The sequence below is a fragment of the Limanda limanda genome, chromosome 8 (assembly GCF_963576545.1).
Source record: "Limanda limanda chromosome 8, fLimLim1.1, whole genome shotgun sequence".
Classification (NCBI taxonomy): domain Eukaryota; kingdom Metazoa; phylum Chordata; class Actinopteri; order Pleuronectiformes; family Pleuronectidae; genus Limanda; species Limanda limanda.
Genome location: NC_083643.1, coordinates 17876468 through 18004224, shown reverse-complemented (window position 1 = coordinate 18004224; position 127757 = coordinate 17876468). Strand labels below are relative to the sequence as shown.

Here is a 127757-nt window from a genome sequence, read left to right as displayed (position 1 = left end):
TGGAAGATATTCTGCGTCTTCTTCGCACAATGAGAAAACTTTCTTGTTATCTTGCAGCGAGGCACTTTGAGCCGACGTGTGTGTGCATGCTGAGTCTGGAAGTCAAAGCTGTGTTACCTTGAAAGCACACAGTCAGTGTTGTGTTGTTGCTCTGCTGCTCTGCCTTCTAATCGCTCATGGAGCTGCTGTGTTCAACACGCACTCTAATAACGCTTTACTTCTGGTTTCTGACACACACACCAGGTTTATCTAGTCCTCCTGTCTTTCATTTGTTTCTCATCCACCATCTGTGGATGGAAAGCTACAGATGGATATTAGCACCCCCTTCCTTAGCTGTCCATCATCCATCACAGAACTGTCGGAATGTCCATGTGAATGTTTTATGTGCTATTTGTATTTAAGATTGTCGTCTTTCAGTTTGAGAGCAGGACTTATTGATTTCACATACAGATCTTGAAATGCTTTCACTCAAGACCCTGCGCTTGCACTCTAATATCCCCTGCTTGTGCTTAGATTTGCTCAGCAGATTCTTAAACTGTCAAAAGTCTGTCAAAACTCCTCAACCAATAGGAGCCAGGTGTAGTGTTGACAAATAAAAGTGTTGCGTCCTCATTGAAGGTGTGTTAGCTTTACTTCTTTGTTGTTACATTAACTGGGTTCAGGTCATGGCTGAGAAGGCGTACACATTTTGCAGTGAGAGCTGGAGGTAAGTCGGCAATTTATTCTTGTTTTTAGTCGCAGCTGTAGTACATAACATCCAGTTGGTTACGCTTCCTGGTCAGCTCGCTCTCTCACTCTCTCCTTCTCACTCTCTCTCGCTATTGCGGGTTTCTGACGGAGCCAATTTTCAATCTTTAATTCATATCTATCAATATCAAACAGGTTTGATCTTTACGATAATTGCGATTGTCGGAAGGGCAACATCGGGTATAAATTGGGCCAGATTATGCTCTAGTGTGCAGCAGCCTTAAGAGATGGAGAAAAGGTGGGTCAGGGGGAAATTATTTGTTTGTCTACACCAGTGAGTGTGTGTTCATGTGTACAATTATTCTTTCAAAATGTCCCCATCAGCTAACAGCTGACAGCAGGAGGACAACAAATCTCTGTTTCCTTGTCAAGACAAAGTTCTGGACCCGTGCACAGATTGGCCTGAGGAATGTGAACGCGATAGCTTGTAATTCCTCACATCTGTTTTCCTCATAAGCGTCCACATCTTTATATGGTCAAAGTATTCTGTGTGGCTCCTGCTATTTGGTAACTAATGTCTAGAGATGGCCTGAGATCATCGGATCCCGTCCACATCCACATTTCCACATCTGTGCTTCAGCCTATTCTCAGAGGAACCAGTGAAGCGTATGCGGCGCGCACGTTCTCTACTTCATATAAAAACATGTGTCCTTGTGTTCTACAAGTGTAGCTACAAGTTAACATTAACATGCATGTTGCTGCTGGAGCACACTCACTGTGCACATTGTTTCTCCTCTCTACCAGAAACACGCTACTTTCTTCCCGAGCAGACCGACGGGGCCGAGTCCTGCCTGGCTCGCGCGCTGAACTCTGTTGTCATGGCGACAGAGACGTTGTGGCAGTTGGAGTGCATCTTCCTCGAAAAAAAATAAGCCCAGCATTATGCATCTACTCGTGCTGCCTCTTTACTATTAATGGACATAAATATTTATATGGTTTGGAAGATATTTTCACGGTGGAGCAGAGCCGGTGGCCCGTGGTGAGCAGAGGCATGAGCTGATGAAGTGGTCTGTGTCACACTGTGACCGTGCACGTGCTCGTGCATGCATCTCTCACCGCCCTTTCATCTAACACAGAGGAATAATATTGTTGTATTTCAATGTAACATATAAATAGGGCTTTTGTTGGTGTATACCACACATTTAAATCTCCCTCTCATCTCCAGTGCAGCCTCAGGTTGGAGTCATTAGTCTCTGTGGCAGAGCCTTGATAGTTCAGTGAATTCACACAATCCTTAAATCCAAGGCTGTAATAATATCTCATAAAGATGTAAATTATATTCACTGATGATCAACTATAATACATACATTTGGCTAATGGACATGAAATTGACTCAATTAGGGCCAGTCTCATTCTCACCTACACCCCCAACACTTTGGAAGGCTGTGGCTGAGAAGCCAACTGAATCAGGATTTGAACCAAGAATTGTATCGTTATTGTATGTTAGATTTTATAAATGTATTTGATCATGGGTGATTTGCTTGTTTTTATCAGATGTAGTGTTTAAATAATGGGTTTCTGGTACAGTTATGTTATGTATAGTGCCCATGAATTATCCATAGATATTTGTAGAGTGACAATCCAACTATCCCCCACAGCCATCGTAAAATCACTATTGAGTCATTCGTTTTTTAAACTGTAAATTTAAAAAGATATAATTTAATGTTAGTTTCAGAGGTGCTGGTAGACTGATCCCAACAGTCTCCTCAAATTCGATCAAGCTGCACCAAATTTAACACACTCATAGATAACAGTTCCTTAAATATGCCAGATTTTTTTATCTAAACACATGAATTATTCCCTGGGTAAATCAGTGAAAATGTAAAAAAAAACACAGAAAAACAACCTTTCTCGAAATGTAACAGAAAGTGAAACAACAACCTGGAATCCCCCTGATCTGGATCAAGACCAAGATTAAATAAATTTTTTCCTCAACGATACTGCACCCAAACCTATATTGAAAATTACTCATGCATATTTCAGAAAAACAGGCGGGAGAATGGCTTTGTTTTCACTGTGACAGGGATTTTACTGCATCGAGTTCAGCCTGTGAACAATAGAGAGGGAAAAGGAAGAGTGACGAAAGCCAACACTGAATAAAATACAGTCAATGCTAGCTGCTTTAGCTTTTCTTAGCTATTTCCTAAGTGGCACTCAGTGGCTACAAGGTGACCCTTCTCTGTGATGTTTGAGATCTATATTTTATCGGGTTCTGCGCTCCCAATTTTCTACACTTGTCACTTTGCCTCTCCATTCCTCGGTCCTGCTTTGTTCTCTAACACACACATCCTCTTTTGTCTCTCTTTTCTTCTCCTCTTAAGAGTCCCTCGAAACTGTGACATTATTTCGGGTAGAGGATGGAGGCTCCTCCTCGAGGGCTTCCCACTGTGGGCTCATGCTTTATTGCCGATTAAATCATATGTTGAGCTTGTGGAATCTAGAGGGAGAGAAGAATAATCATTCTTTTTATACTTCATTTGCATGCGCTTCTCATTTTTCCTTCGGGCCTTTCGGGTTAACGTGACCCACCTCCCATGGCTGTCTCACAATCTATCTCCTCTCCGTAACGACTCATTTTTAAACAGCTTTGATAATCCCTTAGTTCTATGAATTAAATGGCCATTAGAAGAGGGTTCACAGGGAACGAGATAAATGGAAGACGTGGCCTCAGCTCTCGTCTCGTCTCGCATCTCATTCTGCAGAAAAGTCTTGTTTCTGATTTAAGACATAAATTAAAACCAAAAAGTAAAAATCTCAGCCAAAGTGTCCAACATTGTTCAGTAGTTCACAGTATTTTAAGCCACCGACAGAATAGGCATCAACCATATATTTGATCTTTATTTTTATACTTTTAAGATTGTGACTTATCTTGACAAGTCACTGGAAGACAAAGCACACAGGTCTAGTGAGATCTTGGAAAAGAAGATTAATCGGGTCTTCACCAGCACAACTGTTGTGTTTTGCACACAGAGAAGTGAAGCGTGATCTGATCACAAGTGTTCATGATTATCCTGGTGTTTTTTTCTTTTAGACCAGCAAGGAGTTGGTGCTACCCTAGAACCAGTTCCTTTGCCGTCGATCACAAAGAACTTGCTCCAGATAAGGCACCGGCTCCAAACTTGCCCTCAGCTATCTTGATGGATCAGAGGTATAACTGGTCAATTTCAATGTCTCGACCCACCTCCTTCCTTATATAGTAAGATAAGGAAGTCTATATTTCTGGCACCTGCATACCTCTCCTCAACCTAAAAGCCTCAGGTTTAGACACAGTTCACATTTCTGATCATGTGATTATTATCCCACATCACATATATGCATGTTTAATAAATCCATCCAATCTGTGGCTCGCACATCTCTACAACAGATCAACTTATCTTTTTCACACTTGACATGTATTGATGAGGAAATAAAGTGTTGAATTTGCTATGATTTAGACATGCTTAATAATAATACGTTTTGTATAAGCAGGTGACCAGTGCTCTCTAGCAGAGGTGGCTGGGACTCATCAATGCACTCGATGTTGTGGATCACGACAGCAGATGCGTTCACAACGACTGATTCGGCAGATCGAGGTCAATCTTCATTGATCTTTGAATAATAACAGCAGCGGTGCCGCAGCAGTCGGTCTTTACTTGTTTTCAGAAAGAAAAGCTCCAACCACAGGGAAACCGACCATTCCAAACAGGCAGCTTTAGAACAGACACTGTTTTATGTTCATTGAATTACCTGGTTATCAAAAAGGGAATCATTGAGGTAGGATCTATGTAAAAATATATGCAAGCATATACAATTATTTCTCTTTGAGGGTTTGTTATCTGTTGTGTGGCACGGGTTGAAAAGTGAATGACCTGCTTCTTGAAAAAGTTTTTCGCCAGATTACTTTATGTAATTAGCACTTTTTTTATGTTACAACATGCATCCTCACAGATCAGCATGTGTAACTGTGATATTTAAGCCAGACTCACGTGTGAGGAGGTAAATCACACCAACAGATGTGCAGCTGAGGCGCTGCCTGCAGTGCTGTGCCTGTAGTGTGTTGTGTGCTTGTTTTCCTGTAATTCTCACACCACACGGAAAGCAGAGAAATGGGTCGATGTAAATTATAGACGAAACCGACGCTGTAATCAGAATATCTCTCTTCACTCCTGTTTTGGGCGTGTGGATGATATCTTTTGACCAGTGTAGGCCTGAAAGAAAACAAACGCTAATTTGTTCCAGTGTAGCAGCAGCGTGTAGTTTGTCACATCCCCTCCAGCAGAGAGAGGAAAAGAGCTTTCATTATTAAACAAGGCCCTCCGGCGCCAAACGTCTGTATCGTTAGCAGTAATTAACAATGCACTTTCCTGCAGGATAAACAGCTTAATGAAAACCGGAGCACCGCCAAGTTGGAAGCTCTTCACACAAGGTGAGCGGCTGGAGGAGATTAACAACACGTCTTCCTGTAAAGCTCAAACGAGGAAAACCGATGGAGGGAGAGAGAGATTTTTTTTTATTTATTTAATGTGAGTTGTATTCCCTGAATCCACATCTCACGTTAAAGTTTCATGCTTCTGTCAGTTTCTGAGTGGTATCGTGGAGTCAGAGCAAATTGAACATTCATCCCAGGGGAATATAAATATGGCATCAAAGAATCAGATCCTTTCTATTAAGAATATGTACACTGCCAGCTGACAAAGGCATCACTTCGCCCCTGATGGACTCGGACTCGTTGATTTATGATTTAAAAATGAGCATTTATATGAGACTCGGCATGTGTTGCTTTTCTCCCCAAGAAACCTCCTGTGGAGTTTTGACAAGAGGAGCCTAATGAGAGGCAACCTGTCCTGCTTCTCTTTTCCTTTTACTCCCGCATTGCTTTCCTCTTTTCATTAAGTCCTTCATCTCATATGGCGGTGGACATGTTTACCGAATTCTGATCCATCAACAGATGGATGTCTAAGTAGGACTTTGATGCGACAATATTTCACAGCCGATAAGTTGAGCTGGGAGTCTTTCCTGCCGATGGCGCTTTGAGGTCACAGGTTCAATCACTCTCGTCCTTGTTCTTGTCCTTGTCTGTAAATAATTACACAATTTCCTTGTGACAGACGGTAACAATCAATCACCGGGATAATCTTTGAACACCTATCACATCTTCAAATAATGAGACCAAGGTCTTCAGTAAATGAATGTGTCACATCACTCAGACGAGATGGATGGACCGTCGCCCTGGCAGCCAAATAAATGTCAGTTTCTATCACTCTTTCGCAGACTTGTTGGTCCTCCTTTCTGTTGAATTAAAATCAACGATCATGAACTTATTATTTATCGTACATAATAATTTTTTATGTATGTTTTATTGCTCGTAGTGAATGAAAATTATTTGACAGCTGCAGTGGCAGGGTGGTGTTGTTAGTAGATTTAACACCTGAAGCAAAGGACTCAAATCTCGTCATTATCACCTTTTTATGCTGGAAGCTGAGTCAGTAGCTTAATTTGAATCAAAGCTTATAGCGTACTTTCATCGTGTAGCATTTCCTTACTTAACCTAATTCCAATTCCTTTATTGTAATGCTTACATTTCTCTCACATGTCTCATCTTTTTATTCTTTAATTGCTGTGTTTTTATTTGTTGTTTTGCTATTTTCAGTGTTTTTACATTATGAAGCTCTTCGTAAATTTGTTTTGAGAGAAAAGAGATTATTATTGTAATATAATTATTATTTTTATGGCAACTATATAACACACTATAGCAATTATTTTGAGTGTTAATATCTACAGGATTAACAAAGGTCCAACATTCACTGTCCTTTTAGCTCTGTTTTGGTCAGCACCAACTTCATCGGGAAATGCTTTAGCTGCTAAATGCTCCGCTAGTTTCCCCCGAGCATCGCTGACTGTTTATGTCCACAGGTGGTGTAGAGTGCTTCATTAGAGCTGCTGGAAACAGTGAGAATGATGCGAGTGTTGAAAGATGCTGAAACACCTCGCAGCTGAGCGAATCAGCAGTCAGGTGATAATTCTGCTTCTCACCAACTTGTTTGCATTAACGTCTGAAATTAAACTTGGTGGAAAGACGGTGTACGAGTTAGGAAATAACCCATTATGTTTGGATGCAGGTTCCAGATCAGGGAATAATTTGTGGTTCTTGATGAAAAAAAATCTGGCACAATCGGGGGAACTAACATGCATGAGTTTGTGATGTGGAGCAGCTTGATTGTTTTTAAGCGGACTGCTGGGCCTTGGTGGAGGTAGTCGCTCTACTGAGTGCCGTTCTAGTATTTGCATGTTACCGGATTTCAGTTTACTTTTGAAAGCCCTTTACGGCACCATTAGCAATGAAGGCTACCGAGCGCAATATGTTTGGGCCGCATGGATTTTCAGAAGACGAGGGCTTTTGCTGCTAACCTTGTATGACCATTAGGGGCTGATGTTGGAGCCCACTAACATTAACGTCTGTATGAGGAGGGGGGGATCAATAAGGGAAACAGTGTTCTCCTCCAAAATCACCACTGTGACCTTTTTAGTTGTGCGATTGTTGCCCTAACGAGTATTGCAACTTATTGTCTGATGAATATCAAATTAAACACGAAATGTCAAGGTGCTTATTTAATCAACCATAGAAACAGGACGTCCATCCAGTGCGGTGTGTGTTGTTTTGGAGAAAAGGTGTTTGGTTCTTCCCTGTTTTATATGTCAGTGGAAGGATGCTGCTCATGTGCATGTAACAGGTAAACCAACACTGCTGTCACGGCAGGAGCTCCTGATTTGTGCACCTGATATTTCATGAAATTATGCATGCATCTCCTCGTGTCCACGTGTTTGAGCTGTTTACTCGCGGAACTGTGTTTACATCCATATCCAATGACATCTGGAGTGCGATGAGGAGAAAATCCTTTGTTTGTGTGCTCAGATTTCTGTTCCGAGTGTTGGACAGGTGTTTCCACAGAGCGGGTCTGTTCTCCTTATTGGCCACACTGTGCTCACACACACATGCTAAGTCCCTGATGGTCTCCCTCAGGCCTGGTGGATCTCACACATAGATCAGCCAGTAATGAGAAAAAGGATAACTGTGTTCCATCAACAGCTGAGCCCTGCAGCTCCTGACAGCATTAAACGCACATATATAGCCACTGGCCATGTGGTTGCTAAGGAAGTGTTGGTATCCAAGCAGGAGTTGGCAGGGAAACATCCCTAAAGTTTATTCAAGAGATTGGATGCTGCTGGAGTTGATTTCAAGCTGCATCCATATTTCATTTATGTGCACAAGTTCTCGGAAGGGAAAGGGAAAAATTACCTGTTCCTTTGTAACTGGGCTGCATCTTGAAGCGTAGCCGTTCCAAAATAAACTTCAGGAGCATCGTTGTCGGCTCACGAGATATTTAAAACAACCATCGTGGTGGGATAGGAGAGAAGCAAGAGTTATGATCCTGAACATCCACGGCTCAAACTATATTAACAGGTCTCCACATTAATCTTCAGCAGGGTCTCCCATGGGCTTGAAGGAGAGAAAAAACGTCTGACCACCATGACAGTGTTGTTTCCACACGCGGTTACTGTTCTCCAGTTAAAAGCTCTAAAAAAACAAACAGTCATCCAGGCTTCTGCAGACGCCACAAAAATGCACTGTAAAACATCATACAGGAGTGTAGAGGAATCAACTCAATTTAAATCTAAGGAGATTTATCTTTATCATTACAATATTTATAAAAAATACAACGTAGGTTATTGTTTTTTCACTTCACTCTGACATAAGGGGGAAGAATCCCTCTCTGGCAGTTTTTTCGGTCTTTTTAAGCTCAACGTCTGTGACGGCTGTCGTTCTTGGCTGCTTGACACATTTTCTCCCTGGTGCTTTCCAGCAGTAAAGACACTGGAAACTACTCTAAAGTTGTTTTCACTCATCACTTCTTCGATGGCACCAAAACACGTCACACTCACCCTCAGAAAGTCCTGCAGATTAAACTGGGCAAAATAAATGTCCACTTTATTTCAAGACTGATAATTAGACCAAGCACAAAAAAACTGAATTTCGCGAAAAAAGTCTCTTACATCCGGGCCGACATGATATTCAGCATGTGGATCTTTCCATTTAGTCAGCTTTGACATTGCGCAAAAAGGAAAAAGCTCGAGGGGAAACTCTGATCAGCAGATTAGCAGCTTTTCCAGGATACATAGTTCAGATGTTATCACTGAAAGTAAAAAAGAGGAGTGAGTTGTTGTACAAGGTTGTACAACAGATTTCATGCCAAAGGGTGTGCCTCAAGGTTCTTCTCAAGGACCACTTCATTTCTCTGTTTCTCCCGTTGGTTTTGTTATCTCCCTTAAGATGAATGATGTGTGTTTCCGGTAATGTGATCACTGAAGGCTTCAGTCTGACAATGTCTTTTAACAGTGTCTAGGTACTTTTATTAATTCATGTGTTGCTTTGTTCTGTCTTGTTTTCTTTCTGTTCTTGTGAGTGTAATAATAATAAAAATAACAATAATAATGTTTAATCCAGCTAAACAGTTGCATCACAGCATGGAAAAGCACCGTTGTGACTTTCAAGCACTGATTGTGATGTGTTCAGGTTTTGCATTCAGTTCTATACAATCTCTCATTGTGAGGATAATTCCACAGCAGCCATCTCTCACACTGTAATCGTTTCTGTGGCTTTTAACCGGGACATCATCTGCTTTACATCACTGCTGAGCCAACCACAGTGGGTTCAGTCACCAGTGATGTGGGCTTTACTGTACTAAAAGCTACTGATTCATTCAGTGATAAAAAGTGATTCTATATAAGAATATTGTTTGCTTTAGTTTAATCAACTCACAATGTTTTACAGTGCACCAGGCCACAGTGACTTGCTCCACACATTAGAATTCATTTTTTAAAATCCTTTATATCCCACAGTTCCACCATCCAAGACTTCCCAGACCAGAAAATGTGTCTGGGCTGGGACCAGTAACCACAGAGCTCCATACTTGTGCTGGCGTATGCAACCACAGGCCGTGGTGAGCAGTGGTAGACGTCTCTGAATTAATACACAGAGCGACCTCCTGCCAAAGCACAGAGAATGTGAAGAGAACACCTGAAGCAACGGAGTGAATACACGGAATAAATCCACACGGTTAAAAATGCATGATCTATCTGAAATCTTGAGAGGAGAAAATGTGCATGACAGAAAAAAAATTATCATTTCTTCCTGGTGAATCAGATTTGTGGAGGAAGAGGAGGAGGAGGAGGAGGAGGGGGTGCAGCGGCGGCTCCCCTGCCCTACTTTCCTCCGTTCACCAGCCAGTTGTTCCCCCTGGGAAGACTGGAGGGGGAAAGTGTATGGAGGGAGTTTCAGCCACGCTCGGTCTGTCACCACAGGGGCAGCAAAGAAATGGCTGCACTCAGGGTGAGGAGGAGGGGGTGGGGGTGGAGGGAGAGTCAGCACACTTACTGTACATGAAGAGGGAGTGGGGGGGGGGGGCAAAACTGGTCCGATCATTCCCGGTTTGCTACTCGTGGTTTGTTTGTTTTTAACAATGCTGCTTGGTAATGCTCGGCGGATGTTTTTCTCTCGGTGGATTTCCTGAAAAAAGAGCTGAATAAAAATATCTGGAGAGATTGACAGACATCTCCACACTCCCCACTTTCCTCCAAACGTCATCCTCCCCTCGCACTCTCCCTCTCCTCAGGCTCCTGTCAGTGGTAAAGACATCCGTAATTATTAAGGCGGAGGAATGCCTCACACTTGAGCTTACCTACAGGTGTGTTTTTTTGTAAACGCAGAGGAATGCACACAGAGACTGTTAAAGCGAAGCAAGGTGCAGAGCTGCCTCGACTTCTCAAAGCTTTTCTGATCCCATATTCCGCGTGTTAATGCTCTGATTTTCTTCTTTATGCCTCTTCCCACGGATTTGTCCAATTAACCCCTCTAAACAGCATCGTGGAGCTTGTTGCTAGGCTACAGGCAGGTAACACATACACACCGTTACACCAGGGGTTGTTGTTAAGATGAAGATGTTTCCAAATAAAGATGAGTCAGTACATCCCAGCCTAAAAGGATAGTTCACCAGAAAATGAAAATAACCTCATTATCTACTCACCGCTATACCGATGGAGTGTTTGAGTCCAAAAAACACTTTTGGAGTTTCAGGGGCAAACAGTGTTGCAGCCAAATCCAATACAATTAAAGTAAATAGGATCCCTTCTTCATACCTAAAAACATAACATGCCTCCATACTGCTTGTGTGGTGTCATCCAAGTGTCTGAAAGCCTTGACATTCATATTTGAATCGAAACTGCGTCATTTACAAAAAATGTTAAGCCTTTGACATTCTCCTCAATGGAAAACCTCACACACTCTGGCCCAGGGGCACGCGTGGGGTGCACGTTTGCATTGCTACATCCAGTTGTGGACTTTAGGCTAAAAACACAGTGTAAATGGCTATGTTTCAAGCTAAATATGAATGTATATGGATGGATGACACCACACGAGCAGTATGGAGGCATGTTGTGTTTTCTTTCCTGTTGTTTCATTACGTCTGCAGATGGGGTAACTTTGGCTGCAACACTGTTTAACCCTGAGACTCCAAAAAGTGTTTTGTGGACTCAAACACTTCACCCTACCCCTCCATCGGTATAGTGGTGCTTATATAATGAGTGAATTTTCATTTTTCGGTGAACTATCCGTTTGAGAGCGAAAACATCATTTTTATTGTCGCCTTCCTCCACCTCTTCTTTTCCGTCAGCTTGGCTACACGTGACAGATGCAGACTAGCTCTCTAAGCCAGATGGAGATGCATGAGTTCACAGATGATTTCATGTGAGAGCCCACACACATTTCCAATGGTGTCTCAAAGAAAAGCATTCTAGAGAATTACTTTCTCAAAATCTTCACCTCGAGACACCTGCATGTTGAAGTTACGTTCCCGGAAAACCAAATTATGACTCAGACAACACAGAGGAAAATTGAAGAGGGCGAGCCCGTAATGTATGTGCGGCTCGATCAGGAGATAAGTCTCGCCAAATTGCCACCCTGCCTCACAGTTTGATCCTGGGCCTGCAGTTGTAGAGGGGTGGGGGGGGGCACAGGAAGCTGCGACGCATGGCACGTTTCCCCTGGGTGCTGGCTGATGCCCCCTGACAGATTGGGGCTGCAAGGTTGTGTTCAACATCTCTGCGGGTGCATCTTGTGTTTATGCACGCCTGTCTGTGTTGAGAGGATGTTAAATTCATCAGAATGTCGCGAGGCAAAACACACAGTTGGAGACCAGACTACTGCAGCTTTGTTTGTTCGTGCAAATTAAATACAGATTCCAAAATAAATTAGTCATGAAAACAATCGTCTTTGTTTTGTAATTGATCCTCCTGCTGGGATGTACGCTCTGTTTGTTTAGTCAAAGTTGTCAAATCACTTTTAAAATTTCGGTGCAAGTACAACGTTTCCACACAGTTTGTCTTCAATCCCTGAGCCGGTTTCTGATGCTCACATAAATTAGATGTTTAAGTTGTATAAACGACAGTTAATGCAATTTCAATAAGGTTTATATAGTGGAACACTTCATGGTGAGGCGCAGGTGGACTTAGTAACTTCCTGGAGTCACTTCAGCTGGTTTTTGAAGCCGTTTTCAGACATGAACTCCGGGAAAAGTCCGGAGTTTGCCTTTCACATACGAAGAATGTAGCAGGATATTGTCCATGTCAGCCACGTTCACAACAACAGGAAATCCTCCACTCTGTTCAGTTTGGGGTTGGGGGGGGTGGGGGGGTAGCAGGAGGCAGGATATAACATATAAATTCTGTATTTTGTTACAGCACATTGGCCCTTATCATCAAAAGCTCTGATTCTCGACGTCTTTCCAACTTGACATCTTCATCAGCGTCTTCTTCATGAATGTCGTCTTCTTTATAGCCTCAAATACTTGTATTCTTAATTTTTTTTCTCAGTATTGCATCTATTGTATGTGGACACGTTATCAACTCGCTTGTTGTGAATTTTCCGGCCAAACATTCGGCTGTATTCTCACATCTATTCTCTCCTGCCTCAGTACAAAAGAAGCTGCATAGCTGAAACAGAGGCTGTGATGTGAAATTAAACCTCATGTTTACAGGAGCTCAACATTTACATATAAAAAGAAAAACTTCATAGACAAAACATCCAGTATCACATTACCCCAAAATGAAATATTTAATTACTCATACTGTGATGGACTCGTGTGTGCGTGTTTGTGTGTGTGTGTGTGTGTGTGTGCATGTACAACAATAGGGCCGACTTTGTGTGAGCTTGTGAAGCGTGGCCACAACTTGGTTAATGAGATAGCATGTGCTATGATGCTATGTGTGTGAAATTGAAGCGCGGGCTGTGTAAATTGAATTAAATGTGTGATAAGAATGTGCACGTGAGGAACGGCGTCTGAGCTAGCATAGTCTGCCTATCAGTGTGGGTGTGTGTGAGACGTGTGTGTGTGAGACGTGTGTGTGCTTAACAAGGACACAAGAGTAAATTCCATCGCTGTTGGCTACATAAGGTTTGAAATTATTTTTGAGCGTGTAATGAGCAGCACACAGCACGCAGACCTGAATTCCCCACGGTTTACATGCCTCAGTCAGAGGCTTTCACTGAAAGAAGTACATTCTTGTTCTTGTAAAACTCTCCCATCACCTCCTGGTAATGAACTCAAATGTCATTAATTAAAGTTTGGCAGCTGGTGTTCCAGTCCCAGCTTTTGTCAAATTCCTTCTTAAGTGAATTTAAGATCTAGAGTCACTTTTAAACATGCCCTTAAATTCCTGCTCAGTGATTCAGATCAATAAAAGGTCAAAACTCATGATTGTAAAACTCGTTGTTTAAAGCTGCATCGACTGGTGCACCGCGGGAACACCGGACACTGCATTTGTTGATCAATCACTGATTAGCTAAGAAAAACAAAAAATCCCTCAACTGAACTGAGTCAGAGTCTGAAGAAAGGGCCTTCCTCCCCAAACCCACTGATCCATGTGAGTGCTCAAAGAGCGGCAGGGGGAGGAGGCTGTTTAGTCAGCGTTTCACCTCAGCTTTTCTTTACTCCCTGAGCCTCTCTGAAAATACCCAAGGAGCCAAAAAGAAAATACCTCACAGCTGTTCCCTCTGCAGCCGAGCCATTCCTGTGATACTTTCCTCACACACACAGGGGCCCCTGTGCGTCTGAGCCCAGCTCCCAAAGGCTCTTTGAATCCAGCCTCCCTATAAGCTGGTCTCTGTCTTGTTTTAAACGTCACTTTAATCCTAAAGTTGTCGTATAATCTCGACTTGAGAAATCCACTAAAAACCGCAGAGGGCCAATAAGAGAAGGGATGAGGGGAAACACACAAGGAGACCGGGGGCTGGATGTATCACGTATGCCACAGGGAATGTCAGTGTCACGACCTCAGAGGAGAAGGCAAAAAGATCAGTCTCCCGAGCGCTTATCTCGCTCTCCATCTGCAGTAGATTTTGTGACACGAGGAGCACAGGGGGATAGAAAACACTTCAGGCCCCCCTCTCAGCCCCTCTGAACCTGAAACAAAAGCACTCCTCTTGTTTTCTGGCTGTGAGAGAGGCACCCAGCATGAAAAATTAACCAGGGACAAACAACAACAATCAGCTGCCTATCTGAGAGCTGTCGCCCATCTGACGCTGGAATCAAACAACACAGCCGAGCTCTCTCCAAACAAAAAAGGCAATTTGCGTTTTTTCCTTCCACAATAGTAGTTTTACTTACTTTGACCGTGCTGCAAAACTTTGTCATTACTTTTCCCACGAGTAACGACTGCAGCTCGTCTTATCTGTGTTAAAAGGAATTTTGCCTTCCACCATGTGTTTTCTCTATAAAGAGAACTTTAATAGTGTTTCCCCACTGAGACTAATAAATAGCCAACCATTTTCACAGCTAAATGAAACCCTATATGTAAGTTAAGCCAATTAAATGGCAATTGACTCCTTTTCCATTTGGTTTTTTGTGTGTTTCACATTGAATGTCTCAAAAAAACAGGGCCAGTCAACAATAAAAATCAACATGGAAGCAGGGACTTAGTTATGGGTCTATAACTTTTACTTCATTTTCTTTCAAGCTGAACACTGACTGAACAATGCCCAGTAACTGCAGGAATGGAGACAATGAGATGGAAAAGAGTTGTAGAAGTTTCAGATGGAGGCAACAAGGCTCCATTTCCTCCATGATGTCACAGTATGGTGCTGGAAAATTAACAATTAGCAAACTGATCAGAAACTGATTCTCAAAATACATTTGGGTTTATCTGAAAGGTTTAAAATCAGACCTCGGCTCAGCTTGTTTTTAATTCTACAACCAAAGAAAGGTTTGGACTCTGATGTCTGTCAGTTAAATATAAAACTACAAACAGCGGGAAGTTCTCTCAGCTTAGCTCAAAGACTGAAAGCCCCCGCAAAGATATCGACCCACATATCACATTAAACCCATAACACACTGCAACACAACATTCACACCTCAGGATATAACATGTCATTTAGGTGCTTGAAGGCAGAGTTTGCTATAGTTAGACAGAGCGAAAACTGTTTCATCCTTTCCCGTCTCTAAGCAAAGATATCTTGCTTCTGACATGAGTGTGATATTGATCCCGCTGCTAACTCTCAGCAAGAAGGCTGTGGAAGTGTATTTCTCCCAAATTGTATGCTCTTTAATTATAAAACCCCATTAATGGCCCTGTGGTGAATTAAACAAATCAAGAAGGATTCATATTCTGGATTAATTAATTTCAGTCAGAGGGATTAAGCCAACACCATTCAGACACATCACTAACAAACTGATATAGACTGTATATAAAGATGACGACATGACAGCTCTCCAAAAGTGCAGCCAAAGTGTCTCCATCGCCACCTAGTGGCTGGCTGCAATATGGGTCATAAGGGCCGCCTCCCCAATGTTAGTGGATGAAACATGGACCAATTGAAAGACTCATAATACACGTCAAATACATTTTTCTCAAAGGTGGTTGCTGTCATTTTAGGTGTAGTTCTTATCACTGTCAGGATCTCGCACTTTAGTGCATGTTTAAGTTAATTGTAAAAGTATTTTCTGTTTTGTAGATCTCTGTTGTTTGTTTGAGTTTTCATGGTTGCACTCTGTTTCTGTTTCCTGTTTTATTTTGTAGTCTGTTCCTTGTGTATTGTTTCTGTCTTCACTTCCTGTCGGTGATTGTCTTCCTCTGCCCTCATGTGTTACACCTGTGTTCAATTGCCCCTCCCTTCCCTGTGTATTTAAGCCTCTGTCTTCCCTTGGTCCTCTGTCGGATTGTCTGTTTTTCCTGCGGTGTTGTCTGTCCTGTTTTTCCTGCGGTGTTTCTGGTTGCTGTCCTGGTCTCCTGAACCTAGTGTAAGCTTACTTGTGTTTTGTTCCTCCTGTTGTCTTTCCAGTTTGCTACTCCTTTTGTTTTGTTTGTTACCTGTTTAGTGTTAGTGTTTAGGTTTTGTTTGTTATAGAACTTCTTTTATTAAATAACCCTTTTATTTAACTATCTCTGCATCTGGGTCCATCTTTCCATCCAAACCGTGACAATCACAGGGTTAACTTCCCCAGTCAGTTTGGTCCTAATTAGTCATTTGATGCTATACAAATGATGTGAAACGTCATGATTGACAGCTGAGACTGACTCCGGATTGGTCAAGCGTGTGTATTGGCAGGCCCTCACTCCATCCCTGTATCGCTACTCAGCGAACTCTGGCTCCAAATTAACAAAATTTGTATCACAGATATTTTGGCTTCATCTCTGGTTGGAGGGAGGAAGTGTAGACACATTGACCATGAGTCTACTGGTTAAACAAATCAATTGTGCTGCACTGAGTTTGTGATTTATTGTTGTTACTTCACTCAAGTAGGTTTTTGTCTTGATTTTTCCATTTGTTTCTTAGTTAGCAAGATTATACAAAAACTACTGGATGGATAACCATAACCATTACATTTTGGTCAGGGGACGAACCCCAATCCACACTTTCATTGGATTTTTATGAAAAATTCTTGAAAAAATGCTTAAGATCCTGATATTTATGTGTGTTTGAAATTTGGTGCAGATTTAAATAAAAAAACGGATCTGGTGAAATTGAATATGGTTTTATAAGCAAACCGGCATAGTTGTGCACTTTTGTGAGTGTGTGTGTGTGTGACTTCATATATATATTATATTAACATCACGGATAATATTGGTGCCATTGATTTTTAATGGTGGCAAATAGAGAAAAAGCCAAAAATGCTAAATGCCCATGCACAAAGATAGCAGACAGTGTCTTTCAGAGAATATGTTAAATCAATCAATGGACAAATCAGTCAGAGGCTCGGAATTGAGATGAGCTGGTCAGCTGTTGTGTGGGTTGTTGTTTTCAGACTATAGAATATATTTATTTGACAATAGAGAGGGGGGTGCGGGGGCGTGTCTGCCCATGTCTCCGCCCTCAGCAGCAGATCTCCGCTCAGTGAGTTCACATCTCCAAGTGTTTGAATCCCAGCCTGCTCTCCTCACTGCGTGTCTGTGCAAACTGGGATCGCACAGCTTCCCAGCGCTGGATTTTACTGGTGGGACGCTGCAGGGCACAATTCACCTCCGAGGACCCACCGTCAGACCCGATCTGCTGCGATCTGCTCCGGAGAGGCTCTTTATTCTCTGAATACTTGCTCCTGAGTAACAGATCCCCGGGTTCCTCACACAGGCTCAAGTCAACAGCTCGTCACAGCCGGAGGTCTCTGCACGGAGCTGAGCTCTGAGGTAAGAAACAGGAGAAAAGTTCACTGTTGAAATGAGAGACAGACACTTTGAAAACCCACTCCGTTGTTTTCCGATCGGCCTCGTTGATCGAGCTCCATCTCGTGTTTTCTGCGCGATGCTGTTGATACAGCTCACTTTGTTTCCCCTGCAAGTTTCATTTTCTCCTCATTCCCAGCCCCAGAAACCTCCTTTACACCACGGAAGAGAAAGTAACTAGTGTATTTGTGCGATATCACATGACGAGTCTTATTGTTTTAAGTAATGGGTATAGCTTTTGCACAATGAAGACTTGAGTTTACATCAGGTCAAGTCTTTATTCCCCCTTAAGGGTTGAAAAAGACGCATGCACATATAAATTCACTCGTGATTGTAAATTTGGTTTAAGATCAGATACGATTAAATAATCCTTTAATATTCCCACAATGGATAAGGAACAGTGAAAAAAGACACATCAGTAAAGTAATGATAAGTATCCATGCTATATAAATTTTAAGGAAAACGTAAATATATGAATTGAAGAGAAATAATATGTACAGTGTAAATAGTTCATATACATTGTGACAACTTATATGTTTGAATGCAAAAGCAAGTTATGAGAAAGCTGACAAGCTCAATATCATGTCTCATGGACGATGTTGTTGATTCTCAGCTCACTTTGTTGCTGCAAGTCACATTTTCTTCTCAGTCCAGCACCAGACATCATGAAAGAGAGAACAAATAATGTATTTGTGCAATATGATATAATGAGTCTTATTGTTAGAAGTCATTTGTCTGGCTTTTGCACCATGTAGACGTGAGTTAACCTCAGGTCAGGTCTTTATTTCCCCCCTTAAGGGTTGGAGAAAACTTGCGCACATACAGTGGTTTAAGATAAGATAAGATGAAATAATAAAATAAAAGATAAGATAAGATAATGCTTTATTAGTCTGTATCACAGCAGCAAGGCAGACAGTCAAAAAGAAGATATCAGTAAAAGTGATAAGAAGTAACCATGCATTATAAATGCAAGGAAAATATACAAATTTAAATTAGAGTAGAAATAATATAATACAGTGTGAACAGAAAATATACATTGTGAGAGTAGATGGTTGTAATGTAATCGTAGGTTATGATATGAGAAACCTGACAGCCGGGCCGATGTGTGTCAGTCTCCAAGCTGGCATCCTTCCCACGGGCTCCAGCCCCAGCCCGGAGGAGGAGGCTGTGTGTGTGTGTGTGTGTGTGTGTGTGTGTGTGTGTGTGTGTGTGTGTGTGTGTGTGTGTGTGTGTGTGTGTGTGTGTGTGTGTGTGTGTGTGTGTGTGTGTGTGTGTGTGTGTGTGTGTGTGTGTGTGTGTGTGTGTGTGTGTGTGTGTGTGTGTGTGTGTGTGTGTGTGTGTGTGTGTGTGTGTGTGTGTGTGTGTGTGTGTGTGTGTGTGTGTGTGTGTGTGTGTGTGTGTGTGTGTGTGTGTGTGTGTGTGTGTGTGTGGTCACAAGATGGATGTCTCTGACGGTGCTACCTTTGCTGTAGGGCACAAATGCACTGTCAGTCTGCATTAATCAGAGGCGTGCATCATCCAAAAACCAGCGCACCCATAATCCTCCTGTCTGATTTCCACTGGAGCAAACGTGACACATTCAAGAGCTCCGGAGAGGAACAAACTCAATACTGGAGACGGAGGCCGCACGCAGCCAAGCAGCTCCCTGCATAGAGCTCAGCATGTGACTCTGCAAGCGTCCAAGCAAATTTAGATTTGATTTGATCAGTGAAAAGTTTTCCTGGAGTTCAACAGCTAAAAACCCGTGCAGATTCGGAGTAAAACCAAAAGTTAAGCTGCCACTCGGATAGAAATAAATGTGTGTGCTTGCAGCAACAGCTGGAAATCAGGTTATAATCAGATTTTGCCCAAGGACACTGGCTCCAAGGGACCCATTAACACACCGGTGTCCAGGTGAGCGTGCAGTGCTGGGGCTGCTTGCTCCGAGTTAAAGTCACAACCTCTCACTCTGGCTCTCCATCTCCCTGAGGCTGCTGCAGCCTGTCAGAGAAAAAGGAAGAGGAGAAAAGAATCATATCACGCCCCAGCAGCTCGGTCAGACTGACAAATCAGCAGATCATGATTAATGACCTCACCTACTACTATACTGCTGCATCATTTAAACACTTATTTCTCTCTTGCTCTGTGTGTGTGTGGTGTGTGTGTGTTTGTTCCACCCTTTCTCTATTTTCTCCTTAAACTAAACGATTGGGAGATATGTGGAGAGAGAGAGGCACACAAACTGAAAACAGAGGCGTGCTTGTTCACCCTGTTGTGGGTGAACATTTTGCTTGTCAAAAAAAAGAAAAGTAAAAAAAAAAAGAGAAAAGAAACAGTAGTATTGATGCTCTGGAGCAGCTGCCAACACGAATGACTAAACTCTGCCCGGAGCCCTTCTCTCCTCGGCTTGATTCACATGAGCACTGGGAAATAGTGTAGTTGCTCAGATACAGAAGCGATGTCCGCAGGATACGAACACAAAATGCAAACAACAGGGTTTGCAAACCAACAGTGTAATTTATACACAGATCAAAGGTCAGCTACGATGCATTTGTGGGCGATAATTAGGAGGGAGCTGGTTTTAAGTGGATTCAAATCTGCACGGAGCCAACGTGGTATTTATTCCACCTACGGACGCAGAACACCTGGTGTGAGACTTGCCACCGGTGATCAGTGCATTCATTGTAATAGTGCCTCTGATAATGTGTTGCTCTTAATCACACATTCTCCTTGCCAGCGAAGGAAGGAACAGCAAAACACATGAATAGGAGGAGAAGTGTGGGATAGAGAGAGAAGATGTGTGTGTGTACTTGTCTTTCTTCAGTTGTGAGGACATTCTGACTGGTTCTCACAACTTCAAAGGGCTGTGTGAGGCTTTAAACTTTTATTTATGGAAAGAATTTGGGTTAGATTAGGGTTAGGCATTCGATTAACATCCGTACTGCTTTGGTGTTGTTTGAAAAGTCATCAACTCTGCTCCTGATATGCCTGGCATCCACACTACTGAAGCCAGTCAGATGGAGAAGTTTAAAAACGCTGCTGGCCCTGGTTTAGTTGGAAAACTGTGGAGCTGTGTGTTTCAGTCTGGACGGACAAAAACAGATATTTGGAATCAATGGCCTTCAAGCATGCTGATTGGCTGATTCACTTTTTTGTCATAACGTAACCTTCGCTGATTCTTGAAGCCCCTTGTTAAGACATACAGTGTAGACCCTGTTGTCTCTGCTAGCACTGATTTGCAGTTAAATTCTACATTTTGCAAAGACACCACTGCTAACATGCTTAGGAAACAAGCTTTTATTCACCGGAACACACACGCACAGCCCACGTGAGTGAACGCGTGAAATGCATTCAGGCATGTTTGTTTGGACAGGGATTAAAACTGATACAGAGCCAAAAACGCTTGCGGACAGACAGATCGTTCTCAAACTTTATGGATGTAGCTTTAGTTGTGATGGTTAAGGGGCAAGGCAATGTATTCAACGAGTTGTCCTCACAGCTATAGAAAGACGTGAACAAGTCTGTGTGTGTGTTCCTCCTCTCGGTTCTTGGCAGGGATAGACGAGTGTGAATTGCAGTGTATGGCAGCTCCTGCTGAGAGGAGCAGGGTGACTGACTTGCAGCCGCCTGGGCTAACAAAACGCGGCTCATTAAAGAGCTGAAATTAATCAATCTGCGGTTCCACATGGTCGGATGTCTCTGAAACCTGTCGCTCCTCTCTCCCCTCTTTTCTTGCTTTTTTGACCCATTTTTGATCAAAGCCCCTGGTTTTTCATCTTTCGATTCATCCCGCCTCACCTCAACACACACCCTCCTCCTCCTTCTTTAACCATCTCTGTGTGATCTTACCTAACCCTCTCGTCCACCACCATCTCTATCGCCGCCACCATCCAGCGCCTGTATCTGTATCGATGGGTTCGGAGCAGCGAGGCAGAGAGCGGACGAGGCTGGGTCATCAGTCTACACTCGCTTTCCTCCTGTATCAGCCCCAGTACGGCAGCAGCGGTCCGTAGAGAGCCCGGAACTAAATGGAGTATCTATTGGCTCAATGAGAAAATTGCTTTTTTCGATTGCTAGAGGACCCTTCATTTAATGTGTGTGATGCGGAGGCCTCAGCCAGTAATGGGTTCAGCATCTTTGTTGTCGGGAGACATGAGAAAATGAAATTTGCTTTTCAGCTGGCAGAAATAATTTACTCTCGGATAGGTGCATTTTTTTCATCAGTGGTTTAAAAGGCTTGAAGGTGTATGTTGTTCAATTTGTGTGCGCTACGTTTAGTCGGTACTGGATGTCCAAACAGTGTTATCTGATGTCTGCTGCACACCGTTTTTTAGCTAAAGGTCATTTCATATCAAAACTCTGCCACACTATAAAGCAGCCTAGTTTGGTGCCTGCAGGATTTTTAGAACATGGTTCATGTCTATGTTACGGTGTTTACATTACGGTTAGCTTTCGTTTCACGTTTAGGGAGCGCACTAGTGTTTTGTACGATATATATATTTACCTGCTGTCATCAGCAGCTGCGTGGGCTGCGTCTGCCTATATCTGACTTGGTTTTTTCGGCTGTTGTATTCAAATACCTTTTTGGAGATAATGAAAGAACCAGTTCACATGTTTAATTCCAATGCCACAGTAATATCATAATGGGATCACTTCCAGCAAAATGAACATTCTTGTTGTTGAAAAAGTATATTGTCGGAGGCAGAGACTACTGTACAAGCAAACCTCTGTTTCCTCTTCTAGTTTCCTCTTATGGTCGGATACAATTTTGATCTGTTGGTCTGCACCGTGGTGGGAGGCACTATTCACACTTTGGTTTGGACTAAACGGAAAAATCTGACACTCTGGATGAATGTGAAAGTGGCCTTAATGTATTGTTAAAAGGTTACACGCAATCATAAAACCCTCTGGCTTCCTAATAAAATACAAATATATTTTGGGTCTTTGCCATCAAAATATTGGAAACTTCTTTTCACGCTGAGGATGTGGAAACGTTGGTGTATTGATTAAAGCAAATTGTGACAAAACGCAGTTGAAAGTCAACAAATCAATCATGGCGTATATGTAGCCTTCATTCACTCAATTGATTTCCACTTATCTTCTGCTCCGTTGAAGAGATTTAGGAGACACACATATCAAATGGGTGTGGAGTGTAACCTTTCTCCAATGAATGCACAAAACAAACCAATGTCATATTTCCATCTCATTTTCATTTGTTTGAGGTGTGAGTGGAGCCTCTTTGAGGATCCTCCTCTGCGGTGGTTTCATGAGCCCTGAAAGGATGAGGTTATCAGGGGGGTTATATAAGTAATATGATTAATATAACATAATTGTAACATATATTACAATACATGTTTTTATTGTATACAACCACTCAGTGTTTTCATCAGTGATAACATGAAGGCGTATTAATACTATATTGTAATTTTATCAGCCTCCACTTATGATCCTTAGTTGTTGATATCTGCAACCATTAACATTTTAAAGCACCTTATAAACGTTGACAGCTGTCTCTTTGTGAGTTACAAACTGTATTACCTGTTTATATACTACTTATAAATGTGAAGTGTGGGTGTTAAAATAAAGTGTTACCTCAGACATAAAAAATAAAAACATAAGTCATAAGACATTATTTTGTGACTCAGATAGATCCATTTTATGAAGTATAAAGTCACTTTCCTGCATGAACACGGGAGAAAATGATGCACGATCCGGTAATATGCACATTTCTGCATTTCTTTGTCCCCTGAGTGCCTCAGTATGGGCCAGGAAGCAGAGAGTGACCTCAGTGAGGGGCTGCTGGCGGCCCCAGAGCAGGAAGCTGAGGGGCCTCAGCGTGCTGATGCTTCCTTTTTATCAAGAGGAAGCAGGCTGGCTGTTTGTGCTCAACCCAAGAATTCCTTTCGGTTATCTTGCATTCACCCCATTTCCCTCCATAACGGCAGTGCTGATCAGGTAATGAGGTAAAAGGTATGTATTTGACAAGCTGGACTCGGCAGATAGCGGGCTCTCCACATAGGCTGGCAGCTTGGAAGGCACTTAGCTGAACGTGCGCTCAGACCTGTCTGGGGTGTTTAAATCGCATCTATCTCGAAATCCCCCTTCAGCCATCACTTCCTCTGCATAATGCTTTTCACAAACTAATAAACCATGTCACTCAGGTGTCCATTAAAGGCTGCTGTTGAGGACCCGCTGGTCGTTACTCAGAGCAAGCACACTCGGCAAATCCCCGCGCCTTTGCAGCAGGTTTCTTCATCACCTTGTGCTCTTTTTATCCCCAGATGTAGTCACAGCTCAGATAGAGGCTTAGGCCGGCCAGGAGACGGGGCCTGATAGGTGTGTGACACAGGGCTAATGTGTGGGGAGATTACCTGCCTGACTTCAGAGAAACCGGAACACAACTCTGATCCAACGAGTGCTGCTGAAGTTCAAGCGCTTTCCTTCCGTAAAGAGAATATCGCAGAAAATAAAATGGCATCATGCAGTAGTAGAAGAGGCGTTTGTTTGCCGGATGAACAAGCAGTTCTTTGGTTAAATTCACACAATAGTGCTGGGGTGACTCACATGAGCTCCAGTGTTGTTGGCGCACTGGGCAGGAAGAAGCTGGGTGCTAATCAAGCAGCACCAGGGAGGAAGCGCTCATTTTGTGGATGTGTTATTGTTTTCCACCATCGCCGCCAAACACTGGAGCTTTTTACTGTCACTAATATTTGGGAAATATTTTAACATTATATACATAAAGACGTCATGTGAGACTCACTTACTGCATTTAGATTTTTTTTATTGCTTAGCAAATGACTAAATAGTTCCTGTCACACATTCTGATTAAGACTTCATCAACACAAGCAGAGGATTGTTTGCTCAATGTAAGGGGAGGATGTCGGGTGGATGAAGAGTAACACAATTGTCTGTACTGTCAGAGTACACACTGTGGTTTGTGTCCATGTTAGAGCTGGTAAACTGTATGTGTCTGCACATGAGACAGCTGGCACGGTGTCAGATTCTGAGAATGATATCGATGTGTCCACTTCAGGTCCAGCTTTGAACGTTTATCACCATTTTTTCTGATTCACGCTGCCGTACCACATATTGTCGAGGTCTGAGACGCGTTTATATCAAAGCTGATGAGTCAGAAAATGAATCTTTAACTCTATTTGATTAATCAACTAATTTGTTCCTCAGTAAAATGTCAATCTCAACTACCGTAGATTTAGCTTCTCGCTCGTGAGGATTTGCTGCTTTTTAATCTCTTCTGGTTTTGGACCATCATCTTGAGTTTCAGGAAACAGTGTTTAAATGTTAAATTGAGGAAATAACTGTCAGATTAATAATATAATCAGTCGTCATTATTAATTATTATTCAGTCTAGATGCCTGCCTGGTTAGCATACAAGCTGTTCTCCACCATTTTTACATAAACATATAACAGAACAATTGATCCAGATTGTTGGAATTTTCTAAACGACTTTATATTTTATAGTCAGTGCTCTGAAACTATGACTCATCTGAAAGTCTGAGCCAAGGTTCATGTCTTTGTTTCATTATTTTTGTTAGAACCTGTTAGTTTTTGTCTTGTAATTAATGGAGCGAGCTGAAGACCTTTGTATGACAAAAGTACATCCTGTCATCATCACGTACGTGGACTGCATCTACATAGCTATATTTAAGGTTGATTGGTTTATAGAGGGGCGGGCCAGTGATGTAGTTGTGTTGTCGAATTGGGGGTAGTAGTCTTTTCATTTGAGGGGAGAAAATTAATGAACTGGTTAATTTAATTAACTTCATAGCGACTATATAATCACTTTGGTATCACTGCCAGCATCATGAACTTCAGGCGCAGTACTCAACACCAGTCTGGATTCTCCAAATCAGCATCCCTGTCGTTCAAATGTCAGAGACCAGTACAGCTTCTGCTTCCTGTTCTTCTTTTATTGTTTAATGCTGTCTCAACTTCCTGCAATTGGTCTAAAAGTCTGCTTTATCCCAATTAGTGTTTTTAAGCTGTAATTAAACCAAATCATGGTTCAGTTGGATACGTGCTCAGACCACCCCTTTTCATCGCAGTAAATTTTGATCCATTGGTCTGGGATCGTGTTCCAAGGCACATTTCACAAATGTTAATTTGGTTCAGATTAAGCTGAAGTGTCTGAAGGTCTGGACCAAACAAGGTAGATGTGAAAGTGACCTAAGACTCAATTACCTAAAACCCAGATTGACATCTCTAATCTGCAGTTGGTTGTTACTTGTCGTCCAATTTACATGATAAAATCTCCAATAAGATAACATGAGTCAATTTATTTGACTATTGTTTGACTTTTGCAGAAGTATTCATCTAAACAGGCTAAATTGATCAGGAGAAAAACTTCAGGAGTATAAAACCATTCCACTGGTCCGTTGTTCTTTGGCTGTTTTTCGGGGATGGTACTGGGAACCGGCTCAGCCCATATCTGTTTTTACAGCCTCTCCCTGTGACTCATTGGGCCTAATTCTCCTCCATCCTCCTGACTCAAGCTTTTTCCTGATAGACTGGGACTCTCCCATGCTTCTGGTCTTCCTCTTTTTCACTTGCCCCAACCACAACTGTGTCCCAGCTCTCCTCTGCTCCACCCCTCTTCTCCTACTCTCCTACCCAGGTTCTTCTCCTTTGCTGCTCCTGCTCTTTCCATCCAAGTTTGTGGAATAAGAGAACGCAGCTTTACAAGAAAACCCTCATTAGTCATCTGGGCCTTTTTTTATAATGTGCCCTATTTTACTCCATACTTAGCTCTGCAGTTTTTATTTCCTCTGCCCAAGGGGGATCCGAGCCCCCATAAATATCCTGTTTATTTTTAATCACCGACGATGGGCAACGCAATGTAATGCGATGTAATAATTGTTAGTGGGATAAACAAACAGTCGCCCTCACCACAAATTGATTTGGTAATTATGAGGGCACGAATGACTGTATAGTAAACGGACAGTAGGTTGTTAATGATGACCCAGATAATTAGCCTCTTATAATATATAATTAATTTTAAACAAATTAAATAAATGTTTGCTCATTAACTCACATTTAGACGATGGTGATGAGTCGGTGGTGCGGTTCCATCAGACTGACGGACACAGGGACGGCTGTTGGTTGGTTAATATGACGTCGTCTCGTCTCCTGTCCCGGCCTCGCCAGCGTGGTTGAATTACAGGGTATCTCTAAGAGATTTATTTTTAGCGTGATTTGGGTTTGCGTCCCAATCTGCTGTCTGCAGTCGGTGATAACCATACAAACCACAAACACACATGTACGCGTACAGCCCTCCCACACACACCCTGCAGCCTGGGTGCTGCTGGCAACAGGGAATTGGGTTGTTTCATATTTACTGTATATGAATCTCGTATCTGCTGGAATGTAGGCTAAACATTTTTAGTCGACTCGTAAACATGGCACAGAAAACCCTTAACTAAGCAGAGATTTCTTTATTTCAACTTAGAAGAGAATGTTGTAGTAGACGCAACTGGGCTAATGTGATTCTTCTTCTTCCTGTCTTGTCATGCGCATACGTATTTAAAACATACACAGCCAGTATGAAGGTGAGTACTTTTTACAAAGCTGTAGACTTTTTCTTTATCGCTCGACCGGCTGCTGTTTGCCGTCTTTTGAAGCCCACACACCTTGTCCACAGCTCTGCTCCCTGCTGCTCCTGTGGGATAACAACAAACCGTTAGCATCCCTCCCACAGGGCTGGATTCTCCACACATCCGTTCGACACACGCTCCTTGTCAGCCTCCACAGCATCAGGGGGACAGATCAGTGTTTGATTAAAAAGAAAAAAAAAAAAAATCCACAGCGGGTTCCAGCCTCTACCTGGGGAAACTTGGGGGAAGGGCCGGGCTAATGATCTCTCTCCTGCCAGGATCACAAGCCTCCGAGACGGATGCTGGTGATGGCTAAAAATCTTTAGATATTATACAGCAGTAGCATATGGTTTGTTTTAGTTTTAAAATGCAGGCCTGAAAACATATGTCACGTGACCACTTACATACAATGGACATGCACGTGCTGGTATAAACAGGAAAGCATGCGAGTAACACAGGAATTCTCGCAAATTGCTCAAAACACACCTTGTTTGCTAAATATGTAAATATAGTAAAATGCAGAACTCAACTGCATTCAACTATTATTTTATTCCAGAAGAGGGTCACGTGATAGGAGCTGTTAAGCGTGTTCGTTTATCCTTTAAGAGAAGATGAGCCGAACTCAGTTTGGTCAATCAAAGTATGCCATCTTGGCTGCACCAAATTAACCATAACAAACTCTCTCTAGACTCTCCTATCAAGACAGCTGTGAGACTGACCATCGTTGTGACGCACACACATTTCTAATTTGTAGATTAAACATTAGGAAGGAAAAGGTTATTATTAAATCATTTGTATGAAGCCTAATATCTAGCTGAAACTACTCATATCTTTATTGTTAAGAATTCTGTCAGCACAGACTATAGTTCAAAATATTGAAATCCTAACAGAGCCTGACGAATCAGCAAAGGCTCCATCGTGACTGAAAAGACCCAATCAGCAACAACCTGAGAGCGTCTACGTCGTCGTTTCCAAATGACTCATTTTTCAAACTGAAATTGGGACGGCAGCGTTTTCAATTTTCTCAGCTTTTAGTGGCTGTTAGTAGACGTAGTAAACGTATCAGTACGGTTGTAGCTGTAGTACAGGCTGAGTTTATTTATCTCACCTGAGGTATTTAAAGTCCTCCGGTGTGCTTTTTGCTGGTGTTTCTCCTGTTGTCGTCCTGTTTATTTCCCCCACTCACGCCGTAATGGGTCATGATGTGGTTGGAACCTGAAGCACTAAAGGGTGCTGGACTGTGGCTGCAGCGCTGCAATAAAACCGTTTTAGGTCATTCAAGCGCCCTAACATCCTTCAGCACTCCAGCCCAGGTTCTGTGAAGATTTCAGCGACGCTTGATGGTTTAATGATGAATTTACTTGTCGGAAACGGCCTCTGCATGTCCGACTAAATAATTGCCTTTTAACAGCACATCAAATGTACATGTAGTAGATGGTTACTCCGAGTCCTGGCGGGGGAAAACAATTAGCCGGCAAAGACCGAGCGCCTCACTGTCTCATGATTTTTTGATGCCGCTCTATGAAATTTTTAGCCCACTGCCACTTTAAAAGCGTGCTTCTCGAGACAGCAACTCATGGGTCACTGCACTAAAACTCGGCCTCTGTCCTTTGGGCAAACAGTTGGTCAATACCAGGCGACGTGTTGTGGCCACAAGCTTCCATTACTGTGGAAGGGAATGTGCTGCATTTAATAAAGGATTAACGCCCACATGGAATACGGTTTTCTGTGGAGTGAATAATGGAAATAGACATATCTTCTTTTTGAGTTAAAGAGCTTTTTTTATTCACTGCAAAAAATATTTGCTAATAGTGATTAGGATAAACACACCGTGAAGCATGATTCATTTTCCCCCTAATCTTTACCTCCCTGCATCTCCGTCCCTTTGAAGCTTAGGGGAAAAGGAGAATCCACTGCACACGGAGAGCGAGCCACTGTTCAACCATTTAAAGGATGTTAGATATTTTTATGAAAATGTATTTCAGTACAAACGTTCCTGACGGTAGAATCCAGGGATCACCTGTGCATGTGTTTTTCAGAGATAGCGCAGACCCAGCAGGTGTTTTCCAGTGTGTGGCTGCAGTGTTCGATGATTTGAATGTTTAAAAAAAAGAGAACAGACGCTCGGAGGGATTTTATTTCTTTGATGGCTTCCCACTGATTTGTTAACCGTCCCGCAACAGGACAGTTTATGCAAAGTCGTCTAACCCAACGCTGACCACCTGAGTGTGATGCTCCAAACTGGAGTGTTTGATGAAAAAAGAGACAACTCAGGCATTTCTCCAGGAGTTTGCACCCTGGACAAAACCCCGGGCCCAGATCATCTTTCCCGATAACGCTTGGCAGGAGCCAGATCCCAGGAGAACGCTTCGAACAACCAGCGCTGAAGCCAAAGTAATTTTGTGGATCTCTCTGAAAGTCCCTGGACGTGTCGAGGTTATTTTGGCTTCATCTGTCAAACCATCGAGTAAAAACAGCAAAAAAACATCCATCATTCATCCAAGTGGTGGCTCCAAACTGGACAAATAACGAGTCGGGATCTGACGGAGATAAAACAGCTTTTGGATGACTGTCTTTGATACTTAAATAAGATTTTATTCTTTGTCAGTAACCGGACATGATCTCATTTGATCTCGCCACATAAAAATGAATGCATAAGAAACATTGGAGGAGGAGAAAGCCAATGATGTGAGCAATTACCAAAACCACTACTGCTTATCTCTGCAGGCAGTTTGGAATTGGACAAGCTGTGTTTTTTTTCTTCCTGTAATAGGGAGCAGATGTCCAACCTTTTCAAACTCAAAACATCTCTGGGTAATAGATCTGCCACATCTAGAGTAAACCGGCCTCCACCTCAGCCGCTCACCCACCCCTGATAATCCAGTCTGTACTGTGAACTTTCAACCCCCCCCCCCTCTTTAAATATTTGGCTGCCGCTGTGTGTGTGTGTGTATATTTATTCTTGTTGCTTTTGGCCCGAGCCAACGCACTGTTGTGTTTCCAAGAAGCTTGAGAATTTGCAGACAGCCGGAGTTTTTTGAAGTTAAGAAACAAAAAACCATTTAATGTCTCCTACTGTAACTCTGCGGCTCATTATACTGAATATCTGCTGTAATCTCCTCCTGCTTTGTTCAGATCTTCGCTCTTTGGTATCGCACCATGAAAATTAATGAGCTACATTCTTCCTTTGTTGTCGAGGCTCGTACACAATTTGAAATTCAGTTCGTATTTGTAGTCATATTTTTTTGTAACGCTCAAAACTCCTTTAACTCTTGAATAGATTCTGGGTTTTGTGTCGACTTCCTTTAACAACCTGCAACATTGGTCCATAAAGAATTAGATGAGAGCTTTTTTGGTGAGCTCGACAAAGGATCAGCACTTCAGTCACACTCAGTAGTTATGTTGCCGCTCACAGGACTGATGTGTCTGAGGTACATTCGTCTCCAAAGCAATTCCCAGACATGAACTCCAAAAAAAACCTCACAGACCCAATTGTCTGGACGTTCTCCAGACTTTTCCTTTTTTACATATGAAGAAAGCAAAGGGAAAATCTTGGGCTCATTTGCTTGAGCTAAGAAGCTCCCACACCTGGCAGTCTTGCCGAATTAGCACGATCACTCTGCTGTATAGTTTCTATTTCTGTCGATCATCTTCTACAGAATCATGTGACCAGGGAGTGAATGCCCACCATATCCATTCCCATTGCAGACAAAAACCAGATGTTAGTGGGTGTTAGTGGGTTTTTGACTAGTGGAAAAGGGGCTTTACAAACGTCATCAAAGTGTCCACCCACTCGTTTTGAATCCTCCAGATAATATGCTACTGTTGCTCGCATGGAGCCCATGTAGAAGCATATTATCTGGAGGACATTCTCGGACATTCTCCGGAGTTTTTACTTTTGAGCTGGCAGGAAAAGTTCAAGATAATGTAAGTGACTCAGACCTTTGCGTTGTCACCTACAGCCCCTCCAGATAATTTTGGGAGATCATCCAGGTTTCAGTACATGTCTGAAAGCAGCTCAAGACAAGTGGAATTTTTTTTAATCGTTTTTTACTTGTACTTTAAACTCAAGAAGAGCATTAATGTGTTTCGCTCTAAGCACCCTGCAGCGGGTGGTCCGTACAATGGTCCGGATACAGAAGTGGAGAGCACTAAGTGGGCTGTTTGTTTGTAACTGTTAGGCTGCGGTGGGCCGATGGAGGTATGCTGTCCCTCCCCAACGCTGCAGCACACGCTCGGGCGCATTACTCATAATTTCATCACTGCCCCCAATTAATACTCAAGATGGCATCTGGAGCATCTGCTGGAGGAAGACACTTGTCATCACTTTCCCGGAGTTGAGCAAAATTTAAAGTAAGCTCTGCCGTCATTGATATTCTCAACCTGTTATCTGCATGAGCCCCATGAGCAGGTTCGCCGAGACCCGTCTGCATTACAATTGCGACCGTCCTTCTTTTTATTTTTGAGTCTTAAATCAAAACCAATCATTTTAGATAGGTTTGACCTCACCGTGCTGCCTGACCACATCCACCCCCCCCCCGCACAATTGTCTCGGATCCATCATGTTTTGTGGTGTAAACCTATTGACTTGTGTTTCTTTGGGGACCTATTCTTGGACGGCCTCCAAGCAGTTCAGTTTCCATCCTCTCCCCATCTTTCCTCTGTCTCCCATAAATCAATGTGATGTAATTGCATAAACTCCCTTTCCCACAGCTCAGGCCTGAAGGCAGCATGTTCTCAGAGAGAGAGAGAGAGCGTTTCAGCGTGGCCGGATAACCTTATCCCCCCCCACAGATTCCCACAACTGCCCGCCTTGTGAAAGTTTTATTTTAGCCTTTAAATATCTGTGTTTGCAGAGTTTCTGTCACCAGCGATGTGTGGATGTTTTATGCATTCTAGCTCCCAGCAGCAGAGGCTGTGGAAGTTAACTTTCTCACAGCTGGTACTGACTGTTTACATCTGGCTTTTCACTCTAAGCTCAGCAGATTAAATCTCATTTCTCTGAGTGCTTTTTGTGTTGAGCCAAGCATGATTTCTCCTGACGTCTCCCCGCTCGCAGCTCCCTCAGCCGTTCGCAGGAATGTTCCTTAAAGCGCACTCCTACATTTTCACGAGATTGCACCGTGGAAAATGTCCAACCCCCTTTTTCCACATTTCAGTCCCTCCTGGCGTTCTCTTGAGACTCACTCAGAAGCAGGATATCTCCTCAACGAGTATCTTTCAACTCTTAGTCCAGGCAGTAACAAGTTTAGAGTGAACCAGTGTGGAAAGGTGTGTTTCCTGTTGTTTTTTTTTGGTGGAGGGCAGAACTCAAACAGCTGAGAATTCATCTTTATGCTGGTTTCATCTTCCGCCGCTCCAGTAATCCTCCTGCCATCTGTCCCACCCTGCTCTGCTGAGGAACACCAGTGATAAAAAACATGTTTTTGCACCTACTGCAGAAACACATTTTCAGGCTCTGTGGCCATTAGTGCGAGCCTGCTTGATAGTGTGAGAAACAAAAAAAGCGTGAGTCATTTTCACTGCTTCCTCCCTCCTTGTGATGTTGTGCGGTTGTCACAGCTTGTTACCTGCTATCACCACAGCCACAGCATACAGGCGGACACAGATGAGGCATTTAGAGGGATTTGGGGTTCTTTGGCACTTGTGGAGCTTTACGAGGAGGTCCCCGTCCTAGAGGGCCTGTGGGTGGAGGAAATGATCCAGATGCAAAGCTTCTGGCTCTCGTAACCCAGTGGGACACCTGCCCTGCTGCTCCCGTGTGCAGCCCCCTACCAAATCCACCAGGAAAGAGGCTAACGTGGCCCTGCATGGGAGAACCCTGTTATACAAGCTGTTGCATTCAGATTTTCTATGCAGCTTGTGCAATATTTGTGTCTTGGCTTTCATTCTCTGTAACAGCGTTCTGCTTTCCGTTTCGACGGAGCACAATCACCGCTGAGCTGAAGTCAAAAAAGGTTTTCGCTCTCAAAGAGTTTCTTGCCTTGGTTGCTTCTTAGTTCACTGGAATTTAAACTCATATTAAGGACAAAGTCATTACTTAGGTTTAAATTGTGCCTCGAACATTAATAGTTCTGAAATTGACATAATTAGCTATATAAAACTTGTTCTGTGCTCCCAGCAGGGGTTTAAAAGATCAAGAAAACCTTGTGATAAACCGGATCTGTTAAACGTCTGCTCATCCTTCAGACTGTTGAGTACTGCTATTGTCCATGTGACTGTACTTACAGCTGCACACATCATTACCTGAGCGTGTAGGTGGAATAAAACACATTAATGCTAATCACCTTTTATTTACGTTGCATAATGTGACATTTGTTTTCATTAGGGGAAAATTTGACTGACCTTATTTTAGCCTGTGCATAATCATCTGTGTAAGATCAACAAATGATTTTCTGAGTAATTTCAAGCTCTCTGAACAGTCAAATGTAATTTGAATTAGATATTTGATTTGATGTGATTTCGATTCTTGTGTTATTCAGCTGTAAGTGTAACAGTACTGTATCTCTGAGCGTCTAACCTCCTTCTTAGTGTAAGAATCATCATAAAAATGGCAGAGAAATGTCGGAGTCAGAGAAAAATAAGGCACATTGAGCCGGCACTTATTTAAAGCCCTAAGCACGAGTAAATAATGCATGAACTACATAACATAGGCTTTTTGTGTCGATTGCAGTGATATGAACCTTAAAGGTTACAATGAATGCAGAAAAAGGAAGGAAAAGGGAGTTTAGAAGAGCAGAGATTGGCTGGGGACTTGGCTGTTCAAAGTAACCAGTGGAAGGAAGGGAACATCAGCAGTCGTGAGCACGTAGGAAAAGATGAGCTCGTAGACCCGCAGTTGTGCACATGGAGCGGAAATACTTGCTCACGACTCCGACTTCTGATACTGCGCATCTGTGGTTTTTGCGTGAAGTTTGAGACTAAATAAATGCCGTAGTTAATGAAACTTACAAAGTCCTAGTGAAGGTGGTCAAGAACCTCTAATAATAATGTGTCTTTGATTCATATGTGAATTCATAGTTTCTCCCCCTTTCTTTTCCTTCACACTTAGTCCAACATTGTTTTCAGAGATTGTCAGAGATGTATTATGAAACCAGTTAATATGGCTATTGTAAATAAAAAAAGCACCAGATATAAACTGAGAAGCACATCTTTCTGTTTAACTTAGTGCTGAATGAGCCACATGTTTGTTCTCATGAATAAAATAAGTTTATTTGTTTATTCAACCCAGCCTTTTCAGTTCTGTGTTTGATTTTCAGTATATCAACATATTAGAAAACAACATTTCTTTGTCTCAAATAAGCCCATATACAAAAAATAAATATATGTATTTGTACTGGAATAAGTCCATTACGCATACTTGCGCTCATCGTGTTGAGTTTCAGACTGGTGTTGGTGTATGAATGTAGTCGTTAGTGTGTACGGGTGTGGTTAGAAAGGTATGCAGTGATATCCATCACAGATTGGAAGCAGACCCACTGGGCCTCAGAGTTTGGGCTGAACCAACGTTGTAACTACCTGGCAGAAATCCAAGAGTTGCTTCAGTTACATTTTCTTTATTAGAAATTAAAATATAATTAGCCATATTATATAATAATACAATAATCCAGGTTGTACTTTTGATTTTCGTTGGCATATCCGTTTTGTACAGACGATTGTTAAGTGCCCATGGAGCGAGGACGAGATTAACAAAAGCAAAAGTCAGAAAAACAAACTCAAAGGCTCTCGACTAATTTTAATTTTGAGAATAACTTGCATCAAGTCCCTCTGTGCAAAGATTGTTTTCACTTCTTTTGTATCTTCTGCATTGAGACGTTTACCACATTGTTTTGAGCACATTATACAGCTTCATGAATCTGAATCGGGCAGCAGGGTCAAGGTGAGGGCACAGAACACATCCTCCAAAATAACAGCTAATGTTCCAGCTACAGACTTTGTGCTAATGAGTGTTCTTTGCTACAGAATCTGATTTCCACAAATATACAGAACAAGCCGCTGCTCTGTGGTATTTTAGTCAAACTGAAATGAGGCCTAGAAATGGTTAACAGATGTGTTCCAAACACATGTTAAAGTGGCTGGTTTGACTTATAGGACAACAGTGGCCACGTATTTCTATATTCAGTGTCCTGTGGAAAATATTAAACAGGATACCATATGTTTTAGTGCAGCATGCCACTGAACGCAAAGTATTGAAGGTGTATTAGCATGCTATAACTGCACTACTTTTTGTAAACAAACTAGTGCTTCTCTCAGACATGAACCGAACTCTGGACATTTTTTTGAAAAGTTTTACGAGAGGCTGCATGTGAGAACACAAATTCCCTATTCAGTATCTCCTGACATTTTACAGATTTTCTTTCTGTCATCACCACTGTTAACGTTGTCCAGGAATCGTCTGAGTGAGTCCGTGTGAGAAAACAGCGGGAAAATGTCCAGAAAATGTTGCGTTCCCAACATGTTATGGAAAATGAAGAAAAGAGAGAATATAAATCTGTCAGGATGAAAGAGAGATGTCATGCATTTAAAAACTGCCAGGCTAAGATGTCGACTTAGAAAAACAACACGATTCAAGAGCTTTTGTCAATCAAGGCCAATGGCAGTGTCAATGTGCTGTGAAACAAAAACATGTGAATTCCGGAGTTAAATCTATAGGTCATGTCCTGCATCCTGCACAGAAAACCCAAATGTCCCTGTTATTGTGAACACGTCTGACCCGAACAATCTGCTGCTGTGTTGCTCATATGTAAGGCAACTCAAGAAAATGTCCAGACCCAATTTTCTGGACATTTTCCAGTTTTCATGTCTGAAAATCAATAAGCAGTTTCTTTTGGTTGAGTTAAGTAGACTTATGATCAGTTTTTATGCGTGTGCAGGCTCGATTTGTGCTGTGTTGTTCACTTGTTGTGTTTCTCGTAATGCTTGTAGATGCTCTCCAACATCCTAAGGCCGTAGAACTCGTATACAAACTTTTTTTGCCCGCTGCCTGGATCCTCATCTCAATTCCTGTCTGAGTTGGAGGCTCTGTGAGCTGCACGCTGCACAATTCTCAAGCTTTACTGGGCTTTAGGATTTAACTGGGATAGAAGTGGTTATCATGCTGCGGCTCGTCAGCTCGCTTGTCCTGAAGGGGGGGGGGGGGGAATTGGCGAACAAACTGGGGAGAGTTTAACAGCCCCAGCCCCCTCTGTGTGTGTAGTAATGAACTCTTACCTTGGCTCCGAAGGCCGCTCTGCTGGTATCCTCACTGTGTTTTTGTAACCCTCGCTAAAAAAGCCTTGCTCTTAATTGTGTCCCGTGGGGCCCTGAGCTCTCAGTATTCACAGCCCTTCCTGTCCCTCGCGCTGATCCTCCCCCTCTCCCAACCTTAGCCCCATCATCCCAATTCGACAGGTCTTTCCTCTTTAATCGCCCGACTTCAAAGCGGCGTAGTGATGCCCCCCCGGGCCCCTGGCTCCTCGGAGACAGGGGGCTAGCCTTGGGGTCCTGGGAAGTGGAGGGAAAGTATGGTGGTGTGCAAGGCAGTTAGTAAATTTTAGACAGGCATGGGTTAAAAAAAAATAACAACAAGTAGTTTTGTTTCTGTTCTTCGTTAGGGTGTCACCAGTGAGCCGTCGGTGTTGTGCAATTATAGTAGCAGGCTGCAGACGTTTCACAGAGTCGGTGAACGCCGACACTTTGCCCCTGGTCTTTGATTTCGACATGTTTGCAGAGGTGAGAGATGCAGGGCGGCTGTCGGAGGAACCTGCCGCTCGGAGACCAGGCCTGGCCAATGTTTGCCTCCGATTTACCAAGGCGATGGACAGTGTCAGCTTTCATCAGCATCACAACAGCTCCCGTCCAACACGTTTCCAGGGACTGCATTCTTCTCAGGGGTCCATCTACCGCGAATCATTTAACACTGAGAAAATAGGGGACTGCGTAATGAGTTCAATCTGCATTTTTTATGCTGGAATAATTGTGTATTTCAAATGAGCGAATGCAGAGTGTGCACCTACTGTGGCGTGCAGAACAAAGAACGCCGTGGCTTGGCTGTGGCCGGGGAGAGGAGAGGAGAGTGATTAGCTGAGCGATGCCCTCTGATCAGAGCGGGGATTGTTTCTCCATCCTGGTAGTTTATCTTTATCTCTTATGGTTGACTCACACTGGGAGATCAATAAATCCAAATGGGATGAGGCGATAATTCTGCCGCAGCATTGCCCTCATTAAAACGGAAGCTCGGGAGATATATGGCAGCTGGCAATTGCCCTCGTTCCCATTTTTTATAATATTAGAACTTGATGTATATGGACTCTGTCAGACGCTGGCTGCAGATCAAAGAGCAGCGCTGACATCCGGAGCTGTAGATTTTTCCCTTTTTATTAACTGTGTTTATGACGGTTTGATACAGAGCTTTAAAGGCCTCATAGGTTATGCTCTGTAAATATTGAGTTGCCTCTAAATCTCAGAGGTTTGCTTCCGTCAACGCGGCTGAGAAATTGTGGTCACACCCAGCTGCGAGATGTAGATGGAGGAATGGTCACTTCCTCCCTCATTTTCCTGTCCCCTTCCTGTCCCCAGGAGGAAGTGTCGCTGGTCAGACTACCTGCTGTTGTGTGACCTCTGACATCATAGCCAAGGTTGCCCGTCTCAATGGCAGGATGAGGTGACTTATGGAACACAAATGAGTCCCTATAGCCAATAGTACACATATACGTTAAAGGCTTGAATCGTACCTGTTCTTTCGATAACAGGAAAAAGTGTTAACCCTGTGGTGAACGGACACAGACAAAGGAGAAATGCTCACAGTGACAGAGGAGGCAAGATCCAAGAATCTTAGAAATGGCGGTGGCACAAGCAGTCCTGCTCACACCTCACTTGCTTTCAGACAATGAACTTACTGAAATTTTCCTGAGGGGCTGTTTGTGAGAACGCAAATATCAGTTGCTCCGTACATTTTCCTGAGCTTTTCCTGCCAGCCTCCCATTACAATGTCAGAGTGAGCTCATGTGAGTATAGAGCAGGATAATGTGAAAATTCATAGCAAGCGAGTGGGCGTGTTGATGATGGTTCTACTGAAAAAACAAAAAGAATACACATATCTCCAGTTGCCATACAAATAGAAGATGCATATGAAGTTTTCAAAAGATGTTTGAAAGATTTTTGTTGTGTGCCATAAACAGGGAAGTGAATTCAGTAGCGAAATTAATACGTCGAACGTGTCTGATATGGGAAATTCTCTTGCTTCGTTTGTCATGTGTGAAAAGCGAAGTCTGGAAAATGTAAGTGAAGAGTTCACGTCTTAAATAGGCTTGACTGAAAGTAAAGTTTTGCCTCAGGAAATGAAAGAAGACCTGGAGTTTCCAAAACTAAAATGAGGTCGGCTGTGTTTTTCAGTTCTCAGTTTTCGGTGCTGGGAAAGAGTAGTGTGGACTGCAAGATGAAACATAGCAACAGGGATGCATTTTTAAATAACACATATGGATGAATCCACTCATTCGACAGGAACCTCTGTTGGAGTGTACTGGCGCCGTCAATACCTCTCATTGCTTTATGGCTGCTGCAGTTTCCTCTGCCGTCTCTATTGTGAATTGAACTGTACATCCTGTTAGTAGAAGGGCATAATTTGTAATGAGCTTCTCTCTTGCATAGTGGATGGATGTTAGTGATGCAATAATATTGTCAGAGCCTGAAATATCAGCAGAGGCTAATCATTGAGAGGCGGCATTGATGTTTAAATTGCCCACAATGCCTCGTGAGCTTAAATGTCAATGACAAGTTGGCGAGAGAGATTTTTTAAAAGCCCGAGCCGCTGAGTGGATGGAGATGAAACCTTTTCTCTAGTGTTGAGTCGCTCCCCCGCTTTGTTGGACCCTCAGTGGCCTGGCCTTTCTAGTCCCCCTCGAGCGTTTGTCCTATTGTTGAGCCTTCTCAGCCGTCGCCGCTGACGTCTCTCCTCAGCCCCCATAACTGATTCAATGAGGCTGTGCGATCCTATTGGCGGCGCCGCTTTTTCCCGTGAAAAGAGCTCCATGGAAACCAAAAACATAATGCAGACCCTCAGCACTGTTGCTCTTCGCTGGCTAATAGCTCTCTAAACAGCGCTTCAGGAGAGTCACATCTGCAACAGGCTTCAGGAGCAAATGTGACCACTTCGCTGCTCAGCACCAGATCACAGATATGATGATGCTGCTGTTGTTACGGACCGACGCTAAATTAAAGACTGTTGCAGTCGTGTAATTTGCCTGGGATGTGTTCACTCGGTCATACGGAGAATATGTAAAGTAAATGACTTCTTCACTGAGCTGCACGTGGTTCTGCTCACTAGCGTGTGCAGCCGCTGTGAAGATGTTATTGATTCCCTGTGCATGTTCTCTGCAGTGTCTGAATTCAAGGCTGTTGAGATAAGGGAGGGTATCATTCCAGTGCATCTCTCCACTTCTCCCATTTTTTTTTTCTCCAGTTTCCTCACTCGGACTTTGATTGCCTTTCCTCTAGATATAATCAGCGCTGTGTATTCTGTGTGGGGGAGGTGGGAGGGGGTGTGCGGCTACCGCTGTCAGTCGGCCTCACCGTCCCTGTGAATCTGATGTCTGCTGGCAATATGGTGTGTCGGCGGGATGACGCTCCATCAGCCAGAATACTCCTGAGACATTCTCCATCCCCGGCAGAGAAAAAAACCTGCCTGTATTTTGCCGTGTATCGTGGCAGGAGCTGCATATTGTTCATGCCTCCGCAGACAGCCCTCGCCACATTGTGATGCCGCGGTTGTCAGTGCCAGTGCTTTGAAACCGGCTCCAAAGTATTGTCAGTCAAAACTGATCTGCTGACTCTTTTTGCACGTATATAGAAGCTGGAATACCAGCGGTTTAATTAGCTCTTATTGCGACGTGGCCATTTTCATCTGGAAGACACTTGTGGCAAAACAGTTCCGAAAGAAAAAAGTTTTCAGGCTTTTATGCTCATTAGACACTCTCGGCTGGAGATGTTTATTACAGGCCAGTAGGTATGGTAAGAAAGCAAGGGAGTCTACTTCAAGTGAATAATGCATGACTTCAGATGCTCATCAAGGTCACGTCAGTAGCTGTATGAGGAGGCCGGTGTTTCGCAGCTTCTAATAAATGATAATTAGCTGCGCGAGAAGGGACACGCACATTCTTAAAACCTTCTTTAGGTTTAGCATCGTACCTGCAGCACACGGGCCTGCGAGTGAAGGCGATACTTTTTTTTCCTTCTTTATTCTGTCCTTGTGCATTTTGCCTTCCAGCTGCGAAGTGAAATATTCACACAGATAAAACACTGTTGCAGTCTTATATTAGCTCACTGCTGGGAGCGAGCGCTTCATGCATAATAAATGCCAACTCTGTCATTTTAAGTGTCCTACAATTTTATTTTCTGTGTTTTTCTCGCACCCACTCTTATTCTGCTTAAATGAATTACTCATACCATCACAAATGTGCCACTTCTCTCTCTCCTCGCCGGTGCCGCACTGTTTTTTTTTAATCTCATTAGCTCAGTCCTGACCCCTGCTTCTTCTTCCCTTGTGCTTCTGTCCAACAGCCCATGAAAACAGGAGAGGAGAGAAAACAGAGAGAAGTCATCGGCTCCGTCTGAACAAAGAGGAGGCACCAGCAGATACAGATGGTATGTCATTTCATCCAAGCACAAAGGGCCCTCGGATTAAAAAAAAAAACACATTTATCTTCAGCACGTATTCCTCTGTGAAACGTATTTTTTACCCTCAGTTTTCCCTGCGCATCTGTAACGTGGGGGGAGTTGCCGTGAGTGATTTCCACCGAATGCAGCCGGGATTCTGCACCGGCGGACACGTGTTAAATCAGCGAGAGAAATGGCAGAAAGAGCTTGTTGACAGACTCTTTTCAGTAAGATGCTGACAGCACAGGTGCAAAGCCATTGTCACTGTCAACGCGGGAGGCGCGGAGCTGCATGGTGCGTGGAGCTGGTTCGGCGAAGGGGCAGACAAGTGCTTTTGTTCCTTTCCCATCACAGCAGGCCCAGCACTGGGCTTTGTTAGCTTCTGATTTTCATTGGCATTCGTAACATTAGTATTCCAGACACGGCCGAGCAGCAGACATGTATAGATTGAGAGGTTAAAGGGGAGTTTGGAGTCAGACACGTCAGCGGTAATCGGTCAAAGCACATAACCGCAAAAGCAGCCGACCAGACAAATAGACACGTGCAAGTGACATGTACGATTATATTCTAGAACCATTCTCAATTTTCGAACTATATATACATAAATACATATAACTAGTTTATAAGTTTTTGGGTCTTGTTTTGTGAGTTTTGTTCATTTTTTTCCCTGATTATAATAAGAAGATAGTGAGATCTGTGGACATTATATTATTGACAAAATAAAACAAACCAGATTGTGTAAGAAGCACGAGCAGAAGAACAACCATACCAGTTTTAGTTTTTACTAGAACACTTAGTAGAGTGCACCCTTCCACCAAGGCCCAACAGTCCCCTTGTGACTCCACATTTAAATTCACGAGATCTTTTTTCGTAGAGGAACCAAGAATTATTTTCTTTGGTTTCCCCTTTTGCAATGTAAAGAAAATGTAATGGGTTTTTCCTGACTCATGTCACATACTCATACTCCTTCCTCTCAGTTTTGTAGTAATCTGTCCAGTCATTTTTTCAAAAACAAACAAGATATTTGGAGGAAAAAAAGAGAGGCAACATTTCAACATTATTATCTGTCAGGTATTAACCAAATCCAATACAGTTTACAGACTGACATAATAGAAAATGTTGGGTGTTCACTGTCAGTTTTAGCCTCAAATAAAATTGAATTAGCATTTTTGTTGATGCCCCATAATGCTTAATTAAAGAAAGTGGTGGACAAATCTAACACTGTTAGTATCATCCACACGTGTCCCGAGTGAACGCTTGTGATGGGATCTCACTTCCCTGCTCAGTATGCAAATAAACAAGTACACCAGCAGAACTAATGTGTTGTAGTTTTTAAACCAGCAGGAGGCCACAACATACTTCATGTGCCTAATCTGTCTGAAATTAACGATTCAACTGGATCTTATACACAGTGTGTTCCAGGCAAACTAAAGGGCTCAAGATAGTTCGATTTACTCCTCTAATGTCCCTCCCTTAAACTGTGGGCTTGTTAAGAATTTCAGATGCTGTGGTAAAAGCTGATTTTACATGATCTGAGAAGCAACTGAATGAGTTTCGTAAATATTTCCTCTTACACAGAATAAGTCAGCTGTGCAGACATTCACTCAATGTGCCCCAGGACACATTTCCGTCCACACTGCCAAAGGAATGTGGCCATATGTGGCCCAGACCACCTCAGAATGTGGTCTGTGACATCTGATCTCAGTGCGTTTCGAGTGCACTCACACCTGTAGTTAGAACCTTCCGTCTATTCTCTGTTCTAGAGCTCTTGATCGTTTTAAATCTTCTTCAGCAGATTGAACATTTGAGATTTTGCCCAGTTCTTGTTCATGTTGGCTCCGAAGTTGAGAATGAAATTTCATTTTTTTTTTGTATCTTAGAAACAGAAGTAGGCAAAATGCACTCATGAGAGGGAAATGGAAATCTTTACATCTACAACGGCCACTGAGGAAATTCCCTCTGCGGAGTAGGATTGTGTGATACTGAAGTGAGATTGATTTAGTCAAATATAGATAAAAATAGGACCTAGGGCGTATAAACCTGAATTAACCTCAAAGTTTTTTGATAAATAAACAGGAAGTCGGTTTATCTTTTGTTTTCAAAACTAGAAGGCCAACCCCCTATCCTACCATGTTAAAGAAAGTGAAAAGAGAAATCCTAGATGCGCTCCCTGATTTATATTCTCCAAAATGTAATAAGTTCATCCTTGGGTCATGCCACCCCCCCCCCCTCCCCCCTCCCAACACACACACGATTTCATGGAAGTCTATTGAGTAGTTTTTGCATAATCATGGTAGCTGTGGCCTGTAGAACCAAGTCCGTTACACTGGTTACACTGTTGTTATTGCTGTTTGCTGAGTGTGTGAAGGTTCAGGTTCACATGTTATGAGGGGCAATTTTGTTTCAGAATGACAAAACCATCACTGGTCCTCACAAATTCAAAGGATTGTTTGAGTGTTAAGACTTGGTTTTAGGGTTAGGGTTAGAATTAGGTTTAGGTTTAGGTTACGGTAAGGCAATTGGTTAAGGTTAGGGTAATGGGCTAGGGAATGCATTATATTAATGAGTGTCCTCACTAATATAAAGTGACAACTGTGTGTGTGTGTGTGTGTGTGTTGTAATAGTAAGTAAGTCAGTAAGTGATCAACCAGTTCTCTGCTCCTCTACATAGGGCGACTGGCTGTATGCTAACTAACATATGGCTTCACGACAGGGTGTGAGTGATCGCTCATTACACAAATGGCTGGCCAGGCTGTCCCCCTGTCGTAAAGTGCCTGGCTCCGCTCCCCTTTGTTTTGCAACAGGAACTAGTGCTAAGTGGAGATTCCAAACACCACTCCGCAGACAAAGGCCACTCTTACCCTATATCCGGGTTGCCGTGGAGACCAGGGTCCTCAGCGGAGGCCTGGACAGATTCCAACATGTGCTAAAAACTCCCCAATGGATTTCACAAAATGTCGTATTTGACCCATTAGAGGGCAACAATTCAATTAGAATCTTTTCCAATTTTCTCTTCCATTTTTTTATCAGAATTGAGTGAGCACTCGTGTGTCCATGTGAGTTTGTGTTTCTTCCCCTGAGGCTGAAAGTGTTGGCTTTCCTCAGATCTCCCTTTTGTTTATTTCTACTGAGGCCATCTGTGATGTAAACGCTCTTTATATGGAAATTTGACGGAAATTTGACAGAAACCAGGACTCAACCGGCATTTAAAATCGTGCCTTAATTTTAATAGTCTCTCGCCTGAGGGTCAAACGCTGGTCAGAGCGTAGTTTGTGAGATTATTGATTTGATTTTTCAGAAGTTTTTTGAAAACCAAGGAGCTGATATTGATTCTCGTGACTCTGACGTAACAATACGATTTTGGCTGAGATTAGAGGAAGTGAACAGAAGGAAGAATATGACCAGGGGGCAGAACTAGAAAATGTTAGGAAAGAATTCTGCCCAAGTTGTCATCACAGCAATTAGCAAGCATTTATTTTGAATCGAGATGTAAATCATTTCTTGTGAAAAGCAATGTGTCATCCTCTGAAACGCCCCGTGGGAAAAGCCCGAGCTGAGTCCTAACAGGCGTCTGTGAAGAAGTGTTTATGTGCTCATTGTGTTGCTGCTGCCACATGCCCTCACTAGCAGACAAGTAGCGCACTGAGAGCTGGAACTCCGGGGGATCAATGCATCATTGACCATGTGCCTGGGCCTGGTATCGATCCGGCTCTGTGCAGCCAGTTTGTATCTTCACTCGGCCGGATAGAGGTGCCGACACAATTAAGGGAGAATCTCTGCTTTGAGAGGGCGAGGATCACACACACACACACACAGTGGTGTTCAAAATAAAACCCAAAAAATATCCTCATCTCAATCACATGCCCTCTTGCTTGAGTTTGAAGATGCCAGTGCCCTCTCCCCCCCTCCCGTGCTTCTTGCATAAGGAACCGCAGAATCGATTTCACCGTAGGAGTGTGAGCAACTGTTCATACTGAACCAGCAGCTGGATGTGTGCCCAGTCGGGATGTCAAGAATGTGGCCTGCAGTGCTGTTGACAACACATGGTCAGTGCGTCTCTGACTGTGCATTTGTTCATTCCGGGAGCTTTCTCCAGAGTTAATCAGCCTGTTGTTCAGGAGTGTGTCAGCTGCCTGGTCAGAGGGATTCACACTATCTCATTTACCAACTAAGCGGGTTGGGGGGGGGGGGGGCGCCACTCACATGCTCGGATAAGAAACCGCTTTAGATTCAAAGCACATATATTGGAACAATGCGTTTAAATGATGAATGGCTTTGCGAGGCGAAGCAAATTAATCAGCGAAGGTCTGCTTGTTTTTTTCTTTTTTGTTTGTGCGAAACTAACAATGCCTGTAATGTGCGGACGCTGATAATGTTCATCAATCCTGCGAGTGTACGGTAAAAAAACTCATTAAGCTGAGTTTGCCTGAGGGGAGAGAGAACGTGTTTGCCTCCTCCTGAGTATCTAATACCTCTTTTAAACCGAAATTAGTGGTTTTTTTAAACATGGGTAAAAAACAAGGCGATCGTGTCCTTTTGCATTGCAAGTAGAGGAGTGTCTTTTTTTCTCTCAGTGTTTTCCCCTGGTGCGTCCAACAAACGCTCCAAAAGCTGAGGCGCTCTCTCACCTCGCCGTCTTGCCAAATTTCCGCGTTCAGCTGGGTGTCGTGTTTCCATTACTGACAATCGGAGCAGATAAAAACCTGTGTCTGCATTCTCATTGAAAACAGAAGCCAGATGTTGGTTGGTTTTTTGACCGGTGGAAAAGAGGCCTAGCTGCAATAGGACCCTCACAACAATGGCTCATGCATCCATACAACATACATACATCACAGTTTCCTGAACTTCCCCAAACCCGCCTGAGTTTAGATGCTCTCTGCTTGAGCTCCACCCACACACTCACGATCTGTGCTTGGTTGCCTTTGAGCTACTTTCATACACCGTCTCTCTGTCGCTGTTCCCTGTTGTCTGCGAGCTGTATGCCCTCTAAAAGCAGCGTACTCTGCTATAGCTGGTTAGCATTCGGTACATTTCAAAGCTCCTTAGTGTAACAGCACAGCCCTGGGCTCATTCGCTCCTAATTGGAGGTTCATTAAGGGACATGGTGTCCCTCAGGGGAGCCTCCCTCACTGCCACAGGATCCCATCCTTATTTGGTATTTTGGGGTGTTTGCTTGCTGCGGCTGATTTAGAAATTCATCGAGAAACATCGAAATGGGTTTTTAATTGAGATAAAAGGTGATGTGGCACACGTGTGGTCGCTCAGTGTCACCGCCGGGGAGTATTAGCACACTCTGGAGAGAGCTTGAGAGTGGCATACAGTAGCCGGAAACACCCACCTGCCCCGGCTGCATCAGGGGGACGGAGGATGATTTGCTCCGTCCCCAGGGTTCAATTACACACGATCATTTAGGGGGTCAATGACATTTAAAGGGGTCAAGCTGCAGCCCTTATAATCTCACCGGGGGTTTGGGTATTAATGAATATTTGTTACGCAGGCTCACGCTCAGGATGAGGTGAACTGCCTGGTACTGGGGGGGGGGTGGAGGGGTGTCCTTGTCGCGGCTGTTCGATTTGTCCAGGCGCCGGAGCAGGGGGAATATGGGCTCACTTCATTAATCGTGCCGAGAGTGTCAACTTCAAGGAGAACCACCCAAGGGTGCGCTATTCCGATATGGAGCGTTGTCAATGTGGGCCTATGTCTTCCTTATCTTTTAATTACACTGGGTTGACATGGCCATCACGGTTGGTTGTGTAGACGTTGGCCAAACAGACCTCTGGTTTTCTGAGTAAAGGCCTGTAGCAGTGTGTCTCAGAATTCCCTCATCCTCGCACAGAGAAGAATGTAGGTCAGACCGAGTTTGCCCTCATTACAGGGCTCCAGCTTCTGTTGGCACTGTGAAGTTGAGTTAGCATCAGTTCTCATTAATCTGCTATCAAACATAACCATGCCAGGCTCCGCGGTCCAAAGCTGGCTGTGGATCCGACTTCAGCGAGACTAAACAGGAGCTGCGTGGCATTTTGTGATGTCAGCAACGGGAGACCCTGCCGCCGACGTGCATGGAGCTGGCATTTATCGAATACCTCGGGGCACCGCCTGCCACTTAGATTGTCAGATTGAGGCCATACATACATTATTTGCCTGCCTGCAAACACATTGTCTGCAGTGAAAACAGGCGTAAACAAACATGACACACATGGCTGCGAGGGAAAGCGCTCGCTGCTCAATGTGTCACGTTGTTTGCTCCTCTGTCCAAACACAGCAGCACCCAAGTCCTTATCCTCCTGGCAGGCTGCACACCTGAGGAGGATCTGCCTGTAAATCTGGAGGTAATATGTCGCACGTTGTTGTAAACTTGCGGCTCCCGGGGTGTGAACCACGTTTTCCCCCCTATATGCAGAATATTCACAGAGCCCTTAGTGGTCTGATGTCCACGACTGGGCTGTGATCGATGAAGACCTGCGATCCCGAGGGAGTCATGGGAAAGGCCGGTTTGTTTACGCTGCACTTTCTCTGGGGTTCCTGTGCAGTTTGATTTATACGATTGCTGCTTTGCACCACGGGGCTGGTTATTCGCAAGCCTGCACAGTCCCACTCTATTCAAACGCACCCAATGTATTTGAACGCATAGAAGAAAATTGGCTGCGGATCTGATAGCTGCTCTGACCCCTGAGACGGGAGCGAAGAGTACAAAAAAAAAAAGAGATAAAAGGGCAAAGCTGGAAGAGAAATCAGACATTTTTGTTTGGAGAATGAGATGTGAGCCGAGACCGGAGAGTTTTTCCAACCCACCCCTTTTTCCTCCCCCCATCCTCGTTCCACCTCCTTATCCTCTGCTCCAATAAATACAGCTCTTCACCGGGGCTCGGGACTGACAGCGCCGAGCACAGGGTGATGAGAAACCCTTTTCCCGGCGCTTTTCTGTGAGAATGTAATGTATGCAAATCTCAATTAAGACCTCCTGTGCCCTCATTAGGCCAGTGAGGCTCAGGCAAGGGAGGGGTTAATTAAAACCCATCTCGGGCGTTGAGGCTTTCGGGCCGCTCTCAGAGCCCCACTCGGAGGGTGATCAATACCCGAGCATATCATTATGATTTAGAGGCAGTGTTTAACCATAGCTCTAAATCAATTTCACCGGGTCTGGGGAGGAAAAGGAGGAGAGGAAAAAAGGAATAATAAGCCCCTGGGCTGGCGTGGGGAGGAAATGTTCTCATTCTTCATTAGCTCGCTCCCACGGCAGACAAAGGCTGCCTTCACATCTCGAGTATTGTTCAATTTTATTGTCATGGCAACTTACACAAGCCTACAGCGAGGTGGGGGAAAAGCAAAAGAAATAAAGAGCAGGGTGAAAAACATCAGAAGACAAGGATACGTTATTGCCTTTATTTCTGTGTCAAATACGCAATTTGGCGTCAGCGAGTTCACGGTTTATTTCACCTGACTGGATTGTGTGCAGTGAGGGTGAAGGGGTCAAGGCTGAATCCCGTTTGAGCGACAGCAGAGACGGACGGGAATCAAAGCCGGCGTCAATCCTAACCTGGGTTTCACCGCTGCCTCAGAGAAGCAGAGAGATCACCCAGAGGAGCCGTCTGACAGGCATCACGCAGAGGAAAGACCGCCTGAAGATTATAAGATTACATCTGACGGACGTGCAGCCAAGTCCAGACAAAAGACGTGAAAGAAAGCCGTTTAACTTTTCTTTCCCACTTTGGAGGTGTTGCCTCGGCTTGTGAATCTATTTATAATTCCTCGGAGAAATCCCTTTTTAATCTTGCTTGTTACCCATGTCTCAATCCCCGCTATCACTATGAGAGAGCAAATTAATAATCACACTATAAAGCAAAGAGTGCCGGTTCCTTTCTGCCAAATAATTAATTTTCTTCTTTCCCCGAGACTGCAATTATAGCTGCTCCCACAGATGTTTTCCACTTCAGCTTGTGCAGAATGTGGAGAGATAAATCCTGAGATGGAGAATGTTTTTTTTTTTATATATATATATCTGCAGCTTGTTAGATTAAAATGTTAAACAAAATGCTTCCGTGAAGGACTTTGTGGTGCCTCAGATATATAGGTACACAGGGTCAGGGATACAGGAGACACCAGTGTTGTCTCCTAATGCGAGGGCGGCCTTCTTCATTAAGCAGGAGTGCTTCCAGGGCGGGCCTTTCATCAGGTAAAGTGTGTTTATGTCAGATAGAGAGCTGCCTGATGGGAGCAGAGGGCTCCTGCGTCTCATTACATTAAGAAGAAGAAGAAACTCCGTAGTAAAGACCACGCGTCCTCAGTAAATGCACAAGGAGCCGTATCTTTAAAATGCTCTGAGATCACCCATCTGTCCAAAGATAAGAAGTGAGGATAAAGAATCTGTCTTTTTGACTGTGAGTGTGCGTTTTAAGATATTAAAAGTCGTCCCAGTGTGTGAAAGGATGAGCCGTGTCAGGTTGGGTTGACGCTCAGTCGACCGACGTTGTAGTTACTCAGGGATTGTTGAGAACTTATACCTGGTACGCTGAGTCTGAGGGGATAATACAAGGATTTACTGCTGGAATTGGGGCTGAATGAATGACGGGCGTGTGTGTGTGTGTGTGTATTGTACGTTTGACTGGCAGAACTCATTAAAAAGTGAGCAGGTGTTTGTTTTTTTTGCAGAGTTGTATTTCCTCTGCAGTTTTCATCGAAATGCCTTTTCCAGTGCAGGAGAACGAGTTTCCGGTGAGCTGGATTCATTAACCGTCATGTTTTTTTTCCTGTTGTTCTCTCCCAGGGGCAGGGAGAGGCTTCCGCGCGCGGGACGACCATGGAGGGCGACTGTCTCAGCTGCATCAAGTACCTCATGTTTGTCTTCAACTTCCTCATCTTCGTAAGTATTTCTCGTGGCTCCCCCCCCCCCCCGAAGTCACTTGATTCTGCCATCTCTGAAGTTAGTGTCAGGCCTAATGATTTAAGATGGCTCTCCGGCTGCCCCCCCTGCGCCACTGACTAATGGAGCCACATTTGCATTTCATTAGACGGAGGCAATCTGGATTCTATCAAATTCTCTTTTGATTAGATTTTCGTGTGCTGACACACATCTGAGGCTCCCTGTGCCATGTGGAGTTTGTGACTGGCACCTGACTTTATCAGTCTTGATCAGACAATCAAGGGTAATCCTGTTAGTCTGAGCCTTTGAAAGGGGGGGGGGGGTCTGAGTGAAGACGGTTTGTCTCTTTTCCTGCTTTATTAAGCGCAACCAGACCAGTTAGAGACTCTGCTCGGATGCAGTAGTTCAAGAGGGAGGTGATAATGCATTCAGCAGAGCAAAGAACAAACCCGGCCGTTTGCATCGCTCGGTAAAAACCACAGGTTCACTTTCCCGTTCTTTAATGTTTCTGTGTCCATTTCACACGAATGTTACAGGACAGTATTTTTTTTAAACCCAATGAATGAGCTTTCAAAATGGCTCCCTCCTCTCCTCATAGCACGGCCTCTTCCCCTGAGCTGATAGTAATTTGCAGGAGTCCAGGTCTCTCTGTGACAGGAAGGAGGGGATTGTGGTAAAAAAGCTCAGACCCCCCCCCTTCCTGAATACCTTATTTTCTTAATTACATAAGTCACCCCACAGTGGCTGCAGATGAAAGGGAGGACGAAAGAGGATTGAGACTGCAGTGCTTTAGCAGGTTGGGGGGGTTAGTTGAAGCAGAGTTGATATCTCCACCCGACCCCATCGTGGCTGTGCAGATACCCAGCCTCTTATCTCTGCTCTCACCTTACTCTCAGATTTCTTATCTTGTCCTTTTTAAGATAAGCACAACTTTATTTTCCCATCATACGACATCTTGTTGAATGTTTCATGTGCCACTGGGGACGCCGAGCCGTCCTTTGAGTTCCAATTAATTTCTAAAAATGCAGCCAGTTTCTGTTTTTTCGGCCTAACAAGCGTCTTCTTTCCCTCCATCAGCTAGGGGGCTCGTTCCTCCTGGGAGTGGGAGTGTGGGTACTGGTGGACCCCACAGGGTTCAGGGAAATCGTGGCAGCCAATCCGCTGTTGTTCACCGGCGTCTACATCATCCTGGGCATGGGAGGCATGCTGTTCCTCCTGGGCTTCCTGGGCTGCTGCGGAGCCATCCGCGAAAACAAGTGTCTGCTCCTCTTTGTGAGTTGGCCGACAAATTTGAAACGTGTTCCTGTCACTGATCTTGTTTTTGTGCGTGTGTGTTGATTATTCCGTCTGTCAGTTTTTTGGACTGTCATGCTTGAAACAGAAAGTCTAAAGAGCAAAATGCTCCCATATTTGCCTTCGTGCCTCAAACCTCATACATAGTTAATGTTGAGTGAAGCCTCCAAAGCCAGTGGAGTGTGATTTTGTTTTTGTGACAGACATGCAGTGTTTCCTGATACTCATCCACCTTTTCTGACTCTCCCTTTTTTGTGCCTTTTTTTGGTTTGATTGCAGTTCTTCATGCTCATCCTCCTCATCTTCTTAGCAGAGCTGGCTGCTGCCATCCTGGCCTTCATATTCCGGGAACATGTGAGTTGCCACAGTATTTATTCCAACTTTGATCAGCAGCAGTCAATATTTAATGCTAAAATATGTCCATGGCACAGAGGATCAGAATCATTAAATCTGGAATTTCTGCTTAAAATCTTAATCTTGTGTATTTATTGTGACACGTTCTGCTTTAACAACTCTGAAGCCCCTTTATTGGTTAAAAAAACAACAACCTTTAATCTGGCTTTTGTCTCCAATGGGAATCTGTATGATTGGCATTCAGTCCTGGGTTAAATGGCTCTGCAGTAGAGACAGGTTTTTATCATCTCCGATCGGCTGTAATGGTAACATGACACCTGGGTGAAAGTGCTAATTTTTCCTTGTTCCTTCTTATTTCGTCTAGACGTTGAGCTTGCACTTTTTCTGTATGAATTTATGACGTGTATTGAACTTGCGAGCATTGGTGCTTAGACAGCCGCTAGAACGTTTGTGTGCGTTCTTGACATCAAACTCACGGGGGAACAAAAAGCCGAAAAAGGCAAACTCCTCTTCTGGCTATGGGAAAGGAGTCTATAGACTTTTTTAATGGGTTTAGCCACATTTAAAAAACACTGGTATGCCGTCTGATTTTAATGTGAAGATATTAGACTGCTCCAGATTCTGATAACATTGTCAGACAGGATGTCCTGGTTTAAAAACGGATCAGAATTGATGCAGCAGAAGCAGAAATGTCCTGGTTTCTTTATTCCCCTTCCAAAACCTGGCATTTGCATTATCCAGCTTGACCGCTGACAAAAAGGCTTCATACAACAGTTTTCTCATATGTAGTAGTCTGTCATTAAAATGACACAGAGCCCTCGTGTCCCAGTGATATGCTCCGACTTTAAAAGAAACAGATATAATTTTTATGGTGACACTAACCTCTTTCTGTCTGTTTTGCTGCAGCTGACCAGGGAGTACTTCACCAAGGAGCTGAAGAGACATTACCAGGGCTACAACAACACTGACGTCTTCACCTCCACATGGAACGCCATCATGTCTACAGTAAGGCCGCAGCACACACGGCGAACAGCTCACTCACCGTAGTTGATGAGGCCGGCGTGGAGGGGATATATTTTATAGATAAAATCCCAGACATTTAGGTCAATCTTCTGGATTGTTGCGCACACACAGTGGAACACAGGCCAGTGCACAAAGAGGCACTCAGCAATAAGGGTCCATCCATTAGTTAGGTGGTTGATACTTTAAGGGTCACTAAGGGGCTGGGGACTATTCTAGCTGACACTGGGCGACAGGCGGGGGGGAAAAGCTGGACAGGTCAGTAACTCGCAAGGCTTACATGTAGAGACAATAAACAATTCACACTCACACCTACTGGCAATTTATAGTCGCTTCATTAATCCTTAACTACATGTCCCTGGACTGAAGCCCGAGTACCTGGAGAAAACACACACAGGGAGACCACGCTAACGCCTGCACACAGGAAGACTGGGACCTTTCTGTCGTAACAAATAAATATCCATCCTGAGAGATCTGATCAAGTTGTCAGCGCTAACTTCATGTCTGAACAGAGATGTGATCAATACAGCCACATCGGGAGCTGGTCTGGGACACATGTGGCCATATCCTTGTGAATGCAAATGTGTCTTTGGCCACATAAGAATGACCACCTCCTCACCTGACGTCTTCTGACCTGCTGCAGTGTCACAATGATCCAAACATTTGCACATATAGTGAGGAAGTGGGATCAGATCACAGTTTGTCACAGGATACTTGCTCAGGATGCATTTAAACAAACATAATTAACACTGACCACTTGTGATCAGATCTGCGATTGAATTCAGAGCCTTTTTGCTGTAAAGCATCACTGCCAACCACTGCATTGCAATGCAGCTCTGCAATAATGGTGGATTCCCACCAGTCTCTCCTCTCCTCAGTTTGACAACTTTGAGGTGATCCAGCATTAAGGGTGTCTTCTCCTATTCTCTCCTCTCTGCTTCTCTTCAGTTTGACTGCTGTGGGGTGAACAGCCCAGAGGACTTTAAAGACAGCCTGTTCAGGCTGATCAACCAAAATCATATGGTGCCAGAAGCCTGCTGCCAGCGTTCCAGTCAGACCGGGGAGGTGGCCTATATCAGCCAGGAGCAGTGCTTATCAGGCAATATGATGTTCCGCAATAACAAGGTAACTTCTGACATCCACCGTGTCAACCTCTCTCTCTCGCTATCTCTCTCTCTCTCTCTCTCTCTCCCTCTCTCTCTCTCTCTCTCCCTCCTGCCAAACCACCTCCAGGCTTAATTAGAGCAGGAGACAGTTGAGGGTTGACATCCAGGGTCTAGCTGACTTCTCCATGGGTGATTAGCCTTTTGGTTGTCATAGACCATCTTTCTTTGTGATAAAGTGTGGATTACCAGTGTATGTATGCATCACGTGTTCACATTTTTACAGATGTGTGTATTTCTAAATATGTAAATTTGAATTACGGTCGAGCATACGAGTGTGCACAACTGCAGGATTGTAGGCAAATGAATGTGTGAGATAAGGTTTGCATCACAGTTATACACCTACACCCACATCAGCCCAAAGAAAGTCTCGGGGAGAAATGTAATTACTGTGAAAACTGATAGGATGTTTCTTTTTTAGTGCACTCCCCACCTGTCGTTTTTCAAGCCACTAGAACAATGTGAGATATCCACAATGTGTGTCTCTGTCATTCACACAAAGAAGCCTCATTAAAAGGCAGTGAGGCTGGAGGCCCCGCTTCCCACTCATTCAACACAGGCCTTTTGTTCGAAGCCTCACTCAATTAAAGCTGTGATGTTACTTTAATTGTCTCTGTAATTCTACAAGTTTAAAGCCCATTGATTCTCTGCTGAGCACCGTGTGTTTGTGTGTGTGCCGCAGGGTTGTTACTCCGCAGTGGTGGACTACTTTGAGCTGTACATCTATGTGGCCGGAGCGCTCGCCATCGTGGTTCTGACCATCGAGGTATGAAGGATTTTTCATTACAGTCCAACCATCATACGTGCTGCTTTCTCTGTCTTTCCAGTAATGAGGATGTTCATTTCAGAAATGAGGAATTCTGCATTAGGCTGAAGATTTCTCTGTGTGTAGTGTTTTCCTAAAGGTCTTTGTGTGGCAAGCTCTCCACCTAGTGGTGAGACTTGGTGTTACAGGATTTAACTGGGCTGCTTTCATATTTTTTTTTTTACAAATGGTTATTATTATGGAGTTTTTATTTTGGTATTGTAATATACTGTCAGTAATTTGAAATAATATACACACATGTATGTCTCGTTTTACAGTCAAATACATATCGTGGTGTAAGTCAAGCTCTCATCCTTATCAAATTGAACGTTATCATCTTATGTCCCTGTCTCTCTCCTGGAACAAAGCTTTGATGGAATTCATCCAGGGTTTAAATGAGGCATTTTATATTTTTTTTAGGTGAACTGTATATAATTATTATAAGGATGTGACTTGACTTGTGTTATAAATCCTTTGACGGAGAAAACAATGCATACATTCTGATATTTGCCTGATTAAAGCAAAAGTGTGAATGAGACACAGCACAGCAGCATTTTCTGATTAACTTAAACTGAACAACGTCATGCTGAGAACAAGCAATAATTGAATCAAGACATGTGGAGTGTCCCGATCTTTGTCACATTATTTAGGAATGTGTACGTCTTAATTGCACTATAATATCCTATTAGAGTTTTTATAATTTTTTGCAACATCATCATATGACATTTGCCAACTGCTCGATGACACATATCCTGGGTTCTAGTGTCAAAAAGTAGTAGGATATAATGTTGACATGAGTCATAATCAGAATACTGAAACATAACGTAACGAAACGTAAATGATTTTGTTAAAAACAATGTGTGACTTTTTTCTCTGCTGTTCTGATTTACTTTTTCTTTTTTCCTCAGCTCTTCGCCATGGTCTTTGCGATGTGTCTCTTCAGGGGAATCCAGTAAAGCTGCTCCGTCTGTGAACTCATTTCTTTAAAAAAAAAAAAAGGGATTTCAGGAGAAACAACACACAATGGACACTTGTAAATTTGTTGATCTTTTTTTCTATTGGCTAATAGGTAGAAAAACCCAACTCACAAACTCTTGTACTTCACAGCTGGACTTTTGAGGTACTGGGTGACAAAAAAAACAAAAACATAAATACACACAAACCGTAGAGAAAAGTGGGAGATCAGAGACACAACTGATGTAAAAAGATTTCTGTGAAAAGTGGAAACAGTGATTTGTGGACCAGGTCTATCACAGACTGGCTGTAAAGTTGACCGGGCATGAGGACCAGGTGAAGCCTGAGCAGAAGGCACTGCACTGACTTTTGGAAGAAGAATATTTATATTAAGTAAAGTTGGCTTAATTGTAAAAAAAAAATGTACATGTTTTATGTACACTTTGTTGGCTGTTACCCCTTTTCCCTTACATACTGTAAACTGTAACACACTCCCTCCTCCACACGCCTTTTTTACAGCCACTCCTTTAATGTTGTATTATATAAGCTCTCTGTGTGTGCGTGTGTGTGTATGTGCGTGTGCGTGCATGTGTGTGTGTGTACATACTGAATGCTCTCTTTGAATGTGTTTGAACTAGTTTGTGAGCATGTGTGAGTTTGTGGTTCTTCATGACCCCTCCCAAGCTTGAAAGCCGACTTCTGATACTTTTTTCTAATCGTGTGGTGATGTTTATTGCAGTAGTGGCTGTAGCCTCTGTGGTTTTAGGCGGTGAAAATGTACATTAAGTGTATGCATTTGTATTAGGTTCTTGAAAAGTCAGTGACATAAATGGCATTTTAAATGACCGTCCTTGTGTTTTTTTCTTGAACTGGCTGCACATGTTTTATTTCTACTGCATATTTACAGTTTTATAAGAAAGACGATAGCATTGCTTAATGCTCTGAAAACTTTTAATATATAATTTGCCTCATGACAAAATCAATTTTCTCATTAAACTGTAAGACCGAGATATTTGTCAGAAATGGCAGATTTTCTGCATGGGTGATTAGTCTCATTCACGATCAAATCATTCTCCTCTGCTACACCTCTTAGACATTTCAAGTATTGAAACATGAAGGATGGTTTTGTTTACTGATGAGCCAAATAATAAAATGTGGTTATAGGATCCACCCTCGGCTCTTGGTCTTATTGTGGTGTTAAGATTGATTTCACCTTGAATACGCTAGTGTATTGATTTTTTTCCCCTCCTGCATGAAAATCCATTATAAGCGTGAACAACATACGGTAAGAATAGAACAGCCAAGGTAAGCAAGTAGAAGATGTAAACATTGCAGCAGCAACAGCAAAGAAAAAATGTGTAAAAAAACAGTACATTAAAACTGCACAAAGAATGAACATTAAAAGCATAATTTGTATGAACTCTAGCATAGCATACGCAGACAACATAAATTGAAAAATATGATTAACAAAATATTGAATAAACATAACAGGGATAATTGTTTCACCTGGTCATTTTACTGAACCACGCAGGTAATGTCAGAGAACGTTTATCACTCTCAAATATTATATATATATATATTATGTTAACAATAGTTTTCCCTGCTACTTCCCACCAAAGTTATGGCAAATTTCAAGCTATGAGGTTGCATCTGCCAAAGGAGGATGTGCATACACAGGATGAACATTTTGTAAGCTCCTCCAAAACACATGTGGATGGTTACGCTCAAGCAACAAGACATCAGATGGATGTCTCATAATTTCTGTTAAATGAGTTCTCAATTATCCTAAATTACATTCATTATCTAAAATAAGACTTAATGTCAAACTAAATAAACATACCAGTTTTGTTCACTTATGTAGTGAGATTAGTGCCATGTGAAAGAAGTGAACACTTTGGAAATAAAGAAGAGGAAATACAGGTCGCTCTGTTCTATCTTATCATCTTCACCAACACTGTTTGTGTTGAAGTGATATTGGCTCAGGATGCTTTTATTTTTTCTCTCTACCGCCCCTGCCTTGCCCCTGATTTGCCCAACCTGATTCTTCTTCCTTAATCCTAACCAATAATCAATCCTCTTTTCTCAAGCTTTACCCAATCAGAGGCAGGTTAGGGACAGGTACTCGCTCTGCTCACCTCGGGTGGGAAATATCGAACAGAAGTCATGTAGGGTGAACGTGAAGAAGGTTGAAGGGACTTGAACTTCTGGATTAAGTGGAGAACACGTGGTACAAGACGAGTGGTGTAAATAAGGCCTTATTTCTTTGGGACTTTAAAGTTGAGAGTTAATAAAATTGATGATTGTCTCTAAAGAAATCACCAAACACAGACAAATGGTGACTGTGTGACTCCACAATCTGAGTGTTCATTTAAACACAGTGGTTTCCTGCGGGTAGGTTGTTTGTCTAATGCTGCATGAGACAAGAGGCCAATGCCAGGCGTCCATCTTCAATCCACATCTGGTGAATCAGTCATTCACTACATGGAAATTACAAGTAGATATAATAAAGAGATACATGAAGAAATCTACTAGTGTTAACCTAACCTGCAGTGATTGCGCTGTCACATCAAATAGACATCCAAACTGTAGCAACTCCTTTAAATATCCTATCGTATCATGAAATCATCAGGAAGAAGCTAAAGATGATAAAAGTACTTCAATCAAAACATTAAAAACACTAAACGATGTATACTGAAGACAAACTGCAGTGTGTACTAAATACATGTTAGGCAGATGTGAATCCAGCTCTGTGACTTCCTCCCCTGCAGCGTAATTGCCAGAACAACGATTGTGTTTCTGCCTTGGAACAGGTCATATAAACGGGGCTATTGTCGTATATACAGTAAACTGCATCACTTCCATTTCCCCTCAAGACACTGACGACATCAGGGCAAACTTTTCTGACAATTAGAACCTTCATCATAATCATCATAAACTGTGCAGGAGAACTTGTGTAATAATCAGCACTCTGTTCAGCCTCCTCACATTTCCTCCTACATGTGATATGTACAGTTTCAGGCTGTTAGAGATGCTTGAATTTGATGTTAACATTATGAAAGAGTAGTGCTGTATAGCGGGCCAGCCCACTGCACCGGGGGTGGACATATCTGAAGATGTGTATTTACCCTGTCAAGTAACACAGGTGTTACTCATACACTGTTTCCTGGTTTCTCCCCATTATTTGCTCAGGCTGCTGACAGTCAGAGATGTTTTCCATCTTTCCACCTTCAGTTTTCTTCAGCTGTGTGAACTCAGATATCAAATACAGTCAACAGTTGCATAAAAGCGATAAAATAAATTAAATAGGAGCTTCAGAACAAGGTGATCAATTGTGAAAATGTAAACAGATTTTATTTCTGGAATAAAACCAACAGTAATTAATAGTTAGATCACGGATGTCACATAGTCAGTTATTTGGTTCAAGAAAAGGACGTCACTCCCATTCTCTCTGCTTTTCTTCACCTCATCTCGCTCCATACAATCCTAGATAATTTTATTTGCATTTTAATATGATTTATTCTGTGAACATATGAACATTTGGTTACTGTATTAAACTGCAAACAATCAACTTAATATTCCAGGGATTATCTCATAGGCAGTGCATATAAAGGTAATTTTCATGATTAATCCTTATTTAAATGGTTATTCAAAATGTATTATGAGGATTAAAGAGTAACTTAACTCCTAAACCATTTTGTTTCAAGCTGAAAACCAATCACTACAGGTATTAAGAAGTGATTCAGGTCCAAACCTTGACATTTTTGTGCAAAGAGTTTTAATTTACCACTTTTTGGGGTAGATATGCATAGTGACTGCCCTCTACTGGTTGAAACACAGCTATTACAACCACCCCTTCCTCCAGCCTGGTTGGGCTGTTCTGCAGCTCACCCTGAACAGACAGGCTCCCAGGATGTGAGTGTTGTCGTTCAAGATAAATTCACCTACTCAGAAAAACATTAGAAAGCATCAATGGATAAATGGATGAGGCTTTGTACTAACAGGAATATTTTGTAGCAGGAGAAAGATCCAGATCCTGTAGTTTATTGTTTCCTTTGGTACCTCCCTACAACACATGTTCTCAACTTATTCACACATTTGCTAACATTAGCCTTCTAATTACCTCTGCTATGGAGTTTTCACCCCATACATCTGTTTCTACAAGACCGATTTACCACAAACTTTGTGTGGATGCGGGTAGGCAAACAACCATTTTGATTTTGGTGCTGTCCAGATCAGGGGGAGGAGGAATGTTTTTCAGGAATCTAGTGTCTAGGGATCTAGCTGCTTTCTTTGCCAAGGTTGTGTTTGTCAAACAAGTATTCGGCCATCCCCCCAAAAATTCAGATCTAGTGAATTTAAATGTAGTTTTAAGTGGAGATGCTGTTCATGAGTGTCATTCTACTACCACTACCACTGCTTCCACCCTCTCTTGCACTCGCTATGGCTATGAGATCTCTGGCTTGGGGCATAACCTCTTGAACTGATGTGGCTCGGGACCACCATGGTCCTCCACCACACTAGTGCCCACTTCAGGGGATTCTGGATGGGAAAATTTTTATAGCTTTTGTTTCAACTTGTTGGAAACTAAAGTAACAGCGAGGATGAAGTCACTGAACATGTGATCACAGTTTTCCTAACCGCCTCATTTTGAAACATTTTTAGACTTTGAATACATAAATAATAACTTGAATTTATATAATGCCTTACACGTGTCACATGGGGACAAAAGTAAAAGTACATGTAAAGTTCAGGGTGAAGCAGCCAGCTGACCTCTTGTTCGTCTCCCTGCCTCATTATGAAATACTGGAGCTCATTACAGTCACATCAAATAAAAAGCGAAATGTGCAGTTTTGTTTCTCGTGCCATGTACGTCACAGGTAATCAAGAATAGTCACAAAACACTCACCAGTGGTGGTAAAATGAGTCGTCACCAAGCTGAACCACATATCCAAGTCCAACATCTCACCAAACCACACATTCTTTTGACCCAGTCAGAAATTAAATATAGTTAAAAATAAGTGATCAGTGCCTTCTCTCAACTCTCTGCTGGAAATGTTTATATTCAGTAACCAGGGGTTATTTATTTCACCACAAGAGGGCAGTAGCAGCTATACTATCCATCCATCCAGTTCTTGCAGCTGTGTATTTTCTTCTCAGCATTAACAAGAGGGGACCATTGTATTTGAGGCTGTTTGTGGCATCAAGATTTGAACATGTTTTAATTCATCGTCATTTTAAATGAAAGTGATGGATTTTGCAGTATTATAAGAATGACATTAGAAGTGAATGTAGTTACATGCCACACTAACACCATCTGTATACAAATATCCCATGGTTCCCTTTCATTGACTCTGTAAACACTTACTCCGACACGACGACTCTCAGGAGGGCCGATATTTTTATCCTGCAAACTCCAACGTGTTGACTGAAGCAAATTTGACATGACTATAAGGCCAGAGCCCTCAAATTAAAACAGTGTGTCTTTGGTATTTTAGGCAGATTTTGTGTTTGACCTGCTGATCAGAAAGTAAGCAGCAGTAGCAGGCGGCATGTCAGTTCACCCTGCCTCACATCTGAAGTGTCTGCACCGGGGCAGGTCGGGTTCTCGCTACCGAGTCTTTAACAGCTGCTAAGTGTTACTGGTGGAGAGCATGAGCAGCTCCTGATCCCGGTGGTTTACTCTCCTCAGCGTGCTCGTGTCACTTCGCATCCAAGGGGTATTAACACAAGCTTGAAGGGCAGACCCTCCTGGTGGCATCAGAGTAGGTCAGAAAGTGAGAGAGCTGAGTTCAGTGGTCCAGGAAGTACGCAAACATTTGACTTAAGTAACAGTACAAATAATCAGACAAAAATGTTCTCAGTTAAAAGTACCAAGTTAACGTTTCTACTAAGTAGTTGCTTTTAAATGTATTTGAAGTATTCGTATTAGTACCACATCATTATGGCTGAGTCTCTACCTCTTCACCTGTGAGTCCTTTGCTGTCTTTAATAGAGGAGGGGCCCAATGTTACCTGCCTGTTCTGATTGGATCAGTGGATCAATTCCCCTCTCATTATTAATTAGTTTATTTCTTTCAAAGATGTGCTTGACTTGACTGTCCTCTTTTCCACTGTAACTCAGCAATGTTCCCCTATCGTATTCCTATCTTAAATTATGATAAGGTAAATATGTAAAGCAAGGCATTGTAAACATGTAGTTGACTAGAAAGTAAAGTGAAAGTGAGAAGTACATGAAAATAAATCTACTTAAGTAAAGTATACAGATATGAATAATATATGTAAGTACAGTAACTAAGTAAATGTACTGTAACATTCTACCAGAGGATGAAACGAAATCAAACTGAAAGCAGTCGAGTTTCAAAATCTGGCAAAAATCAACCTGATGCAAACATGGTGTCTCTTTTTCTTCTCTGTTTTTTATATCAGACATATGAAAGACCACTTTGATTTACTGAACAATACTAAAAATAAAAGATTTATTCTGCTTAGAATTTGAGTCGCCTATGCAGTGACAGTTTGTGGTGAAACGGAACATCTCTGAGTGCATCTTCTTTGATTGTGGCCACGACATAAATACTTGAAAAAGCTTTTTGGATCCTCGATAAAGTAACAAATCTTAATGGAAGAATAAACAGAGAGAACTTTACATTCAAACTTACTCCTTTGTTCTCAATATGTTACCAGTTACAGTCCCTATGCTGCCGTTAGAGAAACTCGTGTAAAATCCCCTAAAATAATGTCGTTTTTTGGGGGGAGTTTGGTGTCACTGCAAAGGATTAATGTTGTCGTATTTACCTCTTTGCTCGTTTTGTCTTGCAGTGCTGCATCTCTTCTTTCCTCATAAAAATTCCTCTCAGGAAAAAGGAAGAGGAGAGTGAGGGATGGATGGGGGGGCGACGGGCTCTGTGTTCAGTTTGTTTTAGCCCCCTGTTTGGAGAGGAAACTTTCATTGCCTGATGATTTACGAGTGCTTAGCCGCCCAGGGGAATTAGAGAGTCCCCCTTTTTTTCCTGCATGTAATAACCCAGGCTCTAACATAAAACTTATTTTCCTCCTTTGTGTTGTGTTTATCCAGTGTGAAAGGGTGTTAGGTCCGGTGGGGAGTTAAAGGGCCGCGGAGAAATCCCCCCGAGGAGCGTTCAACAGAAACCATACCAGGGGCAGACGCTCCACATCTGCTGCGATGAGACCGCAAAACCCAAAGTGAAAATGTGACAATCTAGAAAATACACTCGACAGCACAGTTTAATAAACGAGGCTTGCATTAAGTCAAATAAAGCAGCAGCCCCCTCTAACAGCCGCCTTGTCGTTGTGGTGGAGAACAGATTCATTATCCTCCAGCTACTGAGACCCACACAACCTGTGCCCTTGGACTCTGGGAGGCAGCTTGGTGCCCCTAACCCGGTGTGAAACAGGAAGTGAGCTGGAAGGGGCCAGGAAATGAGTCCGCAGGGATGCGTCGTTTCTCAGGCTGAGCATCACCGCTGTCTTGAGAGCTCTCTGGTGCTCCGTGACTCACTCGTGGAGCATGTGTTTTCAGTCCGCACTACTCGGATTTAACTGATGACTACAAATAGATGGGCTGAGCTCTTCCATGTGAGAAGACCACAACGTGCTTGATGGTTACAAAGGGAGAAAACTAATGTTTAGCAGTCAGCCAAATGATGGCGACTGTGTGAGGCCACTTTCTCATTAGTTTTCTTTGGCTACATCCACACTGCTACGTTTTCATTATGAAAACGCATCAACTATGCTAAGTATACACCTGCGTCCATGCTACTTAATCTGGACAGAGAGAAATGGAGATTTTTGTAGACTTTGATGAAGACACTCGCAACTGCCTGATCATTTGGTCTTGTGGTGACGACATAGCCTTCGCCGATTCATCAGGCTCCCATCACATGACCCCACAAGAGAAACAGTTGACCTCAGCCTCGGCTACCAGTGTAGCACGCAGAGGAGACAAGCTGTAGCAATCTGCCACAATCACATTTCCAGCAGGACCCGCTTGACTTCCTGTTTACATCATCACGTGCACCCCTAGAGGTCACATGATTTAAGTTTTTAAGCGTGATAGTATGGACGGGGATTAAAAGTGATGCAACAAAAATGATCGTGTGGACAGAAATGGCTTTAGTTTGAAATAAACATTTCCAAACGTATGGATGTCGGCAAATTCTCTCTGCTCACCTGGCCTGTGTTGCGAACTCACAGCTGGAGACTAATGCTGCGCTCCTTTGCTCATTGAACAGCAGATTTTCTCGCCCTGTGGCCCTCGCCGTCGACTCGGCCTGTCACTCAGGTCCCGTGCACATTGCATCTGTGAGAGGTCAACTTTTGTGTATGTCTGACCTTTGAGCTCTGCAGCAGGAGGGCCGCGTGTGCAAATGCACAGAACAAGGCCGGACCTGAGCGCACGATAAATCAGAGGGATACTTCACCGCCCCCATATCCACAAGATTCATAATTGGAAGCATATTGCAGAGAGGAGAGAGGAAATGCTGCTCTGGAGCTGAGAGGTTGAAGGGGTTAGAAACACAGGCTGATAACAAACTTCAAGCGTCAGGAGGCGGCTTGCTCTCACTATGTTGACTCTTCGATTTTAAAAAGCTGCACATTGGCAAAGTAAGAAACTACATGTTTTGACAGGGTGTGTCTTTTCCTCACTACAGCAGGCCAGCTGACAGTTCACGCAAGTTTCATCAGCCACATTATTTATGTGCTTACATATGCATCTCGTAAATATAAAAAGAAAGCTCCTTTTATGATCTTCAATAAATCTACCCTTGTAAGTTATGCTTCTGAGAATATGCATTTTTTTTTTATCTTTGCCTGTTCCTCGAACACTGCTGCTGTTCTGCAAAAGGACACAAGCGTTGATTTAACCCACTAACCCACTTGCTACATCCACTTTTCGTCCGCCCGAAACTTACTCTCATGTGTCAGTACCACTTTAAATCTTTTCCCTCGCTGTTTATGTTAGTATGTCAGAAAGCCACACTAGACATTTCCACACTCTAATAAACCAGAGTTTTATTAGTGGGAGTCAGGGAATGATGGGAGCCGTTGCAGGGCTGTCTCCCTGGTAACAGGCCACAGAGATGCCTGTCAGGCAGCTGGCCGTGGGTCAGCTGTTTGATGCCCGCTGTCAGCTGATGGGAAAATAGAGCTGGGACCGTGGACTGACTGCAGATTAACAAAGCAAGCGGACGTCATGATATGGGAACATGCTCACTCCAGTTGACTCTTGTGGAGCTTGACTCTATTCATTCATTCTATCCATTATTGATACAGTTTATACTTTGAGGGTCGTGCAGGGAGGTAGAGCCAATCCTAGCTGACATTGGGGCGAGATATTGCAGACATTCACAATTTAGAGTCTCAATCAATCAATGTTTCTGTGAGATGAGCCGGAGTACACAAAAAAAACCCAGTGCAGACAAAGGGAGAAAATGCAAACTCCACACAGACCTCCGCCAAGTTGGGATTCCGAACTGGGTTCCCCCTTTCTGCGAAATGACAATTTTGCACCATCGTGCTAACCACTGATCCACTGTGCAAATTGCGTTGATTCCAACTTTGCACACTTCTTGTAAAGTGCCAGAAAGAATGGTTATATTTTAAACCATAGCCATTTGCCCTGTATTTCATTGTGATTGCTTTATACATTTGAAGATTTTGAAAAGACTACTCTGGAAGAATTCGACATACTGCTGAATGGTGAAAGCTGATACTGACTGGTTACTTTGCAGATGTACTTCAGCTCAGAATCTGTGTGTGTCTGCTCAGGACATGACAGGGAATGATCAGTTAAAACGCTACAGAGACTGACAGTGCCAAGTTCAAGGTTATACCCTATAATAGCTTATGAAATTATGTAATTATTATTCTTTCATTTTGTTTCCACATGGTCTGGTATAGTAGAGATATTCTATAGGTTAAAGCAACGGTCCGACCTTGGCCCAGCGATGGTCCGACTGTGGCCCAGAGGTTTTTAAGTGAAGAAGGAAGGAACCACTTTAGGCTACTTTACTTCCGTTCCATATTTGTGAAGGTTTCCAAAAGCTCACAGAAACGGACAAATCAGATGAAACGGAGCAATACCACAGGAAATAGTGGGGGGCAGTGTTGCCAATAGACAACAAGACAAAACAAAATGGAATCAACGTTGTAACTTTTTGGAGGAGAGACTTTAAGCCTTTGCCCGGGCACAGGGACAAACCTTCTCCAGCATCGCCACGTTTGCTGTTGTTAGAAACTCTCGACTTTACGTCGCCCTCAAATGGACGTGTGGCTTAGCAACCACGCCAACCTGGAGGATGCATGTATCTCCTTTCGTACGTAAGGGCAGAATGAAAGAGCCTTTCTGCAACCAATCGCCATTTCTTACTCGCACGTCAGTCATGATCACAAGCGTATTTGCAGAATTACGGCGTTGCAGATGTGCATGATAGTGGGAGCATGAAAAGAGAGGTAAGTGATGGAGTGGGGTTGTAGATGCGTTGATAGGGGAGGCTGTCTCAGAGCCAGAGAGCCCATTAGAAGGCACTTAGAGAAGTGAGGTATCCATGTTCGTCTCTCGGTAAAGCTCCACTCTGATCCCACCCCTGAGTCACATCCCCCTCCTACACTTACTACAGACACAATGACCTGTCAGGCCCTGTGAGGCTAAAATGATCTGACATGCAAATTTGGATATAGTTAACTTTTGTTCTAAAATGTGCATACAATGTCCCCTCAAGCATTAACTTCAATAAAACGTTCATCCTAGCGAGGAACCATCTTGTCTCTTGTTCATGCTGTTTTATTTCTGTACTTTGATGGGAAATCTAAAAAACAGATGTCACTACTTTTAGATCCGTGGGTTATTCATGCTGTTTAGGATTACTTTCTTATGTGCGTGAAAAGCTTTTGCTAAATGTGAGCTGTTTACTGGCATTCTGGGCTCGTAACGAGGAGCGTTTGACCGGACAAAGTGATGTGTGCCGCGTTTCTTCCTCCTCGGCCGCCTGCTCCTCTCCTGTGCTGAGGAGCTGTAGCGCTCTGACTTATGACCGCGGCAGGAGACTGCTTTGTCTTTTAATGTCCCTGTGGACGGCATCAATATATCAAGCCTCTGCTGCCTCTTTTGATTTACAACAAGATGTCACTTGAAGTTATTTGAATTAGGTTGGACTTTGGTTTTGTGGCAGCAAAACGTGGCGTGTGTGAATTTACACGTTGTGCTTGTCTTCTGCACTTAGGCGTCCTCTCGCTGGTCCAGAGATGAGTGGAGGAGTTTGATTTACAATTTTACTTTCAAACCACTGGGCTCATTTAACAGTGTAAGCTCTAAAATTAACATTAGATTTTTTTTCTTGCTGAAAGCTGATATAAGCGCGGATTTACTGCCTGGGCCTTGCTAACGATGGCTTCTTAATGAGCAGCTCAAGCATCCACTTGTTTATGGAGCAGGCTGATTGACAGGCTGACCGATGGAAAAATAAAGCGCTGAACGGGGAATCGGATCTGTCCCCTCTTTGCCATTTCTGCAGGGCCCTAATGTAGTGGAGTGAACTTTGAAGTGCCCTAATGGTCTTCATGGTCCCCTAACCATGCAGCCTTCTATTAAGGGTGTCAGTGGAGCCTGGCTGGAGCAGCGTGACCCATTAGGGTTAATGAGTGCTGTTCAGGGCACAGTGTGCTGCTCCTCTTCCTCCCTGCAAGTGTTTATTTATCTCATCTGCTCACGTTTTAGACACGTGGGGGGGGGGGGGGGGGCAGAGGCAGGGGCAACGTCCCTTTACCTACAGTGCTCCCATTGTCATGTGAGGTTCTGTGACCTCCGAACTCTGTCTGCTGAAAGACGATCTCACACGGGGTCATAGATGATTTATCGTCAGTTATAAAAAAATAACTGTGTTTATATTCTATATTTCACCTCCAATAAGGAGATTAAGTATTTCGTATGTCCAAATGTTTCTTCTCAAAATACATTGGATGGATTTACACAAAATTTGGTAGAGAGATGTGGAATTGGTCAGAGAGGAGTTACTTTAATTGTAAGATGGAACATTTTGATGGAAGTAATTGGTGATTGATGAAGAAAAACAGGCACATTTAGAGACTGATATGATTGAATTTGAAAGGGACTTTGAGGTTTTCACTCTTCTAAATGACATTCCAGTTTGTCATCCCATCTCACGAAAACACAAAACTGAATGTAGAAGTACATCTCTGTAGAATAATTCATGCATCTTGATTAAAATGACGGATTATTTATGAGTGTGCACAATTTGGTACAGATCCAAATAAAGATCTGGATCTAGTCAGTTTAAATGGCCTTGGTGGAGGTATGCTCTCTACTGAGTGACATACTAGATGTTATTGCTATTATTGCCATTCAAAGGACACAATAGAGGGAATATTTGTTGTATCTGAAGTATTTCATCCGACTCTTAAAAGCCTGTGCAGAAGCAGGTCTATAAGTTCCTTCTATTGTCTCATTGCTGATCTCCAGTTCCCCAGCTCGAGCAGGATTCCGCAGTGTGTTGCAGAAAGGGTCCTCTTGAGTTTTCACATTCTCGTGCGATCAGAGCGCTGCTTTTAAACTCTTGCACAACTGTGGAAAAGACGACAATTGTTGCGGGAAGCAAGCAGAGATGAGAGGGCTCCAACATTCTTTGCAGGGCAAAGACCCTAGCAATGGTAAGAAGTGATTTGGCGCACATTATTGTGTTGGTTTTTTTCTGGCCGTGCCTCGCCTTTGTCTAACGTGAGAGTTGTCGTAAGTGGTTGTGCCTTCTGCGGATGATACACAGCAGGGGAAAGGATGTTTAGAAGAGCTTATGAAAATGTTTTTCTGGGGACTCTTTTGTTGCATGATTGAGCTTGTATTGCAAAAACCAGGAACATCTGTGGAGAATGATGTTGCACATTGTGTTGCATGACAGCTTTCCCTCACCACAACCATTGCTAGGCCGTTAGCCAGAGACCACCTGGAGGTATTTAGGGCCCATTCAAACTATTAGGCTTAACTTTGGGCCTAATGGCTCGGGCAGAGCATCCCATCTGGAAGCGGCTGATGCGAGAAAAAAAAATGCGATCCCATATCATCAATGTTCAACAGGACCCCCCACCCCCCTGGCCAGTGAAGGTTTTCTATCAAGTCATTTATGTCATTTATTCTGGGTGTGTGTGTGTGTGTCTTCACTGGTCTTATTCTGTTACTTAGCAGTTTATTGGAATAGACTATGTAAAGTTGAAGGTCACTTCTGAAACCTTGAAGCATTTATAAGGATAAGTTTAGTTTATTTTATCTGAATATTCTTAATATGCTTATAACATGCTTATTAGAAGATTTATTCCTGCAGCCTAAGAATGATAATGCTTTATATAAATGTGAAAGTTATATTCTGTGATACCACATTTGTCATTGATGATCATACATCTGCGAAATATCAGTTTAATGTCACTGGATGGCGCTCAGTAGAACCACATTTAAATTCATTCCATCTTTTTAAAGAAGAAAGTATCCGAACTCATTTAACCATTAAAGATTAATTTATTTCAAAGTCACTTCAAAACCATCATCAACACAAAGACACAGCGAGTTACTTATCTGTACAAACAAATGGTCGACACCTCAAACAGATCTCAGTGATGCTGTTCTCGGAGCTAAATGTGGACGGACTTGGGAGACGAATGGAAAAAATACTGCGGTCCCATTCCCAAGTAGAGAAAAAAAACTATCTTTAAGTGCAATAACTTATTGCAACAGCACATTATATAAAGACACAATCAGAAGTAGAAATACTTGATTAATATACAAAAAGCTGCATGAAGCAATCAGAAAATTAGAAAGAAATTTCAACCTCGGAAAAAGGCCAGAGCAACTTTTCAGAATAACACGCAGAACATAATTTTAAACGTCTTGGCAATATTACTGTAATACTTCATCGGCTTATCTCTGGAGGTTCTTTATTTGACAAATAAGCAAAAAAAATGTACAAGCAAAAAGAACAATATCATTTATTTTGTTCACGTTCACACAATACGACATCATAACCATGGATTTCAATTTATTTCAGTAGTATCAACACGGACGGAGCTGCAGAGGAGTGGAGTGTTGAGGGAGGACCAGCGAGAAGTCATACACATTTATTTTACATTTACTTTCTCTACATCCTGTTTTTATCCTGAACTTTTTGAAGGATGCTTTTGACTTTCACCTCTCACATTCAACAAAATCTGAATTAACTCAAATTACTTTTCCTAAACTGAATGGACTCGTGGCTCATTTTCATTAATTTCATTCGCCTAATTTAGAAAATAATAAAGAATGATGTATAATGTAGAAAAATCTATACTGAAAATGCTTGTTGGTTGCAGTCCTGCTCTCTGGTAGGAGGGCTGCAACGGTCACTCATATGTTGCAATGATCAACCAGCATTGAGCCAGAACTTCCTGCCATCATCCACACAGGGGAACAGAAAACGGATCTGTGGCCCTGAGGGCGTCATGGAGGGATCAGCCAAACGAGCTGATGAAGCCTGGCTCTGGCCTCAGCCTGCAGCCCGGCTCTGGTGACAAACTTCTTCCAGCAGGGTAACACACACAGACACCCCTGCAATCACTGGACACACTCACCGCATTCCTGCCGTCCAGCTCTAATGTCTCCGCATTACCTAAACGTTACAGAACGCTTCTCTGGAACCATGAGGGCCACTGACTCGGCCTGCAGTCTCTGGCACAGGACGGATTCAGTGAGCGAGCGACCGAGTCCGGGGGGGTCGTCTCTGCTGAGCGCACGTCTAACGGTGAATTGATTATTACAGCTCGTGTGCAGCTTGTCTTCACCGTGTACACTGTGGTGTTCACAGGGCAGGGCAGCTCGGCCTGATGCTAATTACGTGTATCTACCGCCGTCGGCTGGAAGTTGGCGCGGTTAGTTGGTGTTGACGGCTGCTGCTGTGTGTTGCTGCGCCTTGTCTGCCAGTGGTCACACACTGCTTCCTGTAACCTGAGGCCGGAGCCCTGCAGGGGGAACCTGTGGAGGCAGCCCTGGGGGAGGAAATGACACACTGGTTTGAAATGGCTGCCAATCCAGGGCCTGCCCTCCTCCCAGACGAACCTGGCACAGGCCACGTCTGCTCTTGCTCAATTAGACTCTGTTCACTTATTGCAATTCAGCCTCTGTCTTAGTTTGAAGGGATGTAAAGCACCCACAGCAGGCAAAGACCAAATTAACCTTTTATAACCAAATATTGTTTTTGCTTTAATGGACGGTTTGCGATGGTGACAGAAAAGAAATAAATATTGAGTCTCATTGAGTTACCTTGTTTTCTTAAATGGCTTTTAAAATGAAAATACTGATTCTTATATATAATGTGAGACGAGTTTCGAGAGGCAATCGCACAAACTACGTGAGTGGGACAGGATGGATGGAATCAAAAAAATTAAGCTAAATGAAGTAAATAGTATGAATCAAGCTTAACTCTGTAAATGAGAATACTGTACGATACGGCTGGTTTGAGTTCCTGCATCAAGGTATTTTGTAAACCCTGTATCTTATATTACTTATTTCACTTATGTGAATCGTACCCAGTTTATCAGGGAATAAACCCAATGAGACCTGAGAGATCAAGGAATCAAGAATGAACACAACGTCCAACTACCACCTTCGTCTCAGTCACATCTCTGTGCTTCTCTCACTTTCAGCATCTGCTGATTGTCACAGTTGTTATCTTGGTTGCTGTGGCCGCTGTAATGGCCTCTGTTATCTCCACAGTCTCTCCCTGTTCATTTGACCTGTGTTATCATTAGTGCTCTCAGGAAAAGTCCCTCCTCCCTCGCAGCGCTGGCCGGCGGCTGCTCCGGAGAAGGGGGCCCAGTGGGGGCAGGGTGGAGCTGGGCTGGGACATCATGTGGCCCAGGAGATGGCTGCACTGTGTTCCTTGGCCTTCATACGCAGCGCAGCTATGCTGGAGGACTTGCGGTCTGGATCAACATTGAGATCATAGCCATTGATTCCCCCGCCCATCCCGGGACCCCCAAACAGGCTGCCCATATGCGTCTGTCCCATGTGGCTGCTTCCAGGACTGGACACGCCAAGGAAGTCGGAGACGCCTCCGGGGCCGTGAGGGTGGGGGGGCATGCAGGACGAGACAGAGTCACAAGGCACGACGCAGCCGGGCACTGGGGACGCGCCACTGCTGCTCCCGATCCATGAAGGGTTCTGGATCTGGAGGACGAGAGCGACAGAATGAGAATTAAGTTGCTTTCAGACATGCACTGAACTACAGATATTCTCCTAAGATATTCCAGAAAGATTGTATGTGAGAACACTGTCAATTGCTGTGGAGAATTCAGCATGATAAAGTCCGGAGATAAAGTGTTTTGTTGATGACGTTTCTAACATGTGACAGACGATGAAAAAGAGGAGACATCTAATGACTCCGGAGAATTTCATGTTGCTGTGAACGCAAATCGATTAATCGAAATATACGCATTAGAGCAAACAAGGTTCTCATCATTTCCATCCTGTGGTTAGTCCAAAATTAACACTACTACCTTATTCGAAGTAATGTTTAAAACACATTAAGTGTCGTAGTGCTCTGTTTTTATGTCAACACTAAACAGTATCGTAACAGGATACACAACGTGTGATGTTGGATGCAAATCAAACTGTGACTTTGGGAAACTTCTGCCAAGTGAACTTCACACATCCAAATGTTTTTTCCTCGGTTAATATGTTTCTTTTTTTGTTTTCCACGGTTTTGGGGGAGTATTTTCCTCACCATCCATGATTTATTATAATTTTTACCATCTGTGAGCAGCTCCTCCGTCGCCTTTGTGCATTGCATTGTGGGATAATTGTATCCATGGACAGCAGCCTCAAAAATGTACTGTATTTATTCTGCCAGTCTGTCTTGTCTCATGTCAGCACATCCTAAACCCCTGTGTGAATCGGTGCAGTTTGGGTTTGCAAGGATTTTTTTTTTTACCTGTGCATAGTTCTCAGGCCGAGTCAGTAGAGGCAGCTCGTAAGCGGTGGAGAAGTGTGTGCGGACCTGTTGCATCTGGCCGAACCGCTCCCTCTTCCTCCACTTGGCTCTGCGATTCTGAAACCACACCTGCAGAGAAAACCGTCCATGAGGGAAATACCTCAAAAATACACACCAGCCACTACTAAACAAAACTCAAACGCCATCTTAACATGAATAAATATCTCTTTTAGCTTTCAAGTCCCACACAGTAGAAACCCCCCCGGTGCCTTTCTTACTAACCGGGACCTTCCTCTCGGTTCAGCAAGACTAAGAGACTGAACCACATAAAATGAAGATAGTGGAGCAAATAAATTCTGCAGCACATGAAAGTCCAGGCCGAGGTTTTAAGACTTGACGTGTCTTTAAAGTGCCGTCCACACGGGGCTATTGATGTGAAAGTGCTGAGTCTCCCCTGGTGCTGAGCGTTTCAGCTCCTCCCTTTGAAAACGCGGGCGTCTGCCTCCCTTCAGGCTGCCAGCGTCGACAGATCCACATCTGGGCCTGTAGCCGTTCATAAATCACAGGGAGAAAGGTGTGCTCTCCCCCACATGTCAGCACAGACAGATACAGCGGGTAATCCCTCTGTTTCATCCATGAAACTCAAGTTCAACTTTCGAATATGATTTTTTTTTCCCCCTAGCTCTCAATCTATGGGTTTCTTCAGTATTTTTTACGTAATGTATGAGTTTGGTTTCTCTGGGCCATTTGAGATGGAGAGACATGGCCCTTTGTAGAAAAGGTAGAATCCTGCTGACAGACAGAGTGCAGGCTAGTAAGGCCACCTCTCCTGAACTGTGGACGGCACAGGAGGAAAGCAGGACCGAAGAGTGGAAGAGTGGAAGAGGGTTATGAAAGAGAGAGCAACTAAGTTTAGTTTTAGTAGAATCCACAGTGTAATTTTAATATTATCTGTATTAACTGTCAATGCTGTTTCATTCAGTTATACAGGATACTATTGTTGTACTCTTAAATACACATCAGTTTTATGTCTGACGAAGGGATTTCTTCTTACACTTTTTTGAGGTTTCTTTCCTTTTTCCTATGCCAGATTGTAAAAAATGTGAAAGAGCATTTGAGTCATTGTTTGTGTTAATATAACAGCCACAGACTGACTAGACGTTTACACCTTGTAGAACATAATCATCGTAATTATCCTTTAACATGAGCCATTTCTTTTTTTCCCCTTCACTTTCACATCTTTTAATAATTGGTTAAACATTTCCTGGCCTGGCTTCTAAACTGCGTAATAGCACAAACATGTCTGCTCACACAGGTTTTATGTACAGTAGATTGAGGTTGAAACCATTTGTCAGTCAGTAATTAAAAAAGCATGTAAATTGCTGAACACATTATTTAAAGATAATAAGACAGAATTAAATGGTTTTAGGTTTTCCTCTGTTCCTGAATGTGAATCTTTTCAGATATATTCAGTCTTTAATGAAAACAGTTTAAATCCCTTCATGGTTTGGACTTAAGACATTCAAATTGTCAACTTGAAACCTTAATGAATATTTGTCATCTGATTATTTATAGAAAAAAAACGATCAATTGGTTTTATCTGAACGGTGAACCACCTCCAAATGTGGCTTGAATATTATAAGCAAAAATGTCCTTTCATGTATTGTTTTTTTCTTTCACTTCCATCAACGCTCTTTTAAAATCAACTTAGATACCGTCTGGATCCCACAAAACGGATTTGGGCTGTTAGTCTGAACAAGGTCATCGGGTGAAGAGTGATGACAGGGCTGGACTCTACCATTTTCTGTCTGCGCCCTCAGTCGGTCTGATTTTGGTATTATATGGTATTATAATATATAGTATTGTGATCTCAGCCAAACACATTTACATGCATAGCACTTACAGTTGCACAGAACAATCCCTGACACAATGCTCACAGTTACTATTAATGGATGTCTTTGAAAATAGGTTTGTTTATTTTGTGGGTGGGGCAGGTTGGTTAGTGACAGACAGTTATGCCAACCTATCACATCATCCAGTCTGAATTAATTGATTGGTTAACAGACACTGATTTTTTTCCTTTTGTTTGTTTGTTTGACTACTTTATTTATTGTTGTCTATTTGCATGTTAAGATTTCTCCAATAAGATAAGGTACATCAGAAACAACTGACCAACACTACCTTCCCTAGCCACCATGCCTGGTTAACCCAATTGCCACCTCCCATATCCCTTGTGTCTTTTGTTTTCTCTCTTCCTTTATTTTCTTTCCAAGCCATGGAAAGTTGTAATGTCTGTTGATTTGTAAGATAATTTTCTCACATCTCAATGCAGGAGAATAGTCGAGTAGAGTGGGAATCTGGGAGTCTCCACATGTTTATCTGTATCTATTTGTTAGTCGTCTGAATCTTATCCTCCCGAGACGGAAGGGGTGAACCTCTTCAAAGAGAGAAGAGAGAGCAATCCCGCCTCGACACAGGGGTTTGAACTTGGATTGTGGGTTGATTCCCAGCCCAATCAGCGTGTGGTTTTCACAGTCCCTCACATGCAATTTTGCCTCAGTCAACCTCTTCAAATTCCCCCTCCTCGGATTTCTCACTGATCATTTCTAACCGAGTACGACAGTGTAGTGACAAACACGAGCTGTCACACCAAGATTTGATCTCCGCATGTATATGATCTCATTACCTCATGCTTGTTTTTTACCCTGTAACTGGCTGGTTCATTTTCAAAGAGAAGACCTTATATGGCGTCCTATGGTCGCCTACATATAGCTGCTGCCTGTGTTTTTGCAAGAAGGTGACGTAAAGAAATGTCATCTGACTCCGACATTCCTTGGGTCAGCTGGCGAGATTAGAGGACCGCTCATCCCAGCCAAGAGGTAAACTGATATCTTGGGTTGTGACCGAACCCCAACGTCAAGGTGAGGGGTTGTTGCCCTTTGAATTATATCATATGTTTGGAGGGGGGAAGGATGGGAGGCGCAGTCTGCGTTATATTCCCCTCAGGATTTGGGGACTATTATTGTTTTAAAGTTTGTCTTGTCTTAAATTTAGTGGCTCTTTGGTTTTGTTAACCCAAAACATCACAGGTTTTCCAAACGTAATCCTCAAGGCTTGACCTTTGTATACCCGTGTAGAGCATATGGACAGGTATAGGTTAAGTATCCAGACATGACACAGTTTGATTGGGAAGAAGTTGATATTAGACCTCGAATTTTTGCCCCTCATGTATCTCAACATCGAAATGGCCTTTTCATTTCTCGCCTCAACCAATGCTGGGAGAAACCTTGGCGTCAATGTTGGAGCCAAGATCTTGACCAACTATCCTTTTCAGACTATTCTGGATCTATCTCTTTATTTTGCTAATGATGTCACTTCACTGCTTGTCGCTTATCACTTCCAAACTCAACTCACCAACACTTGTCTACAGAGCTAAACTCAATCAAATATAATAATGCTTTGTCTCGACCACTGCGTTTCTCCAAGGAACGTCCTCTGGTGTTCACAGCCCAGACTCTTCTGGCTACCAAATGCTCTCTTATGTTCAAGAACCTGTTAAAGACTCCTCTACACTGAGAGCACTTCTAACACATCTAACATGACTGACTTGTACTTTCCTCTGACAGTCTTGTTGAACAGATTTAGCACTAGGTTTAGCTGTGGGTTGTGGATAGATACTAGCCCCGGTAATGTGTCTGATTTTTGTTTATCATCAAGATCTTTGTATTATTTCTGTATAATTTCACTAAAATGTCAAAACGCCCAATCTCGCAATGTTAAAGAAAGTAAATAATACATTCCTGCATCCACCCCCTGATCCAAAAACCAAAATGTAATGGGTTCTTCCCGGACCCATACCACATCCTTCCACCAAGATTTGTGGTAATCCGTCCAGTAGTTTTTGTGTAATGCTGCTAACGAACAGACAAACAAACAATGAAAACCAAACCTTGTCGGCGGTGGTAAAAATACTAACCACCTGGATGAAAATATTTACACATAAAATAAACTTTTAAGATCCACCTCTTACTTTTAATCAAAACATGGTCTCTTGGCTCAAGTTGTGCAGCATAAGCCAAATCCAAAATATTATAAGGAAGTCAATTTTTTTTTTTGGTATCTATGGATGTTTAAAAGAGCCAAAAGACCAATAACCTCAATTAGGCAATACAGGTACAAGTTGATTTTGTAATACTTTTATACAGATCATTACCTGTATGTTTTATGATTCTGGAAATACACTGCTAGTAGATGATTTTCACAGATTGTATATACTATTTATAAATTGTATTATTATGACTTTGAAGGCTCAGGCTGTGGCTGAGGTTAAAAATCTGTACGATTAATACTGTTCATGTATTTCAAAGCTCCACTATCAGTTTAACATATGAAGTTTTATCAGTTACAGAGCCGTCATCTTAATTGTGATGGATCGAGATAACTCCCCTTCCCTCCTCCCCTCATCTTAATCTCTTTGTCGTTTCTCTCCCTCCCCTCGGTCGAAGCTCAGCCTCTGCTCTCCCACTCCAGCCCCCCCATCCCCCGCCGTCGACCCCTCTCCGTGTCGCTCTCCTCCCTCCTTCCTTTTAAGTCAGAGAGGGGAAGTGGGGATATTGGAAAGTGAGATGGGAGAATGTTCAAACTGGAGCTTGTTTTCATTTCATGTTTAATTTCCTGACGCCTAAGCCCTTGGCTTTCCGCAGCTAACCCCTCTGACCTTTCGGAGGCGTGTAGACAAGAGCAGGCGCACACACACACACACACACACACACACACACACTCACATTCACAAAAGCACACAAAGGATACACACAGAAAATAGACATTTACATACTATGTTATTAACTAAATTAAAAGTTAGTCACTAACTGATGATTTCTAATGTGGACACTCCTTTTTATAAACAGGCAAACGATGTCTGAACACTTACATGCCCCATGTCGTCGTTTCTGCGTGAGTGTGTCATGTTTCACAGAGCGTTTGCTTTGCCTTTGAATGGCAGAAGGAATGAGACTCAAGCCAAATAGTTTGGGAGGAAGATCATTCAGGGAACATTATGAAGTCAGATGTGTCCTTTGCTGCTCCGCGTCTCCTATTCCCCAACCTATAACGTTTCTACGATTGTCAAAGAGGAAGGCTTGAGGTGTCACAGGAGCGTCCCCATTATCGCAAATTAAATGTTTTACTTCTCAAAATGCACAATGACCCATTTGATATATTTACTGTATGATATTGAAACGCACGACATCTACCAAGTGCAAACGCTTACATAGCCTTGTTTATTTTTCGCCAACATCTGCAATGAAGGTGGCTCGGTGCCTTTGGAGCTCAATGTGCTTGGCGGTGATACAGTAATTGCTAAAGACGTTGACAGCAAAAGGCAGCTTACAGAGCCATTAAAGAGCTTTATTTATGCTCCAGAGCCAGCAGGCAGGGAGAGAGGAAGAGGGAGAGAGGGAGGGCAAAGTGCACAACTCCAAACGCAGCTTTGAAGTTCAGCCGTCGCACCTCATCTCTGTCATCCACGACCACGGCAATTGATAGACTGCTTCAGCAGTCAATCTCACACACAACCTCCTCCTCCTCCTCCTCCATAAAAAAAAAACGTAGGCAGTGTGGTGAAGTTCAAGTCTGAGGTTGAGAGCAAATTGTACTAAATAAACTGGTGGCAGCAAAAGTCGCAGATTTGATTATGGGAAACTGCCGCCTAGTTTATGAAGACATTCATCTTCAAACTGAGGAGGAAACTGTAGGACCTTGACACTGGCATTTTGGCAGAAAACATCTGTATTCTGGATTTGAATAGCTGTTCTCTCTGAGATGAAAAGGATTCTCCGGTCGCTTGCCAAGCTTCGAGTGCCCCTTGGTATTCAACAATTGGATATCCCTGGACTTTGTCTTGATGGACCTTCAGTTGAAATTGTGGGGTTTAGTCTTGATTGCGCGCATATTTCGGGCCTGATTTTAGAAGTACGGGTTAAACCCCACAGTGACTCAACAGAGTCTGTTGTGTGCCTGTCAGATGGGGAAGTTAATTATATTCATCTGGGGAATAGATGGGTCTGTGTGAACGCAACATCAATATACTTATTTTACTGTACCACCACAAGGACCCGGCCAGGTTCTCTGTCCCTGACTGTGTCTTGGACTATGTATGGAAATTGAAACTGGCATCTCAAAGTGTTTTTTATATCCTTGCCAAATAGCTTTGATGACTTTTCTTTGCTTTTTTTCCATGTGTTTTCCCTCCCTGCCTCCAGTGTTGTGCGGTGAAGTAGTTTGAACACGGTGGTGCTGGGGAGAAACCCTTGGCCTCTGACCTTCTCGCAGAGCCTGCAGCATGTAAGAGCTAAGTGCAGAGTATTCCCTCAGTCCCACCCATCCCACTCTGATCTAAAACTGGCAGGCAGAAAGAGAGATTCAGAACAATAGGCCTTGCTGTCTGCTGTTCCCAACAATCTTTGTCAACATGCCAGTCTTAACTCTCCCAGCCCTTTTTCTCAGTTCCCCAAGTGGTTATTAGCATGCAAACATGGACGACCGCCCTCACACAATACAGCTCCATCTCATGGAGGCTTCCCAAGACGGAACCACAGCAAAAGTCATTTCAGGAAGTGCCTCAAAACAACATGCGTTCATGTTCAAGTGACAAAGCGGCTGTGGTCATTTTGACGTGAGAAAACAATGATTTTAGTCTGTCTGTGTACGGAGGAGGTTGCGGTTAATGAATGGGTCGCGTACATGGGAAATTGATGTCTGTTTCCTTTTTCAAACATATAATTGACTCTTTTAACAAGATTAAAATTATTCCCAAACCATTTCCACGTAAGTCTTATTGTAAACATGGCACCAAAGCTCCTCTAACTTTGACCCAAACCACTATGTTTCGTAACCTTGAACAAACCCATCTATTTGAACCCAAATCTAACCTTAACCCCCCCCCCCCCACACGTGTTGGTCCATGTCAATGCATAGAAAGTTTTTTGCAGGTGTTACACCTGTTGTCCTCACCTGCACACGAGCCTCTGTCAGGTCCGTCCTCAGTGCCAGCTGCTCACGGGCATAAACATCTGGGTAATGTGTCTTTTGGAAGACTTTCTCCAGCTCCTCCAGCTGGTAGCTGGTGAAGGTTGTGCGATTGCGCCTCTTCTTGCCTTTGTTACTCTCAGCCTCACACTTGTCCATGGGGCTGGAGAGGTCCGAGCCCGGCCGCTCGTTCGGTCCCTTCACGCCAGGCTCCTTCAGGTTCAGGTAGCTGCCTTCCATCCCGGGGGGGTCGACGTTCTGGGGCAACTCGGACTCTGTCAGGCCGCTGTTGTCTTTACCTGCATTTATTGAATTTAACAAAGAGCCACAAAGAAAACAATATTACAATCATATTCTTTTAAAGGTGCACTCCACCAATTTTACACAGGATCCATGTATACGTTTGAAAGTATTTGTATGATATTTTCTGTTATTGTATATGAATTGATGAAACTCCCCAAAGAATCCTTAAAACATATTGTCGATTCTATTTTTTTCTCCGGCATTTCACCTTTATTAACACGATTGCAATGTGTGAAATAGGGAGAGAGAGTGAGGAAAGACAGCAAAGGGCCGAGACAGAATCAAACCCACAACCATTGCAGGAGTCAAACCTTGGTCATCAATTTTTAAATTAAAGAAAATAAAAATTTAGATTTCAGCTGAAGTGTGTCATAAGAATAATTTCAACACAAAGCATGGAAAATCTAAAGAACCTTCACAGTTGTTTATAAATACATATATTCTCATATAAGGATATAATCATATTCTTACTCTATATTCCTACTTTTAAACCACCTATTTTAGTCAACTTTCTAACTATTTTAGAGCAGAACAAATATAGACACATAGTCCTGTAGTTGCTAATGTTTAATGGGGATATTCAGGAAAGCAAAACTTTCTTTACATGTGGCTGAATACAAACCCTGGTGCCTCACATTAACGTCAGCGAGCGGGTCTGCTCATCATCACGTTACCACATCCACATGAAATTACATTTACTTTGGGCTTACATCACCTCTGCGATGTTTTACTCCGAGGCTCAAAGGCCCTGTCTGCAAGCAGCGAGCCTCACAGTCACAAAGAAGAAATGTCTTTTTCTGTTTGAAAGCTCTGTCACTACACATTGGCGTGACCCCTGACACAACCTCAGCAGGCCTCTCCCTCTCATCTCTCAATCACGCCACATGAAATCCGAGCCACGCGAAAACCTGCTCCGTCTCGACCGCTCCGTGTATGGTGGGCCTTGTGTGCGGGGGGCGACCATGTAAACAACATTGTGTTTGTCACCTTCAATTTCGCCAGCGTCCATTTTGTGACAGACCACGCTCTGTTCCTGTCAGCGAAAACGGCAGCTTTTTTGTTTCCTTTCAGCAGATGAAGAAAGCTGTCCCTTCTCCTTCAATAAACAAACAACCGTGTGAATAAATAAGCTGAAGGGCTCTGGTTGCGGGCCAGTGAGAACAGCGCGCTCTGTCAGACTCTCTGTTTGCCTTTCCTGCCAGTGGGCACGGCGAGCTCGACCTGTCCCAACTGTATTGGTTCGAAACCAGCGCATAATGGTCTCCTCCACATGAACAGATTTGTGAGTCTTGCGCAACACCGGCGTTATTTCAGTCCAGCAAAACATTTTTCTCTGAGGTAGATCAAGTTGAGCATGATTAACTTAATAGTTCTGTGCTAATGTGCGTGCATTTTACTCTGTCACTTTCCATTCTTGTCTCGAGCGATGTCGGTAATGAACACTGTCACTCTCTGAAGCCCGTGGCGTCGGCTGACAGGGAGTCGACACCGTGTGGCACTGGTGACTCTCTGAGCCAAGTGTTTCAGTGGTTAGTAAGACGACTGAATAGTTTGGGAGTGATGAAGCTAGGCGGTGGCTGTCTCCAGCATGCATGTTTGTTTTCATGGATTAGTACGCCTTTGGCTAGAGTGTCCCACAATGAGCTGTCAATCGTCATCCCCTCGAAAAACTGCAGCAGCCCTCCTCTGCTCTCCGGCTCCATCTTGCCCCAACCGAGACGCTAATGGAACAACACAGCTTGCCCAGCTGGAGTTCATGACCTCATATTGCTGTGGCCCACCTGTCAGACCCTCTTATGGTCTCGGCGCGCAGGCAGATGTTCTGACATCACCAACCCCTGCACTGGCCTCCTACACTCAAGAACTGTGCAATATTTTATTATTCTAGCCCTGGGCAGGAGCGTGGATGCAGCGTTAAGAAGTAAGACAGGTCAACTCCAGGTTTTTCTGTTTGGCCTTTGCATCAGTCAGAGAATATGCAATCATGCCCCTGAGCAAGGCACATATCCTGTTAGAGAGCCCAGCTGGGTGCAGGGATGAGGGGATGGAAAGATGGAGCTGCTTGACGTTTTCAGGACTACATCGCCAACATTTACTTTGGCACTAGACAAGCAGTTCTACCTCCAAGGAGTAAGAAAATATACCTATTTGCTTTCTTAACAAGAATTAAAAACCTTATTGTCTGTACAGTAAATATGAACCTACCGGAGCAGCCAGTTAGCCTGGCTTAGCATATAGCTTAGACTGGAATCTGCATTGATTGCAACAGTTCCACTTCAAACGATATTTTGTCTCTGTCTCGTACTCCAAACTCATCTCTCTTCCCTCTGTCAGGCTAACCACGCAATTGTTCACCACAAACATCTTCAAGTATTCCCGCATGCTTAGCTGTCTCTTCTGCACGCTGTTCTGCAGAGCGCTGCCATCGCACAACGCTTTCTTTCTAGAGCCAAGATTCCACTGCGTTGGCTCTAGGTTCTTCTGGCTTTCAGGGGAATGTGTTTTCCGACTGTTTCTGGATTCACCAACATATATGTGATTGCTCCGCACATCGCCGGCTGATCCCGCAATTTGCCCGAATGAGTGTGTGACAAGCTGCAGACCTCTTCAGTTAGCCGAGGTCAGATGTTTACTAGGGTCAGCAATTTAATCACCGCTGAAAACGGAGAGAAAACATCAAAGTGTAATTTAACTAGTTGTAAAGCAACAGGGCACCCTCTCAGTTTTTATGGAATAGGACGGGGAGGGTCAAGTGAAGCCAAATAAAAGAAACACTATAAATTAGTAACCTGGGGAAGGGTTAATGACCAAACACTAAATAGGGAAGGGAATGCTTTTAAACAGAGTGCTTTCAAACGCAGTCTCAGAGCTGATAGCAGTCTGCCAATATATGGTTCTCCGCTCATCACACCTCTATATGGACCAAATAAAGTCCAATACTCCATCAGCTTTGGTCGTCAACAGGGGACTATTCCTTTTTGCGTTCACTGCTGCTTCACGGCTGGATTTTTTTCCGCATGCAGAGCAGCCTATAGACCTGATGTTGACTGTTGTCTCCTCGGTGGAAGGGAGGCTCCCAGATGTTGCCGAGGAGAGATCTATGTCAGCGGCTCACGCAGGAATGCAGATTCCCTGGAAAAGCGAAAAATCTTTCTGCTCAGCCTCAGCTCCTGATAAATTGACACGACTATGACCTCACTACTGTCATAATACCTTGGGCTGTGGCTGTCTCTGTCTCATATCAAACACCACAGTAATAGTTTGTGTGGGTTCTTTTCTTGGAGTGTATAAGTGGAGGAAATACACAGGTTTTCCTCTTAATGTTACAAAAACACCATGATAGAATTTTATTATAAAAGTGCCTGTTTGGCGAAATGCAGCGAATCCCTACACAGTCAAGGCATTGACCCCTCAAGGTCAATACAATGTTAAGTTATTATTCTAACCTTTTCAGTGTTTTGATTGTATTTCGTGTTGGTTGGAAGAGAAACATTAAGTAATTAAAAGAATCCTTAAAGGAAGGAATTAGAATCAAATGTGATTAGAAATGATCGTCTATAACCTCTCCCCGTTGTCTGAAGGTCTGAAATACATTCCACCATCACATTTATACATTCAATCACACTGTAATCATATTTTCATGTAGTAGCTTTGCCTCTTTCTAATCATTGTGCTGCATAAAGAAAGTTTGTGGTGCAGCTGTGTCACTCATTGACGATTACTTTCCCCTCCTGGCTTTTATTTTTGAAAATATATATCAAAGCAACATGAGATGTTTCTTTCAACTCGAAGCAAACAGAGGAAGAGAAAAAGTACGATTGTTAATCATGGACCTAAAGAGATCATAGCATAGAATACCAGTTATGTAATGTCCAGTATTTTGACTTTAAATTCTACCATTACCAAGCAGTAAAAGCAGTAAAAGCACAGATAAAAAGTTACAAATCTTCTCAAGTAAAGTAAAAGTACCACATTAATGTTTTTTTCACTACAAATAAGTAAGGACTTGCTTTTAAATATACTTAAAAGTAAAAGTTCTTGCTGATTGTGGCCTATTCTCTAATGCATTGATCTACTGCATCATAATGGCTGAGTCCAGTGATGCCTTTGCTCTAGTGGGTGGGGACTAATGTGACCTGCCTGCTCTGATTGGATGAATGGACCAATTCCCCTCTCATTATTGATTTAATTGAAAAACATGAAAAACGATGTGAACATATAACACAATGCATCGTAGAAATGTAGTGGAGTAGAAAGAACAGATATTTGCTGAGATAAAGTGGACTTAAGTACAGTGAAGATGCCTGAAAAAGAGCACAGAAATAAATGTACTTTGTTACGTCCCACCACTACACAAGGCTGGTAGAGGCTTTGCAGAGGCACCTCACCCGAGCGAGGCGGCTGAAGGTAAAAGGCCAAGACCTGCCGTGTTCACTGAACAACAGCATGAGAGAAGATCATTATGTAGGTAATGAAAAGTCCTCATTAGACAAAACTTTTTTTTTTTCCCCTTTCATGGCAGGAAAAGTGCTGCTGCTTCACCTCCTGAGTCACACATTTATTTCAGCCATTAGGTTTTTTAACAAGTCAGGAATCCGTGCTCTCAACCATTCACTTATTGTGTATTCTAATTTATTCTGCTTCACAGACACACGCCGGCACGATCACAGGTGTCACTTTAGCATTTGCTTATTGTTAACATGGACCCAATGTGTTACTCATCAGCGCATGCATATCCGGTGACATCACTTCCCCGAGCCTTTTAACATGTACTTAGAGCATTGTATTTTGACAGGATGCTTTTTAAACGGTGCCAGGACTTTTTTGGGGGGGTTCTTGTTTTGGTTTTCATACGCTGAGAAAAAATGTTTTACATATCACAGGATGCTTCGATATCCCACTGGAAGGGAGGAGGGGTCTGCTCGAGAGTATAAACACTGACAAGCTGTATTTTATATCTGCGTAATTTGGTTTAAATGGTTATTTTCTAGAAAAGGACAATGATGATGAGGCACAAACAGCCTTTAGAAAGTACCATCATGGCCACAAATGCTTCCTTTGTGTATCAGCAAACGCAGAACTCAACCTCAGGATCGACCACAGGCCCATAAACACCCGGGTTTTTCCGATTTGAGCTCCCTTCATAAAGAAAATGTGATGATTGCACAGATAGTGGATGCAACAGTGTATGCAGTGCATCTCAAAGTCACAGAGTTCAGTACAGTACACGCATGTAAACAGTCTTTCCCACACGTGTGCAGCCTTCCCAGAAACCCCAAAGCCTCTCAAATCATTACCCAATCTCCACGTCCATTTCTGACTCTTTGCTTGTTTGCACAAGGTATTGTTGAGACAGGGTTATGTAAACCAGTCCCACTTTGTCATCTCAGGGACTCTGTGTAGCTTTGCAGATCTGATGTTTGGGGAGTATGAATAATAACTATATAGGAGCCAGTAATGCACATCTGCCTTAGATTAATGCAGACCTCTCCCGCAGTGCTGACCCGCATTCCTCAGCGCTCGATCACCTCCGGGGTTTTTATTTCATTCATGGCTTGTGTGAGCAGGTAGATGGCTCCATCCCTCCCTGTCCACGCTGTGGGATAGTCTCACCCATGAGCGTGCACTTTAATGAACAGACCTGCCAGGCGGAGGAACTACTGTGCAGGAATATGTGGATTTACTCTTTCAGAGGTGATTTACATTTTAGTTGGTTATGCACAACCTTGACCTTACAAAACAGCATCCTGAGCGTTAAATAGAATATCTGAGTATGAATTTTAGAGTCACGTTCAAGTTCTTCGATTTTGATTACCTTAGTTGACTCTAACCAGTGAATAAAAGTGATTAGAAATAATTTGCCAAAATGTTTCGAAGTGTCCTGGTTTATATGAATATTTCACATTGACATCAACAGTGTCTATGCAGTAAATCTACTTCACTGCACACATTTTCATGGGCTTTCAATTGCAAATATTAACATTTATAAAATGTTTGAGTATTTGTACAAAGAGATACATTTGAGTGATACATTTTGTCACGTTTTGGGCCTGTGACAACCTCTGAATGACACCTACAGACATAAAATGCTATAGAATTGTGCAAACGTTTATCTAGCTGAAGTTGCCACACAGAAAACCTCCCCATGGACTTGAGAGGACTTTTGTCATCATGGTGCAGAGATAAACCATCAGCATTGAGCAATATATCTCCCGTTGAGGACCACACATAAGAGCACAAGCCTGTTGACGCCTGAGGCTTTGGCGAGACCCCAAAGTATCCTCCCCAGAGCCATGATGCCTTCATCTGGCTGCAACATTTTCAATAATAACATTGCAGAGCTCTCCTCAAGGGAGACATGTCGCATTTAATGATGGTGTTTAAACGGTTCTGTCAATGCACTTGCCAGATCAGTTCACTTCAGTGCAGGGGGTGCTGCACACTGTTGGAGGCATATAGTGCTGAAAAAAAGTGTGTGAACGTAAAAAGGGACTCTGGTTGTTTCTCAGGAAAACACATTAGTTTGCACTTTATGGATATGTTTTGGCAAAGTGTGGTTGTGACTACTGCAAAAAAAAATTGTTTTCTGTCTTAATTGGTCCCATTGAGCAGGACTAGGAGAAGTTCAATTGTATTGCACCTTAAAGTAACTAAACCACTATTACGCATTTAGTGTCTTTAATTTTGTTTTTGTGTTTACTTTCAATGCGCAAATCATGTCAAAGGTTGCTACTGCCTACGTTTCGATCATGACGCTTAAATTTCAGCCATGATCATAACAGATGTTTTCTCTGTAACGGCATGATAAACATCTGGACAGGAAATATACAGGCGCCAACGGGTCTGATCGCTAAACAAAATATATTTTCATTTTGTAACCAAGTAACCAATCAAAACTTATTGGCAGTATATTATATTTTCTTCATTATCATATTTAAGGGATCATGCTATTTTGACCTGTTGTCCCACTCACTGGGTCCTTTTGCCCGTAACAAGCTTTTTAGTATTTTATTTTAAAGCTTTTAATGTCTCATAAACAGGACAGTAAAATTGCTGTTTATTTTAAACGACTTTTACAGCGCAATGAAATGTCCCGAGACTCATTACAGGCGAACATTTTAATTTTCTGATTAATGATATTTGGCAAAATCTGAAAACAAATGTTTAAGTCTATATCTTGAATGGCATTTTTATTCCGGTTCCCAAACGGGGAGATCGTGGCCTAAACGCTGCGCCAGTTGTCATTCAGTTCTTCTGTTTGTTATGAAAGACGTAGGCCAACTTGTGTTGAAAATAATTTACAACAAATAAAATCAATCAAAATAAAGGAAGTAGTGTTATATTAAAGTAGTCCAGCGGACTTTCTTAATTTTTACCAGAGTGAGATTTTCAGTTTGTGCGCGTGTGTGTTTGCAGACGTTCCTCGGCGACATGTAGGCCGAGAACATATTTGAATAATGTTTCTATTTCAAATTAATGACTTGTATTTGTCATTGGTTATTTATGCAGAAAATAACTGAAAATAAAATGCTGCGGTTGTGGGACATGTGAGATTTATGACAAAGATGCTGCGGGATGAAATTATAAATACAAGGATGTGGTTGGTGAAAACGAGGACTTGTAGTCTGTTAACGTCATTAGGTCAATAAACACAAAATAAATTAAACCCAAGTCCTATAATAACTTCATCAAATCTCAGTCAGAGCAAAGACTCTGCATAAAGAAAATCCATGGACTGGACTCAGTACTTAAACCGTATATCCTGCAAACTGATCAAAAAAGTCAAATCTAATTGACTAATGCAGGGGTTAACGATTAAAATCTGTATTATTTGTAGATTTATCATTTTTCAATTCAAATATACTCCCATGCCCCCCAAGAAGTATGATATAGCCTGTGTTCGCATATTTTAAGTATTTTCTCCTGTTTGCTCACATTGCACATATCACACTAGTAACAAGTACCTACTCCGCATAGTTAAATGATGAATTGATAGTAGAAACACCCACAGATCTGTTGAGTGAAAGTAGAGAAAGGCTCCCCTCTCTCCCTCTCTCTCTCCCTCTCTCTCTCTCTGTTTCTCACACGCTGTGTTTGACATTACAGTAACTTTCCATCATCACCTACAAACATCCCCTCTTGTCTTGCATTTCCGTCAAACCCGGGGCCAACACGTCACCTCGCACAGTCCCACACTATACAGGCGAGCCTTCTCTCTTGCGTGCGCACTCACCGTAGCAGGGACCGAGCGTCCCGGTGTGCGCGCTGTCCGGGTGCAGCTTGCCTCCTTCGGGCGGAGTCTTGCAGCTCGGCCGCTGCATGAAGAGCTGGTACTTGCTGAAGCTGCCCTCCTCCGTGCCATCCAGCGACTGGCAGTCGGACTGGAAGGGGCTGCGGGACTTCTCCCCGTACCCTTGCCCTTTCCCCGGCATGAACGTGGGGCTGTACTTGCTCTCCGCGCCCGGGAAAGTCCTGAACGGGTTGTTGGCCTGGTGCTCCCTACCTGGCGCAGCGGTGGCTGTGCTATAATATGAATCCATCGATGTCATATCGCAGTATGAGACGCACGTATCTGCGTTCATACTTAAAAAAAAGAGTGATATTACTAGGGGGGAGCGAAAAAAATCCACAGTGTTCTTCTTCTTCTCCTCTTCTCCCTCCCTCCGTCACAGATATTCTCCCGCAGACTCACGGTGACGCGCGCTTCAAGCACACACACGCTCACACTGGCGCATCTGGGACTGGTTAGAAAAATGAATCAGATGTTTTCCAGAGACTGCAGACCGAACAAATGCTAAAAGCCCCCTGAAGGTTTGTCGGGGTAAAGGGAAAATGCCTTGCTCAAGCTGATGCCGCCTCAGTAGCCTCTCTCTCTCACACACACACACTCACTCTCACACACACCCACAGACACACACACCTCACAGCCCGACCTTCAGGCTCCTGCGCACACATGTGAAGTACAGGCCCACACTGAGCTCCTGCCTTATGCAGCCAGGAGAAATGGGAGGTCAAGCTCATGGAGGAGGAGGAGGAGGAGGAGGAGGAGGAGGAGGAGGAGGAGGAGGAGGAGGAGAGGGAAGCTTTTTTTGGTGAACACGCGGGAGACACAACACATGACATTAATGCAATAAGAGGATGAATATAACCGCTTTGATTCCTGCTGCTGCACCACTGAACATCACATAACTCCTCACTTTGAAACCACTTTATCCATATCAAACTTTTAAGCCTTTTTTTACCATCTCTACCATGGGAGTCACACAATAATACTAATTATAATAATAATTGTAATAATACAGTTTATTTGTATAGCGTTCAAGGAACTTACAGATACTTCAAATTCAATTTATTATATTTACTAAAGCGTTTCAGAACAGAAATTAGTTGTAGGGATTTGAAAGGGGAGAGGGTCTTAAAAGAAAAAACTAATTTGTGATTTCTTAGATTCCCACTTGCGCAAAAGAGGAACCATAAAGAGTTAATATTACGCACGGATCAGGCAGGAATTTAGCGCGCGTAAAGAGAGCCAAGCATGAATATTAAACAATTATTTGTCCATGTGTGTATTTGTTTAAGAGGCCCTTCTGATGTGAGGAGTCTGCCACATGTAATGATTATAGAATTAAAGCACCATCACGACAAAAAAAAACAAAACTGTGCCAGGCCCTCAGTTTGAAAACGGGCCACAAGATAACATTTAATTAATTATGACCCATTAAGCCTATGATGCTCATTGAGACACTTGGCCTCCTGCGCTTTGCCAATCTGGTAAACAAACAACAAAAACAAAGCAGAAACGACGCCACGTCAGTAATTCTGCTCGTCTGTGACTATAAAAAACGCCAAAGATAGTTTCAAGAAACAAGATGGGCCTTCATGAAATCCGATACGTCTGAACAAATGAGACAAATACATGATTTTAATTCTGATAACACTAATTCTGATTTATTTACAAGGTCATATATGGCCTTGTAAATACATAATAATAATAATAATATATTGGATATCCAATATATTATTATTATCATTATTATAATTACCCCCGTATGTTATACCGCTCATCCTCGTGAGGTTCGCTGGAGCCAATCCTTGCTGACAGTGGCCGCGTGCATCCTGGACAGGTCAATAACACTAATATAATAATAATGTAAAATGATAATAATTATTATTATTAGCACAGTAATGATAGCTGTAGTACGTAGTTAGCGGTGATATTACTGGTCTCACTGTTGTATACGAAAAATAATCAAAAGCTTGTTTCTTTCTTTCTTTTTCTTTCCGTTTAATCACGAAGGTCTGAAGTCACTTCTTGTCGCAGTTACACAACACGATGTGGTCCACATCTGCACTGCAGCTCGGTCAGGATGAGGAGGCCTCATGGCTGCTTACATGAAAATAAAAAATAAAAGTCTCGAACCACAAGCGATTAAAAGTCACAAGCTGTGTCGGGTTTTTGACTTGTAGTCCAAAAGGCCCTCCTCCCAAAAGCAATAATCTTTTAGCATCTATTAAGTTTCTCGCTGTAACGAGGTCACATTGTTATTTGAGAGTTAAATTGCTCATTTAAAAAAGAAAAGTCGAAAAGGAAAACAATGGTTTCGACCCATGTGCTCGTGTTCTGTGCTCGGTGTGTCTCTCTCACCAGCGGTTCCTTTCTGACTGTGCAGGTATTTGTTAATGAGGATTTTTGTCTCTATTCTTCTAGTTTATTAGATAATGTCTCCTGAATAAAGAACCATTCGCACTGCAAAATAATTCCATTTTGGCTGCACACACCACATACCACACCAAACTATGTATTTATTTATCCATTTATTTAATTATTTACCCATTTATCAATTTGTTTATTTAGTGTATATGTAGTAATTATTATGTATATTTATATTTTATGTATGGTATAAATTAAATCTATCAATCTGTGTTTTTTGGTTTTTAATGCTGCTTCATTTCAGTCTATTTTGTGATGAAAAGTCCTGTTTAAACTGGGACTGCTTTTCTCTGCATGTCTGTATCATGTGTCTGACACATAAACAGGCTCATGTCTAATTCACAGCTAATTTCTTCCATAATCTTTACTTCATTTGTACATTGTGGCCAAAGGGCTTTATTGCGAATTGTATTTGTTTGCTTAAACAGCAAATCATCGTTGCCTCAGACTTCCAAATAATCTCTTAGTGGTTTAAGGTTTATTTAGTTTCTTTTTTCCACTGTTAAAATGACATCAGCTATAATAATTTTCCCAGAAATAAGGTTGTAACATAACAAAAGACGAATTTGCTGTTCGTTTATAGCAATTATGTATGAAAAATGGGCATGTATTAGGGGAAATCACATTCATTTACACATGTAAGTTTGTATGCGGTTTTCTCACGAGAACATGGCCTCAAGTATATAAAAGATTATAAATATAGGAGACGATTAAATTGAAGGTATATGCTTTATTATATGCCTTTCCATTTCAATGATTGTTTTCTTTCCATGGTTCACGTCACTATTCTTGAAGGGAAACCTTTGCTCGATTTGAAGATAAAAGTGTCAGAGTAAAGAAACAAAGAAGAGAAACTCACGTTTGTCACACAGCTAAACAAACAGTAGTGGCAAACCTCTCTGAGTGCAGCGTGTGCAATAACCCTTCCCTTAATATAAACCATTCCACTGCCACAGGCCGCAGCCCTCAGCTGTCACAGATATACATCACTCAGCCGTGGCATTCTCTCTAAAAGGTTTCCACTAAATACTGACTTGTCTGTTTCACTTCCAGCAGGAGCCGTGTCCAGGTATTTCACTGCAGAGGGGACGGGCCTGACGCAGCCGCTCACAGCCGCTGGGGTTTACGTTGGCAGTGGCCTTGTGTGTATCAGCAGCCGAGACCCTGGAAACCCCACTGGCTATCGGCTCCTCGTGTGAGAGGCGTGGCAGTGCAAGGGAATGGGCTGCAGAAACTGCTTTGGGTTAGACTTAATATGCCTCTGCGTTGCCATGTTCAGTTTGGCTGTGGGAAAGGCCAGGCAGGGGAGATGGGAAATAACCTGCAGCCCATGTTCTGTTGTTTATGCTCTATGGGAACCGACTGACATGTGTGTCACATCAGAACTATTCAAGTATGGAAACTTCATGGAACGCTGTTGGTTGTGCAGATGCTCTCATGTCATTGGGCAGCAGTGTACTTGAGACAGGAGCTGGACTTCAACCTGTCTCCTGTGAATCCCTCGGTCGCTCGTCGTCTGGAATTTTACGTAATTAGAGGAATGTTGGAAATTGGATAACCAGCAGAGCCTCCACAGCCGGGCCGGTGTCATCACGGCTGCAGAACAGATCTCACAGTGACCTCTCGCTTTCATTTGTCCTGCAATCTATTCTAGGGGTGACATGCATTGTCTGTTCTATACTTGGCTGTAGTCACTCATGTCGCTGCATGTTTTGTCTAATGTGGCTGCAGGTGATAGTAACGCCCCAACATATGCTTCCCTTTATGTTACTTTACTTGGATGTTTTACCTTTAAATGTACAGAGCAATGTACAGAATTGAAAAAAAGTTTTAGCCATTAAACATGAAAATTAGGATTCCTCTAAAAGCAAAAATTCTCAAAGGGATGATTCAGTTTTTCTAGGTGCTTGGCAGGTTGTTATCTCAAGCATCTTTAAAAACGTCTTGTCCTTCTTCTGTGGATTCAGTCTGTTTCATTCTGTCTCTTCACGTGATCACACTCTGACTCCATGGTGTTGAGATCAGGGCTCAGTGGGGGTCACACCATCGGCTGCAGGTCTCTCTGTTGTTCTAGTCCTTGAAGACAGGTCTTTTTACCTCTGACTGTATGTGTGTGGGGCTGTTGCCATGCTGCAGACTGAGTCTGGGACCAGACGCCTCCCTGTGATGGATATGAATTAGTGCAAAGTTAGAAAACTACACTGTGAAGGGCTGTTCTCATCTGCTGAGGAGGGAACATTTATCTGTGCGCACCTCTAATATGAATTTACTACATGCAGGTACAAGCATTTCCTTTTTGTTTAGAAAGCTTTAAACATTACGACAGCTTTGCATTTATGCTAATTAATGTCTTTCCTCATGGATCTTTTAAATGTTGTTATTTTGTTGATGTGCTATGTTACATGTGCATCTGTTGCACTTCTGTCCATCCTGGGAGAGAGAAACTTCAGTTTTCTGCGATTTTTTTCTTCTTGATAAAATGTTTTTTTCCCGGTAGACTTTCCTCATCCTAGTCAAGGGTCAAAGGTTGATGTCTCACCTTTTAATAAACTGTTAAACTCCACAATGCAAATTTTTGAATATGGGCCATACCAAAACAATTTGATTAATTGGTATTAAAGCCCATCAGTGTCCTGTGTGAGAATGTGAAATTTACTGAATGGACTTCAAAATGAGGGAACATGTTGTGTTCAGAGGTCAAACTTGTACAAGGAAACTGAGATGATTTGATGCCAAATCCTCTCCATCGCTACCTGGTGGCTGGATGCAGTATAGGTAAAAAAAAACTGCCTTCACAATGTTACGACTTAAGTTAAACTAAAAAGTCCAAATACAAGTTGAAATATTTTAATACAAACAAAGACGGATTTAGTCATTTTAGGTCATTCCTGTCACACTGATGTTTGTTCAAGTTTCCATTTTTGGCTAAGTTTAGTTATTTGATGCTATAAAAACAAGATGAAACGTCATGATTGACACCGGAGACTCAGTGATTCATTATGAGTCAGCACAGGTATCGATGGGGCCTCGCTACTACAGATACTACACTGACTCTGGTTCCAATTGCACAAAATGGCAGCGTTTGTTACTAGGATATTTTGGCTTCTGTTCTGGATAGTGGGAGGAAGGGGAGACGCATAGTCCATGTTTTTATAAGTCTCTTTTTTTCTACATGTCCTACTTTGCTTTTCAGCCCCATACCTGTGGATCAGCTGCTTGAACCGCTGTTATGAGGGAGGGAGGGGGGGCTCCCTTCATCTCTTACTAACGGCACACACCACACCCTCTATTTGCGTGTGTGTGCATGTGTGTGTGTGCGAGAGAGAGTAAGAGAGACACCAGATTTTTATGTGTAGCTTTAAATTGGTTTCACATGAAGCAGGCACACACTGCATCAGCAGATTCTCTGATCAAATTAAGCAGAGATGAGGGGAGAGAAAAAAGAGGCAGCGGTTGTACTGATGTATAATTCAATAAACAGGGCCGAGCCAGGAGAAGACAGAGGGGATGCTGTGCTCCCTTCATCTCTCAGTTCTATATCTGGTTCAGTTGTGGATAGTTGGGCTGTGAAGAAGCGACACACGGGAGTGCACCTCCATCCATCATCCTTGCAACAGCCGTCACATAATATAGATACAAGAGCACGGGTGTAGAGAGGAATATTATGCACTCATCTCAGTTTACTCCTCAAAAACGAACTGTAATTTTATGTGTCTTTGTACAAAGAACAGCTGAAACTATGAAACTATTAAAAATAAATGAATTGGCAAATACTGCGATAATTGATGAATCATTTTACCTAATATTGCCAGTTGTGAAGGTTTCCTGCTTTTCTTTTCCTTTTTCTTTTCATGACGTGATCAATAACTAATATATCTTGAGGTTTTTGGCGAATTTTGGGACGATACATGAAAACTGAACAAATCAAGAATTTTTCGGTATTCTTATCTCCGCCAAGGTGGTTACGTTTTCACCCTTGTCCATTTGTTTTGTTGGTTTGTTTGTTTGTAAACAAGATTACACAAACACTGCTGGGTGTATTACCATTAAACTAGGTGGATCGATGTGGAACAGGCCTTGGCTCAAGTATTTGCTCTACTAAGTGCGACTCAAGCTGGACACTTCATCAAACAATAAACCGATCATCCGAGATCACATCTGGCAGATAAATCAAAACAGAAAATATGAACACAACATCTGCATTTCTTCATTAAAAAGGAAGTGATTCATGCATTTTGGAAAGTTCTCTTTTTGTGGTGCTTTTTTATCCATTTGTAATGAAACATTTCCTCAGCTCTGCACTGCTGGGTGCATCGAGATTAAAGATAGGCCTCTTTCATTATTTAGAGCTCAAATCATTAGTCCATTAATTGATGCTGATCCAACCGGAGGATTTTCTGCTTCTCTCTGTCATGTATGACATTAAATTGAACGTTTTGTGAGTTTAGACAAAACAAGCATCTTCATCTGAAGACTTTACAATGAGCCGCAGGACTTCGAATGAGCACTTCGAGCTATTCTTACGATTTTCTTGGCCAAAAAATTAAACATTCTTATCATAAAATAATCATTACTAAGAGACTTGTGTCGTTACAATAGTGTCCAGCTTTTGTTGCTGTGGATCAAGCCTGATTCACTGTCCTCCTGAATTAAAACATTGATCTACATACAAGAGAAAAAGAAAAGAATGATTCAGTACGAATAAACAATCTGATGTTTTATCATCTCACCTATAGTCAATGCATCTTACAAAGGGATTGGGCCAACGGTAGATCAAACGTCTCAGATTGAGAAGCTTGGAGGTTGAATATATTTTTACTCCATGGTGTTAACATATTCATGGAGGGGCCTCGCTCTAATAATATAAAAACTGAAGCAGCACTCGCGATTGTTCAAACATGGGACATGTGGAAGACTTCAGAGGACGAGGTCGAACAGTTGTGGACATGTGCTGCAAATATCACACACACACGCAAACACACAGATAAGAACACACAGTCTTGTACTTATATCTTTGTAAGGACATTTGCTGGCATATAACCTTATAAATAATAATAGTGTTAATCTTTATTTACATACATATTTTCTTAACAATGATACAATGGGCTGCTCAACAAGAAGTAAAACCCAAAGATTAAACACCAGACAAGGCAGTTGACTGAAAAGACATTGGCCACATGAGAGATAAAGCAGTAAAACAAAATAAAATCAATAAAAATGTATAAAAATCTAACATTTCCAAAGTTTTTAAAAAGAACCTAGCTCTTATTATATCCTTAATCCTTAACCTGAAACCAAGTCTTATCCCTCCAACAGGCCTTACCTACCAAAATGGTCTTCACAAAGCTATGAGTACACACACACAAACACACACGCACACACACGCACACACACACACACACACACACACACACACACACACACACACACACACACACACACACACACACACACACACACACACACACACAATGCTGTATTAGTGTGTGTGTGTGAAGAAACAGTAGAAGAAACATGTCTGTGCTGGTGTTAGATGTCATTATATTGAGCACCAGTTGACAGCTGTTGGGAATCTTCGGCGTGAGCGTGTAAGAAGTTGAGTCGCTGCAAACGAACACAGGAGATAATGAAGATAATGAGTCTCCGTTAATGCCGTGCAAATTGATTGCAGACAGAAATGGTGCCGTGTGCCAAACATTCTGGAAAGATTACCCTAATATCCTGTAATTTTGACGTTAGCCTTAATATTGGTGGAAAAAGCCAGATGTGCTTTGTTCCTCCAACTGTCATGAAAAGTAGCAACATTAGAGGCACACACCACAAGTTTTTTAACCCTACTACTGGAGTTATTGCATTCTAATATCTTCCTTATATTTCTGTTGGTGTAATGCCGCCGTAGAATATATTTCCAGCTGCTGTGATGCACCTCCTTAGAAATGTCATTCCGAGACAGGGTCTAATGCAAGTCAAATGCTTTCAGTCTGTAAATAGCTCTTGTTGCATTTGCATCTACTTATGTATTGTTTACCCTATGTAGCTCTAATTTACTGTACTTTTAGACTTTACACTTCAAACTCTTTGGCTTTCTGCTGACGATGGCCGGCCTTTTTGTGGAAATCCGTGCACAGATGTCTGAATTATGATTGCATCTTGCGTCAGTATGTATTTGAATACGTATATGTATGTTAGTACAGTAGTTCTGCAGCTAAAATGGCTGATTTTGTTTAATTACATGGAACACAGCTCGCATTGTATCCAAACACTCTAATTGGCCAGTTAAATTGGACTTTCGCGTGTGTACGCTTGAGCTGAATAAATAATTACAGTTGGAAATGTAGTCAAACCTGAGCTTTAGTCTCTCCCACTCACAATATGCTTATGGGCCGTATCTGTTAGCCAACTTTGTTTGCAATATAATAATAATGATATTAATATATTTACTATAGCACTCCTCGAAACAAAGTGTTTCACAAAATAAATAAAAAACCGAGTCATCAAATAATAAACTGAAATTTAAACATGACCACCCAATGCAATAATACAAACACTAATTAGTTACAATAAGGGACTGTGGTACGTTTTAAGCTGAAAAGAAAGCTACTGGCTCAACCTGCTGTAAATATTTTTATAAACGTTTTATTGTGGCATATGAGTCTATGTGTGATATCAGCCGCTGCGGTCATCTCTAGACCTTTCAACGTAAGAGCTAAAAATATACTGCATCGTTATTGTTTTACCCAAGTCTCCTCCGCCTGTTTGATACAGTTTTGGTGCGTGTTTGGATTGTAACACAACACCATGTGTGTGCTGACCCGGCCTGATCTTCCCACAGCATCGTCTGGACCCGGCAAAGTGATGCGCACAGAGACGCAGGACCAAAGCAAAACAAACGGGTCCGAGGGAACATGTCTGACGATCCAGGATTCAGCGCAGCCACACAGGGCTGAAGGAGGACTCCTATCTAGATGGGGAAAGAGCCACATTCCCCTGAAATGAGCTTCTCTAGGATGAAAGCCTCATGTGAGCTCCCCAGATGACCCACGACCCCGTCTGTATTTGTGCAGGGGGGGAGCCCTGATCCAGGGTTCTCTGCCTCCCTGCCAGGATTCTGGGGAGTCAGGTTGGGGTGGCCAGACAAGCCCACCACTCTGCTCTCGGGTGTTTTGCTTTTGGGGTAAAGAGAGACCCTCAGATGAGCAGGCACTGTCACAGCAGTGACCTTTCACCCCAGGAGCTTCAGAGGTGGGCTTTCAGAGGCCGTTCCTGGAGTGCTGTACGATCCGGTGTCAGAGTTTGTAATGAGCTAATATTTCAACAAAACTTAGGCTCAGAACACAGTTAGAGATTTTAATATATATGTATCTGATGTGTATCTCTATTGCCCCTGCAGCGTGGTGTCCAAACTATTTGCTTGCCAGGGGCTGAGAAGAGCCTGGTATTTCTCAGCAAACTTGAGGCCAGCTCACGAACATCAGATACGGAGGTGAGGAGAGAAGCTGTCATCAGAAACCTGTTTGCTCCTTTTATCTCGGCCAGTGGTGGTGTACTGACATGATCGCACCAAACAGGCTCCAGTTACTCACTGGAGGGATGTGAAGAGGAAAGGTTCACACGTCAGAAAAACAATCTTTTGAATGCCCAAACCTGAAGAAAAGCAAGGATGCTCAAAACTCAAGTACCAGGCATGAAACCACGATGACTAACCTCTAGCCTGCCCCTTGGGCCTTGCAGGATGTCAGCGTCAGACCCAAACACATCCAATTACAAACAAACACAGATGCCCCTGAATTCCACTTTCACTTGAAACAGTTGGCTGACCCTCTTGTCCCCCCTGTTCAGGTTACCTCTACCCGCTCTCGCCCTCAGGCCAACGTTAATCCAATAGAGCGCTCTCTTTAAAGGAGGTTGAGCAGGAAGACACTGTGGGTGACTGGACGACTAACCCAGCCTCTTTTTCATCCCCCAACTGCCTGCATATGTTAAAGGAGGTGTGCAAGGATATAGGGGGCATCTTGACCTGATCATTATCCAGTCGCCACTCCAGGTCCCGAACGTTTTCTTCCATCTCGGCTACGAGACAGTTTTCCCCCACATCATTACTTCTATATTTTTCCCTTTGGCCGTTTGGCTCAGCGGTGCTTCTCTGACAAAGTGCCACCATAAAATGAGTCACAGTAGAGAGAATGTGAATTGAAGATTTCAATTTCCAACTTTAACCATGACACAGAACATGACGCATATTATTCCGTCATGTGAAGTAGAAAAATAGCCATAAAATAGCCCAGTGACACTAAAACTAAAAGTGCACAGGGGAAACGGTGCATGAAATAAACTGCAGACTGTTATTGATTAAGACAATAGAACAAGTCTAAGAGTCTACACAGCCAGCAGCTTTATGAGGCTGATACTTTGATTCAGCTGTTTCCCCCAGTTTTTCCCAGTTTTATTTTTCTATCTGTGAAGAAGCAAACTTTATCCAACACTTTTATCATCTCTACTTTCCTTTGACGGTCACATTCCATTCCATTCTTTTTAATTCTGCTGGCGGTTCTGCATTTGCGGTTGCACCATAAAATATTCTGACCACGTGACATTTACATTCTTGGTTGAGTGTGAATCCTCCAACTCCAGTCATATGAGAGGCTACATTGTCGAAAAGCAAAAGATGACAATTCAGAAAGAATCCCTTCCACCTCTTTTACACTGAAACAGTGGGTAAATGCAAGTTTTAAGACCATTAAATGATTTCCTATTGCCAATAGAGGTTTATGTATTTTGTGTGTTTAATGTCTTGAACACACCGGAAACTGAGAAGCTCTCTCACCTCACTGTCTTGTCAGTTTTGCACGATACCAAGAGAAAATGGCTGTTGCACGTTGTTTTTTTGATTGGTTAAAAAAAACAGTAATGTAACAATGTAACCACACATTTAGGGCTTTTTATGCACCAAAGCCTGAATGTTCAATACGTGCCATTACATTGTGCCAGAAAAGGAGCAGTGTCAGCATTTAGACTGCAAAGAAGAAGAAGACGAAGAAGAAGATGAAGAATTTGTCTTCATTAGGAAGTATGACTTATTATTCACACAGTGGTAATGGTAAATCATAATTTTTTTTGATTCTCAATTTTCTCTGAAAGCTTCACATGCAGTCGTAATTTCCTATCATAAATTTTACTTATTATTGATCATACTTCATTCAGTTCAATTCATTTTGTGTATTTTATTTAATTTATTAATTAATTTGTTACCTCATTAATTCATTCATGCATTCACAGACTGAACAAACGTGACATTTACAGGAAGGTCGCTTTTATTTTGAAATCACTCTAACGCGACTTAACTCAACTTAATGCTTAGAGACATTGTGTATTTAGCTGCTTCTGAGGGAAGAGCTTTTCTTTTCTTGATTCTCTCCCTCTCTGCTCCACCTTTCCTTTTCTTCTGATTTCAACCTTCCATAACGCCTGGCGACTTGTTATTATACTATCAGAAGTTACCAGAAAAAGACCATCAGGCCAAATGTCCCGATGCTCCCAGTGCGCAGTCCGCCACTGGGTGACAGTGAGTTCTTGACCAGAGGAAAAGGCACTTTAGTTATTATATCCTTTTCACTTTTCACTTTTCTACTACTTGTCATTTGTAAAAATAGCAGTTACTGTAAGCGTTGAACCCTCTTGTGATTAGTAACCTTACCTAACAGAGAGACTCTACACCTGCTGTTTGTTAGTGTTGGCGCTGCAGAGCTGAATACAGATAAATCACATGGCTCCTGTGCATCTCAGACTCCCAGGTAGCCACTGACCCAACAGATGAGGTCGTGTCCAAGGGACAAACAGAGCTGTACTTATCCTCTGTAATTGTCCGGAATGTCCTTATTGAGTCAAGAAAGAGGCTCATTCACATGGCGCCTAATCAGAGTCATGCTCCCTGCACTTAATTTTGGAGGACACTTGTTGAACAACTGCCTTGTCCTCTTTCAAACGGCTGCAGAGACTCAGTGTCCTACCCCCCCACAGAACAACCACATGACGATGTTAGGTCACAGCCTTGCCCATGTCACCAGCTCGCTAATGCCACAGCAGCTGATTGCCACTTTAAACAACATGTCACCTTTTACTCTTCTATTCATAGTTTGAACAAGGGAAAACTGTGAAAGAGAAAAGACGCCTGGCGAGTCAATCAGGGGTTCGTTGCAGTTGAAACCAAAGACAGCACAGCAAATTGTGAAGCCAAAATGGACATAGTTTATCGCTGCATAAAGTTAATCTGCTAAACATACATATTTGCCATTTACACATTCATGCATACATAAAGCATCAACAGCTTGCATTTGGCGATGTGTTACCTTCAGACTTGTATGTGTAAGTCCAATGTTTTCTCTTTTTCACCTCCGCCCATGAGGTGATGGTTTCACCCCTGTCTGTTTGTTTGTTGGTTTGTATGTTTATTGTTTTTAAATAAGAATACACCCCGAAAAATGAATGGGTTTCCACGAAACATGGAGGAAAGGTGTTGTATGGGTCAGGAACGAAGCCATTAAATTTGGGTGTGGATGTGGATCAGGGAGTGCCTCCAGGATTCTTTTTTCACTTTCTTTATTATTGCTTGGAAGGTCGTTTTTCAACATTTTTACAGTTTTCCCATGGATCATTTAATAGATTTTGATGAAATAAATCAGGCATATTAAGGAAACTGATATCTATAAGTATGTGACATTGGCGCAGCTTGGGGACTGTTTGGCCTTGGTGTAAGGTATGTGCTCTGCTGAGTGCCGTTCTAGTTTTAGCTCCGTATTCAGTCTCCACCATCTCCTGGGTGAAATATCTGGTTCTTTAATTACTCTGTGCTCTACTTTGTTCACTAGCTTGTTTACTTTGTCTGTCCGCTCTTTGGTTCTTTGCTCATGTAGTGCACAGTGGGATCATCAAAGGTTATTTTTTGCTCAGCACCATGAGAGGGGTGAAAGTGAACCCCAACAGCAAACACATTATCTACCTGTTTATCACCACAATACTATGTATAGTTATTTGGTTATTAACATCTCACTATTTCTTGCATTAAATGTTCACCCTGTCCATTTTTTGTTTGCTGGTTTGTTTGTTTGTTTGTAAACAACATTACACAATATCAAACCAACAGATTTCCATGAAACTTGGTGGAAGGATGTGGTTTAGGTCAGAGAAGAACCTATTCAATGTCCCATTCTTTAACAAGATAAGGTGTTTCTCATCATTTGCAGGGAATAACTAATGGATCTCAATGAATGAAATCAGGCAACTTTAGGGAACTGACATCTAAGAGTGTGTCAAAGTTGGTGCAGCTTGATTGAATTTAAGGAGATTGTGGGGCTTTGGCAGAGGTGTGTGGTCTACTGAGTGCCATTATAAGCCTTTCGGATATTATACGTCAAAATATAGCTCCCTATTTAGCAAGAAGATCCAATGGGCATTGAGTATCATTTGGTGAGTTATCCACCATATTGTGCAAATAATCTCATTATTAGTTGTGAAAAGACTACAACGTTTATTTAACAAGAGATTGTATAGATATTAAATCAGTGTCAGTCCTAGTTACATCTGAACATCATCTATAGCTTGTTGTGTGGGCACTCACTTCTTGTGATGCTGACTTTATTGTGATTTGTGGGTTCAGATGATCTGAATCAGCTCCAGTAGTCATCACTGCATCCAAGAGTCTGTAACAATTATAATAACAAAGCTTTACAGCATCTAACTTTACAGTAGGGCCTCCGGCTGCCTCCGGCTGCCCCAGGCCTCTGCTCTCACTCTTATGCAGCAGGGTATTACTGTAAATCTACAGGCCTTTCTTGGCACTAGCTGTGAGGGTGTAGTCTATCTTTAACAATATGACAGTTGGCAAGTGGGCTGACCAAGCATTAAAGACACATGTCGGATAATACACTTGTCTACACACACATTTGCCAAGATTGCTTCCACAAGTCTTCTCGAATGGTGGCGAGAACTTTCTGACATTTCTACAATCCTGGATTTGAAATGAATTTTCTTTTAAATATTTTATATCCAGACTTTCAAATCCCGCTGAGGGCTGGTGTCCCTTTGGTTTAGTAATGAGCCGTATTTCACAGGCTTCAGCTCCTCCAGGGACTTTGATTTACTCTGAGAATTAGCAGACTTGCAGTAATTTATGGAACTATTTCGCTGCATCATAGTGAAGCCATGGAGCGAGCCATTTTCATTCTCTTTATTACAATGCCAACCATTTCCTGCCAAATTTGCATGAGCTGTGGCAGATTGACAGTAAACAGCTGTGTGAATGTGGGGGTAATGGGTCCACACGCAGGGGTAATATTTCAAGCTGGGAGAAGCTGTGTCACAATTTAGAATAATTTCACAATCTTTTGTCACTGATGTTTTTTCTTTTTTTAATTTGAAGCTTTCTTCTTTCAGTTGGTGAAAACAGACACGTTGAGGAGCTCGTGTGAAGGATTTGGATTTGGTGTGGGCCTGCCACAGCTAGCTGATGGCAAACGTCCCTGAAACTTGATATATCATAGCAAAGGGATTTGTGGAAACTCTGCTCACAGACAATGATAATTGGGATGTTTTTGTGTGGTTGATCCCGGTCTAAAGATAGTGGCTCACATGGCGAACACAAGACATGGCAGAGCCCGAGCTTTAAACCTGTAAACTGCGTGGTTCCTGAAATTGGTGGCCCAGACTATTAGAGAGGAGGGGTCCGCGCCGGGGGAGCTGGCAAGAAGAAGAGCGGCCCGCGTGATGCAGCCTGAAAGGTAGCAGCGATGATGGAGGGTCACAGACAAAGGCCCCACTCACAAGTGCTCTTTTGCTTTACACCTCAAACTCACGCGCATCGCCCTTCGATTGCTTATTGAATTACATCTAATCACTCAATTAGAGTCACATGGAGGAGCAGCATGCATCGTCTCGGCCGAGTCACTGGATAACGGCTGTTGTGTTGTGCTTCGTGGGAAGTTTCAAAACAAGATGTCTGAAATGTTAGTGCTGTGACAAGCATCTCAATCGCTGGCTGCTATCATCTTTGTTTGACAACAGTTTGGGAAAGCACGACCATGAAGCGAGATCAAACACTCTTCTGTGACTACATCTCATTCATGCAAAAACTTTATATATTATAACTTGAAGGATGGTATTTCTTATATGTATGCAACATTTGCCAAGATGTCTTTTCTATAGGAAATTGTTCTAATGTATTTTCAGAATTGAAATCGATTTTCAGCCAATAGCTCTTTCCAGAATTCCTATGAAAGAATGTATGGCAACTGATTAAAATAAAGAAACTGAACGTCAAAGACTCATTCAATGCACACACAAGTCAGAAGGGTGCTGTCATGACATCCTGATTCTTCATCCTGTGTTTGGGCTGTAACAGCATGAAACCTCTTCTATTCAGCTGTAAGAAGAAGAAGATAAGGCAACACTGAGCGAGTGCACAACTGCAAAATTACTGGAAAAAGAGTCGAATGGATCCTATTTCTTTTGTAACAGAAATATCAGATGTTGGTAGCTGTGTCATCCGCTGCATATTTCATCAGAAATTTCTTCTTTTTGTTTTCCAATAAAGAGCTCTGCCGATTTGAAATCCACAGACATTCAAACTGTAGTGTTGTACATTTGGACTCCATTTAACAATTGTTTGTTGTTGCTTTTTTCTATTAACCAATTCATATTTTTGTATATGTTATGACAAAAACAAAAATTTTAATTAACCAAAGTTACTTGCTTTGTCCAACTGATTGTGCAAAACCCCTAAATATTCAGTCTGCTCTCCTTAAAGTCAAGAAAAAGCAGTAGTTGTGTTTTTTTGTATCAATGTGTTGGTTTGTTGGTTTATAACCTGAGTAGATGTCTGAAGATTCTCAGTGATCCAGATCATCGTTCTTCAGAATTTGAACATAGGCAACTGGACTTGCTTGTATTTCTTGGAGACGTTTCACCTCTCATTGAAAAGGCTTCAACAATTCTTTTGATTAATTGAGTAATTGCCTAATTATTTAAACTCCAGTTCACATTAATAAATACAATTTGGGGCCTTTTATAGCATAAATTCAAGCACCGAAAAAAGTATGCATGATTAGACGATTGGATATGACTTTTCTGTCAGATCATGTGCACGATCTGGTTGGATCTTATATCTACTTATATTAAAATGTTAAAATGATAACACAGTAATAAACAAGTTAATGTTTGGCATGAACAGGTCAGTTGTTGGCACAGTTCTTGTGTGTATGTCTAAGGCCTTCTGCAGGGTCACCCCCAAGGTTTGGATAGTCTATACACGTTGCATGTGGAGATCTGCTGTGGCTGCTGCCGGCCGGGTGTTGAGAGGCTGCAGTGAGTGAGGAGGAAATGGGGTCTGGCATGTTGACTCAGGAGTAAATCCCCCTGGACTCCTCAAAGGGCTGCTATTAGAGTTTAATCACCCAGCGATGCTGGACACACTCAGGGACAATTGATGAACATGCAGCGTACAAACCGTAAGCATCAGGTCATCCCGAAGGGGCAATCAGCGCTTTGGATGGATGAGTGCAATCCAACGATGAGGAAACATGAGCAAACACTTTGAAACAGAAAACGTTCTTCTTCTTGCACTTTTCGCGCCTCTTTTTTTATTCATAACTGTCTCTCACTCGCTTTTCACCAGCTGCTTTGTTAAGCCACAAAATTATACTTTTAAATGACGCTTGAACGTCCAGATGAAGTTATTCATCCTCCTGCTTCCATTTTTATTACCTCGACTTTCTCAAGGCCTTCTCAACAGAGTTCTCAATTTCTCAACGAGCACGACTCTAAGTTTTCATTATGCGGCACTTATTTTTAGACAAAGGGCCCCATTCTGATATCTGCAAAAGCAAGAAGGCAGAGCACCAGCGGATTGTTTCAGGGACATTTGCATAATGTTTAGTGACTTAGCCTCCGCTTTAAGCTGAATTTCTTCCAGACACGGCAGTTTGAGCTACCGGAGGGAAGAGAAGAGAACAAGTGTAGAGAGAAATGGACTATCAAAGGGAAGAGCTGGGCTTTCATGTGAGGACACTTTGATTGTGTTACAGATTGGTTCCAGGTGAGGCAACTATGAAAGAGAGGAAATCCAAGGGAAGAGAGGAAGCCTTAACCGAGGATGGCATCTCCAGGATTTAAGCATTAAGAGCAGATTTGGTCTAGCAGGTGTAGAAAATCGCAGAGGCTCAAATATTCTGTATTGTGGTGGGTGGCATCACCACAGGCTACTCCAGCAGTTTTAAGAATTGTCTTTGTAAAACTACAGACATACATACTGGTCACTGCTTCTTCTGATTAAGTAAACACAACGCAGGACTTTTACTTGTGGTATTTATTTTATTTTTGTAAAATCAGTACAAAGCCTGTAAATGTGTCATTTAAAAACCCTGCCCCCATCAATTTTCTGTTCTGAACTTCCCCACAATCTGTCCGGCTGTGGTCCTCCGGCACGCCTACGCCAACTTTCTGCGATGATTGGAAGCAGGCATTGTGTGGGAAGTCCAATTAGAGACGGAAATTGCAGTGAGCTCTGCGCTGTGCGGCCAAGGGGTTTGCCGCATGGTCACTTACCTGCACATCTGCACTGGTCTTTTAAAAGAAGTAGCCACCTTTTTCCACCACCTTAATTGGAGTTTCCATCGCTGATTGCTTGAAAGAGAAAAAATGCACGGCCACGGTCTGCTTCCTGGGCAACGGTCTGGCTTTTCACTGATGTGGGAGGTGGGAGTCAGCTTTAGATTTATACCAGGAGGTCGCTTTTTTTGGCTCATCTGAACAGAGCAGGTCTAAACTTATGAGGTCCCTGTGACGTGTGGGGTGAGAGGTCGCCTCCTGTCAATGGAATAATGTGGCGAGATGACATATGTCCTACATGATGGTGTTGTGCTTTAATGAAAGTGGAAATAGTTGAGCTAAATCACTGGAATCAATCACTGAATTCTTAATAAATCCGAAGTATTCACAATCCTCAATATATAGTTATGAAACCCATTTTTCAACTTTGATAGAAAGGGTAATGCTTGTGTAGCTCTTTCAGCTCTTTGACAAAAGTTCACCTTTGACCTGTAATACCACTTCCACTCACTCATCCTCAAAACTGGGAACAACACCAACATCCAGAAGAAAATATTTTGAAGTAATAGAGATAATAATACACTTTATTTATATAGAGCAACTTTCAAAACACAGTTACAATGTGCAATGAAAAGTTGAAGGCAGAACACGCTCTTCCCTCAGACTTCTGATAGAGAAACAGAGAGAGGAGCCATCTTAAATACCTACAGTCAAATACAAAAGCAAAAATACTAAATATAAACTCTCTTTCTCATTATATGTTGAATTGGGAGTCAGTGACACCATAGATCAACATTCAGGCGGATGTATAGAAAAATAGAAAAATATCAAGAGAAAACTAGGACAAAATCACCGGAATGCACTAATCTCAAAGTTTATATTTAAACCTTTTGGGTCTATAGTTCCCATTGTGTATATCCCAAAATGTTTTAAAAGTCATCATCACTCTGAGCCCTCATGATATTTCCATGTGACATGCCGGTTCATTTTCTTGACCACTCAGCCATGAAATCACAACAGGTAGTTTTAAGTTCTAAAGCACATTAATCCCACGACTGTAGTTTCTAACCCGAACTCTGTGGTCTCTGGGTTTATTATTCCTCAATATTGCTGCTCTCCTCCGTCAGTCTCAGAGGAAGCGAGGTCCACCTAACACCCCACCCATCCCATGAGGGCAGAACTTTCTCCCCGTGTTTGTGGCAGGTCGTAGGGGCGAGAGAGAGAGAGAGAGAGAGAGCCTCTGATGCAATGTGCAGTTGGTTCATCAGAAGCCAGCAACACTGTGCAACATATGGGGATCATTTTAGAGGTGTGGGGGGGGGGGGTACTGATGACCAAAGAAACATATGTAAGAAACATACGGTAGTTGGCTCAAAACACATTTACAGTACAGCTCATCATGTATATTTTCAGATACAAAGAGTTTCCTGTATAATCAACTTTAAACTGACATTATGCAGAGTACTCAGGGTTGGATAAGATGAGTGGGAAAAAGAAAAATGTGTTACGCAAATGTGTGCCAAATATTCCCAGAAGTTGATGTATCACAGAAGAGATGATCACAACTTTGTTTTATTTCAGTAGTTAGAAAAAGTGTTTGGAAACAGTGTGTAACAGACAAACCTTTTCAACTGTGATAGAAGTATCTACAAAAGTAGAACATCAAGTTTTCGGAAAGATTATAGGATCGATACCTATGTGCAGCCTGTACACCCAATTCAGTCTGTAAATGTGGCTGCTCAGTGTAGCTTCATATTCACTGCACAGATGCACAAGTGAACATCCCATCTAACTATTACAAAGCAAATAATATTTCCTTTGAATACATTTTGGATCTGAATACTTTTAAAGGCCTTAAAACAGGTATCCAAGCTGAACCAGACACATTCACAACGTCACAGGATCCATCACATCTATACACATGGACGACTGAGAAGATAATAAAAAGGGAGGAATGTTTGAAAAACAAAAATGCTTTAAAAACAACAACAGTGGAACTCAAAATCAGATTGTGAAAGTTGATAAAAATAGGTAGAGAAAATGTCAAGAAGAAGAAAAGAGGATTTCCTCTGGGGCCCCAGAGATCTTCTACCTAATATATCCTCAGCACGTATTTAACCCAGCCATGTGGGACATGTTCGGCAAGAGTTACAGGATGCACGCTTATTACTCACCTATCCACCGCTGAATGTGCCGCCCTACACCCCAAACCCCCACCACCCAAACCCTGCTCCGACAGCCTGTCCTCCGTCCAGACTGCAGGCGCTACGGGCTATCAGAGAATCGAAGCAGGAATGTGACTCCTGACAGACACATCTCTCAGGACCACAGACTAAATATGTTCCCAATTAGCTCCATCTGATAAAGTCTGAGTGCAAGTGAAACCCAAGGCGGCCATGATCAATAGTACTTGACTCATTTTGTCAAATGGGCCTGACGTTGACAGGCCGCACTATGATTAATCGCAGTGGTGCTGCAGATAATTGTGCGACCACATCTTCCTTTGTAGGTGTCGCTGAACTCTCACTGTCATGTCTGTGCCGGTTCGAGTACGGCTCGTCACGTTCAATTCAGTTTCAATTAATCTTTTCTTGAACCGACGTCTGTGCAAAATCCAGCTTCTCCTTAATCTACCTGTCAGTTATTTCACACAGACACACACCCACCTACGCACACATGTCTCCACGACTTCAGAGAACATTACAGTGACAAATATTTTCACTCTCACCTTAACCATACTTACTACTTGCCTAAACCTAAACACAACCTAACACCTCAAAACTTAACACCTTATCTTAAAACACGTCTTTAATTGAAATGTTACAATTTACCTTCTGGAAACTTGTTTTTTGTCAAGTCAAGTCCACATAATGTGACAAATTTAGGTCCCCACTATATAAGTAATACCTGGACCACACACACACAAACACAGGTTTGTACAGCTATCCTTATTTTATGCTGGAAAACGTACTTAAGAGGTTTCCTTACAAACACATACACACACAAATACACACAGAGCCTTTTTTCTTATGCCCCAAGATGCAACTAGCTGGTATAATCGCCACCTGCTGGCCACACAGCGAGCTGCAGCAGAGTGGGGCTCCAGTGTGGTGGTTGTTTCAATGGGGTGAGCTGTTTGATAAAAACAAGCTGCAGCCTCTTGCGGTTTCATCCTCAGAAAGTCTCCTTGGTTTCCATGCACACAGCTGGATGTTTTTATCGTTCGGGACGGCTCTGACATGGGCACTGGAGATAAAACAGGCCTCGCTCGGCACACAAACACACGTCACTACACTCCCGGCCTTGTGTACAGCTGGTAGGGATGACACAAGAGGCACAGGGCTTTATTGAGTCCTTCTGAGGCTGCTGTTTTAGTCAGGGCAGAGCTCTGGCAAAGCTCAGCGTATGAGGCATCAGAGGAGACCGGGCCGATGGAACACAGGCCGCTTGGCCGATGCCGAGTGTCTCTGTAGGCCAGTGTGTTTGGAGCGAATGTCGTGACATGAGACCTGGCATCCTCTCAGCTCCGGTCTCATTAGACTCAGTGAACTCTGCATATGGATGGAGCAAACAGATAAAGAAATAGAAACACTTTTATTTAAACTTAAGTTCTGCTGACGTACAACTCAGCCTGCATGTTCTTTGATGGCTACAAAAATCACACGCGACATTGTGTTGTCAGCTTGATGCTTGATGTTGAGAATAACTAAATACAATCCACGTGATTTTGATAAAACATGTTGTTGGACTGATGGCATGTTTCAGAAAATGATTCATTACTTCTGTTTGCGTTCTCAGAGACCACAACTGTAAACAAGTCTGCAGCCGTGCTCGAGTTACGTGAGGCTGCACTCAGGCACAGTGGAGAAGTGAGTTCATTGCTAACACTCATTAATTCAGCAAATGATCATACTAATATGTTCTAGTCAACAGTAAATAGCAAATACAGCTCAGGCTGATGTGAATCAATCAATCATGCAGGTTACTGCAGTTCAAAGTGCTTCACAATTGAGTTAATCGCAAAGAAATAGATAAAACGACAAAAATACTCGCACTCAAATAACTCAGAGTATATTTTAAAAGCTAAAATAACAATATAAACAATACAAATACAACAACTAAATGAAAAAAGTCAATAAAAGGGAATCAAAACATTAATATTTGCAGACAGGTAAAATTGAAAAAGATTAAAAACATAGATGCAATAAAATATACCATATCCTATAAACCATACTTCATCAAAAGTGGTTTTACTACTGCTTCCATAGATGTGAACGTGAACGTGAATTTTCTCTGTTTGTCAATACGCTGGAGACCTGTTCAGGTTGTTCCCCACCTCTCACCCAATATCAATTTGGATTGGCTCATCCTTGTTCTCTGAAGGATAAGTGGTGTAGATAATGGCTCTATTTTCACAACAGGGATTTATAAGTTAAATGACCTCAAACATACAAGGTCAATATATAGACCAACATGTTGGTTTCCTGTAAATGACTTTTTTGGCAAACACAATGAAAATATCATCTATAGACTATATAACATCACATTATCCGCTCGTCTGGAGTAGAGACACTGCTTTCTAAGCATTATTGTATTTCCAAGAGACGGGTTACATATTATGTTTCCATCCAAAAGAAAAGAAAATAATATATGGAAAGAAGAAATATTCGATTTGGCCATAGTTTTTACAACTCTTATAACTTTGGGGTGAGTGAGACTCACAGAACAAAAAGTTGACTTTCCTGTGTCACCCCTCATTTGTTTACGTTATTAACTTCTTATTCATCCAGCACATATTAAGCCTGGTGTTCAATGTGGAGCTGATTTGTTGTAGAGACCACCACGTAGTCGAATTTTTATTATCTCTACGCATACCCATTCCACAAGCATTGCTCAATGCCGCACTGATGCTTCTTCAATCTGCAGACCTCCAAACGAGCAAAGGCCCAGCATGCCTCTGTGTGCCTATACTGGATATTCCCATCTATGTTGTGGGAAAAGTTGTTAGTTAACCCCATGAGTATCTCTTTCAGCCAGAGCCTGGATGGGTTTGTGACTCTGTCTGTTCCTTGGTTCCTGTTTTGTCTGTGAATAAACTACTGTCAGAGGCAGCAGAAGACTTCATCCTGGAGTTTCTGTATCTGCCTTCTCCCTTTACCCTCTTCTCCCCATTTTACTTTCTCCTTCGTCTTCATTGTAAATTCCCCAATCATATTTTTAACCAATTTTTTTGTGTGAGTTAAAGCACTTTGTCTCACCCCAAATTTGGCTCTCGCACAGGAGCAGTTTGTGGATTCAACAGTTGACATTTTGTCTGCAAAGATAACTGGGGAAGGGACTGGAGGAGCACCTACTGCTCCTGGCCATTTCAGAGTGAGTTGACAAAGAGTTTATCATGAGAAAAAGAAGTGTCCCATAACCCACATGATCACACTCACACTTCATACCTGACTGAGCTATCATTCACTACGTTTTTAAGTGACCTCTTGTGGCTGAAAACTGTTTTTTATAAGAACAGGGACTATATTTCTGCCACAACTAAAAACCTTTAGAAATAAAAGGTATTTACCAAATATCTTATGACAAGTTCCCTTAAATTGAATAAGAGTAGGCCATTGACAGTGAGCACATCCATTAGTCATGAGGATTGATGTATTTGCTGAAGCCATGTTTGAAATTCAGAATAAGGTGGTTTTAGCTTTAATTGCATTTGGTTTGAACATTTAAATTGATGTTTGACCCCGTTTTTTCTTTTGCATTTATCAGGAGCTGAACAAAACATTTAAAGTTACTGCTGATTTGGTTTTCAATTAAAGCTAATTGATTTTCTTTTTTTTTAATTAATGGTGCGGACCCTAGATCAGGGGGCTGATCCAGGAATTCATTTCACTTTCTCTAACATTGTGAGACAGAGCATTTTTCAACATCTTTGTGGATTTCCCAGAGAATGATTCATGGATCTGAGTTTCAAGAGGTTGAGCGCGTCGTCTACTTACCTGAAGGTTGGCTATTCGATCCCAGTCGCCCATTGGGCAGGATACTGAACCCCAAATTGCCCCTGATGGCTGTGCTGACAGTGTATGAGTGATGTATTATAGAGAAAGAACTGCACATAGATGCACTGTGTGAATTTGTGTGCGAATGGGCGGTAATATGCTTTGAGTGATCATCAAGACAAGAAAAGTTGCAATATAAATGCAGACTAATGACCAATCTAGTTCTTAATTCAATAACCTATTTTTACTCTTAGGTTGGGTCCTTGGTACTCTTTTTTTTTAATCTAGTAAATATACTTTGAAAAAAGTAATAAAAAAAGGTAAATACACATTATTTTTTAAATACTTGCCTTGTATGTGAATATCCTTCTGATCTTCTGACCTAATAGGTTTATTTGGCCTCAAAATGATAAAACTTTTTGACCAGAAACCCTTTGCTTTGTGCTGCTTCCTTTACGAGCTGCGTCGTAACACCAACTGTAAACGACCTCAACATCTCTACTTCCTGAATGTGACCGTTCAAAAATCACAACAGTTGACATTAAACGACACAACACAAGTTTTTCAAAACACTTCAGGAAACTCTGAAATGATTAACGTGTGCATTTGTGTTTCAGTGTGTCCTGCAGACGTCCAGCAACTGATGGTGAATAAAGACGAGGTTCCCCCTGAGCAGCAGCAGTGGAGCCCCCTTGTGGACCAGGAGGACCCAGAGCCCCCTCACATTAAAGAGGAACAGGAGGAACTGTGGACCAATCAGGATGGACTGCAGCTTCACGGACTGGAGGAGGCTCATATCAAGTTCACATTGACTCCTGTCGCTATGAAGAGTGAAGAAGATGAAGAGAAACTTAAATCGTCAAAGCTTTATCCGAGTGAGACAAAGGAGAACAGAGCAGACTGTGGAGGACCAGAACCAGCCAGGAACTCAGGTCCTGATGGACGTTTACAACCAGGTCCTGAGGACAAGACTGAAGACTCTTCTGAGACTGAGAACTCTTCTGAGACTGAAGGCTCTTCTGAGACTGAAGGCTCTTCTGAGACTGAAGACTCTTCTGAGACTGAAAACAGTGAGGATGATTGTATGGAGACATGGGAAACTCAGACTGGTTTAAATACAGGAAATAACAAACAGCCTCTAAGTGATATGGGATCTAAGACAGAAAAAAAACGGTTTAGTTGCTCTGAGTGTGGTAAAAGATGTAACAAAAAGGCCAGTCTGAATTTACATATGAGGATTCATACAGAAGAGAAACCGTTTAGTTGCTCTGAGTGTGGTAAAAGATTTAACCAAAGTGGCAATCTGAATAGACATAAGAGGCGTCATACAAGAGAGAAACCGTTTAGTTGCTCTGAGTGTGGTAAAAGATTTTACCATGGGGCAAATCTAAATGTACATATGAGGAGTCATACAGGAGAGAAGCCCTTTAGTTGCTCTGAGTGTGGTAAAAGATTTACCCAAAGGAAGAGTCTAAAAAAACATATGAGGATTCATACAGGAGAGAAACCGTTTTGTTGATCTGAGTGTGGTTAGGATTTATCAGCAGATATTCATATTATACATATTCATAGTTCACTGTTATAAGTAGACTATTAACAGTTTGTATGTCCCTAGAAAATATAACTCATTGAATAACACGAAAGATTTGTGTTTATATATCTTGTTTCTACTGATTTCTACATAATTGATCTATTTTTCATAAAGTCCTTCATGTCATTCATGCCGGCTCCGTTCCCACCTGTTTGAGCCTCCGCCTGCGGTGCTGCGCCCTCGGGATGTCATTGTCCTGCACCGCCGAAAATACATTCACCGTGGCTCCCGCCGGAACTTCCATACGGACAACTCCAAACCAATAAAATCCTTCTGGTCCTCCACTCGTCGCCCCCCGAGAAGCACCAGCTGCCGCCGGGTTGATCCCAGCTTGCTAGCCAGCCTACCCAGGTCGGCTAGCACTACTGTCCATAATGACAACTCCACCATCAACTTCGGGCTTCTGAACATCCGCTCACTCACGAGCAAAGGCCATATTGTCCAGGACTACTTCACCGACCGCAAGTATGACTTTTTCTGTTTGACAGAGACGTGGCAGCAGCCAAATGACTTTTCGCAACTCAACGACGCTACCCCTCCTGGGTTTGTTTACATCTCGCAACCCCGTGGCTCAGGTCGCGGCGGAGGTCTCGCGATAATTCACCGCGAGATTTGGAAAGTGATTCCCGTCTCTGTCCCTGCATCCAGCTCATTTGAGTGCATTGCCTGTAAACTACCTGGCCCTACTCCCACCATTGTGGCCACCGTTTACCGTCCACCTCGGCCCCACTCTGAGTTTTTAAATGACATTGCTGCTCTACTCGCCCATCTCTCCACTCTCTCCCCTAATGTGATTATGCTGGGCAATTTCAACATCCACCTGGACAACACCACTCTCCCCCTCACCTGTGACTTCTCATCTTGCCTTGAGAGCTCTGGTTACCGCATTTTCACTGATTTCCCTACCCACATCAAAGGTCACACACTGGACTTAATATGTTGCTCTGGTCTCACTCCCTCCAACTGCACAGCTGATCCACTCCCCATCACTGACCACTTCCTCCTTTCATTCAATGTCACACTCCGCCTCTCCATGACCAAGCCACCACGTCTCATCTCATTCCGTAATATCAAGGCCATAAATCTTCACACCCTATCCTCCACCATCGCTTCTATACCGGACCCGGACTACTCCTCCTCCCCTGATGAACTGGTTCTCCACTACAATACCTCGCTCACTACCATTCTCTACTCCCTCGCTCCTGTTAAAACTCGGTCTGTCTCATTCTCCCATTCTGCCCCTTGGTTCACCCCTGAACTCCGTTCCATCAAGTCCAAAGGACGTCAACTTGAGCGTCTCCACAAAAAGACTGGTCTCACTGTCCACCATGACATGTACAAAAATCATATCTTACAGTATAAGGACTCTATCGCTTCTGCCAAATCCACTTATTATTCCAGTCTTATTTGTTCCAACCATGGCAACTCCAAGGCACTCTTTTCACTCCTCAACAAAATCCTTCAACCCCCAGATCTCCTACCCCCCCACCTGTACTCTTCGGACACGTGTGACTCCCTTCTGCAGTTTTTTAATCAGAAAGTTAAAAAAATTCACCAGCACTTGAGCCCCACTCCCTCACTTGCCCCCTCCTCCGAACCTCTCCCCTACAGTTTGCCATTTTCCTCTTTCTATCTCCCTGATCCCTCTGCTATCTCTGATCTCATCTGTAAATCAAAACCATCCACATGCCAGTTAGATCCCCTACCTACTGCCCTGGTCATATCCTGCCTCCCCTCACTGCTCCCTCTTATTGCTGCTATCATCCACTCCTCTCTCACTACTGGTTCATTTCCCGCACCTCTCAAAACGGCTGCTGTCTCCCCAATTCTCAAAAAACCTGGTTCAGATCCCAACAACTTTAATAACCTCCGCCCCATCTCCAACCTATCTTTCATCTCCAAAATACTTGAGAAAATCGTTGCTTCTCAACTCCATTCCCATCTATCTCAAAACAGTTTATATGAACAGTTCCAATCTGGTTTCCGTCCCCGCCATAGCACTGAAACGGCCCTTCTGAAAATCACCAACGACCTCCTTATTGCAGCTGATTCCGGTTTACTATCCATCCTCATCCTCCTTGACCTGAGTGCGGCCTTCGACACAATCTCCCACACCATCCTCCTCAACAGATTATCCTCCATCGGCATCACTGGCATCCCCCTTGACTGGTTCCACTCCTATCTCTCAGACCGCACTCAGTTCATCCAACTCAAATCCTTCCGTTCCCAACCGTCCCCTGTCTCCTCTGGTGTCCCCCAGGGCTCTGTCCTGGGTCCCCTCCTTTTCATTACTTACCTCCTTCCCCTTGGCCTTATTTTCCGTAAATTCAATATTCTTTTTCACTGCTACGCGGATGACACCCAGCTCTACCTCTCCACCAAACCCAACTCCATTCTTCCTCCCTCATCCTTGACAGATTGCCTTTCTGCACTTCATACCTGGTTCACCTCAAACTTCCTCAAACTTAACAGTGATAAAACCGAAATCCTTTTAGTCGGTACTAAATCCACTCTACTCAAAGTTGACAGTTTTTCCCTCTCAATTGACAGCTCCATAGTTTCCCCCTCCCCCCAGGTAAAGAGTCTGGGTGTCATCGTCGATGGCTCACTCTCCTTCAAATCTCATATCAACATCACCACCCGCACCGCCTACTTCCATCTCCGTAACATAAATCGCCTCCGTCCCTCCCTCACCCCCCATACCACCTCTATTCTTGTACATAGCCTTGTCACCTCCCGTATCGATTACTGTAATTCTCTCCTCTTTGGTCTCCCCCAGAAATCCCTCCATAAACTCCAACTGGTCCAGAACTCAGCTGCCCGTATCATCTCCCTCACCCCCTCGTTCCACCACATGACCCCCATCCTACAGCAACTCCACTGGCTTCCAATTCACTTCCGTATCAACTTTAAAATTCTTCTTCATACCTTTAAAGCCATCCACAACCTTGCCCCTCCCTACCTGTCTGACCTCCTTCACACTGCCACCTCCACCCGCTCCCTCAGATCCTCCTCTTCCATCCATCTAACTGTCCCCTCTGCCCGGCTTACCACCATGGGGAGCAGAGCTTTCAGCCGCTCTGCTCCCAAACTCTGGAACTCACTCCCACCTGACATCCGAAACATTGACTCCTTCCCTCAGTTCAAATCCTCTCTCAAAACCCACCTTTTCAGGATTGCATTCTCACTGTAGTTGCCATGCTGTTTTTACTTGCACTTTTAATTTTAATTGTTTTGTTATTTGTTTGCTCCTGTTTTAAATTGTAAAGCGTCCTTGAGTGACATTAAAGGCGCTGTGAAATAAAATGTATTATTATTATTATTATTATTATTATTATTTTAAGGTTGAAGTGTGTTCCTTGCACAGTATGAATGTGTGTTCTTAACTAGTTCATATGATTAAATATGTTTGTTTTTTAAGACAATGGTTTCTTGGTTCGTGAGATTCAATGACAGTGTGTGTTCGCCTTTATGTATTGAATGTGTTTCCAAGAAAAAAAGTCTAATAAAAAGATAATGGCGTCAACACCCTCCTCCTTGTTTCTGTACGAACGGAGGCTGCACTGGCTACAGTTGAATTGTCTCATCACAAGACAAATTAATCAGTTTCTCAGTCAGACATGTTTGTTAGGTTTGACGTGAAGTCGGAACTGGGCAATTTCAGGTCAGAATATCGGACATACGAGTCGTCTGGAACGCAGCATTACACTCACACACATGGACAGTGAAGCAGCGATGACGGAGGAGCCCTCGTTGGCATGAATAACGGTAAATGTCAAACAGCAGGATTGTTACATTCAGAGACAGCTGTGATGTCCCCAATCTATAAAATTTAAAATAATTATTTTTATGTGCTTGTACTGGGATGGTTTGGTTCCGTCGGTAAATCTGTGTGATACTGGAATCAGTAGATCACAGATCTATATAAAACAACAGATCATAGGGCAGTGATTCAAAACAAACATTTTTAATCTAATGAGCATTTAGCAGGTAAGGATCGACATCACGTAACGGACGCAAGAAGTGAAGCGTTTAGTGAAGCGTGAGTGGCATGCGCAAAACGCATGCAACGCTTCAAAATGCATGTGCTCGGGCCCATTCAGTGCTGTTTTGCAGTCCTACAAATTGTAGAAATTGTAATTTAATGTTTGATTGTTTTTGTTTTCATCTCAATTTGAAGTTGATCTGATGTAAGCCCTGGTACAAGTACCTGAAAGAAAAATGTGGAATATGGACAAAATGGCCACTAAATGCAAAATGTTTTTCATAATGCCCCATGTTATTATTAGTATTCAGGCAAATGAATTGGCTTTTTGAAGGCTTTAACATGTTCAAATTCTCACCAACATTTGCAGAAAATTAGAAAGTGGTGAAAATTTACATAATCTGGAGGAATTTATAATGGGCGTGGCAAAATGGCTCAACGGTGCCCCCCCGAGACCCCGTAACATGTTCACATTGACCGATCTTCAAAAAACCAGGCAAACAAAAAAGTCTATGGGTGCAATTTGAAAAACGCAACAGGAAGCCTGCTATTTTGCATTAAGTGGCCATTTTGGCCATATTCCATATTTTTACCTTGAGGTACTTGTACCAGGGCTTGCATCAGATCAACTTCAAATTGAGACGAGTGTCATCCCAACAAGACAGAGATACAAACTAACTCAAAGATCGATTTCTCTTCACACGGTGTAACCGTGGCGTGGTGCAAAGTTTGACTACACACAATTAAAACATGATGTTCTGTATCGCGGACATACATGGACCATGAATCCTTTGATGCTGGGCCGTAAACAAACAACTCCACTCCTGCTTTGTCAGTGGTCATAGATAAGAAATCTTTATGTCTTGCAAAGGTGATGTCTCTCTTTCTCTTTCTCTCTCTCTCTCTCTCTCTCTCTCAGAATTGGGACATTTCCTCCAACAGTGTAAACATTGAGGCAAAGGTTCATCCTTCGCCAAAGGAGACAATGTTGTCATAACTCCACTGTGAATTTTCCTATCAACACCAAGGATTAATTTAATTTAATTTAAATGTATCTTATTTAATTTTTTTATATTAAATTATTTTTATACATTATTTTTTACAATATGTTCTCTTTGCCCACAAAAATATGTAATTATATGATAAAACGATACCGTTTAAAGATGTCTGTAAACATGTGGGAGTAGAAGAACAAAAGGAAACATGAGAGCAGTGAGATGAAATAATTAATTATTTTATACAATGCAACAGCTCATTAGCTCAAGTGGTAACCAATACCTGGCTTATTTATTAAATCCACAAGTTAACATCTAAAAATCCCTGTGTGCAAGCTCAATGAGTTGTTGCAATTACAGAAGAGACACAGGAAGCACGTGAGGAAGTCAATAAAATTAGTATTGCATAGGTTCCCTCCACCAACTGGTGTCGCCACTAGAGGGCGACACCAGTTCAACCTGGCAATACCATACAATCGTTCTGATCAAAAATGGATATTTTATTCCATTAATAATTAATGAAAATCTGTTGGACGCTTTATTTTACAGGTCTTAGTGATTTACTTGGCAGGTTTTGGAATGAACTGTGTAGTTTAATTCTAATAAGACAGAAAATAGATTCAGTGTTTAATGATAAAACAGCTGATAAAACACAGTGTGTCAGTCAGTTAGCTAACAATGCAAACTGTTCAACATATAAGGAGAAATAAGCATAACAATGAATTAATAATTTGCGTTTCATCTTAGCAGCTCTTTTAACAAAGTTCCTAATATGCATTTTAATCAGTATTAATTTAATCTATAGAAATAACTATCAAATAACTGTCAAATAAAACATGACCAAATTTCTTACTGAATGTTTCTGTCCAGACTGAGGTGATTTAATGGTGCTGTACTACTGGAAACTTTATTGCTAAATTCCCAAAAGTCCAGTGTCGATAACTAGATAAAAATATTATTGCATGTTTAAGGGTGAAGTTTTACAAGAAATACTGTTATTGCTGGTGCAGTCTTCGTTAGTCTCCAGCAGGGAGCAGTGCAGATATGTCACCTCTCATTTCTGAGTTAAATGAGTCAACAGGAACATCAGAGTCATGACGAAGCCTGTACAGGCTACAACAAGTTCATCCTTCAATATGGTTTGTTGCCTTTAAAGCCAGTGGGACAAGGCAAAGTGGAGAGAGAGATTCAAGAGCTTCTCCTAAACCATGTTGTTGTTGAGTTTTGTCCACTCATAGATGTCCTGCTCGCACACAATGTCTGAGTTGATGAGCAGGTAGCGGTCGCCCACACAAAAGTGTTTCTGGCAGGCGGCACACTTGAAGCACTCCAGGTGGTAAACCTTGTCCCTCACGCGCATCGTCATCTCAAACGCTCGGATCCTCTTCTCACAGGAGGCACAGAGACCGTCTTGACCGAAGAGCCTGAGTGAAAGAGAGAGTGTCACAGTGTCACTGAGAGGTAGACGAAAAACATCACCTATCACCTTAAATAACATGTAACATGTGCAACAAGGTTTCTAAAGTTTACATACTGTGCATCTTAAATTCTTTAAAGAGTGGTCTGGGCCCCTGAGCCAGGGTTTTCCTGACTCAAACAAATCAAATCTAAGCACAACTCATTCTAATGAATTTCAACAACCCGTCTGCCTCTGGACTTTCCTACTTATTACAAAATAAAAATATCCTGTAAGAAGGAAAAATGTTTGGATAAAGGGCCAAACTATTTATCTCTTTAAGTATTAAAAATCACCAGTTAATCAACAATTCAATATTTAATAAAGTGGAGCACATTAAAACATATATATGTGTGAAAAAGTAATTTCAATAATTATTTATAAATTACATTTGGTTGTTACGTTTTTAGGTCCACAAATCCCATCTATCAACAATTTCTAACTTTCTACCCTGTCCAACTTGATGGATAAGCACAAATTAAATGTTGCTGTGGATCCAATAATCTTTTTTCACACATTAAACATTGTGAGATAAGAGGTTTGTCAACATTATCACAGATTTTCCAGGGAATAATTCACAGATTTAGGGAACTGATATCTATGATATGATACGCATCTGTGATTGCGTGCATCTTAATTGAATTTATGGGAACTGTTGGGCCTTGGTGGAGGTATATGATTTACTTAGATCCATCCTACTTTGGGAACTATCTTCAGCTGCGTATTAATATACATTTGATGTTCTACAATGCTTTTATAGCAGCAGGACAGTCCTTGTAAACAACAGGTCCTGTGTTCACCATAATAAGGGTCACCCCGTGCAACAATGACGTCCTCTGACGTGTTCTTAATTGGGCATCCCTTGTGTCTTGTGATGCGAACAAATCCACAAATTGCTTGATTAAATCATGATGTTACACCACCAGACCGACCTGAGGTAGTCTCTCCGACATAACTTCCTGCCGAGCTTGTAGTAGAGGCGTCGGCCCACCTCGCCCAGCCGGCAGCCACACAGGTCGCAGCTCAGACAGTCCTCGTGCCAGTACTGCTCTATGGCCTTCAGGAAGAACCGGTCGCCGATGCTCTGCTGACACCCGCCACATGACAGCAGAGAGGGGGGCATCTGGAGGACCTCGTCCACCGGCTCCCTGCAGAGATCAGAAAATCAATTATCCTAGTGCTGCAGAAAATAACAGTTTTTCTCAATTACTCAGTGAAATGTTTCGTCCATAAGATGTAATGAAAAAAACATTCTAGTGTCCTAAAGAACAGGATGACATCATCACACTGTTTGTTTGTTTCCAACCAACACAACACAAAACCACCAAAACAATAGATCTGCTACCGATACGCTATCGTTACCAGTTAACTTTCTGACTTGTTGTTTCCTTGATAAAACAAATAACTTTGTATTCTTCATCTGCTGGTCACTGGCTTAAAGAAATTTCTGTGTTTCTCCTGATGGAAAAATCAACATCCAAAGTCTAGAAGAAATCAGCTGAATGTCAGGAGGTTTGGAGACCCTCTCGTATGGTTTTAGAGAACTACGAACTTGAAGAAGCTTTGGAAACATGAAGGTGGTTTATTTCTACAGGGAATAGTCTTACAACTTAACCATACAAAGTGATGCTGTCTAATATCTATAATATGTAATAATTTTATATTGGAGATTGTATAAATACAGGGAAATAACAGGTTTCCTAAATGATCCTGCTCTGCCGTTTTTCGTATTTTCCATCTGGTCAGTTTGTTTTTAATGATCCTGTTTCTTGTAGCCCATCTGTCTATTCATGCGTATCCTATTTTGTGAAACACACAGTATTGCTGTATATTTTAATTTTAAATGTGTTATGAAAATAAAGTACCATATTTGTATTCGTTTATCTATTTAACTAGCCTACATATGATCTGTCCATCTTGAGTTGCTTGAACTTGCTGTCCACCTGAGGGAGCCATATTGCCCAGAGTGGAGACGCCACAAAGCATTTATATACTTTAACAACGAAAGCTGATCTATATATTTTTTATGTGAAACCTCTAAAGTTATAAACAAAATACATTGTAAAGTTATTTGAACAATGAGCTTTTCTTGCCACGAACCTTATTATTTATCACACTTTTGACTTTTTTGTAGACAGACCGGTTTGTTCTTGTCCAACACCTTTCATTGTACTGTTGACCCTGTGTTAACTTTCATACGAAAAAATATAACTTGACACTTAAACTTAAACCCTTTTACAACATGATTCTGAATATTTTTTCTTGCCTGACAGCAGGTGACCCCTGACCTCTTTGTGCTTTACAAACCCTCTGCAGTGAGATAAAGTGGCTATAGCATCAACCCTTGTGCGTCCTTAAAAGTCTTTACGTTTTTAATTTTGCTGTTTCTTGTAGCCTTGTATTTATGCTATTTGACAATTTTTTATATTTTATTTTAGTATTTATCTTATGATCTGTACATCTGACTGAAACACTTGCTGTCCACCTGAGGGAGCCATTGGAAACTGTTAAATAGCCCAAAAAAGACACCAAGCATTAAGCCTATACTTTAACAAAGACATGTGACTCTTGTGTTTTATATGTGAAACCTTCAAAATTATGGATAAAATAAACTGTAAAGTATTTGGACTTGAGCAACTAACCTTGAGGTTATTTCCTTTAGTCTGGGTCACACTGAACTTTTTCTTGCCGGGAGCTGATTGTACTTTTTTTTTATCTATCACACTTTTACAACCTTCTGTTGGACAAGAAGCAGAATCTATTTTCTTGCCTGACAGCAGGTGACTCCTGACCTCATGCTATATACCAACCTTCTGCAGTGAGATCACATCAACCGTGATGCGTCCTTCAAATACAACAATATTTAAATGTATACCTCAGCTATACTTACTCATTGGCCTCCATTGTCTTCCTCTCTATAGTGGACGCCATGGCTGATATCTGAAGTCCAGTCTGATCCAGATGAGTCCTCAGGGTCCACAGCTCAGCGGCTCCTTGTCAAAGCGCCAGCGGGCAGCCTGAAGCCAAGGGGCGCCACCAGGACCCCCTCACGACCCCCTCACTCTCTGAGCCTTCACTGTCAGATAAACACTCTGTATCACGTCCAGGTGAAACGGCCGCAACACACACTCACACACAAAAGAGAGAAACCTCTGAGAGCAGCTAAACGATGATGGAGGACACTGTCATCGTTTCCTGAGGCACTGACTAACCCGAGGGGACACTTCACGTCCCTCAAACGAATGTCACCATCCTGCGCATCGTGCGCGCTTTTTATTCATCCGAAGGTCAGCGGTGGCGTGGATCTCCGTGCGTGTGTGCATGCGTGTTTTCTAGTGTGCGTGCAGCAGACGCGCTCCTCCACATGCAGCCTCGGTTATTGTGCAGCAGCAGCATCGTGTTTTCTCTCTCGCTCGCTCTCGCTCTCTCTCTCTCTCGCTCGCTCTCTCTCTCTCTCGTTTCCCTCTTCCTGCTCACGACTCTTTGACAATGGGGGGAAATGGGTCTTAAAGCGACAGCAGTGAGCTGACAGAGCTGCAGGGTCACGACTCACACCGATCACTTCATGACATGCTTCACTGCACCGGAGATACAGAGAGACACGACACACTGAGGATCCTCATGTCTTCACTCATCACTTCCCTCAACAGAGAGGAAACATAGTGGGGAAAATGAAAAGAGTTTTTTAAGAACCACTTTTTCCAATAAAACACAGTTTATTAAGGATGTATTGTAGATGATAATTTATTTTTAATAAATTATTCAATGTTTTATGGATCTGTTAATATAAGCCATTCAACTAATCAGTTGACAAGTTGGAGGAAAATATTATACTCCTATTTGAAATGTATTGACAGTAACACAGATTTTTTTTAAATAGCACAAAATCCCTCTTTAACTTGACAAGATGATGAATTAAAAGCCTAATTTGAACATAACTTCATAACGAAATTTGAAGTTCTCCATAATGGAACATTCTTTAATAATATTGAATTAGGGTCTTTTATTTTTACATTGGAAGTCACTGAAAAGGGGCAATTATTCAATTTCAAATTATTCAGAGGGTCCTGTTATATTTGTTATCCACTTTATATCATATCATATTATTACACTGGTTCCTTAATGTACAAGTAACATTGCAGCCGGTTGGGCGGGTTTAAGATATAACATTAAATCATCTTTTCTAACCTGATTGTTGATTGTAATATCTCAGTATATACCTAAACAGAGAACTATATAGCATTGTTGAAATAATATAAACATATCTGATTAATTGCACATATAGATAGCATAGCATTGGATAGCAATAAAAATCGACTAAATTATAAAACTGAGAGAAAAACGTCTATTGCTATGAAACATCCCATAACCAGATCTTTCAAAGGTTGTTGGAGAAAAGCATTCAGGGATATTTTAGCTGGTGTCCTCCCACATTGCCTTTCCTTTTCAGTGTAGAGCTGCTGTGGGTCCTTCTTCTTCTTATCTTCTGCCAGCGCCTGCAGGAGGGAGGGACTCAGACAGCAGTTGGACTGGGCAGGGAGATAAAGCGCCTCAACTCCAGCAGCCAGAGTCAGCTCCTCAGCCAGATGCAGCAGAAGAAGATCGCAGGCAAACTCTAAATGTAGGCTGAAACCGTCCCTGGGCTAGAGAGTGGTTGCACTGTATAGATACCAAGCTGAGAAGGCCCAGGAGCAAGGTGAGCGTGGCATTGTTCTGTGCCATGCTATATAAAAAGTAAAGCACCTTCACAGAGATAAAACTCAATTTCCTTCAAATGAAAAGTTTTCCCCCACTGTCTTTACAAAACACAATAATGAGGGTTACAGGGAATTTTAGGATTAAATTAATAAAAATGCAGCAACTTAAAAGATTGACATCCCCCCTTTTGAGATCCATTTGTTACTAGATATAAAAACAATCACCTCAAGCTCCTCCCAGTAGCTGCTCCTGCACTTTCCACCAAACCATGGAAACGTACACTTTCAAATTTTCATTTTTATGAGCACTACTTGAGGATTTGTCATAAAAATTATTCAAAAATGTATTCAAAATTCCTTCTTGATAATCTTCCCACATCTTCCACTCAACAGTAGCTTTGATCTGTTTGCACAATCTTAATCAGCCAGTATTAAAGCCAGCATGGATAAGAAGTTATCAAAAACATAAACAGAAGTTATTATAATAATGTCTAAGTGAAAGTCATATTAACATGACAAAAAACATCTGCTGAGGAAAGAGAGGACCTCATGGGGGGATGATTTCCTTGGGGGAAATGTATTGTTTAGTACAGTTAATAAAGGGATATAGATGATGGATGAATGGATGTTTCCAAGGTCAAGAATTAACTTTCAGAAATACATTTTTATAAAAGCATCTTTCCTTCCACCGCTTACCAGTGCTGGTTTTTATGAGACTTCCACATTGACAACATATTATTTCCCAAGAAATATCTAAAGCTTGCATCATTACATCACATGCCTTGTGCATCCATCTTTTTTTTTTTAATCAACCTGATATGATCCCTTGTTCTCCATGTAAAAACTGAAAAAAAATTGGTTTTGCACCAACAGGGTTTGCAGTAATGGATAAATGAAAAGATCTGTGGTGTTTGAGCAGTTTGGGTGCGTGCTGTCTAAAGCTGATATGAACCAAGTCATCCACATACTTCCTGTAGATTTCACAGAGAAAGCACAGAGGATGTGCAACCAGCACACAGAGGTGACGCTGTCTTCAGGGGATTGGTGCACGCTGCACTTCACTTCCTACCACTCCCTACACGAAGGCACCCCACATGGCTTCCCATTCAGACAAGTCGACTCCAGATGGCTCAGCATGATAGAGGAAACGAGGCTAACAGAGCACCATTAAAACTCTTAATAGTTGTTAGAGAAAAACTCTTATCTGCGTTTAGGCCTCCTTAATGTCACAGATTAATGCACCGTCCATTCTCTACTGCAGCAATGCTCATGGCCCGAATGGTTGTTGCAAATATCATGTCTCACATTTTAAAATAAGGTATAAGATTGAATCATTCACATTATGTTATGGGCTACATTCATTCCTGTCTACGAGTTGGGGAACAAACAGTTAAGAATGTCGACAACCTTTTGGGAAGTGGTGTCACTCATGCCCAGTTTCCTGTTTTGCCTGTTTGGTACTGAGAGCATTATGGAGTTGAAAGCTCTGTGGCATTGAGAGCGGCCGGAAAATTAGCGTTAACACGAAACAAAAAGTAAAACTCTGTCACACGACCCCTGCTCCTTCCGCTCATCATTCATTGGAATATTACAGGTTTCATGTTCTCTAATAGCAAAAGGCTGCAGTGGTAAAGGCAGTACCTAAACATTTTAATAAGTAAAAGTGCCTCATTATCTGTTATACTTGAGTAAAAGTAAGTACTTGTTCTTAAATACTTAAAGAATTTAAAGTAAAAGTACCTTCCAAGTGTAACATATTCCCAAATGCAAAGGCCCACTACATCATTATAGCTGCATGGCAGTGGCTTTTTCCAAAGTTACTAGTGGAGTAGAAAGTACAGATATTTGCTGATATATGTAGGGGAGTAAGAGTGAAAAGTAATTGAAAATAAATCAACTTACGGTTAGTGCACATCCATGAAAAATGTAGTTGAGTACAAGTACTAAGTAAATCTACTTAGTTACGTGTCACCTCCGGATTTAGCTGTTTTAAAATAGTTAGAGATTTCCCATTAAATAAATTGATTAATTAGTGAAACAAAGCTGTTGATCCACAGCAGGCCACAGACACAGGACTGTTTCCTGTAATAAGAGAACTATGGACATAGTGTCGGCTCTTTGATTGCATAAAACTCTGGAACAGCAATAGCACAACACATCACTTCCTGTCCGATCTGAAGTAAAGAGTTTATTGGCTTGTGTTTCAAAGCCATTTTCATGAAATGTCACAGTGTCTACGAATGTAGGAACGTTTCATTGTTCACTGTCACTGTGGTAATGGGGTGAAACCAAAGAGCAATAAGATTGATTGTTTGCTTGTCAATGTCGAGGTGTAAAGGTCGGAGGTCAGACGGGGTCCCATCCTTTTCTGTCAGTGATCGGCTGGTGTTCGGTGTTGTTGTTTAATTGAAACACAGCAGACTGCGGAAATGAGTCACTTGTTGAAAGGGAGCTTCACTTGCCCTGGGGATCCTCCCTTAATCAGTATTATCCCTCAAAGAAAACACTTTCAGTGGAACAGTGCAATCAAGGAGCTCTGCAGCATGTTAACTGCTTCCTGTATTTGGCAAAACAAAAGAAGGCTGGTTCCACATTCTTTTTAGATTAACGCTCGGTTTATTGCACTTTACACACACTGACGTAACCTGTGGACAAAGGTAAACTAAAACCACTGAGCACATAAAAGCAGCTCCAAAATGATCTGATAACGTTTAATCCTCAAATGAATATTGTTATATTATCATCACATTTGCCTTTGTTCTATTGGTAATTTGTCAGTTACAGTTTTGAAAATATGTCATTTTACACAGTTTAGAATTTGTGAAGGCCCATTGCCAACTTCCAGAATTTTCTAAACAACGTCAATATTACTTTGTCAGTGTGAGGTTGATCATACGGCTGAGCTTTACTGCCCCCTGCTGATAAATGTTGATTATAGCATTGGCTTGATGTGCAATCACTTTCGTTTTTGCGATTCTGAAACTTTCAATTTACTGACTTACCTACCACTTACTATATGATACAACTATTTAATACATTTTCATTAGTTCCTAGAATGGAAGGAGAATAACTGCAGAAGATGCAGGTTCGTTACGTAAAATGGATTTGCTATCAATGTGAAAAATAGTCTAGGTCTAGGAAATACTATATAAAGCTCATATAAGAGTTTCATGTCATTATTGCTTTATAGAAGCAATACATTATTCAGACTGCTGAAAATATATATCGTAGTGAATTAATGAAAAAAATCTAATA

At 42.4% G+C, this 127757-nt stretch overlaps 3 protein-coding genes across 3 annotated transcripts; 1 reads left to right on the top strand and 2 right to left on the bottom strand.

Annotated features, from left to right (window-relative positions):
* Positions 1–17204: 17204 nt before the first annotated feature.
* Positions 17205–56007, top strand: tspan18b (tetraspanin 18b). Its single transcript, XM_061076691.1, has 9 exons — positions 17205–17457; positions 40617–40700; positions 49477–49572; positions 50650–50844; positions 51145–51219; positions 52126–52224; positions 53188–53364; positions 54085–54168; positions 55116–56007. Exons 2-9 carry the CDS (start codon positions 40698–40700, stop codon positions 55161–55163), a joined length of 777 nt encoding a protein of 258 aa, XP_060932674.1. The 5' UTR covers positions 17205–17457; positions 40617–40697; the 3' UTR covers positions 55164–56007.
* A 15054-nt stretch (positions 56008–71061) lies between these two features.
* LOC133009637 (homeobox protein aristaless-like 4) lies at positions 71062–88056 on the bottom strand. The gene is made up of 4 exons (XM_061077168.1): positions 87708–88056; positions 79157–79470; positions 72146–72274; positions 71062–71382 (listed from the first exon to the last, which is right to left on the bottom strand). The coding sequence occupies exons 1-4, from the start codon at positions 88054–88056 to the stop codon at positions 71062–71064; spliced, it is 1113 nt and encodes a 370-aa protein (XP_060933151.1).
* Positions 88057–118572: 30516 nt separating this feature from the next.
* Positions 118573–123183, bottom strand: lmo2 (LIM domain only 2 (rhombotin-like 1)). The gene is made up of 3 exons (XM_061076795.1): positions 122696–123183; positions 120738–120953; positions 118573–119773 (listed from the first exon to the last, which is right to left on the bottom strand). The coding sequence occupies exons 1-3, from the start codon at positions 122734–122736 to the stop codon at positions 119551–119553; spliced, it is 480 nt and encodes a 159-aa protein (XP_060932778.1). The 5' UTR covers positions 122737–123183; the 3' UTR covers positions 118573–119550.
* Between the last annotated feature and the right edge of the window lie 4574 nt (positions 123184–127757).

Bases quoted from the DNA above. Each gene is read 5' to 3' on its own strand.
- tspan18b (XM_061076691.1), top strand. The intron at 53,365-54,084 runs GTAACTTCTGAC...TGTGTGCCGCAG, and splicing joins TGATGTTCCGCAATAACAAG to GGTTGTTACTCCGCAGTGGT. The intron at 54,169-55,115 runs GTATGAAGGATT...TTTTTTCCTCAG, and splicing joins TCGTGGTTCTGACCATCGAG to CTCTTCGCCATGGTCTTTGC.
- LOC133009637 (XM_061077168.1), bottom strand. From the start codon at position 88,056: ATGAACGCAGATACGTGCGTCTCATACTGCGATATGACATCGATGGAT. The intron at 72,275-79,156 runs GTGAGGACAACA...TTTTCTCTGCAG, and splicing joins TGACAGAGGCTCGTGTGCAG to GTGTGGTTTCAGAATCGCAG. The intron at 71,383-72,145 runs GTAAAAAAAAAA...CTCGTCCTCCAG, and splicing joins GGCCTGAGAACTATGCACAG to ATCCAGAACCCTTCATGGAT.
- lmo2 (XM_061076795.1), bottom strand. From the start codon at position 122,736: ATGGCGTCCACTATAGAGAGGAAGACAATGGAGGCCAATGA. The intron at 120,954-122,695 runs GTAAGTATAGCT...TGATCTCTGCAG, and splicing joins AAGACAATGGAGGCCAATGA to GGAGCCGGTGGACGAGGTCC. The intron at 119,774-120,737 runs GTCGGTCTGGTG...TCTTTCACTCAG, and splicing joins TGTCGGAGAGACTACCTCAG to GCTCTTCGGTCAAGACGGTC.